The sequence below is a fragment of the Phyllostomus discolor genome, chromosome 3, assembly GCF_004126475.2.
Source record: "Phyllostomus discolor isolate MPI-MPIP mPhyDis1 chromosome 3, mPhyDis1.pri.v3, whole genome shotgun sequence".
Lineage (NCBI taxonomy): Eukaryota > Metazoa > Chordata > Mammalia > Chiroptera > Phyllostomidae > Phyllostomus > Phyllostomus discolor.
The window spans coordinates 190,583,245-190,727,423 of record NC_040905.2 but is presented as its reverse complement, the minus strand read 5'-3'; the positions used below and the strand labels follow the sequence as shown (position 1 = coordinate 190,727,423).

General features: G+C 37.5%; 1 protein-coding gene across 1 annotated transcript; it reads right to left on the bottom strand.

The window, feature by feature from the left end:
• Positions 1–52,054: 52,054 nt before the first annotated feature.
• On the bottom strand, positions 52,055–100,660 carry SMC2 (structural maintenance of chromosomes 2). The gene is made up of 25 exons (XM_036021986.1): positions 100,478–100,660; positions 99,416–99,639; positions 98,624–98,773; positions 96,579–96,701; positions 95,826–95,864; positions 93,342–93,452; positions 93,130–93,174; positions 91,204–91,437; positions 90,872–91,021; positions 85,191–85,424; positions 83,380–83,539; positions 82,767–82,884; positions 81,806–81,944; positions 81,296–81,415; positions 78,459–78,663; positions 76,080–76,215; positions 73,771–73,895; positions 68,867–69,060; positions 67,720–67,863; positions 65,667–65,861; positions 63,699–63,899; positions 61,586–61,702; positions 58,553–58,713; positions 54,400–54,547; positions 52,055–53,354 (listed from the first exon to the last, which is right to left on the bottom strand). Exons 2-25 carry the CDS (start codon positions 99,581–99,583, stop codon positions 53,196–53,198), a joined length of 3,576 nt encoding a protein of 1,191 aa, XP_035877879.1. The 5' UTR covers positions 99,584–99,639; positions 100,478–100,660; the 3' UTR covers positions 52,055–53,195.
• Positions 100,661–144,179: the final 43,519 nt, after the last annotated feature.

Sequence of the window (144,179 nt, the reverse complement as noted above, 5' to 3'; positions counted from 1 at the left end):
GTGCTCTCTACACCGGGAGACTCAGACGGGCAACCCTGCTCCCCAGGAAATGGTCATATCAAGCCGTGTAAAATAAAAATGATTTTTTTTCTCCTTTTGCTACTTCTGCAACAGCTACCTACGCTTAAAAAAACAAAAGGAAGCTAAAAAAAACCTTTCACAATATAATACATATTTTTGGACGCTTTTATTATTTCTATTAGATTTTTTAAACTCTCTCTTAGATTGCTTCTACCATGTCCCTTCAATCTAAAAGTCCCAGGTTGTAGACTTTTAGAGCAGGGAGAGAGATCAGAGTCTTGGGATTGCTTGCATGTGTGCTTTTATGTATTCTCTTTCAGATTAGAGTGATGTTACCTCCATTTCTTTGTTGGCAACAATCTTTCTCAGTTCTTCAGTGTGTGGCTCCTTTGATGGTCCTTCCCTGGCCATTTGAGGTTGTTTCAGTGCCCTTTCTCCATAATGCCTGTGACTTGTGGTGTTATGCACGATACCATGAAGAAGCAGTTGGGGTACCACTTAAAAGGAACACACTCTGGAGCCGGAAGCTCTGGGTTTGAGTCACAGCAGCACTTAATGGACATGGGGCCTGCAGTGATCTGCACGACAGACACCTCATTTGTGAAAGGGGCACAATAGTTTCAGGGATTAAAAGGGTTAATGTGTGTACAGTGTTTAGAGCAGTGCCTGGCACTGAGTAATTGCTATAAATGTACTGATTATATTATGGTGACAGGCAGAATAATTGCACATTTATTTGTTTATCTCCTACTTGAGACTGTGGGCTCTTTGAGAACAGGATATGACATTCATTTGTTGAAAACATGAATAAGCACCTTCATCTTTTTCACAAATTCATTGCGACATAATTTGCATGCCATAAAATGCACTCATTTTAACCATATAATTCAATCATTTTTAGTAAAGGTACCAAGTCGCACACCCAGCCCCACGATTTGGTTTTAGAGCATTTCTATCACCTGTTAACTTGCGGTTAACACCCATTTCTATCGCCGTTTTATGATTGAGGAAACTGACACCCAGAGAAATTATTTGACTTTCTCAAGGCCATAGAAATGATGTGAAAAATGGGTCTAGAACTCAAATCTCCTGGCATCCTCTGCATCCAAACCCATTTCACTAAGCATGACTCTCTGCCAGGGTAATTGAACAATAATCCCGAGAACCAGGCTTTGCAATATCTTTCTGTGCCCATGACAATTTATTATCATTGCTGTTATTAGCATTTTTATCATTACCATTGATGAGGATTATAATATGTAACTCATATGTAACCCGTGGTCTGCCTCTCCCAGGGATGATGCGGCACAGACTATCCCCTTCCGGATGGAAGCCGTCACCCGTGCCAGGTGGCAGCTCCAGCCACATCTGAGTTCCAAATGTGCTCAAAGACTTTACTGGGAGGGCTGTGCCACTTTCAATCTTAATGATTATTTACCTGGCTGCCAACTCAGCAGACACAATCGGAATCCTAAAATCTACTCGTAAAATAAGTGATGAGAGCTGGAATGTGAATTAGAAACCCCAGTCCCACGTAACACAGGGTTGTGGTAGTCAAACTTGTGCATAACAATATCCACATTTTACAGTGGACAAAGGGGGACAAAGAAATCAAAACTTGTACAGTGAAGTCATAAGAAGCTTTGCTTCCTTTTCCTTATTAAATCGCTTCTTAATATGTGTAGCTTCTCTCTGCCGATCGAGAAACCACTAGATATCAAAGCTCTGTGAATAGTGAAATTGCCTCAGTCCCAGAGCGCCACCCTGATTCGCGCCGCTGTTGTCAGAGCGTAGCCAGAGTGAATTTTCCCATAAATTCTCTGTGCACCAATAATGTTTTGGTTCATGCTTCGAGTAATGGACTAAATCAGTTCTCACTTGAGGCAGCTGTTCTTAACTCACTAATTCAGGATGATTATTTTGTGAAAACAAGCACCTCTCAAAACACTTTAGCAGACATCTACTTAAGAAGAAGATAATGTTAGCAGATCAAAATGAAAATAAAAATGTGATGTGTAGTCCTTACATGCAGCTAATGAACAGCTTGGCAGTCCTAACATTGAAAGCACCCAATTATCAGAGGCCAAGATACTGGCCATCAACATTTTTGTAATGCAGCTGGCACTGAAAGTACCATACAATACCTCTATCAAAAGGCTAATGGAGACAGACGCTAAGGCCTCAGACCAGCTTGAAAATGGAAACTAGGACCCGAAGCAATTAGACCTTTCATTATGGAAAAAGTAACTGTGGCCATTCAAGAGTGACACCATTAAGCAATCCAGTTGCTACACAGAAATAAACTGCCATCTAATATTCTGCTCTGTGTGAAGCTAAATCTTTACCCTGTCAAAAATGTCTAAGAACATGTGTAAGCAAGAGGTACCACATTTTGGTGTATAGTGCACACTTTTTTGTCCAAATTTTTGAGGGAGGAATAAGGATGCACATTACACATGGGCAGTGCTAAGATGTGGTGCGTATTTTACAGGGCAAAATAAGGGTAGCCTTTTCACATATACCCAGCATTTGGTTCACACATCTGGGCATCTTGTAGATTCTCTAAAACCTACCCATGAAGATCCCCTATTATAACTTTGTGGGTATAAAATAGGTAACATACAAAAGGAAAAGACTTGTCCAAGCACTTTGCTTTGATGGAAAAATGACCAAAGTGAACAAATACAACTAATTCAACCAATATATACTGAGTGCCTAAAATGGGTCAAGTATTGTGCTAGGTAGGCACTGGGGTACATGCTGTCTTTGCCCTGAGGACCTCCCATTTTAGTGTGGGAGGCATGTTTGTGAAAAGAGAGATACAACAGGAAATGTGTTAGGGTGGTGAAATGATGAGGTTATAAAAAAGAACCAAAGAAGAACACTGAGATCAAATCTTCTGGAGGAGGGGGTAGAGGGGGTGTTACCACAGGCCTCGTGGAGACCACACTAGTTTTCATTTTCTACAGCACATATGCATGCATTGCAGGAACTTAAGCTATCTCACTTTCCCCACCCGTCCCTGAGAAGCAGCTACTCATTTTCTGGTTTGGGCTATGTAGGTGGGTTATATAAAATTTCCTCTTTGGGATATAAAGAGAAAAACTTCAAGGTGGAGTCCTCTCTGGAAGCATCTTTCCTGTGAAGAGAAATTACTGCAAAGTACTGTGATAGGCAGAATAACGCCACCTCCAGAAGATACCCACTTCCTGGTGTCCAGAACCTGTGAATATGTTACCTTTCAATGTAAGAAAAGTTGCGGGGGGGGTTTCAGAGGTGATTAAATTAAAACCAGAAAACTGATCAATGGTTCTAAGAGTCGGGATAGTGGTTACTTGAGGAGTACTGACTGGGAGGAGTGTGGGAATACTTGTAAGATACTGGAAACATTTAAAATCTTGATTTGGGTGGTGGTTATGTGACTGTATATATGTGATAAAATTCACTCTGCTGAACACTAAAAACTGATGCAGTTTATTATATGTAAGTTATACATCAATAAATAATAAAAACATGAGTACGTTTTTATAAGCAGGTGGTGACAAAAAACAGCAGAGTGGGATCCAGAGTATTTAAAACCAGTACAGCAAGAGCTTTGACCAGTCAGAAGGAAGGCTCAACCACCCAGAATGTATGTCCCAACTCAAATAACTGCCATTCAGGACAGACAAATTCTAGTCAAAAGAGACAGTAATTCTAGCTTTGGAAACTGTCCTTTACGAGGTCGCTCAGTTCGTGCCTCCACTGATAATTTCCTCAGGATGCTATACTTACTTATCTGGTTGGCATTTCTTTAAAACTCGAAATGTCTGACCTTTTGAGCCAATTCCAAACTCCTTCATTCCTGACATGGCTGTTTCTTTCTTCTTCTCTCACTCAAACACACGCTTTCTCGATATTCTCTAAAATAAAGAAACCATTTCGTTTTGAAGATCTCTTCTGCTTAAATTCCAACTTATCTGTCACATTTAATTAAGTTGTAGTCAAGATTTGCTCTAAGAAAGATGTTCAATTTCCACCTTCATTGTTTACTAGTTTACCTAAATATGTGTCCTCATCTTTACTGTTCAGTTTTCAGTTTTTAATTTTGTTAGTCAAGCCTACTGGTTATGACAATTAAACAGAAGGCCTTCTTATTAGAAGTCGCTCATCACCCACCTTTTTAACCCTGTTTCACTGCCTTTGACGGAGCTCTTTAGATATATTTCTTTTTTTTTTATAGTCTTGCTGCTTATCTCAATGCTGTGGATAATATGCATTTGTTCCTTTTTGTAAAAATCAATTTGGACAATAAATGGCACTTTCGTTCAATTTTCTGGTTACACACACAGCATTTTCAGGTATGCCTGCTATGTACGGTGAATTTCCAGGTGTATCAATCCTGCCTCCGCAAGATGAAAACAAAACTCAGCGCCCCAGCCTGCTCAGCAGGAAGGGGCCATGGGGAAGGGCGTGTGACTCCATTTCATCCAATCAGGCTCAGTAAATGACAGTCTGGTTTGGAAGTAAGTGTCTTGAGGAAGAGGGCTGCAGTTCTTTTCTTCTGCTGAGAGGGCTGGGGTGGCAAGCTTTGAGGGCATCAGTGATTCCGGTTTTCTTTACTATTTGGTGGGGCAGCCGCCATGATGGACATTTCCTCATTAGACTATTTCTGCTGTGTGGTCTCAGACAGTGTTCCTGGAAGCTTAATCCTAAAGCTGGTTTTTGTACCCTCCCCCAAATTATGTTAGTTTCCCACTATTATTTTGTTATTTTTTATTTAATCTTTATTTTATTTTTCCCATTACCCACTATCATTTTTAATAAGCTCCTTTTCTGCTAGACAGCAGGAGTTAGAGAATTCAATTGCCTCTTCAATATCAATGATAAATGTGTCAGTCAATTACACTACATTCATCCTCAACTTCCTTCTCTGTCAGATATTTATATTATTATTCTAAATCTTTTATTAATGATCTGTGTGATTATTTTCATCAGTTTCTCTGGCTTTCCTTTATTCTAATCTTATTTGATCTTATACTATCTCAATTACTTTTGATTTTTAGTTAGGCTTTCTGTTATATCAGTGTTGGCTTTTTATGTTTGTGTTTTTTCTTTTTTTCTTTTTTGTCATGGATTTTTTGTCTCCTAGATCTACTACAAAACTGTAACTATGGATTCCTCTTGTTCTCCTTGAGTGAATCCAACTTTCCTGAATTACCTTATCTTCTAATGTATTGATTTACCCCTTTATTTTGTTGACTTGTATATCTTCAAATCACTTTCTGCAAAACACTCATGAAAGAGAATGCTGAAATGGCTGCAGCTGTTTATATCGGTGTAACTTCTTTGAAAGTTGCTTTACAATTTGGAGTGAGAAAGCCTTTCAAACCTTAGTCTTTTCCTTAATGAATCAGTCGCCTTGGCCATGAAACAAAAACATTTTGTGCCTTAGTACTCTCATCTGAAGATAAGAATATGAGAATTTGCTTGACAGTGCTAAACGTATATATTAGTTATGACTCCTAGTTGACAGAAATATAGCTGAGGTAGCAGACGCAACTGGAACTAGAGCAGGAGAGAAATACCATGGTGGATGGATGTCCACATAGTAGACAGTTGGTAGTAGACAGTCGGTTGGTGGACAAATGGGCTCCTTTTCGTGAATACCTGAAAATATCTGTTGATGTCTTACTGTGGTTGTTGAGCACAGAGGCCTTGGATGTGAAGGTTGGGACAAACACAGTAAGTTTGAATTACTAATGCTTGTATCACTTTGTTTATCCAGGCTAGTGATAATTACCTGCACTTGGCAAAAACGTTAATTCTGTTCCTCCCCCACATGTGTTCTCTCCACACGTAGAGTTTGGTGATGGCAGCACGTGGCCCTGGAGAAGCTCCAAATAGACGCATATTTTGCCTTCTTAGAAGATCAAACTGCTCATGGGAGACTTGCCTCAGTTTAGAGAGATGAGAATCTATTTCTTGTTCAATGAGAGATGAATAAAAGATTTCATCATGTATCAGGAAGGAATAATCATTTCCTAAAACAGAAATATCCCAGATATCAGCAGAGAGCTGAAAACAACCACAAGCCAAACCACTTTGGAGTTGAACTTGAGTTTACCATCTCTAAAATAGCTTGGCAGTGTGCTCCCTATCATAGGGCTCACATGAAGAGTAGACACACACATGAAGTGGCACACAGTAAACATGAGAAAAAGGAATTTGGGGGAGCCAACAAAAATTAATCCCCTGAATGGAAGCATTCTATTTTTTTGAAATGATAAGGAAGTATCCATGTATTCAAGGTGGTGGAGTGAAAAGAGAGCAGAAGCCTGGTGGCTCTCCTGTACTATGATAGACCTTCCACTTCAGCACTGAATCACAGGTTCCCAGAATGTCAGGACAACCCGTGCTGTAGAGGTGCTCCCTCCTCTGAGTTTTCCTTTCAGCAATTGATTCACGCCTCTTTGCTTATGGGTAGAGATCTCCTAACCTGGGAGTGTCCTCATCACTTTATTTTCACATTTTCATATGTTTAATCTTTCAAGGATCAGTTTTAGGTCATTTTCTCTCTGAATTCTTTGTACACAAAAGTTGCTGGATATGCATGGTATCCATCAGAAGACACACCTTTCTCTAAAATCCCATATTACCTTCCTTGCATTTCAATCCTATTAGCATGTGATTTCAGCTCCTCACTCTGGCTGGACCCAAAGCCTCTCCTGGCTCCACAGAAGCATTAATAACCAGCCCCATGCGCTGGGAAGCCACCAGGTCAACTCACTCTCTTAGCCACTTCGATTTTTAGTTTCTCTTCTTTTCTGTCAATTAGCAACCTTTTCTCTCCCTTCCTTTTTTTTTATTTTGAGTTCAGTGATTTATCTCTTTTGAAGTTATATCCAGCATTTCTAGGTGTTGGTAGCAAGTCTTTTCATATTAGCTGAGTCCACTATCTTGCCTGAACTGCTGTATTTGCTCAAAATATAACTCTTTATTAAAGTACCTACTTTTCAACCACAGCAACATAACACTCATTTCTCAAAGATGGCATTTTAGACTACCCTTAAGGAAACAGAAATCCACAGTAATGTTTTGTTTATATCCTTAACGTCCCATTTATCAAAACAGGCTACACCTAGGTTGCATCCCAAAGCTAACTGCTGATGTATCCTTTGCAGTATCTCTTGACATCGGTCCTCTTCTGCCTCAACCCAGAGATGGTACTGTGCCCCCTTTGCAAGATAATTGGCGCACGTTGAAGACAGTCTCCAAGGAGACAGAGAAATGGAGCTGTGTGGACTCAGTAATGAAAGAGCTTTAATTTGCCCTATTTTGTATTGTACCTGGATCCTGATTCACATGATAATCGAAATCTCTTCACTTTAGTTTGTAGACACAGATAATGAGTGTGCCTTTCTGCTGCTGCTTAGTAGAATTAAGGTGCAGCCTTTCTCATTTGTGAAGGCAGGTTTACTAGAAGTGATTAATGATGGATAAAAGATAGCAGTTAAATGCATTAAAATGAATTACAACTTTTTGGAGGAATTGAATCTGGTGTTAATTTGATGATCAATGATGACATTTGAATTTTGTTTAGCTTTAGAATTAAACTTTCTAGCTACCCTCCCAACCTAAACCAATTTATGAGAGACAATTGCTGATACATGAAATATGTATCGGTTCTAGGTATTATGAATATATTGTTCATCTTTTCAGATTCAGCAAGCTCTTGATTATGTTCCATAAATAGCCACAGTCAATTCATTCATCTTTTATCCTCAGATTTATCCTGAATGTTTCATAAAGATGTAACTTAATAAAAAAATCACAATATGGCTAACAGGGAAAAAATAACATATTTTGGGGTGAATTTTTACTCATGCTAAGATAGTGTAGGTAAAATTCTGTCAGTATAACCCATCAGATAAAGTAGAAAAGCATCAAATTTCCTTTCAATAATACTGAACATAGGGACACCTATAATAGAACAACAATAAAAAAAATACTGAACAATTTTATTCATTCTGCATACTTTTTGACATTTATTCTCTCTTTCCTTATAGTGCCCCTTTCATAAATGGGTGTTTAACTATGAGTATGAGTTTTATAAACATTAAATATTATTTGAAATATAATGTATTTGATATAAAATAGTTTATGTAATGTCTCACATATAAAATAGAAATATAGAGCCTAAATAGAAGATACACAGATTATAAAGAGAAAGCATAAACTGATTGTCAATAAAATCTGTACCAGTTATCATCTTTATTATGCAGCCCTTTGAAATTTATATTTCAGATAATAGGAAACAGAAGTAACGTTAAGTAACTCAGCTCCTCCTTACCCAAGGCCAGCACAGGTTGCGGTCGTGGTGGAGTGCTCAGGAAAGTGGCCCGAGGGCATAGCTGGGAAAGGTTGTTAGCCTTTCAGGAGGCCCTTCATCCCATATCGCAGTGCATCCAATACACTAAGGGAATTGTGGACAATAGGGCAAAAAGGGGTGAGTAAGGTGATGGGCTTAAATAGCATTATCCATTGTTCGTACTCTGCATGAGGCACATGAAATAACCAAGAGGGAAACGTAAGGGGACAGGGAGGTGCAGAAGTGCTGCAGACCTGGTGGGTCTAATGAGTCCCGTGGTCGAAGTGATCGGGGTCAGTTATACAGACACCTAGACACACAGCAATGGCAGGTCCGTGCGCTGGCTCGGTACAGGCCCACATGCCAGGCAACACCAGTTTTATCATCATCAGATAAATAGGAGGGTAAGAAAGGCCAGTGTCAGAGATACAAAGGATGTGCTGAAGGAACTGGGAGCCCCAGAGAACAGAAACTAGCAAGTCCAGCACGTGCTGTCAGAGCCCACTTGCACCCCCAGGGAGAAGGGGGTGTCCTTATGGAGTGTTTGCACCTTGAATTGGCTGAATATTTACCCTCTTCACCAAGTTATAAACATGGTTTAAACCTAAAATACAGAAGTGCTGATGGGACTAAGGAATTTTATTAGATTCTTGCCTTCCGTTGGGTCTTAAAATTACCATATTTAACACTGGCTCTAATGTAAAATTAGCTAAGTTATAGGAAACAGATAAAAAATATATTCCTTGGAACATCTGAACTACAGTGGGGAAATATCCATTCTTGCACACTCTATTTCAATATCTCACTCCTCCCTAATTTTATGAGAGTTTTAGGCAGCATATCTATGACACAGATTGAGAAAGAAATAATTTTATTTGGGCACTTTTCTGTGCATGCACACACCCACTCACGCACCTGCTCACAGCTGCCCAGATTTGTTCCTGGGTGGGTGCCTCCTCCTGCCAGTGGGGCTTCTGAGCTGCCATTTGCAAATCACGTCATCAGAGCTTCTAGGGAGAAGTTGTGTCGGTGGTGGTGTCGGTGGTGGTGTCCTCCACAATTTCCTGATGTCGCAAAGGTTTTCTGCTCTGGGTGTTACACAATTTTTCTTTTAAGACCATTCCTACGTTTGGGCCAAACCTCATAATCCATATCTTAAAAGACACACACATGTACACTGTAGCTAGAAATACTCTCTAGAAGAGCTTTTTTATCTTTCTGGAAAATTGTTCCATTCTACCAAATTTTAAAGAAATTTATTTCTAAGTCTTCAACCAATTATAGGTATATTTTATTTCCCAAATAAAATGATAAAATGATTTACAATTTGGTAACATCAACTTGCTATGTTTCATAAAGCCATGATTCTCCACAACTGCCCAAGATACGATTGCATAGAAATCATTTCTCCTAGTGAGTTTTGCTGTTGAAATCATTCCTTCTGTAGGAATTTTTTATCAGGATTCAATGGTTCTCATCTATGTCCAAGGAAGCTTTTATTTTCATTGTTTTGGGTGGCTTTTATATTATTTCCACCCAAATAATTCTGACAATTTGATATAATTGAAACACGCCTTTTTTGAAAGTAGAGCAATCTCTCTAATTCTCTAATGAGAAATACAAGGATTCGAATGGGAGCAGACAGTCTTTAGAGGGAAACTAGCCCGGGTTGAATCCTGGTTCCGGCTAGCTGTGTAAGATGAACATGTTATACCATTTCTTTGTTCTCATTAATTTCTGGATCCCTAAGTTGTGTGGCAGTGCATGGCAATAAAAAGGTTAACCCTGCAGTGAGAATTAAACAAGTTGCTATAATTAAAGTGCTTAACATAGTACCTTCCATAAAAGAGGGTCTCAATAAAAGTTAACTGTCTTTGAAACTGAAGCTTCAGTTTCCACGTACCATTAAAGCGGTGAGCTTTTGTTTCAGGAGATCTGTCTCAGCTTCCCGTCTCAAAGTTTTATCTCTGCATTTCACCAACTGTTTTTCTCTCGTTCATCATTTGAGGGTGAGATACTTTTGACAGTATATCTTTTTATTACAGTCATTCTTTAGGTCTGCTCTTTCTTCTATATGGCCAAATAATTTTAAATTCAGGTAGTGACTTGAAATATGGATTTATTATTTAAGTTTGGGTGTTAAATTTAAAATGATTCTTGAGAGATTTTGGAATTAAAGTGTTACTAATTATAATAATTGTTGCCTATACTTCTAGATGAATTTAGGAAACTCTAAGCACAACCTAGGCTGGGAGTATAATATATAGTCTCATATATGTTTGACTGGTGGCTAATCAGCAATGTTGTTTACTGAATAAACATAGGAGAAGAAAAGGCTTACAAAAGCAAGCTGAAAAATATGATTCATAAACAACATTTCAAAAATAAATATACCAAGGAGAACTAAAATGTTCTCTGGCTCCTGGTCCATCTGGTGACCTCAGACAAGTTGTATATACCCCGATGCCCAGGACTCAATTCAAAAATGTGTAAAAGGACCTTGGAGTCATGACCAATAGAGTTTTCTAATTTTTGCCCAATTTCTTCACATATTTTTCCTTTGTGAAGCAAATAACACAACTACAACCAGCATGGTTCTGATTGTCGCCAACTTTAAATGATCTTTAATGCCCTATGGGCTTTAGTAAATATGGAGGTGGACAAAGATTATTGGAGAGAGGCAATGGGGTCATAGTGCAAACCTTCCCGGCAACTGTTATACCCTTGTAATACACAAGCAGCTGGCCCCTCATTTCTGTGGGCTCTGACCCTGAGAGGACAGGTACCAAGTCTATCGAATACTACTAGCTTATTGTTCAATCCTCAACAGCCTTTGTAGTGCTTGGCACATGGTAGTTGACAAATAAACATTTGTTAAATGAATAGTAAAATAGCTTCTCCATGAATAAGGATGTCTAGTCACAAGGAAATTTTCACGGCAGTTTACTGTTTATTATCTAAACAAAATGGAATACATAGTACAAAAATTATGTGCAGAACCTACCAGGGATCAGGGAGTATGGTTTTTCCCGGAGGCACAGAGGGCTAACCCTGAAATACAGGGTGTGAATAATCACAAAGTAGATTATTTTCCCGTGACGTGGTAAGGAGGAAAAAAGAAACAGAGGCCGTTAGCCCAGCTTGGGAGGAGATTCTGGCAAAGGGTTTTAGAGGATCGATTCTCTGAGGCGAATCTTGAAGGACAAATAGAACATAGACAGGGAAGAAAGGGAACAGGCTGTTCCAGGTTGAAGTAACAGGCCATTAAATTAAGCCAGCTATGCTGGTATAAAACAGTTCAGGGCTCTCCTAAGATTTCTAACTACAGTAGACTATTTAGCAACTTGGAAATCTAATATATGCATTCTGAGTCAGATGGATGTTGCTGTTATTTAGTAATTAACTAGACCGTGGTGAATCCTAGTGGGAATCCTAACTGAGGACCCATTTACCTGACGAGCTCCTAAGAGGCTGGTCTAGAGCACAGCAATGTGTTTGCAAGAGGAAAATGCTCCCATCACATCTCACGCCCAGGAAGGATGGTCACCTTTTCCCCTTTGGATGCTTGTCTTTCGGCACTTCTCTCTGGGAAGATTGGGTTCAGTTGAAAAGATTAACTCTCAGAAAATTGTAAAGGTTTTACTTTTTATAAAGAGATAATAGCTTCATAAGAAATCTATATTTTTACAAAAAATTTACATTGAAATAGATTTGATTACTCAAGAAAATTAGCTGAAAAAATATATAAGATTTATAAGAATTGAATGAAGTTGTCAGATACACAATAAATATGTGAAAATCTATAACTTTTATTTAAACTTGCAACAAACACTTAAGAGAACACATTGAAACAAATAACTTTATTCCTAATCTCCAGAGAAGAAACTGAGAAATAAACAAGAAATAAACAGGATTTTTATGAGGACTACTATAAAGATCCACTCAGGTGCATAAGAGGGATATGAATACAGAACCATCTTCCTGTATAAAAAGAGTGACTCTAAAAGCAATGTCATTTATTTTTATTGTGATTCGTAGGTTTAGTGCAGTTCATTTAAAATCTAAAGAACACATTTAAAGACCTTCACAAAACTCTTTAACTGCTGATTCGGAAGTATAAAAGAACAAGAATAGTTATGTAACTTTTGAAAAAGAAGAGTTATGACAGGGACCCAACCTTCTCAGATATTTTAAAGTACATTATGGACTTTAGCTAAAATAGCTAAAACATTTTACAAATGAATGAGAGGTTAATTAAATGAAAAAGTAGTTCTAAAGCATATACTAATATGTATAAGAAATAAATGATAAAGGCAGCATTTTTAATCAATGAAGAAGGAAGCATTTTTAAATAATTAATGTGGGACAATGGCTTACACAATATGTGCAGAAGAAAAATGAAATAAGCATTTACTTTCATTCAAAAATCTAAAATGGAAAGGGTTTACAGGAATAAATTTAAAGGACACATGGACAAAAACTAGGGGGAGGGTGGTGATGGGAGGGAAGTGGGGAGGGTTGGGTGAGTGGGCTGGAATGGGAGTAAAAGGGAGAAAACTGTGCTTGAACAATGATTAAAATAAAATTAAATTAAAATTAAAAATAATATTATGAAAAAAATCTAAAATATATTTCAAATGGATCAAAGAGCTACATGTTAAAAAAGAGGAAATTATTCAATTTGACATGTTAAAAAAAACAGAGGAAATTATTCAATTTGACCTGTGGACCCCAGAGGATCCAGGCAATGTCTGGGGACATCCTTAGTTGTTAGAAGTGGGGGCGGTCATCCAGTGCCTTAGCATCCAGCCATGAAAGCCCCTCAACAAGCTACAGTGCACAGGAAAGACTCTCATAAGAATGGATTATGTAGTTCAAAACATCAGTGATGTCAATGAGATATCCTGATCTAATCAAAAGGCAAAAATTATAGTGGTTAATTATAATATTACATAACTAACAATATGAGAAACCAAAATGGTAAAAAAAAAATAATGGTTTTTTAAAAGTGTGACAGATATGACTTTTAGGGTGGCTTTAATTAGAATTTGAAATGGGATATATCAGTCAGGGTCCAATAAAGACAGAAATCACACAGCGATCTGAACAGAAAATAATAAAAAAAAAGATATTAAGTATAATGGGGATTGGAGTAATGAGGATTGGCTTATAGGAAGTAAAGAAAACTCTAAAGACAGAGGGATAACAATCATTAGGAGCAGTCACTACCCCTAGAGCTGAAATAGCATCCAAGGAAGAGCTCCCCCTCCCCGACCCACCACATAGTGCTGATTCAGAGTTGTTGGAAAGCAAAGCCCACTGGATGGCAGAGAGGTGGCTGTGGTTCTGTGCCAGCACCACCTGCTAAAAACCCATCTTCCGGACGGACGTCAGTGCCTAGGGTCTCTACGTCAGCTGGTTGCAAATTACAATGGTAGAAGTTTTCTCTCTATAGCATTTCCTGACCTGTTGCAGAGACTGGAAAGAGTCTATGATGGATTGCACTCCCCGATGGACTCCCCCATGGGCATTTAGAGTATACAGGGGCGGGCAAAAGTAGGTTAAAATAATAATCAACAATATAATACTTAATAAATAAATAATAACACAAGAATAACCTCTGTGTTTTGTGTACTCACAGCTGTAAACCTGATTTTGCCCATCCCTGCATTCTCTCCAGTTCCTGGTTGCTGACCTTTTTGACACTTGGGTGCATTTTCTGCTGTTGAGTTGTTTGAGAGACTTCTGTGTTCTTACGATCCTTTCCCCATTTTGGAAAGGGGGATGGAGGAGATAGGGAAGGGGTGAGAGGAAGAAGAGAGGGGGGAAGGGGAGTAGGAGGGGAGAGGAAGAGTGAGAGACCAAAAGGGAGAGGAAGAGAGCAATAAAAACAAGCAAATGGCTTGCATAAAAATTAAAGGAGAAAAATTCAAATGAATAATAAGCATGAAAAACTGTTCAATTTTCCCAATCTCTAGTTTATCATGGTGTAATACTTCTTAGTATTAAAGAAGGTTTTGAAAAGTTATGAAGAGCTATAATGCTTTCTCTCCCCCTTTCTAGTATCTCATAGTTTTATCTCTTATAGCTCATGATTTCACTTGTGAGTTGGCGTTGGATAAATCACTTTCACATAAGTAATTTAAAGTTTATTATACCATTCAATAGTCCAGATGGAAAAAAAAGTGTAAGAGTAATGGCAAACATTTAACAACAGGAAGTCACCAGGGAGCATAAAAATTGAAAAATGCAGAATATCTTGTCTGCCTGAATTAACTGATCTAATCAAAAAGCATGTTGCTGTTGATGCCGTGATTACTGCACTGCACCCACAAAGGAGGCTGAAGCCATTGTTTGTGCTTGTGATAAATACTGTCACAGGATTTATTGTCACAGAACTGACACATTTTCAAAACACTGCATTAAAGTTAACTGAAAACTGTAACCAGGGAACTGAGAAATGAAGACCGAATATTCAGCATACCAAGTAGTTTTATCATCGAAATATGAGAAAGCCACTATAAATAATAAAACTAGCTGAAATTTTGGGTAGACCAGACTAGATGTTAGGCACAGTGACTAGTGCATTGTCTCATTTCATTGACTTATGAGACTGGCAGTATTATTATCCCTATTTTACTGATGAGAAAACTAAAATTAAAGACCACAAAATGCATGCTTATTAAATAAAGCATGGATATGCTTATGCCCATTAAGTTTGAGTTGTATATTTCTATTTTGATTTTGAAAATAAAACTTGTTTTTTTAGGAAAAATAAAATTTAAAAAGTACAAGCAGAAAACAAAAAATATTAACATGTTGTTATACCTTCTTCTTGCAGGGTTTTTTTTGTGTAAAATACTATATAAAATTTTAAGCCCAAATTTAGGTCATACTACATACCTTAGAATCTGTTTTGTTTCCCCTAACTGTATATCATAAGCAAATTCTAATGTTATTCTAAAACATGTTTTAATTGTTAGAACGTATTTAATAATATAACTATATAATAATCTTTTAATCATTATTATAGTGTTAAACATTCAGTTTATTTGTAATGTTTCAGCTTTAGAAATCTTCATGTATTCTGTAATATTTGTGTAAAATCATTTATAAACTTCATTTCTATAAATTAATAGAAATTGTATTACATGGGAAGAAATCATAAAACATTAACCTCCAGAAAAATTGCAGCTGTTTCTAGAAGTTTGTGAGAAGGTACATTTTCTTGTCCTCTTGACCATAATGATTCCTGCCTGGCTATTATTTAATTTTAATTTAGTTCCAACTATGTAAAGTGTTGACTTATGAGAATAAGGAGTAAACAGGACCAGGAATAATGAAACATTTTAAAATGGTGGTATTGTTTTCTTTTCCAATTTTCTTTATGTTAGAAACTGCGCAATAAGTTAAAAGTTAAGAAATATGAGTCTGTGGGTTGAAGGAAGGCTGGGCAAGGTGCCGGTCCACCAGAGGGTACAAGCCCAAGTATGGGTACTGGCCAAGGTAACCTCCAGCAAACACGCGCAGGGTTAACTACTGACCAGCCTCCTGACCTTGCTGTTGTCCCAGCAGAGGAGAGAGATCAGAACCTTGAGAAGAAAACCCTGTGGTGGGTAGAGGGAGATGAGAGATTATTGTTAGAAACAGACAAATGGTGGTGTTTCATAACAGCTGTCTTGAATACAAGTAAGAGGTCCATTGTCAACCAAGATTTGACCTTCGTCAACCTCACTCGACTGTTGTTGAGATCTCTGATTTCTTAGCTTCACACACTCCTAAAGTCAGGACTCAGAACTCCTTTCATTACCAACAGAAACCACAGTTAGCAACACAAATAATATTACTGAAGCTTCCACAGGAAAGCAAAAGAAGCATTTTCTACCACACATTCAATAGCACACTAGGCGCAAGTCTTTCTAAGGTCCTCTAGCTTTGCTAATAGCCAGGGAGCTTTTCATCCGCACCTTTTCACCACGCAGCATTCAATCTGCCCAGACCTTCTTTTCCTCATTTCCATTCCCCCCACCCCCTCCATCGCTGCATAATTTCCTGTTCTTATTCAGAAAAAGTTAGCCTGGTTGCTGCTCCAATAAGCAAACCTATATATCCTCAGACATCACTTCACTCAGCAAATAAATGGCCCTCCCATGACCAGAATCCACTTTTCTAGGAAGGCATCGGGGACTTGAATAATAATTTTTTCTTTTCTCATTGGCACTCTTTACATGTGCTTATAATCAATCAGTATGAAGTTTTTAGTTTTTCATTTCCAACATATATTAGAGACAGAAAACCTTAATTAGAAGACATTGCATTTCATAGATGTAAAATTATCATTGCAATTTTGTTTTGGAAATGAAAATGTGTAAGGACTTTAAAATTAAAATAAAACGTTCTGTGATTTCATGTTTTTAATATACCCATGCTATTTCCATAGTCATATGCTTCATCTAGAAATGTGGCACCGTGGTCAGAAGGAGAAGTGACATTAATTGAGAAGGGCACCTTCGTAAATTTTTTAAACATGTTAAGAGGAGAAAACTCTCATTTGTGCATTTCTAATGAATTTGGGCATTATACAAAAAGACCTAGAAGCTCTAAGTTTTGATTTTTAAAGATGACTTCTGTACCCTGGTGGAATACTTAATTCTTTGGGGAATGCTGCAATCCATTTCTCAGTGCTCAAATTCCGTAGCCTAAAATGAGAAGGAAAGTGCATCTTCCCCCAAGAGGGATTGTGACAACTTCTTAATTATAATTGAGGGGATCTCTGAAAATGAGTAAGTGGTATATAAATTACTTCACTCTATATTCCTCTTCAGGGGAAGAAAAAAGGAGGACTCGTTTAGTCCTCCTTATATACAGTTTTTAGATTAAGGCCAGGCTAACTGCTGTAACAAACAACCCCAGCAGTTCAGAGGGTAATTAAGTAGAGATTTATTTCTCACTTACATTACCGTCTAGTGCAGAGTAGACGGAAAATCCTGTTCTTTGTGGTCGTTCAGGTACCTAGACTGTGTGCTCTCCCTTTCCCTCTAATTTCTATCTTCCAAGGCCTTGATGTCCTTCTTTGGGTCCCCTACATGTGGTCAAGGGATGAGGGGGGAGAGAGAGATTGTGTGGGGGGGGGCAGAGAGAGAGAGAGAAAGAGAGAAGAGGTCAAAGTTTAGAAGCCACCAGGAGGACTGGAAGCTGGTGCCTCCCATTGGTTGCCTTGCATTTCCTTAGCCAGAATTCAGCTGCAAAGCCTCATTAGCTGCAAGGGGGCAGGGAAACATGGTCTGTCAGCGTGGCAGAATAAAAAATAGTGGTGAGCAACAGCTTTCTGTGCTGCAAGGTCACTGTGGAGACACATGATGCTCAACATTTCCTGGGGTATTTGGCAGTGCTAAAGCCACAGAAGCAGAAAGAGACACAGGGGTCAGCAGTCATTTCGTTCACTGCCACGCCCTACAATTTTAGATGTCAGGAGGAAAAAACAGAAATATAGGGATATCGAGATTAAAAAGCTGGTTAGTGACAGAGCTGCAACAGTAACCCGCATCTCTTGACTCCTCATTCTGTGTTCTTTCCACCGTACCACGTTTTTGCAGAAATCTTTGACATGTGATATGGAGATTTTATATAATATGGTGTAAGTCTAAAAACAAAATGGGAAGCTGCAAGTCTCATCACTGAAAAGTTTTGATGCTTTTCAGGAAAAGTATATTTTGGTGTTTATTCATATAGGACTTTTTAAGTGCACTATTGTGATTTGTTTGCCTGATATCTTTTCTCATACCTGTTAAACTTTTTGTTTAGCTGGCTGCCTGACAAAGTAGAAATTCCCAAATACCTGTTTAATTGTGAAATAAAGTAAATTATTCTCAGAACTTAGACATAAAACCTCAGTCTGCAAGGGTTTAGTAAGAATCAACACCAAGCTGGAGAAGTGTGGGCAGGAACAGGTTTGGCTAAGCCTCAAGTAGGTCCTTAGGTGTGTTTCTAAGGGGAACTGGGAAACCACTCAAAGCCAATCGTGGCATCCAGGCCGTGTGCTTAGATTGGGACTGTCACTGAATAAAACCTGGGGAAGCGACTGTTGTGTTTCCCCACCAGAACCAAAGGCTGAGTGTGTCCAGCGCAGTCCCTGCTCCCAGGGCTCCCGCCAAAGCTGCGCTGTCTCTTTACACCAGCACTAGCTTTCACAACAAGTGAACAGTGACTCTGGCCGAGCAATTACCTAGAGAAACCAGAAGCCAGTTGAGCCTGAAGGGTAAAAATTATCATGTTTAAGGACAAAAGAAGAGAACCATGTCAGCTAGCAAATCCAAGATTAAATATGGGGCTGAGTATAAGAAGGGAATTAAGCACCCTGGAGCTATAAATGCACACGGCAGGAGGTGATATTGAAGGAGGAATTCAAGAAAGTGCATGAAGATCCATAACTTTGCCTACATTAAAAGTTAAACGTAAGAGTTTCTCAAAGCATTCTCCTCCTGGGTGTAGGGTCTTCTATGCTCAGGTCAGCTGACCTAAGTTAAATTCTTAGACATAGATGAATCCTAAAACAGAGACTACCCTAGCCATCCTACATAAGTTATGACTTAAACTGAGCTTGCCAAACCAACCTTTAAGACAGGGAGTATTAGATGAAATAAAGAGGTTATTTAATAAGGATCATAGGGTCAGTTCATCAAAATGATAAATCTGGAATAAAAATGTTCTGTATCTTTTTTTAAAGGTTTTACTTATTTTTAGAGAGAGGGGAAGGAACAGAGAAGGAGAGGGAGAGAAACATTGGTGTGAGAAACATTGATTGGTTGCCTCCCACACACGCACCCAATAGACAATCAAACCCACAACCAAGGTTGGTGCCCTGACCAAGAATCAAACCTGCAACCTTTTGGTATATGGGATGATGCTCCAATCAACTGAGCCACACTGGTCAGGGCTTAGCATTAATTTCAGGCTGGTTGCTTTATTACTTGTCTTCATAGGGTTAGTCAGAACAAAGAAGGCTGGTGGTCTGAAGAGAATATCTTGATTGGGTCAAGATATGGAGTCTAAACATGGGATCAGAATCAATGCCGTTTAAGTCAGACACTGGGGAATGATGTTATGATGATAAAAATGCCCACACTGTATTAGCCAGGGTTCTCCAGAGAAATGGACCAATTAGAGATAGGTACTGGGTCTGGCGCAAATAACATCTCTTTTTTATTACAACATCTTTTCTTACAAAATCATAAGCATGTAATCCTGTAACATAATATCACACTCAAGTACACCATATGACATTTTAGGTGAAATGTTCAAATTAAAAGTAGACATTATTACACCCATATTATTATCCTACCAAGCACATTCAAGCAGGCCCAGACCTGATAGATAGATAGATGATAGATAGATAGATAGATAGATAGATAGATAGATAGCCAGCCAGATTTTAAGAAGTGGGCTCATGAGATTGTGTGGGCTGGCAAGTACAAAACGGACAGGGCAGACAGAAATTGAGGCAAAAGTGGATGTTACTGTCTTGAGTTTGAAATCTGTAGGGTTGCCGGCAGGCTGGAAACTTGGCAGAAGTTGACAATACAGTCTTTATTTTTTAAAATTAAATTTAATAGGATGACGTTGGCTTATGAGATTATATAGGTATCAAGAGTACATTTCTACGATACATCATCTGTGTATTGCATTGTGTGTCCACCACCCAAAGTCAAACATATTGTTCTGTCACCATATATTTGACCCCTTTTATCCTACTATGGAAAACAGTACGGAGGCTCCTGAAAAAGTTGAGAACAGAATTACCATATGACTCAGCAATCTTTCTTCTGGGCATCTACTTGAAAATTTAAAAACACTTATTCACAAAGGTATATGTACCCCGATGTTTACTGCAGTATTATTCCCGGTGGCCATGACATGGAAACAACCGCAGTGTCCTTCGCTAGATGATTGGATAAAGATGTGGTACGTGTACACAATGGAATACTACTCAGCCATAAGAAAAGACACGCCAGCCTTGAGACAGAACTTCTTTATTAAACCTTGGCTTTGCTCTTAAGGTCCTAATTCCAACTCTGCATTACTGACAAAACTCTTTAATATCTATAAGTCTTACATTTTCCCATTGGCATGGATGTTATGAAGCCAGAGAGACAGAAATGTGATAACATTTCTGAGGAAATAACAGCATCGCATCTAAAATATGTACTCAGTAGTCATGGTAACATCATAGATGCTCAACATGTTTTTAACTTTTCCTTTCCTCTTTACAGGGAAGTAAGTTGAGAGGTGGGAAACTAAGGTCCATAGGTGAGAGCAGACTCAAAAACCAGCAGTCTCAACTCAGGTCTGCAAACATGAAATCAGTCTGCTCCAGCCTCCCCTTTTCATTTTCCTAAGACCTGTGGCTTCTTTCTCAGTTCAGTCAAGGAGAGGACCTGATGCTGGGATAGTAAGGGAATTAAAAATTTCTTATCATTTATGAAATTCATCATATCAAGTTTTGAGCTTGCTTGTAAGCATTGAGATAAATTCCATATGTCTCACAGCCAGGAGGTTCCAGGTCATTATTCATCACTAACTATGCAATCATGTAATTCTTATAACATCAGTATCATGAGATCACAAGTGGTGAGCTAGGTTTCTAACAGCCTGGGCTCATTTCATGAATGAACACCAATGAGGACATTTAAGGGTTATCTATAAGAATTAATTCCTCAAACCTGCACTTCAGCCAGACAATATGGTCCCAGACTTTCTGGGAGGATTCTTCCTGGGCAAATGCTACAGTGCCAATTCATGAAACCCGTATCTTTAGTACCTGGAGACACAAAATGTACCTGATTCATTAGATTAGTTGGTGTCAGGTGCAAAAAGAAAACTCTAGCAAGTCAGAGATGGTGAGGTGACTTTGACACATGGATGCAGACATTTTACAAAGATTTAAAGGAGGTACAAAAAGAAGCTAAAAGATAGAAAATGTAGAAGTCTTTCTCTCCCTACCACCTCCATATCTTAACCAACTTCCAAAAAGGACATGTAGCTATTTTCACAAACCGAAACAACAGCTAATCACAAAAGCCACAGGACAAGCAAAGTGCTATTACAATGCTGCAATTAATTGAGAATGCACAAGCATTTAAATTGGTAAAAGAGTGAGAGAAAGAGTGAGAGAGAAGAAATATGAACTAGTTTAGCAAGAATATAATTCATAAAACTTAGTGTATGAGGTCTTTAATGCTTTTTTGCAAAAGGTACACAAGAAGGTATTTTTCTTTGGTTTTAAAAGAAATAAAATATTAGGGGGAAGTAAGCCACAATTATTCTATCTAAATTATCATATTTTACCATCTACTGTTTGTTGTCATGCATCCTATTTTAGAATTGTAATCAGTATAACTTCCATTTTATATTGACAATTCAATTTCTTTGTAAGGTTTCCATAACAATAATTTTAACAGTTACTATTTTCTTCCTAATACCTTTATTTCTTCCTATTTTATACCTCTCTAGAGAATAAGAGGTAAATCCTACAGGTGTTCAATGGCTCTGCCACATCTGAAAAAGTTTTAGGGCAGTTGTCAAGGGGCACAGTGAGACATCCCTTCCAAAAGTAAAAACAATTATGGCACACACATCTTCTGCGAGAGGAAGCCCAATGTCTGTCAGACTTTGGGTTCTGGAGGTAGCATGCTTTGCACCTGCGAATACTACTCAGGCCCGTATACCATAGATGTAAAAACAAAGCGAAACAAAAACACTACCATTTTTGAGTGGGTCCCAGCTAAAATGTCTACAAGGACCAGGTTATAGTTCAAGAATTCCTGCCATAAGGGCAATACAACCTGGCAGACTCTATGGCAGACCACATAGGGTGGTTTAGAAGACCACAAAGATGCTGTGTGAAGTCTATGTGAATTCCAGTGGAAAAATCACAAGGAAGGCACCTTAGTAGCAAGTCCACTTAAACTAAGATCAAGAAAGTTAATTAATTAGGATGAATTATCACCACTAAATTGTCTGAGTCACAGCTTTTAATATTACATTTTATTGTAAGATTTTGTAAAGCCTCAATGCTTGCTTTACTGGAATCCTCACTACATGTCTACTTATTCCTCTGACTCCTACTTATTTCTAAGCTCTAAACTGAAATGTTATTTAATCATGGGAGACTTTGCTGGCCCTCTCAATTTAATTTATCCCCAAATCTCCTAAAGGTATTCACTCTCATAGACTCTGTTATGTTCCCTCATAATAATAGTCACAATTGGTGACTATATTTGTGTGTGTGTTTGTTTTATGTCTATATCCTCTTATATATATGTCTGTATCTAAGCATTATGAGATCTGTGATCACCAAGTCTGTTTTGTTCACCACCATACACTCAGTGCCTAGCACAGTGTCTGGAAATAATTCAATGTTGAATGAGAGAATGAATGAATAAATGAATACTGAAGTATTTTTTCTTTTTTCCTTTATATAAAGTTTTCTTATAAATATTATAAAGCTCACCAGTTTAATGGAAATGGATCATGAACTTGTTAGAATTCTGGCTCTCAGGGAGCTTTCATTCTAGTCATTGAACATTTTTGGCAATGTAACATTTAAGTTGACTCTTTAATTATTAGATAGAGGCCTATCCCGAAAAGGGGGAGTGGGGGAAGAGAGTATGTTATATACAGAGATGGTGGCAAATGCAGAGATCTGGCAAATATGATGACCAGAGAAGTGTCCAGTAGGTCTACAGAACATAGTAAGGAGATAATTATAGAAGATGAGGCAGGGAAGGTAGGCTGAAATAAGATCACATAGGACCCTCTGAGCTTTGGTAGGAATCTTTCACTTTGTTGTAAGTAAAGTAGAAGATCATGGGAAGTTTCAAGCAGAACAACAATATCTAATTCACATTTTAAAAATACCATTCTTTCTTGGTGGAAGATGGGCTGGGAATGAAGGTAGATGGGAAGGGTAGAAACAAGGGCACTAGTGAGTAGTCTATTATTTTCGGTTAGGAGGAGGTTGGTGTCTTGAGCTAAAGTGACAGTTTGGAGGCAGAGAGACAAGAGAGGACTTAGAACACATTTTCAGTTCTAACCTAAGTTGAGGGTGGACTGGTTGTGAGACGAGGAAAAGAAAGGAATCAAGGATGACTTCTGTATTTTTGGCTAAATAAGGTGGGTGAGAAGTGGTATCATTTTTGGGGAAGCAGGTCAATGTTGGTAACAGGCAGAGTTAGAAATGAAAATTTCTTTCTTTGGGAAGTGTTAAGTGTCAGATGTTTGTAAGAAATCTAGCTGGAGATGTCACATAGACAGTTGTTGAATAACTGAGTTTGGTATACAGGGAAGAGATCAGGGCTGTAAGTAAACTTAAGGGAGTCATCAGTGTATAGTTGAGTCCAAGGGGGAGTGAGAAGAGGAAAAAAGGACAAAAATAAGAAAAGGACCAATGCTGGTTGCCAAGGCCCATTTATACTTACAGATTTTAACTGGAAGAGAATAAGCCCAAAAAAGAGTCCAAGATCAAAACCAGGATAATGTTGTGAAGCAAAGAAAATAATTTTAGAAAAGACAGAGCAATCTAGGCTACACAAAACTGTTAAACAGAAGAGTGAAATAAAAACCACTGGATCTAGAAAACTGGAGATTATTGGTGATCACACCAATAGAAAAAAATGGAAGCTCAATTAGAGTAGATTGAAGAGTGAACACTTTGATAATATTGGCAGTATCACTACCCCACTTCCATATCTAGTTAGTAGACTAGATATTTAGTCAATAAATCCACAATTCATATATTCAGTCATTTTACAGTCTCCCTATATAGAGACTGTAAATGATTTGAAAGAAATTAAAAGATGGCCCCTATCCTTGAAGGTATTATTTTTTAGATAGCTCAGAACTCTCAGGAATACATCATTCAGTTCAGGGGATTTTTCTAATGTAGTTGCTCAATATTGAATCTGTCAAAAGATGATTTAAAATTTTATACCTCCCCAGTGCTTTACTCAATAAGGAATGAGGCTGGGGCTTGATTTAGTCATGTACCTTCTCACACCCTTCTCCCTGAAAGAGAGAGAGGGTTTTCATTCATTTTATAATGCCTTTCCATATTCACTGTATTAAAAAATCCTTTTATACGCTTAAATGAAGTAGAGGGTGGCTATTCGGACTCATAACTTCTTTAACAAGTTGTCTTTGTTTGCCCTATATTCTTTTCCTAAATGACTTGGCAGTTTGAGGTCAATAACTGACTATGAATAGATACTCTTATTAAATTCACTAGTTCTTCAATAACAGTAGAAAATTCATTACAGTCTCTTAGTTCAGTAATTAGAGCATTTGGTATTGATTTCCCATGCTGTGCCAATTGCAGACATTTCTGTGACAAAAAAATACCATTATATTTAGAGAACCCTTTAAAAACTGACTAGAAATAGAAGTTTGAGGCACAGATACATTCATTAATTATTATACCAGCAGCAGTTTACATTTTTTATCTCTTGACCACAATCCAAAGATACAGAAATGACTTTTACCTTATCGACTTGAGATACTGGTTAGAACACTTTTTCATGCAAATTTACTCTCAAAATGGAAGATGCTTGTTCATTGTTATCACTGATATAAGGTTAGCACTTTTAAAAAAAGAAATGTTGATCATAAAGCAGTTTTAAAGGTGAGAGAAAAGGAGTTTCAGTGGAATAGAAAGAATGGAAGCTCAATTAGAGTAGATTGAAGAGTGAACGCCTTAATAAGATTCATAATATCACTACCCCACTATCATACCTAGTTAGCAGATTAGATGTTTAGTCAATAAATCCACAAGCCATATGTTCAGTCATTTTACAGTTCTCCCTGTCTACAAATTATGATTTCAAAAAAATAAAGGGTAAGGCACAGAGAAGTGCAGAGAAGGGCGGAGAGTGGATGGGAGCGAGCAGGGACAGGAGACAACCACCAACGCAAATGCACTGTAACAATTATCTTTCAATCTTCAACACTATCTTGTGAGATGATACAGTTCTCATTTTTAAAGTGAAAAGAGTAAGACTTAAAGATAGCAAATATATTGTTCAATTCCTAAATTGCAAGGCTTAATCACTATTCTAGATGCAAAGTATATGCCCCAAATATTGGCTTCAATAATTACCTGAATGGGGGAGGCTGTACTTGATGTAGTTCTGCATGCATTGTGTGTATAAATGTAAGCTAACTAACTACACTCATTATTGGTCAGTAAAAAAGAGATGACTTTTCTCACGGAGATACCAAATGTCACTTAATTAGGATTAGGAGACAACTGGAGGGACATGCAGGATTAGAGCTGACCAGCAGAGGAAAAGGTACTTCACCAGAAAGGAAGAACTCTAAAAGAGAGGTTTTTCTCAGGCAGCCAAGAGAGCATATGTCCGCTCCATAAACCTCAGTTTCTCCTCCCCGTACCTCCCACGTGGGTCAGGCGAACTGTCAATCTAGTGCTCTGAGCATGTAATTCACGCCTCTGACTCTGTGCTCTTCCCGTTGCTGTTCCCTGGGCCTGAAATACCTTTCCTGCCTTTCTTTCACTGAGTTAATTATCCAGCTCATTTTAAAAGCCACATTCAGAGCCATTTCCTCTATGAAGTCCTCCTGCAGGCAGGGGAGGTGTCTGGTACTTCTAGGTACTCCTCAAGCCTTAACCATCTAAGGCTCTCTGTGAATGTGCTAAATGAATGAAACTGAGGAGAAATGAGAATTGGGCTCTGAAGACTGCAGACGTTTGGGAAGGCAATGTAGAGGGACACAGGGCTGCAACAGGGTGGATATTAGAAGTAGATCAAAGATATATAGACTATCAGCCCTGGCTGGCATAGCTCAGTGGATTGAGTGTGGGCTGTGAACCAAAGTGTCGCAGGTTTGATTCCCAGTCAGGGTACATGCCTGGGTTGCAGGCCATGACCCCCAGCAACCGCACATTGATGTTTCTCTCTCTCTCTCTCTATCTCCCTCCTTTCCCTCTCTAAAAATAAATAAATAAAATCTTTAAAAAAGATATATAGACTATCAATATGACCCATCAATAAAATGTATTTCCTGCACAGCACAGAGCTGGGCTCTGTTCCCCTGCACTTGCGCCATAAGGACACCTGCTCAGTCCACCCGAAGTCTCCCTGTATGTCTCTTTGTTTCTCTTTCAAGAATTATGCAAGGGAGTTTCTTCACCTTACCACCTTTCATGTTTTAACCTCTCTTTTACAATTTACAGCTAAAATTGACTTGGATCAGCTCTATTGCAAATAAATATCCATTATTTCTTCTCCAACAGAATGACTACCTTTTAATAGAAGCTTTCCCCATGAGTCATTGTTCATCTCAAATTTGGCTTCTCTTAAAACCCATTATTAAAAGCTGCCCTTGCTCCCAATTCCACCTGCCTCTCTCCACTCCAGATTTCTTTGGAGTCAATTGCTGTGGTGTTAGCTGAGGCATCATACAAAGACATGGGAGAGGCTGTGAAGATGGAGAAGTTATGGTTTCTGAGACTGGGAAATTTAGGCTATAGCAGGAAGGGTAACCAAGATGTACAGTAATTAATCTGAAGAGTAAAATTTTTGAAGTGCAACAATAATTGCTAGGGAGTAAAGCAATGGAATAACTTTTATTTTTTAAAAGATTTTATTTATTTTTTTAGAGAGGGAAGGGAGATAGAGAGAGAGTGAGAGAGAGAGAGAGAAACATCAATGTGTGGTTGCTGGGGGTCATGGCCTACAACCCAGGCATGTACCCTGACTGGGAATCGAACCTGCGACACTTTGTTTCACAGCCCGAGCTCAATCCACTGAGCTATGCCAGCCAGGGCAGAATAACTTACTTTTAATAAGGAATGTGGGAAGGGCTTCATGAAAAATGATGTTTAATTTTTATTCACTTTTCAAGGTGCCATAGACCTTATGTCAATGAATCAAGAAGCAAACAGAAAAACAATGAAAATAATGAAAGATACTTCTTATTTTTTCCTTTCACCAAGCAATATGAAAACTGTATTTTTAACGTGATTTCTATACACCCGGTGTATGAGAGTTATCCTTTTACAAATGGAACTGATCACTAGAAGAAACAATGACAAAACCAACTGGTATTTGATGTGAATCCACAGGAGTTTAAGCTTCAAGTCCAGCCAAGACGTTTGTTACAATCTCAGCTTTGCATCTGACTGTTCTGAGACCTTTCGGTCAGGCCTGCTACTGCCCAACATGGCCTGGTGTTGGCTGACAACATGAGACAAGGGCTAGGAAAAGGAATGGCACTCTGGTTTCAGGTCACATTGGAAGAAAGAGGGACAGCATGGGTGCCATAGAAAGATAATGATAAAATTAGCTACCGCATTTTTGGACCATAAGACGCACCTAGGTTTTAGAGGAAAATAGGAAAGAAATTTTTGAAGCAAAAAATGTGGTAAAATATTTAATGACATAAATAACATAATATTTCACCAATGTAAATGTAAACAGAACTCAACAGCAGCATTACCAACCATTATTCCTCCCACATTTGTGGGGGGGGGGGCAGTGCTTTTTATAGTCCGAAAAATACGGTAATTCAAAGGCAGCGGGAGCTCAGTGCCCCAGGTGACCGCAGGGAAGTCATAGATCTCTCCCCTGCCATCCAAGGCCACCATGCTGCACTGCACCACTGCATGAGACACCATACACATTATAGTCTATGAAAATGTGAAATAGTAAGGAGCCTCAGGAAGTTTTTTTTTTTCTGTATTGCTTTTTCATGAAATTTTAAAATCAGAGATATACTATGTATCTGTTTATGTGCTGTTGGCATATCTGTGCTTCCTACATGAAAGGGTGATTTTTTTTTTCTTCCTGTTACTGAACCCCCACCAGTAAGCACAAATTTTCACCTCCTTGGGAGTGATGGAAAAGGAGTGCCCATTTGTGTTACAGTGAACAACTTTAAAATCGACCATAATTGTGGATTATTCTCCTGGTGTGGAGAAACCCGGCTCGCTTCAAATCACCCAAAATATTAGACAGTAATTTAGTGATCCTAGCCCAGGTGTATTTGATTCTGAGCCATTTTAATTTCAATCTCAGATACCAGGTTATCTCAGCTGACACCTAAGTCGAATCATGAATAATAAAACTACTGCTGCATACTTAGAATCTCCACATTTTCACAAGACTAATGGGACTTCATTGAAAAGCTCTAAATCATCATCACACAGACATCTGAATGTGCAGTAGACTGTAATGAAGAATTAAAGCTGCTCATCCTTAGACTTTCGCACTCAATATAATCCCCTCACTTTATTACGTGGGCTAGTTGGCCATTCATAGCCGAAGATTCATTAGTGGCATTATTCTCAACTGGCAAAGACTTTGAAATATTATTCTTTCATTGTGACACTTCCTATTAAACTTTTCCATAGAAGAGGTCAGCCTAGAGATTTATTTTCACGCTGGTATGAATTGTCTCCCAAATACAAAAAGATATTAAGAGGGTGGTGTGGTTATTGTTCATTATAGCTTTAAGTAACATTTTTTTTCTTTATGGTGAGTCATGTATCATTATAGGTCTTTCAGTTTAAAATAGAAAAGGCCCTATTTGGGGCTGCTAGCCAGACTCGGTTTTATTTTTTTTCCTTTTCCATTTTTCAAGTATTATTTTTTGTAATGGCAAACAACAGCAAACCACTTTCACTTTTCTTTAATGGAATGATCTGTCTTGAGAATAAATTAGTTTCTTAGGGGCCTATTCAAGCATAAGACTTGACGGCCACTTTGAAGTTTATTAAATATAAAGAAAATTCTCACACAGAAAACAAACAAGTCTAGAGCTTAGAAACCTAAGTTCCCATCTAACTCATTAGTTTTCAAAAACAGTGTTTCTTTTTCAGGATAGCGAGAGCCTAGGAAAATGTCAGTGTACCAGGAGGAGGTAATAAGCTACAACAATGGGAAATATTTTCACCAGACATTTCCCTCCTCAGTATCAGCCAGACACCTGGTTGGTCTACACCATACACATCCATCTCCTTTCTCGCCTACATTTTTGTGATACTTGAGTACCATAGATTGAGAGGGTTTTATTACATGATGTTTAGAGAATACATCTACATTGAAAGAGGAACACAAGAGCACCCAGGAAACTGTCTTCTTTGAGGCATCCAGTATTTCCTGCAGCGTAATTCCTTCCGCATCCCCTAAGGACAGATCTGACCCCATCTCATCAGGCCTTCAGCCACTTCAAAGCGCCCTGAGCAAACAGTTGGACTTCTGTGGGATACCATGCAAAGTCATCTCTAGCCTGACGCCATCTATATTTATGGCCTCATTTCAAACTAGCCTTTCTCTTACATTTTTTAAAAAATGTTACTGGCCTTTTCTAAACAAGCCTTTTTTTTTTTACTCTCTTTGTCCCTTTGCATGTTGTTCCTTCTGCCAGAAGTTGGTCACTTTCTCCTTGTGATGCCCATTAGTAAGGACCAACTGACACCTTCCTTAACAAGCTCTTACACAACTGGTTGCACTTTCTTCTCACTTTGCCTCAGTCTCTGTCATCGCCCGTCTCTGACCGAATTGTGGTTATTTATCTACAGGCTCACTCCTGCTGACAGGCAGGCTCTTCTTTACAATTTTGTTTTCTGAAGGCAAGGGCAGTGTTAACTCAGTAAAATGCTTATGACATTATGCATTTATTTATTAGGCTGAACTATAGAAAACTGCCGATATTTAACCATTTTTGACCTACAGAAAATGACAATACTTACATTATTTATACTCTGTCTCATTCTAAAAATACTTCCCAAAGTCCTGGCAAGAACACGCTGAGACAGAGACAATCTGCTCACTCACCAGGTGTTCCACTGGAACCCGGAGACATTTCCTGCTTCCCTGGCTACCCCGGGGGGCCTGGCAGCCAGGGCTGGCCAAGGAAGCGGCAGAAAGGTGAGCCAAAGGAGGTCACTTGCTGGCTGAAAGAGTGAAAATAGCATGTGCATCTTTCCAATATCTCTTCTCTTGCTACAATGACGAAAGAGCTTGCATGTTCCGGGCAGCGCCGCTGCAGAGGGTAAAATGTCAGCATGGGTTAGCGAGCAACTCGGGGCCAGAGCCCTGGACCAGCCATCAGGTCAGGTCCCTGGGATTGCAGCTTGAACTTCTGGTGGATAGTACAAATAACCAAATAAAAAGGGCAAGGAAATGTGGTAAAGGTACATAAAGATGGAGAAACAAAGACAGGATAATAACAAACTCGAAGTGCCAGCCATTTGTCTTCTATGTACTAGAGGTCTGATACTTGACTTGAGCTTTCCTGTGGGGAAGGGAAAAAAAGAAAAGGAAATACCGTCTTTTGCAAAGATCAACATGGATGAAAACTAACTTACAATGGATACGCACTTTAAATTCTTGATCTCTATTGAAGGGATACACTTCTTGTGTTATTGTTTATATGTACACTGTGTATCAGAAAAATAGAAAATAGCAACATGAGCTCTGGAAAGATGAAAGAATACTTAAGGGGTGGGTCAGAGAGACCTCTCAGCCATGCGGAGTCTGGCCTCACACTAGACCAACAACTTCGACTGCCCTGTCTCCAGAGGCACTAACCCCAAATGTCCAATCAGCAAATGCTTCTCAGCAAAAGAAGGTGGTGTTGAGGTAAACCACTTTGTGCATGAATCTTTAATAAGCTCTTTTTAGAAATATTATTTTAGATAATACTCAACTGCATATTAACAAATCCACAATAAAGGATTTTTCTATAACATTACATCTAAATTCTTATCTCAGAGGTGAGAATAACACCTCCAGTAATTTTGTGAGAATCACAGTGCATAGCGACTGATAAAAAGATATTAATAATTTTATTCTCCAAAATCTTGGTGAAACTAAGACAGTAATTATCTGAGTTGTTATCTTTCCAATTACGAGCTTCCAAATTAAAATACAGAGATAAGATACTCATGCATATACAATGAATGTGTATGAGCATTTGCATCAAATGGCTTATGAGATTATGGATAATTTTTTATCTTCTTTCCACTTTGTTGTCTTTCAAAATATGTAATAACAAACTACATTATTTGTATGAGAGAAGTGCATTTAAACATGCACATAAATACAAACACTTTGTCATTTTCACCCAGCCCATTCTCGGTACTGTCTACCATCCTCCCTTTCTCATTCAAGCCTTGAGCTATTTGTAAACATGACTGCCATCTGAAGTTTTTTTTTATGGAGAGGGATTATATCACATTTACCACGTATAACCCCTTTATTATCTTTATAATTTAAAGCTAGTTTGAGGACTTAAGCTCTTGTTATAAATAACCTGGACAAGCCCTGGGCCCAGGTCTCTCTCTGGCTAGACAGCTCTGCTCTGTGTGATCTGTTCCGCTCCACCTGCTCCACTCCACGCCACCCTGTGTCTTACTCTGTGAGACATCTTCCGTGTTTCAGCTCTAGCTGGGAAAACGCAGCCTTCAGCGGAAAGGGAAAATGTGCTCTCCAAGCCAGAGGAGAGGGACTTATAGACAGAAAACCCGGCCCCTGGCCCCTGGCCAGCCCATCCTCATGAGGACTTAAAATCCTTGCAGTTTGATGGGTCCAAAAACACTGTCTTGATTGGTCAGAATGGAGCTACTCTGATTGGCTGGTGAAGAAGCTAAATTGGGGGGGGGGGGCGGAATCTATAGCTGCGCAGCCCCGATTGGATGGGAAAGCCTCAGTCCTATTGGTTAAAATAGGATTCCAGGAACTCCTTTATAAGGGCTGGCTGAAATGTCAGGAACACAGTGCAGGCTGGCGCTTCAGTGCAGAGGCAGGTAGCTCAGGGCAGGCTTCTCCCTGAAGTGCAGTTTGTGAGAGGTCCTTGTGGAGAAGTGGCTGCTAGGCTCTGTTTTTGTTTTTAAATTTGAGCCCAGCCAGCTATCACGAGCCCTGCTGGGTAGGCATCCTCTTTCTCAGGGTCCACACTTTTTATAGAATAAAAAGGTGGAAAGAGAGGAAAAATTAGTTCTTTTTTTCATATTAGTTGATTTGAAATATGGAACATCAATCTTTTTCACTTGATGTTTAAAAACAATTGTAAAATCAATCTATCAATAAACGATACCATATTGTAATGATCTCTTGCTCTATCTAAAACATAGGAGAGGAAAATTAGGAAGGTGAAAGAAATACCTCCTCTGTTCAAACCTGGAGACCGCCCACGTTTCGAGTAGAGAACTTTTCTGCATATCACACACACACACACACACACACACACACACACACACACACAGAGCCCTCCAGGCTGGGCTGAGTGGCTTACCAAAAACAATCCTCATTGTTTCCTCTTAAATCTCCTGTCTCAGGTTCTCCTTAAGTATAGTTTTCAGAAATCACTGTCTCTGATATAAAATAATGTCTTAATACTCCCAAAGTTCAGGCTCTTTTGTTTCCAATATTCCTGGGAGCCAACTAAAGGAAATACGGAACACATCATTAATACTTTTATAGACAGAACTAATGGCGGTATTTAGTTGGCACCACCTTCGAGAGGGCAGTTTTACAATACATCCAAAGTGTAAAATTCTGCATAAACTTAGCCCAAATATTTCACTTCTAATAATTTATCCTAAGGAAATAATAATGGGTATGTGCAAAGTTTGCTTAAAAGAATGTTTATTATAAAGTTATGTATGATGTTCCCAGGAGAAAAATGAACAGCTTTTATTTAGTTTCAAGGTAACATGATCATGCCTTTTATTTACTTCTTGATAGTTTTTTTATGTATTTAAATTTTCCCATCATAGAAATCTAATCAGACGTGAGAATTTCCGTTTCTGACCTGAGGGTAGACCTAACACACAGGCAGTGGGCAGGACCGGATGACTGATGAGAAGAACTTCCCTTTCATGGAAGACCTTCTCCTCCAGAATCAGAAGAAGGGTATTAACAAAACCAACATTCATTTAAAAAGTGCTCATCAAAGCAAAGGGAGGGCCATTTACCCATAATGCCATAATGAGCCTTTTTTTTTTTTTAAATGTGACCTCCATTTGAACTATCTGGAAGTAATTTCTTGTCAAGTCTTCCTTCAGCCACTCAGTTGAGTAATCTATATTTGCTTTTTGTACAGTTATAAGTATATAAGTAATCAGTCCCCAAGTTAGTTGGAATTGTTGAAAAGTGCCTCAATAACAGTGCAAACATGGAAATACTGCTTCCGTGCGTTAATGTTCCTGGGAATAATTCCTGGACAAGGGTTATAGCGGACATTCAGTCAGCTACCACCTGGTTGAGGCCAAGGTACAAATGTCTGAACACCTTGCTTCAATTTATAAAAATCTCCGAATTGATATTTCAACTATAGACATTCCTGTGAAACTGACCAGGGCAGCAGTGGTGTGCAAGCTGGGTCATACCTCCTCACAAAACCCCATTTTTAAATATTTGGGGGAAGTGCAGTGGACTGGGTTATCAAAAGGCAGCAGAGGTTGGAACTGGCTCAGTAATTACCTCATCCTCTAGAACAAAGACATTTAGTCTCTCGGAGCTTCAGTGTTATCATTAAGAGATGGAATAATTCCTACCTCACAAAAAATTGTGAGGATTAAATGAGAAAGTGCCAGGCTCATGGTAAATATTTGTTAGAATAAGAATATGCTAGCAAAAAATAGTAATAGATCACAGGAGAGTTTTCCAGCATGTTCAGTGAACTCTTGGCCATTTTTCTTTATAATGCCTTTTTTTAAAAAAAAATCTATTTCCTCTGGCATTTCCTTGACCGGTAAGGTTATGTACTGGAAAAGAATATTGCAATAGGAATGAAAAGACTTAGCTTTCAATCCAAGCTCTGAGCCTGTAATGTGGAATAACATTTTCTGGGTTGAAATGACCTTAACTACACAAGGCAGAATGGCTATTTAATTTAAGGTAGCTTCAAGGTTTGTTTTTTTTTTCAACTTTTTCCATACAAACTTCCTTCATGAATCAAGCTTGCACCTCTCTCGTTCTCCCTGTCCCCACAAAAGAGCATCCCTTTCAAGTAGCATTAAATTTTCCAGTCACAGCTCAGCCATGAGAATATAGTAAAAGTTCAGAGAGATCTCTGGGAATATTGTAATGCAAACGTCATCCTAAATCGCTTCCATCGGCAAACTGATCTTTCTCTTCTTCAATGTTACAATCGTGCATTGGGAACTGATTGGATTTAATTTACAACATGCCACAGATGGCTTTCCGGCTCACCAGCTAAGCTGTTAGGTTTGCCTTCAAGTCAGTAAACCTCGGGGTCCCTCTGGTTCTCAGCCTGGAACTTGGGCGTCTTACAAGCATCATTCACCTTGATTGCCTCAGTCAGTGACCTTTTCCTTTAACTCACTAGAACTTCTGGGATATTTTCTTTTTATCCTCCGCAATAAAATATCTTTCACAATCAAGATCTCAGAGCCTCAGATAAGAAACCAGTTAAGGTGTCTTAGGCCATTTTTCTGTACCCTGAAAAGATATTATTGCCAAAATATATTGTTGTCTTTCGACAGAATTACCTGATCCCATGTATCTCTTGGTATCTCTGATTATGGCAGCATCATAGATTCAGTACAGTAGATACACACTGGCAGTCTGTGCAAAAGTCCAGATTGCTCTGGAGAACACACTTGTACTTTTGACTGACACCTAAAATGTATAAAATGCTATCTGTTCATTGTGAGGCCAATATTTTACTTTCAGTAATTATTTCACACACAGCAGCATCTCTCTAATTCAGTTAAAAGCCAACTTAGTAAGGAGAGAGTAATCTCTAAGGCTTTTGAGGTATAGGTTGGATCCTGGTTCTCTGGGTTCTAGAGAGCCCCCACAGGGGAACCGGTGTGAACCATTTCCAGTGCGAAACTTCTCATTTCTGAGAAGGCTTGCAAGTATGGTATGTATTTTAAGAGAAAAAACATCCAAGACAGCGGTAGAACTACCACTTGAGGAACAGGCACCTAAGACTATAATGAGGCGTAGTTTCCGCTACAGAGTGTTTTCAGCCTCTCCTTGGAGGTAGCACCGTTGGTACCTAAGGAAGATTTTTACAAATGCCTGAGTGCTCAGCGAGACTGGGGCTCCCTTGAAGTAGCTGACGGGGGAGCGCTGATTAGGACAACCCTGGTGCCTTGGACTGTAGCAATGGGGCTCTTCATCACGGCCCACATGGATGGAAGACGTACTGTGTGCATGGTAAGTAACAGACAGTGAACACCGATCATGGAGACTGTAAAATTGTGCCAGTGGTCCTGATGGCTGTTGGGATTCAGCCTGAGGCCCACTGTAGCCTCTGCACTGCTAGGCAAAGGTCACACCTTTAGGAGACAGTGCAAAATGTAGGAGAGGATCTTGCGTTAATGCAACCAAAGTAAAGCAAACTGAAACAGGATAATTATTGCATTTTTTTGTTCATGTGTGTGTATGTGTGTGTGTGTGTGTGTGTCCTTGTTGGATAGAAGTGGGTTTCAGTTCTAACACCAACATTCAACATGTTAGGCCTTGCTTTCCTTGTCAATAAATTAGACAAGGTATGTCTACAAGGCTGATGGTGAGAATGGTGATACTGATTTAAACAAACACTTATCAAAGAGTTTGGTACATAGTAAGAAATCAGTATTTATTTTCCTTCTCTTCTCATTTTGAAGTTACTTTATGTCAAATATTAACATGTAGTCTACCTATAGCTTTTATTCCCGAAGCCCCAAAGAAAAATACTGTATTTTCCTCTCAAGAATTATAAAAAAACAATCTCTCTGCAAGATACTCTATTGTGTTTTGTGCTAAGAGGTGGGAAAATATTGGCGCTTGGAGCCAGAATACCTGACTTTTTCCCCTTTCACTCTTCTCCTGCTATTAATAAGCATCTGTGTTAGAGTCGTTTTTCTCTCATTAAGAGAATATTAATTGCACTGAAGCTCCTAAATCTTACCCCACCCGAAATACAATGAGACTAGCTCTACTTTGAGAATACTTATAGTGTACAGGTGTACTGTCTCATTTAGTGCTTACAATGTCATTAAGTGATTCTCACTGTCATTCTCATTTTACAGGTAAGAAACATTTGGCTAATAAAGATAAAATAAAACGGGACCAAGGGCAGGTGGCTAACAGGCAGCAGAGCTGGGGTTGAAACTTCCGTGACTCCAAAGCTTGAGCTCACATTCACTCTGCCGTTCGCCTCCGCATCAGACATGGGAACTCTGAGAGAGCTTATGTTCTTAGTGAACTATAAAATAATAAAAACCGAGTGAACCAAATGTCAACTTGTTCATTAAAATGGGAAATGCACACAATATAAAAATGATAAATCAGTTGACTCTTTTTACAACCTCAGTGTACCGTGAGAAAACTAAACTCATCAATCTTCTTCCTGGCTAATCTTTTCAACATTAATACTTTCCTAAAGTAAATTAGAAACTGGGAATTAATTTAATGAGTTTTTCTTCCTAATGACATAAGCCTCCTATCATGGTAGTTCCCAAAGCAAATTGCCATTTAAGTTATCACATGGGGCGGCTGCAGCCCTCCATGGAGCTCAGAGTTAAAAATGAAATTTAATAATTAGGATTTCTCATTGAAGTGGATACTTTTATTCTAAAAAAAAATATTATGTGTGTTAACATAGCCAGTGGCCTCATTTCCTTCGTAATTTAAAGGATGTTTGTTTCCTGTCATGTGTTACCTGCTTCACAAAACACATGATGTGGGACGATATAAAATATAGCTCATATATGTTTTTAAATACACAATTATAATTTTCAGTGAGCCACGGACAAGAGAATGTCATTTACGAAAATGTCAGTCAAATTGGCAGCTAGTTCACCCTCTTGCCGTCCTTGAGGCAGGGCGCGGATGGCTGAGTTCCACACTGTCATTAGTGGTGTCAATCAGGAAAGGAATCAGTCACTCATTTTGAACTGAAAGAGTGAAAAAGTGAATTACCTCTGATTTGTCAAATCATTTCAGTGTAATGATACCATTCATTAATCATATTAGCCGTGCAAAGTGACCAGAATTCCTATCATAACATTGATGACATGTCATTATATTTGAGGAAGAGAAAGGCTAAATTTAAAAGATATGAATATTCAAGTGTATTAGTTACTTGAGAGCTGTTAAGTAACTTGAAGTACTATCTTTCCAGTCAATCTACGGTGTTTTGTTTGTTTTAATACTCACAGTGAACAAGACGCTTTTAATAAGGGGAATGCTAGAACAGATTAAAAAACTGAGTTGTCTTTATGCTAAAGGATGAGTAATTTACAAAGTGTGTAAGATAGGTGGAACTATGATGGGGAGGGATCTTCAGACATATGCGGAATGGTTGAGGAAACTGAATTTATTTAGCCTCAACAAAATTCTGCAAGAGGACACGCTGGATGCTTTCATTTATTTGAAACTGTCATATGGATGTGGATTGATAAACAAAACAAAGGCAAATGGGTAGAAGATACAAAAGGACATTTCTCTCCGTATAGGAAGAGACTTTGAGCTGTGTAAAGGTTTGAGCTGTGGGTGTCTAATCTGGGTACCACTGACAACGGACGAGCGTAGGTTGAAGTTGTGAACAGCACAGGGGGAACGTATGGTGCACGAGGAGAAAACTAGGTAGGTGGCCAGTGATGTTCCTTTTAGTCCTAAAGGCTGTTCTAGAGAATAAGAAGACACTGACAAGAAATTACCCAAGAATAATTTTAAAAGAAAAATAACAGAAATTAACAAGTACTAAACAAAAATTCAAAGTGAGTGTGGAGCATTGCTACAGGTTGGATTCCCCCAGAAGCGGACTCGGAGGCCAAGTTCAGTTTGCTGAATGCGTATTACGGATCTTCCTGAGGGACAATCTCTGTGGAAGGCAGGAAGAGGAAATAGCGTGAAGTCAAGCCTGGAGGCGGGACTGACCAGGGCCCCAGCCTACTCCAAAAGTTATTCTGGAGCTAGAATATCCCTTAAGGGTCATCCTGAGTTGATTGGGTCAAGAGGGCCAGGCCTTCATTTACTTTCATTAGTCATTCATTAGATGGGAACTACCCACAATGAGATGCAGCCTTGGGCAATGACTCCCTGCAGCTGAGGTAGACCCTGAAATAGCTGACAGTTTTCTCGGGGGGCAGGGGGGTCAGGCAGCAGCACTCTCAACAACTGGGGCTGTAAGTCCTCCACTGCAGGGAGATCTGGGTGATGGAGTGTCCGTGAAATCTACCCCATTGTACAAATGAAAGCTGCTTGTTCACTTACAATCTGTGAGCAACTTCTACAGAATTCGAGTGGACCTCTTGAATGAGCCTTACAGAGCAGGAAACTGCACTCATTGCAGCTGGTCTCAGAGCCACAGCTGATTCTCCCTGTCTCGCTCCATTAGCAGATGACACTCTCTTGTTCCAGATACCCCTCAGTAGCAATATTAGCTCAGTGGGCAACGCTAAGTGAAAATCCACACTATTTGGCACAGGTATAGACTCATTTGAACTGTGTGCCTACTGTGTCAGGGCCGCGAGCCAGACTCTTTAAGGAAAAGTCTGGGATGGAGGGGTCTCGGTACCAGGTGTATCTCATCCCGGGATTCCCCGTGCTGCCTGCCGCATCTCGCCCTGCATCTACAAAAATCCTGCAAGATCCAGCTTCCCAACAGCAGCACCTTGGGCCTGATTTGGCCATTCTTTGAGCCTCCTCTGAGTCCATCCTCTCTCTGCCCCTGCCATCGGGACGAGCACTTACTGTGCATCCCCCACCCCCTCCACACACACCCTCAGCCACATAGCATGCCCTATGGACTCCAGTTCGCCTACCTAGGAAGACCCACACTCCATCCTGCCCCCCACCGGGCCCTGGCCCTCAGCTGCCACTCATGGTATGCAAAAGAGGAGGGCACCTCTTGATGGAGGGCCTTGGGTGAAGGAGCCAGCTCCCTCAACGCACGGTGGGCTGAGTCAAAGACAGAGCAATGCACTGAGGCTGTTGTTCAGGAGAGGCTCAAGGAGCAGGTGGTGGTCTCCTGGGACAAATTCAAGACACTTGGCTGCTGCTGGGAGGAAAAACTACACAGGTGTCTCTGGGCTGCTGTGGCCTTTGACCTTGCATGAGGTAAGTCTGGCGTTATGCGCCTGCATGGGTATTCCTGGAGCCCTGGGCATCCCAGAAGGTGGGAAGGTGAGCAACTCCTGGTACTTACCCGTGCAGTGTTCTCCCTGGACCAGACCTCAGGTGTTCAGTGCCTGGTTCCACACTCCTGGCTGGGCCCCTGGGACCTGGGGCCACTGCTGGGTCAGGGAAAGCTTGCTGTGGGGAATTCGCTTTGACAGGGTCTCCGGAGATTGACCAGATGTGGCCGTGGCCCGGAGGGAGAGGCTCCGTGTAACAGTGGTAGATTCGTGGGGACCTTGGGCTAGCTGGTAAGGGACTTGGGCTTGATTCTTGATGTACTGTTTTTATCTTAAAATGGCTTGCTGCTGGTCCCACCTGGGCCATGTGGTCACTTTGTACCCCATGGTTAGGTGTTCCGTCTCCACAAGGCCTCAGTGGTGCACCTGGAGTTGTTTTTCAGAGGACAGGGAAGTCTCTGCGGCAGACGTCACGGCCTTGCCCTTGGGTCTGTGTTGTAAATATCACCCGGGAGGTGTGGGGGTTTGTCATAGCTCCGCATGGTATCTTTTCCCACAGCTGGTCGTACCACAGGGTCTCTGGCTGGTCATGTGTTCCAAGCGGCAAAGCGGATCCAGTGCAACCAGGCCTCACTACAGAGCTTTTCCTGTTTTGGGTCCCACTCAGAGCTCCCCTGTCATTGGATATACGGGTTGGCAGCATCCCCAGTCGTCGAATACGTGGCCTTCAGAATCTGAAGATGCCTGCCGGTCATTGTGCTTCTGTGTACTGGGAGGTGCCAGATGCAATAATTTATCTTTCACTCGGTACAGGGTGTCCTGGAATGCCGTGACCACTAGACCACTAAAATTTTACTAGGGTGGCTCATCCTTGAGTTGTCATCGTGCTTACCTCCCATCCTCTGGAGCACACGGATCTTAAAGGTCTCTAACGTGCTAGCCACTTCTTGCTCATCTAGCCCAAATACCATGATGTCATTGACATAGTGGACTGATACGGTATTTTGCAAGATGTGTAGATCGCCCAGGCCTCTGCATATCATATCATGGAGATTACTAGCATAATCCTGGAGCTACATTCTAAATCAGGGATTTTCCACCAGCATGCCACAAGAAATTTTAAAACATGCGATACCTATTTAGCCAGGGGTACTGACCTCTTTTTCCTTAAATTGTTAAACAAAAAAATGACAGTAGCCAACACAACAATAGCCAGCCAGTGTGAATGAATCAAAATTATACCTATTTTGGTCATATTGGCAAAAATATATATTTTTGGTGTGTGTGCCATAGAATTTTACTAATTAATGGGTACATAAGATGAAAATGGTTGAAAGTCACAGCTCTAAATATATCCTGTTGCCTGTTATCTGAATTCAAATGATCTCTGAGAGTGATGGAAAGACCACATTTGATAAATCAATGGCTATATGCCATGAACACAGAGCTGTTTGAATTTGCTCAAGCAGAGAATTTCCACCTGGGACTGTAGCTGTAAATGAGGACCATTCCCTGGTTGTGAGTGTACTGTACTCTAGTGCCACCCTACTCTAGTGGCTTCCTCTGGTCTTCTCAAGGGGCAGGCTGGTGACACAAGTGGAGAGATGACTGGAGTCACCAACCCTGCCTTCTGTAGATTGTTGTGAGTGGGATATGGGATGCAGTACTATTTTTGATTTGCTGTATTAGAAGGGAGTTTTGCAGTATCTGAAGCTTCCACTTAGAATTTCGCACTAGAACCTTTTTTACCCTGCGATCCAAGGTTCCAACGTAGGTATTGCACCATTGCCAAGGGCGTCTACTCTGACTACGTTATGGACCATAAGAATGACTACTAGGTGGGTTTGTGCACCCAGTGTGCCCCTGTGAACCGGTTTTCATTTATGCCCTAGCCTCCATAGTTCCCCACTTTAATAGATCATGACACATGATACCTCTAGGTACCAATGTAACTCAGACTCTTCACCCATCATTCCATAAAACATTTAGCTGTTTACCTTTTCCTAGGCCACAATATTCCTAGCATATAGTTGTGTCTCCTGTGTTCGTCCATTCTGAAAATTTCTGTCTTTTAGTTAGTGGTTTACACCATTTTCATTTAATGTAATTATTGATATATTTAAATTTGGCCTATCATTTTCTTGTTTGTTTTCTCTTCATCTTTCTGTTTTTCATTTTTCTGTTTCTTCTTGCCAAATTTATTATGACTTATTTGAATATGTTCTAGAATTCAGTTTTCATCAATCTGTGTGGCTTTGGGATTCTGTGGTCTTTATTTAGGTGTTATTAGTAATTGTAATTAGTTACTAGTAATTAGTAATATTTACCTAATTTCCAGCCAATCTTCAAGTTAACTGATTTTTATGTCATATTCATTTTGCAAGTGAACTATTTAAGTGATTTTTCAAAAATTCCATTGCTATATTTTTCAGTTCTAAAATTTCTATTTTTTTCTTCTTAATGGCTTCTACTTTGCTGAGAACAGATTTTTTTCATTCATTTCAAGAATATTTGTCCTTCATGGAGTATAGTTACAATTTCTGCTTTAAACCATTTGATAGTTCCAGTTTCTGGGTCATCTCGGTAGGTTAGCATCTGTGAATTTTCTAGCACCTGTGAATTTTACTGAGATTGTACTGGTACTTTATGTATCAAGCACTTTTCAACTGTATTCAGGACTTTTTGAATATTGTGTTGTGAGATTGTTACATTCTTCAGATAATGCTGACATTTTGTTTGAGCGGCAACCTACCTCATTAAGTTCAGAAACAAGTGTTAACCTTTGGTGGGCTGTGGCTTAGGTGTCAGTTTAGTTTTCCAAGGTTATGCAGTGCTGTTTGTGCTAGCTGGGGACTCACCAGTGATTTAAACTTGTGTGTGACAGCACTCTTGGGGTCAGTCCTATGCTTGTGCAACTCAGAGCGTGAGCCTGGGACCTTGGACACAGATTTCGGGATCTCTTACTCTAGATCCCTCCTCTCTGTGATTTTCCCCACACTGTCTTCAGAGCGTGCTCTTTTGCTGATCCCCTGGCCATTAAGCTGAAGTCTTTGTGTCCTGTGCTGTCTGTCACACACTTCCTATAACTGAAAATATAACTGAAAAACAACCTGAATTGTCCCTACTCTCTCTTTGGACCACAAGGACTTCTTTTCTGAGTCCCTCTAGTCAGAAAGGACTGTCTCATAGCACTGGGTTCCTGAGAGGCCACACTGCTGTCCTTGCCACGCAGTGCAGCTGCGTGTCTTGCGCTTGTGTAGATAGGGCTGGACTGCTGACTTTTACTAAACTGGGAATTCCCTCTATTACTGTTCTACAAGGTCCCCCTTTCTCATCCTCTGGCCAGAAAAGGGCTTTGCAATTTTTCTGTCCCTAACTGCAGATTGAGGATACCCAAAAACCTATGGTGGGTCCTGGCTGGTGTGCCTCAGTGGATTGAGTGCCAGCCTGCGAATCAAGGGGTCACCAGTTCGATTCCCAGTCAGGGTACATGCCTGGGTTGCAGGCCAGATCCCCAGGTGGGGGCACATGAGAAGCAACCACACATTGATGCTTCTCTTCCTCTTTCTCCCTCCTTTCCCCTCTCTAAAAAAAAAGAGGGGGAAAACCCATGGTGGGAGTCATAGAAGAAAAACATAACAGGAGATACAAGTCTGTATTGATTATGATTCAAGTTTTTATTTCCCTCCCAAATCTGCTTGCTATTGTATTACTGATTTTTCACAGTTCTCAGTTAGCACCTTTATATATTTTGCCCAGGGATTTTAGTTTTAATAAGACAGATAGGGTAGAATGTGTTTATTCCATTTTACTTGTAATTTGAACCCCCAAAATTGAAGTGTAAGAAATAAATTATTGTGAATCTCATAAAAGAATGTTAAGCATTAGATAAATTAGTCATGACATTTAAGAAACTTAAAAAAAAAAACACCACCAGGAAACATTCAATAGTATTGGGTTGGCCAAAAAGTTCATTTAGTTTTTTCCATACGCATGATGGCTCTAGTAGTGCTTAGTTGTCTTTAACTTCATTCAAACCCATTTCGTTAGCTTGTATTGTGACAGCTGTCCTATCATTGTGCATTGAGAATACATATCATAACTGGTGAATTTTTGTGCAGCCATTTTAATACTGAAGATAGAAGATAGGCGACATTTTTGGCATGTTATCCTTTATTATTTTAAGAAAAGTAAAATGCAACTAAAATGCAAAAAATACTTGTGCATCCTTGGCTGGTGTGAGAATATAAACTGTCTGTATCCCGACATGCAGTGTTCTGTCATGTTTTCATGCTTCATGCATACTCTTGTGTCTTCTCTGGACTGGCATTGCCTTTCCCTTTCAGTAAGGGTTCGTTCCCTTCTGCTCTTCCCTAGAAGTAGCCAGAGCCTTCATACATTTACCTGTTTTACAGATAAACCACTTGTGGTTTGGTTACAGAAAGCATAATGAATCTCCTGCAAAAACATCTGTGATAAATACATTATGTTATATTTGACATTCTTTCAGGACTTTAGAAATGAAAAATTAGCCCTGGCCAGGCAGCTCAGTTCGTTAGGATATTGTCCTGATATGCCAAAATTGCCAGTTCTATCCCTGGCCAGGGAGCATATAAGAATCAACCAGTGAATGCATAAATAAGTGTCACAACACATCAATGTCTTTCTCTCTCAAAATCAATGAAAAAAAATAAAATTAGACCTCAAATGGGAGAGCTATCCTAGCTAGTTTTCTTTAGATCTAATATAAGTCACCTTCTGAAGCTGTCACCATTCAGGAAGGTGGAGAAACTTCACACAGCGGGACATTGGTGAGAAACATTAGTAGGAGAGCTACATGGTAGGAATGTTGCCTTTGTTGGAGAACAGCGAACCCCTTAGGTGAGGGTAGCTCCAATACGCCAGGGCACAGTCTTTTTCAAATCTCAGTTGGCAGAACTTGGGGGAGGGATCAGGATATTCTCAGGAGTTTGTAATGTCTTCCCAATATTTTATTTTAAATTGTTTTTATTTTTATTGATTTTAGAGAGAGAGAGGAATGGCGGGAGGGAGAGGGAGTGGCAGAGAAAGAAATGTCAATCTCTTGTTCCACTTATTTATGCGTTCATTGGATGCTGCTTGTACAGAGTCTCACCGCGGATCTAACCGGCAGCCTTGGCGGGTGACGCTCTACAAGCAACTGAGCACCTGGACCGGGCCTCTGCATTTTAAATTTTAGGCTTTTATTGTATTTGGGGCTCATCTCAACAGCTTGCTTCTTAAACCCTGCATGGTCATTTCAGTGCTAGCTTTTATACTTGCATAACAATCTCTTTGGCATGAAGTAGACCTATTTTAATGCAATGTGCCGTGAAATAAAAGAGCTGTTCTATATCGGTACCTGGTGTGACCCCAGCAGGTGGAGACCACACGGCATTATACCGCGCTGTGCGGAGTCTGGGAGTGGTGCGGGGAGGGACGAGGGGGCAGTGGGTCGGTGCGTGCTTCACGTGCACCTGCTCTGCATCGCGCATGGTAGTCTCACTCCAAACACGTTTATTTCACCCACTACTGGCATAATTAGATTAATGGTATTAAGGTAAATATTGTTCTGTGGCTGGTTGTACTTACTTCGTCTTTTCTGTTTTATAGTTTTGTGAGAAGGTAAGGCAAAAGAAGTCCATTTCAAAGTTTATGTTCATACATATTCAATTGTGTGGAAAGCATATTGTGTGGGAAGCATGTTTCCTTTAAATAGTTTTTATATTATTCAATGTTTTGGAAACAACTGAGGCTGAAAGATGGGGGACCTTGAAACTAGGCATATTCAAATTCTGATTCTGTTGCACCTTAACTGAGGAAGTAAATTAGATTCTCTGAGCCTATGTCTTCTCATCTACGAGAATAATGGAGAGTTCGTTGTTAAAACCAGGAAATGGATAAAACCGTGCAGTGTATGCTTTGTTCTCTTCCTTTCTTGTCTCTCTTTATCTTCAATCCACATTTTGCCATCTGCATTTCTGAATAGAACCTTCCAGTAGCAAGGGACACAGCTTAGCAGCACAGTGCACTTCTGGTTCGTTCAGCCGGGATGGAAATTATGTGAGAGGAAGTGGAAGATTTACAGTGCTGGAATTATTTATAAAAGCAAATTACTCATGTTCTTTCTGGTCCCCGGAAGCAGAGGTAATCAGGACGTGTTTAACACCTGCTTCCTTACACTAAACTGGAAGAAATTTGAGGATTAAAATATTTTTTCATCGGATTAACATCTGCCTTGAATTTTTAGTCCTAAGAAATTAGCAACAAAGCAAACTTCTATACCTAAATTACATAGGGATTTAAGTTTTTATTTTTTTGAATTATGGCTTACTTTAATATTATTTTGGATTAGTTTTAGGTGTGTAGCATAGTGGTTAGACAATCATAATTTACAACGTTTTTTTATGGCTTACTTTAATATTATTTTGTATTAGTTTTAGGTGTGCAGTGTAGTGGTTAGACAATCATATAATTTACAAAGTTTCCTTCCCACTGGTATGTCCAGTCCCACCTGGCACCACTCACAGTCATCCCAGCATCACTGACTGTATCCCCTATGCTGTCCTGTCCATCCCTGTGACTGCTCTGTAACTGCCAATCTGTACCTCTCAGTCCCTTCACCTCTTTCACCCAGTCCCCCAACCCTTTTCCCCTCTGGCAACCACCAGTCCAGTCTCTGTGTCTGAGCCTGTTTCAACTTTGTTCATTTCTTCTGTTCTTTAGATTCCACACATAAGTGAAATTATATATGGTATTTATCTCTTTTAGTTCACTGAGCATAAGACCCTCTCAGTCCATGCATGTTGTCTTATATGGTAAGATATCATTCTTCTTTGTGGCCAAGTAATATTCCATTTTGTATACAAACCACTTTTTTTCTACCCACTGACCTATGGACAGACACTTGGGTGGCCGCCATATCTTGGCTATTGTAAATAATGCTGCCATGAGCATTGGGGTGCACCTATTTTTTTCAGATTAGTGTTTTTGGTTTCTTTGGATAAAAATACCCAGAAAGTGGGATCACTGGGTCATAAGGCAGTTCCATTTTTAAGTTTTTGAGGAAACTCCACACTGTTTTCCATAGTAGCTGTACCACTCTGTATTCCCATCATCAGTGCAAGGTTCCCCCTTTTCTCCACATTCTTGCCAGTCCTTGTTTATTGATTTATTGATGATAGCCATTTTGACAAGTGTGAGGTGATGTCTCATTGTGGTTTTAATGTGTATTTCTCTGATAATTAGTGACATAAAACATAAAAAACCCCAAAAACCTAGAAATAAGTTTAACCAAGGAGTAAAAGACCTATATTCAAAAAGTTACAAGATACTGAGCAGAGAAATTGAAGATACAAGTGGAAGCCCACCATGTTCATGGATAGGAGGAATTAACTTCATTGAAATGTCCATACTACCCACAACGGCAATTTGTAGATTGAACACACTTCCTATCAAAATACTAACAGCATGTTTCACAGAACCAGAACAAACAAAAATCTTATGGAACCACAAAATGAGACTCATCAATCCTGAGAAAGAACAAAGCTGAAGAAACCATGCTACCTGATACTGAACTAGACAAGGCTCCAGCAGTGAACACAGCACGATGCTGGCATGAAAAGACACGAAGATGAATGGAACGGAACAGACAGCCCCCCACATAAACCCACATCTGTGTAAGTTAATATTTGACAGTGGAGGCAAGAACATACGATGGGTTTTGATTAAAGTTGAAAGATGTGAAATAAAAACCTTTCATGTTTGGAACACAAGTTTAGACAATTTATTTAATTTTCATGCCTGTAAAAATAGAATATGGAGTATCAGAATATATAAAAGGACTGACACTCAACTTCATTTTTAATTTTTTTTTTTGGGGGGGGGACTCTCCAGCATGAAATCTTTGCTCTTAGACTTTTGCTGGGAGACTTTATGACAAGCATGGTTACGTGACAATATCCTAACAGTAACTTTTCAGAGTGCACATGCGTCAAACAACCTCTTAGTCTGCTAATCCCCAGTGTGGCACATGAGCTAATATCATGGTTGATTCCACCGTTAACTTTTATGACTCTGCTTATTAAGCAAACCATCTTTTGAGAACAAGGCAGTTAATAGGCTATGGGCTCTAAAAAGATGCACTCAGCAGTTTGTGCCCTAGTAGAGCTAAGACGCATGTTTGTTACTACTGTTATGGAATACTTGGTGCCTTACGAAAGCGGGTGGGAACAGAGAAGGAGACACAGAAATGATAACCTTTTGAGTGGAACCTTGAAGAATGAGTACACTGTTGATGGGAATGGTAGCATGACTGTTTCACATCGAGTGCAGAAACAAGAAAGCAAGCTGTGTTCACCAGTGGCCACTGTTGCAGACTGGGGGGGAATATAGGTTTCATAAAGGCAGTTAAGTTTAAGACAGGATGGAACTCCACAAAGTGGGTGGATAGAGGGCTTAGAGTGCCAAACTGTTTAAACAGGTAGTAATGTGCACCAGGACCCACACACAGAATGGAGCAAGAATGAGCTTAGTTTAAGAGAACTTCAGAAAATGCTTAATGACCTTCAAGTAACAAAGCTCATCTTATAAACCACACAAAGGACATGGGAAGCCTCAATCCACTGAAGATACCTCTTGTCCTTCACTGGAGGCAAGAAAAGAGACAGCTTATGCCTACCATTTTCTCATGTTTAGGGGTCATTCACTATACTATCTATCTCACTAGCTTGGTGTAGCTATGAACTGCATCCTTTTTCTCTGTAATGCATTTAAAAATCTCTCTCCTTGTTCCCATCCATGCATGATTAGGGTCTAAGCAAGGCATACTGTGAATGTTAGCTCCAGGCACAAACCCAGGAGTGTACCTAACTCAGGTAATATTGTAATGGCTGAGTGTGGGCTCTTTAGCCAGCCAGTCTGAGAGTTTAAATCATGCCCAACCCTGATCCTCCATGGCTACACCCTAGCTGTATATGAGCAAATTATTCCAGTTTCCCATCTCGAGTTAAGAATAAATGCGTAGTAGAGTGGAACCTCGGTTCTCAAACTTAATTTGTTCCAGAAAACTTTGAGAAGTGATTTGTTTGAAAACCAAATGTCCTTTGTCACCTGGGAGACACATGACTGATTATGCAGGGATGAGTGTGAAAGGGTTGTCAGGTAGCCTTGAGACCCAAAGTTTTGCCAGACAACCGAGACAACCTGTTCAAGAACCGACATTCAAGAACCGAAGTTTGATAATTAGATAATGTAGTATTCTTTGATGCTACAAATTGAGACAATAGTTTCTTCAAGTTTTTGAGTTAAAACGGGGAATCTGAAACTTACCAATGGAGTTCTCAAACCCTATTAAGGTTAAAATCCATGGGTCTCGACTGTACTTACAATGGCTATTTTACCCATGCAGCGTTTTGTAACATTTCCCATCGGACACTGGATACTGCCATTCACTGAGTCATGCAGATCTTTGAAATGTTAACATATTTTATAATGCAATATTTAAAAATCCCATTCGTTAATATTACCACCTGTTATTAGAAAAGTATTGAGATATCAAGTTCATGATGAATACAAGTTTTCCAAAATTCTGGTTTTCATTTTAAAGCTACAATTTTATTATTTGCAACAAATATGTCAGCTTCTTATGACAGGCTCACTTTATTCATTTCTGAGAAATGTCTACCAAATACCACGGGCTTAATAACTGTATTTGTCTTAGTCTTATGCTCAAGTAAAAATGATATTCCATGAAAACAAGCAGTTACTTCAGACCCCAACGGAAATAACTGCATCTCTGCAAAATACCCATCATGTTTTGGTATGCAGAAATGCTTTATATATAACTCCCATTTTATCATTCCAATTATTAAAGACATATACTCAGCAGGTTGATATAAAAAATGGCTTTTACAATTTCATTGAAGACTCAAGTGCAAGTGCCATTAAAAACGTTTCAGATGCAAGGCAGGGAAAACCGCAGGCAGGGCTGTGGCGGCAGCAGCGTGCAGCAGCCTCCACTTGTGCACGTGTGAAGGGCCAGTTTGTCCTTCTGTGTAAACGTCTAGCTGTCAGTACCATCTGCTGAAACTACTTGAAAATGGCTTGTATTTTGTAGACGACGTTAGAGTCAATTTGCTAATATTTTCATGACTTTTGTTTGAGGACTACAGTCCTCTCATTTTCTTATTTTGTGATGTCTTTGTCAAGTTTCAGTATTAGAACAATGGCCTCATAAAACAAGTTGGAAGTATTCCCTGCTAATTTGTCTTCTGAAAGACTTTGTGTTAAGACTGATGTTATTTTTTTCTTGACTGGTAAAATTTACAAGTGAAACCATATAAAACTGGAGTTTTCTTTGAGGGAAGATATTTAGTAATAATTTCAACTGCATTAACAGATGTGAGGCTATTCAGGTTTTACATATCCTTGTGTCAGTTTTGGTGAGTTGTATTTTTCTAATCATTGTACCATGTTGTCTAAGTTGTTGAATTTATTGGCATAAAGTAATGACTTTCTATCCTTTTAATTTAGCTAAGGATCCATAGTGACAACTCTTTTGCTCCCAATACTAGTGATTTATGATTTCTCTGGTTTATTTGATTGGTTTAATTTGAAATAATCCAATTTTGTTGCTTTTCTACAAACTAGATGCTGGTTTCATTGATTTCTCTCCATTGTTTCTCTGTCTTACATCTGGTTGATTTCTATCCTTTATTATTTCCATCTATTTAATTTGGATTTACTTTGTTCTTATTTATCTTACAGTAGTAGAACCTTAGATCACTGAATCTGACTGTACCTGTTTTCTACCAGCAGCACTTTAATCTATCATTTCCTAACAATTTTTTTAAAAAACTAAAATGATACAAAGTATGACTCCTCACCATAACACAATTAAACTAGAAATCAGTTAAGAAAAGGCTACCTGGAAAATCCACTGTAACTGGAAATTAATATACTTGAAAAAAAACCACATCCCAATCGCTTTCATAAAGCTAGTATTACCCGGAAATCAAATAAAAGCTGTATAAAACAAACAAACAAACAAACAAACAAGAAACCTACAGGGCAATGACCCTCAAGAAAACACATACAAATATTAGCAGACAGAATCCACCAATACATAAAAATTATATACCATATGCAAGTGGGTTTCTTCAAGGGAAACAAGGCTGGTTTAATATTTAAAAATTAAGCATAATACTAACAGTTACATGATCATATAACTCAATGTAGAAAAAGCATTTGACAAAATTCAACACTCCGAGAATGAGCCCTGATCCAACCAGGGACAGACGCGAACTTCTGCAACTTGATAAAGGACATCTCCCAAAAGCCTATACTAGCATGTTTCCTGGCAACAGACTGAATGCCTTCTTAATTTTTGAAAAAAGTTAAATATGCCAGTTCTCATTATTTATACTAGGCAGGAAAAGGAAAAAAAAAGGCACATAAATAAAAAATAATAAAACTGCCCTGACTGAGGATGACATGATTGTGGCAATGCTGGCCTGTTAGATCACTCTCTCATATTGGAAGTGGGATTTCCAAATCTGTGCTTTTGCCTTTCTTAGCATACTTGAAATGCTGGAGGGAAAAAACCAAACCACAAGGAATCCTCTTGTCAAATGTTTGAGGTTCTTTTCACGTGTGCATACTGCTCATCTAAGCATCTCTCAAACTTATTATGTACAATAAATACAAGTGTTCGCTGTCAGAGAGGTCGCCTATCACGGGCTCTGGAGACCAGTTGCTGACATCCGTACCTGGGCTCTGCCACTAACTTGTATTACCACCATGGGCAAGTTTCTTAACTTCTCTGCTCCATTCGGTTTCCTCAACTATACAATGCTGACGATAACACTACTTGCCTCACTGGGTCATTAATGGACTACATGTGAAAACATGTGCATGTGAGAACAGTGTCTGATGTACAGAAAGAGCTCAACGGATGTTACTCGTATTACTGCAGATGTGTGGAATCCATGTTTCCATCCCACTGAATGTTCTCCCTCAATTCAAAGAACAACAGCATTACTCACAAAACTTTAATGTTTGGGAATTTTCATCAAAGAGCAAATTTATGAGACAAAAATTATGAAAGCAGACACATAGAAAACGTATTAGCAGAGGAAAATTCACACCTATGGCAAAATAATCACCCCACAAGTTATTTACACAGTGGTAATTAACAAAGCAGTGAAGTAACATTTTATAACTAGTACATTACAAGTATTAACACCTGTGCTAAGTTGTGATCAACAAGTTATACTATATTGGTGACAATGTAAATTGACAACGCTGTTTTTTTGCAAACAATTTACAATATATTTGAAAGAAAAGAAAAACCTTTGTATGTCTGTTCTATTGATACTGGGCTTCCTGTAACTCATATTTTTATAGCTTTGCCCCCCAGCATCCCACAGTAGTCAGACCTGATTCCAGGCACAGACCTTTCCAATGTATCCAATAACATCAGTTACCTGGGTGTTCTCTGACAGCCTCACATATGTATGAGGACGGAAACTAAGAAATGTTAAACCCAGGGCCAAGCAGTATGAGCATATGTCAGGGAAAGGATAACACAAAGGAGCTAAAACTGAAGTTTGAAGAAGGGATGCATATAAAGCATACAGAAACATACCCAAGATGAGACTGGCACATGTCAGGGCTTTCAAGATTCAGAGTTTGGAGGCACTGGTGATACGCCTATAGATACTACACAATCTTTTGAGATCTTAAAGAAACATCATCCTTTTAAACTGGAAAGCCGAAGACACTTAAATAAAATAATCATCAAATTTTGAGCCCTACTGGTAGAAGAGATGGATTTAATGTACTCACATACATCTCAGACTAAAGAAAAAAGATCTGTTGTCTCCTCCTTTCTCATTCACCAGGTAAATTGTTACTGACTGGATTATGAAAAGGCTGACAAACATCTCTGAAAATACTGGCCGACATCAGGTAAACTTGCACCAGACAGCAGCATGCAACACACCTTTTCTTAAGCGTCTACTGAAATATTCATAACAATTTTTAAAAAATGTGCAAATGCAGATTACTAAGCATATAGAAACATGATATTCAAACATCATAATATGGGAAACAAATCTTGAAAGAGTCTGTCATTTGAGGCTAAAGCAGGGATCTAACATCCACAGAGAACTAACCATAAACAGCTCAGAACAGGCTTAATACCTTTTCTGTGTTCTCTTTGTCGGTCCAGCTACTTGCTTCATAAATTTTCCTTACCTGAATGACTTCATTAGCCATTGAAAACACATTGACATTATTTCAGGAATTAAACTAAAAGCTGATTGTCGGCTATCTTTATCCTGTAATCTAATTTCACCTGTTTCTTTGTATTTTTGCTTTTTCAAAAAGAACTTCCCACCAACCAGGTATCTCAGGCTCCCTAATATATTGTATAAAAGAATTGTGTAAGAAAAATAATTGATGACATGCATAAAATCACAATCACAGTAATTGGGACACAGTTACACTTATTTTAAAAAGAGGAACCATGTTCATTTAAAAGTGATATAGAGAAATATGGTTTAAGTAACAAAATAACATTAGATCTTTATATAAACAAATTAAATAAATCCCAATTTCTTTAAAAAATTTATGTTTAAAAATCAGGTCAAGGTGAAGGAGTAAATTCATACTTTTAACTTCCACATGTGATCATTTGGGCTCTTTTGCCTTGGACTTGGCTTCCCTTGGAACCTTTCCATTTTGACACTGAGTAGATCTGGTTACTGTAGAAACACCATCCACAAACTTGGTTTTGAAAAGGACGTTCGCATTGTTGAACATACCTTCCTTCAGGGACACCACAATGAACTTAAGGGAAAAAGGGAAAAAAAAAAAGCATAAAAATAATTTCTGTAATCCTTGAAGAAGTCCACTTTTTTAAATAATGGGGTTAAAGAACTGTTTGGAGATATTTAGATTTTTGTTATTTCTTCAAATGCCTGGTTCCAAGCAAACACACATCCTCAAATGTGGGTAACAACTAGTTATATCAGACACCTAAGTCAATTCTAATTTTCCATATTTGGTTTTAGGAGCCTCTTAATTTTATCTTGAATGCTTCATTACCCAACTTTACTATTTCCTGTTGGCTGACTGCTTGTTGCTATCTTCTGTAGCTGGCAACTTTTTTTGCTACCTCTCAATGCCCCAGGGAAATCTTTTTCTCTGTGATAGTCTAATATCAAGGCTTCAAGGTCTTATGGCATCACCACTAGTTCCATGGGAATATTTGTATTTGTGTAATTAAGAATAGGTGCCACTTCACTGTTGCATGCTAAAATAAAACTGCCATAGGAAATACACAGTCTGTGATAAGTATGATAAGTAAAGCCCTTCAAGAGTTGTGCAATGCATTACCTATAAACTGTGTTTGGCGGTCCCAGTTCAATAAAACAAACTGTTCTTAGCCTAACGGGGCTTTCTCTGCTCTCTAGCCAGGAGAAATAAATGACAAGTACCCCAGCAGGGGCCACATGATGTTCTGACACACAGGTGTATCCTGAACCATTCCTGCTTTGACTGTGTGTCTCTGGCAGCTAGCTAGAAAAGTAATTACATTTAGCCCTAAATTAATCTCAAATTATGAAAGTATTAGATTCTCCTCACACTATAAACAACGGTAATGTCTGGCTTTTTCTATAATAGGAGACCAAATCCTTTTTTGTTTTGGATTTTAAACCCATTTGAGTATTAATATATATTTAAAGAAATACACAAAGCTTTAGTATTCCTCAATCTTAAATATCTTAATAATGGCCAGTATAAAGAATGGTTTTAGAAAAACAAATATTACTACTGAGACATTTTTAAAACTTAAAAAAAAAAAAAAAAAGATGTTCTTTCCGGTTCTCACCTGAGAATGTGTGAAGTGAGTCCGCAGCATCTGTCCGATATTCTGGGTGTGAGAGAGATCCAAGGCTGCATCCACTTCGTCCAGAATGTAAATTGGAGCAGGTTTGAAGAGGAGCATGGACAATATTAATGACAAAGCTACTAAAGACCTAAGAAAAGAAGGTCAGAAAAAAGCCGTCAAAACTCGATTTTACCATGTATCAAAACACTGAAGCAAACCTGCTATCTTGTTTTCATTACGACGGAAAGCGCAGATTTAGCTAAGAAATGGCCATAGAAAAAGGAACCTTAAGTTTCAAACTTCAACCCTTGTACTAAAATGTCTTTTATTTCTGTCTTTCATTTTTCCTCTTCAACGAGTTCTATTTTGAATAGAACAGGTTTATATTCTTCCCTCCAAATAATCAGGATGTTGTATTTGGCACCTGTCCTTAAGAAAACATTTTAGTGTTAAGTTTCTTTCCTTCAGTAATTGTGTTAGATGCTATGCCGTTAGATGCGTCTTTCGAACTTTCATATGTATGCATCTTCTTGCACACACATACTCTATCCTTTTTTTTATTGGCACCAATCAAGTAAGTTGAATAGACTATGGCCCGTTACTCTAAATATTTCTCACTGCCCGAAGTTTAAGAAGTCCTTTTGTGATGGTTAATTCTGCGTCAACTTGATTGAATCACAGGGTGCCCAGATGTCTGGCTGAACATGATTACTGGGCGTGTCTGTGAGGGTGTGTTTAGATGAATACAGCATTCCCACTGCAACTCAGTAAAGCAGTATGCCCACCCCGGTGTGGGCGGACAGCATTCAAGCTGCTGAGGGTCTGAGTAGTAAAACAGGTAGAGTAAAGAATTCTTCCCTTCCTGCCTGATTACTTGAGTTGGAACATGACTATTCTGCTCTCAGTGCTCCTGGTTCTCAGGTCTTCACCATCGGACTGACCTATACCACTTGCTTTCCTGGGTCTCTAGTTTGCAGACACCAAACTGTGGGAATTCTCAGCCTCCACGATAAAATGAGCCAATTCTTTGTAATAAATCTCTTCATATATATTACATAAAGACCCCTACAGGTTCTTTGTCTCTGGAGAACCCTCACACACCTTATTTAAAATTTGTTCTTATGCCCACTCTTAGATCTGCATCTCATTTCAAGTTCTCTTCTAGCTAACCACCCCCCGCCCCAACTGGTTCTGTTATGAAGAATCATAGTAATTTTTGTAACGTTATTTCTTAGGCATATTTTATAAGAAAGCCTTGTTTATTTTAGTACAAAATACTTACAATTATTCAACACGAGACTAAAAAGCACAAACATTTGTAACACTTACTCTGTAGTGCCTGCGTGCAGCACTAGAGTGAGCTGTCACCCTGACGCTCACTGCACGCCGACAGGGATTTATTAAGAAACAGGTCAGTGGGGTAAAAGGAAATGTGTGCACTGTAGAGGGCGTCTACAGAAGCGGAAACAAAACATTCAGCAGCGGAAATGAGTGAGATGGTACAATAAAAAACAACAGCGAGACTTAAATTTGCCTCTATTTTATGCATATAGAATTTAAGAAGCCTAATATGTAAGATTACATATTTTAGTTAGAAAGTTTGCTTAAAATAATAGGCAACAAAGGAAATGTAAGGATAAGCAACTAGAAAACTAAAATATGTAGCTGAGGTTATTCATGCAACCTAATATTATTTCTCATTGGCTTTCTCTGGCCACTGAGCTTTAAGTTTTCCACTCAGAAAATAAAAGAAAAATTCCTCATCAAGAGTTAAACTACTTTGCGGGATAGTAGTATAACTACAAATAATTTCATATCACCTTAATTATGGAAATAATTTTTAGGTTCCAATAACAAAATTAATTTTTGTTCTATTTTCCTTAAAACACTTTCTAAGACTCTGGCAAAAACAGTTCTTTAGATATTGGGGTCTAAACTGGAATTCAATTTTGGCTGACAGGAAGCAGAAACTCAAAATATTAAGGAATTTTATCAATAATGAAAAATACAGGGTGGATTGGTATTACTGGTATTCTACTTATAAAAATGACAAGGATTTCATAAAGGAAACTAACAGGTCTTAGTATTTTCCTACGAACGTAAGAGAAGAGGACCATGATGGCATTATGGAGCACAGGAGAACAATTCAAGGACTGTGGACTGTACACTGTGCACAGGAAAAAATTAATAACCATCTTAAATTATGTAAATATTCACAAATTTTTCTTATGAGGTTTTACTTACTTGGTTGTCTGCAGGTAGGGAGTGAGGTCACATGACCTTTTACATTTCTTTTGGTAAGCTGACTGTCTAAATCAGTGAGTAAAGGCTGGGAGAAACTTCCCTGAGCACCAGAACATGCTATTTCCAATGCTCTTCATTCATTCTTTTATGTAGGTTTCATATTGTATCTGGTACCATTTTCCTTTACCTGTACAGTTCTACTGGGATCAAATTCTTACAGCTTTTGTTTTTCTGAAAAACATAATTCTAGTGCCTTCAATTGGAAGATTATTTCTATTTGACATAGAATTCTGATGTTGTTCGAGTTCTGGCTTGCACAGTTTTTGAGAAAGTCTAAAGTTATTCTCACCTTTGTTCCTTGGTACTGTAATATGCCTTCTTACCTCTGGCTGCTTTAAAGGTTTGCCTTCTAATCACTGGCATATATAACCATAGCAACTGTACAATCTATGACATGCCTTGCTATATTATTCTATGCATGTGAGGTGTTTATTTGACCTGAAGTTAACAGAAATCAAGCCTGCAGGTTTATAGAACTCATGAAACCTGGACAATTCAGGACCATTATTTCTTCAAGTACTTTTCTGTTTTGCCTCTTTCTCTCCTTGTGGAACTGTAATTACATGTATGTTGGATGGCTTAATATCTCACAGGTCACTGAAGCTGTTTTTCATGTTCTCTGTTTCTCAGTTCAGCTTGAATAGACTCTGTATTCAAATTCACTCCTGTTTCTTTTACATTGTCTGATCTGTTGTTGATTTCATGCAATGAACTTCCCCTTTCAATTATATATATATGTGTGTGTGTGTGTGTGTGTGTATATATATATATATTTTTTAAAGATTTTATTTATTTATTTTTAGAGAGGGAAGGGAAGGAGAAAGAGAGAAAAACATCAATGTGTGGTTGCTGGGGGCCACGGCCTGCAACCCAGGCATGTGCCCTGACTGGGAATCGAACCTGCGATGCTTTGGTTCGCAGCCCGCACTCAATCCACTGAGCTATGCCAGCCAGGGCTTTATATTTTTCTATTTAGAAGTTCCACTTGATACTTCTTTCAAAGTTTCCATTTCTCTCACCACATTTTTTTCTTTTAATTCTTGGAAATAGTTAATGTAACTCTTTTACCTTCCTTATATGCTAATTTTATCACCTGTCATTTGTAGGTCTGTTTGCATTGACTGATTTTTCTGTAGGGTATGAGTCATATTTTCCTGATTTCTATCTAGTAATTTTTATTAGATGGCAGATACATTACTATGTTGTTCAGAGACTGGGTTTTGATGTCTTTCTTTAAAGAGTGTTGGGCTTTGTTCCATGAAACAATTAAGTTACATGCAAATTAGCTATATTCTTCAAGGCCTGCAATGAACTTAGCTAAGGTCTATCTATAGCAGCTTTCACTTCAGGAATAACACAACAAGAATACAAGAATACAAATAATTCTATGGTATGGTTCCCCAGAGTCTCCCAGTTTCCTAATTTGGTGGGGCTGCTGGGCACTGTGTGGGGCCCCCGCTCCATCTGCATCCCAGGCATGGCTCCCAGGAGGGAAGCAGGACAAACTCTGGGCTCGCAGCACTGGAGTTTCCTTTCTCTCACGTCTACCCTCCTGGGCCACTCTTTTTCCAGTGTCTGAAAATAACCATTTTTCATATATTTTATCTAGTTTTCTAGTTAATTATCCTTACATTTCCTTTGTTGCCTATTATTTTAATAAAATGTTCTAGTTGGAATGTGTAGTCTTAAATATCAGGCTCCTGAAATTCTATATGCAGAGAAAGCTAAGCAATGCAAAACTGGCATAGAATAGATAGGCACGGAGATGATGGATTATAATAAAACAAGAGGAATCTGGAACTATAATAAGAGGAATTCATAATTATAATATAGCTAAGAGATTACTCACCTCTGACCACCACTAAGTTCAGTTAGGTTTTCTTTCCAAGTATTTCCTAAAGCAACCTTGAACTCCAGACCATCCAATACAGTTTGCTTCTCTGGTGGTGCAAGCATAGCATTAGCACCAGGCAAAAGAGTAGAAAAAATAGACCCAAAGTCCTTGTTCACCTGGGTAAAAAAATGATGTTAAAGGTTTTCTAAAGTATCAAATTTTGACATGTGTATATGCAACCCAACAGTGTATTTTTTTGTTTGTTACTCTACCTCAGGGGTTGTCAAATTATGGCCCATGTGACAAATCTAGAAATCACATTTATGTATTTTCTATGGCTGCAAGCACTGAAACAACAGTCCAGTAGTTGTCACAAGGACTATTTGGCTGGGAAAACGACAACAACAAAATTACTTGTCCCTTTACAGAAATAGTTCACTGAGCTCCACTCCAACTTCCAAAGGGAACTAGAGGCTATAACTCAACTCTAGCTTGAAGTTTTGGAGGCCATAATGTAGGAATACTCAAAGACACATAATTGTACAATATAGAAGACTGATTTTTTTGTTAGAGAAACAAAAACAAAACAAAAACTTTTTGTCACAAAACGTTCTCTTACAAAACTTATTTTCTGTTGACTGGTACGGTTAAGATGGGCCTGTGATTATTAACTAACCTTAAAAAGCCTAGGATGATCAGGTGGCTGTGCAGAAAAAGAGGCACAAAATCACACAACCAGGTCTGTTCAAGGTGTTGAATGATTCTTTTTATGCTTCTTCTCATTGCCAAAGAAGTTGAGGTGTCAAGGTACAGGAATAGAATTGGACCCCAAGAGAAAAAGGCCAAAGAAGCTGTTTGGCCTATCTTCATCAAGCCACCATAGGAGATTAGAGATTTAGGGCCAATAGTATAGCTTTTAATTGGGTGAGTTTTGTGCATATACACTTAATGATGTGAGAATTTGGCCATCTGTTCTCAAAGACACGACTAATAACCTCCGAGTTCAGCAGATAAGTTTGAGAGCGTATATGCACACACCACACACCCACAGGGCTTGGACAGCCCCGTTCTCTAGGAAAATCTCCAAATTCAAGTACAAAATTCAAGGCAAATATACTTTTTGTGAGCATGTTTAGTAAAAAAGAACTCTCCTAGACATCATCAGTTTTCTGGAATATAAATTTACTAAGGAATACATATTTTCAGAGCACTGTACACATGCTAAGTAATTATCCCACAGGGGACACAGGCTCTAGTTTTATCTGGGGTAAAATTTCAGAGGTAGGCAAGGTTCAGCCAAATGGGGAGACAACAACGGTCTCTTTTGGGAGAGCTGGGAGGTAGCACACCACTTATAAACATCTAGATTCTTTTTTTTAATATTTTGGCCAGGCAAGAGAGAGGCAGTTCAGAACTAAGACAGTAAGATGCCACTAAGCCCTAAACATGGCCATGGACCCCATATATAAGTCTTTCAAAGGAAGAAAGAGAAACTAACTTATCAGTTAATGGACAGCAAAGAATATACCTTGTCCTAGATAGAAAATAAACTGTGTTCATGGGTAGGTATAGAGAGATACAATGCAATCAATTTTAAAAACCCAATTAGGCGAAAAAGGAAAAACACAACCAGTGCCTAAAATACTCTGGCTTTGTGAATGAAGCATGCTTATGGCCAGAAGGAGTACATAATGCTGACAACAATGCCTACCTCATTAGGTTCCTGTGAGGATTAAACGAAAAAATTAATGGGAATAGTGAATGACATAAGCACTCAGTATAAAGGATAAGTTTATTCTAACCATTAACCCAGGAACCACGGGGAAAACAAGAAACAAGAGACAAAACCTTGTAGGTCCAGTGTTAAATCCACACGATGTACACCAATAGGACCAACTTTTTGCATGCATTTTTAAAAAGACAGACAGATGAGACATGGGGAACCCTGAAAACTGTGACTGGAAGGGGTAAACTGTGCTGCCATAATTGAAAATAAAGTTCCTATAGAATTAAGAAAAAAAGAGGAATGGTGCCCAGTTAAATTCTAAAAGCACGGGATCATTCAAGTACCAAACAGCATGGTAACTATGTTCAGAATTTAATGAAAAAGTGTTTTTTGCTATGGTAGACATAGAAAAATAGGTTAAGGAATTATTCTAAAGGAGACACATATATACTGCCAAGAAATCAGAACTAATGGTAAAGAACCTTGAAATCATCCAAAGTTGTCATAAAACAAAACAAAAATGGTAACTGAGATTAAAAAAAAAAGAGTCCAGTAACAAACAATACTTCCTTGTTTATTGCCCAATTCTTAAACAAAAGGGTGATAACAGTTAGCAACAAAAGGCAGTTTTTTTAACTTTGGTACTAATTTAGGAAAAAAGAATCCCAGTTTTTAATCTTAGGCTATTTCATTTTTGTAAGCTTTGGTTTCTTCATGTATAAAATAGGAATAACTATCAAAGTAATGGAATAGTTTTAAGATAATTCATGTAAATTAATTAACAAAGAAACTGTTTAATGTGTTAACTAATATACTTAATACAATGTGTGCAAAAATGCTTTGTTAAAAACCTACATAATACCTAACATTTATGAATTATGAAATTAAATTAATAATTTGTAAGTGGTAAAAAATGCCAAGTTTGCCATAAAAACATTCTTAAAACTAATACTTGACCTCTGTGGGTCTGGGCAAGAGAAACCATGGAGATTAGAACTGAAGGGATCCTTGGGAGAACATTTCCAACAATCAGATTTCCCAATGTGAAAATAATACTGCTTCCAGTTTCAAGCACAGGGTGCGTAGAGAGTATCTTACGGTTTCTTTCAAATATAGAACCAGAGAAGAGACAGGCAGAATATGATGGAGTGACACAAACCTACCTCTGCAAATCAGTAGCAGCCAGGCCCAAAAGGACAAAACGCATGAGGCCCTTTCAAACATAAACCAGTCATCTACAGTTCATCTTATATAAACCCATCACCAGTATTCTTCATCTTTGCCTCACACAGAATAAACGATACTAGTTTTGGTTCAAATACCTTTTGCCAAGCAATATTTAGGGCTTGGTTTTTCTTCTGGTCAAGGTCTTCTATAGTTGCAAGTATTTTGGATTTGTCATTTTCTACAATTCTCTTCTTCTTCATCAAGTCATTATACTGGAAAGATAAAAAACATACTTAATTGGAAAAATTAGAAGTTGTTTTTATATTACAGAATTCAGTCAGGAATAAAAGGTATTTTATTTACATTATGTACACTCTTAATTACCCAAAAGATATACTGTACTGACAGCTATAATGTACACCAATCATGAGGAAAGGAAATATATCAGTATATAAAATTCAATTATAACTGAGAAATTGTAGGACAAGCTCCTATAATATTTTGACTCCACTAATATTCTCTTGTCTTCCTAGCAGCCAAGACACAATGAAAAATGTCATATGTAAACTCAAAAGTAGCTCTGCATGCTTAAGGTTGGTTAGTCTTAGCAGTGATAGACAATTTCAATTCTTCGCCACAATGTACAAATACTACATAATCTGGCCTTTATCTATCTCTTTGAACCTGGGCATCACACTCCTCTCCACACTGCAGCCATTTGGTCTTTTTCAGTTTCTTGAACATAATCAACTCACTGTAGCCTCAGGGTCCTTGCACTGTTCTCTCTTCCTGAGCATTCTTCATCTGTATCAGACCTCGCTTAGGGCCTCAAGTTTCAGCTCCAACATCACACCTTCACAGTGACCTTTGCTAGTCAATGTAGACATTTTCTGGAAACAAACTGACGGAGGCTGCAGAGGGGTAATCATACCACAAGCAGCAGAACTCCCTAAAAATTCCCTTAACTCATTTTTCCCCAAAATCACATTTCAAGGCCTCAAACTCTCTCCCTTAAAAACTCCAGCCAGTCCTGCTAGCTTCCTTGCTGTCCCTCTTCCTTACGGCCAGGCTCCTAAAACCTGTTCTCCACATTTTTATCTCATTCCTTGCATTATTCCATGTAGTAGTTTCTTAGGTGTACAGACACAAAATAACAGAAAAAACAAACAAAAGGCCATCTGCTTATCAGTAACAGAGCTTTCTCTTTGGTAGAGAGACGGAAGTTAGTAAACTCTCTAAAAAGAAGATTTTAACAGTTACCATTATCTATTATAAAAGCAAACAACTAAAAAAACAAATTTCCCGATGTTCTGCAGCTCAAATTTGGGCCAGTGATTTACTTCCCCAAATATCCTATATAGTGCAAAGCTTTAATGGATAAATGAAAACCAGCAAGAACATTTTATAGAGAGATCACAACACATACATTGTTAGCCTGTTTGGTATCTAACATAATACAGATTTTTTGTGGATACTAATGTCCATAACAGTTAAAAAAAATCACAGTAAAATTTCTTAAAATTGAGCTTATCATAAAGTATCACTTTTATAGAGCCCTCATTAATTCTATTATGCAAATTCAAACAGAATTTTGCAGAATGAAAGATATAGGGCATAATATAAAATTACACAGATGGCTAATTTTTATGGGGCTGTCAAGGATAGGAACTGCCTTCCCCTCTGGATTTTTCTAGTGACGTGGCAGACTATACAAATTTTCTCAGGGTAGGGTATATGGATAACCTTATCAGGTAACTTTGGGCATTAAAATAGAAGGTGCTGCTGGTAAAACAGCGGTTATGTAGGTAACAATTTTAAGGACTGCTTAGATTAAACTGACACTGCCAGTTTACACTGGAGCTAAAGGAAGATGGTAGTTGTGGAGTGACTGGTGAGGAGGCAGTGTACCTAATTTTTCATAGCCTCTCAAGGTAAGCGAAACAAATGCTAGCAATGTGAGGTGTTAAGATGATCAGAAAGTACTATTTTTATTTATACCAAGAATAAGGTAGGAGTAGAACAGATTTATGATAAAGGGCAAAGCCAGCAGAAAAGTCATTCAAGGCACAACAGAACATACAAACAACTGATGATGCAAAAAGAATGAAATCAGAAAACAAAGAACTGAAAAGGAAGAAAAGGAAAAAGAAAGCAAGTACCAAGGACATCAAGCAAAAGGTTGACCCTAATTACTGTCTCAGAGGTTATACAGAGCCATCAATGCACCTGACCTTCTCACGGGCCCAGAGCCACAGGAAAATGACTTACCCGCTCTTCTGCCTCTGTCAGTACGTTCATAGCTCTCATGTTGACATTTCTTCCTAGTTTCTCCTTCATTTCTTGCAACTTCTGAAGTCTCTGACCAGCTTCTTTTGGGTTGTTAGTTTTGAAATCATAGGCGCTATTGGGTAGCCCAAACAGGTGTTTCTCTGCATTAATCCAGTCATAATCTTTCAACATTTTGGATACCTAGCCACATATGGTAACAGAAGGATCTATCACTGCTTATAAAGTTACATTTAAAAACAAGTTTTTTTAAATATTCACAAATTTTAAATAAAATACTTTAGAGAAAAACCTCATAATAGCTCATTTGAAAAAAAATGAGGTTCACTATCAACAGTGAGCATATATAGTATGAATATTTTTACCTGGAGCAGGGGCTCAAGAAGTAAGAGATTATACAGAAAAATATCTTCCTATTACTTAAGTATTAGAAGAAAGCCAACTCAGAAATTTTTACAATGAAATATAAGTCACATGAGGCTTCTTCAAATTTTACTCAATTTCCTCATTGCTTAAAAAAAAAGTTGTGAAAATTAAAATTCTTATAGAAACACTCAAGTCACAGATTTGGTAAGATCATGGAAACCGATTCCTGACTGATATCTAATAACTTTTCTCAGAACTATAATCTAAGTGAAAAACTGTCCTAAATGTTCATTCCATTACCATTGCTCTGTTTTGACCAGACACAGTAAAACACTTCTTCATACAACCAATTAAAAATGTTGAATTGCAGTGCTTAAGGAAGGCTTTCTTCTACGAGAATTGTGTAATGTTGGTTCTGACTGGTAGAAACTACTACATTATCAGTTTGTTTATCCCTATTAATGTCCTGGTTATGGTCTCACCCCTGGGTTCCAAAGTAAGACAATTACAGTCTGTCTTCCCTGCTGATACTTAAACTCACTGAAGGCATTCTGTTTACATGCAGCTCATCTGTGTATCTCCAGTGCCTGGCATAGTATTGGAAACTAGTTTGTGATAAATATTCGATAAACCACTTATTTCACAGAATCCTTGACATTTTAACAGTTCTACTTCCACAACCCTTTGTCCCCTTAACTGTAAATAAAATCCCCTAGCAATCACAATACTGTTATTAATTACCAAATCAGCTAATGATAAATAAATACTAATAAAATATTAGAACAGTACAATGGTTTAAAAACATTTTTTATGGACAAGTAATGAACATAAACATGGCTCTTTCAGGGGGTGTGGAGACTATTTTGTATGCTGTGATCTTTTTAGGTTAAATCTATTGTGCTTTTGTGATGCTAAAAAAGATTTAAAAGGCACCAAACTGTTACATACCCATAAGAAAACATAATGGATAAATTATTGAGACTACAAAGGTGCAGCCTCTTAACCAAGCAATGAATTTCTCCAAAAGCATGTATTTTCCTTAAAGTACTAAAGACACTATGATACACTAAAGAAAGGAGCTTTAAGAGTGACTAAAAATTCTTTGAGATAATCTCAAAAAGATAACTGCTTGGTAAAAATTTCAGATGAGGGTACAAAATTATACTGATCCTTAGGAAGGACATTCACATCCAGAAGCATATTAAGTTTAGAAGTTGCCTGTATACATATTTCTGCGAGTCTTTAAGTTCAAGTTGAAATACGGTAAAAAAAATATATATTATTACTACTAATATATTAGTAATAGTTCTGTGAACATTGGGGGAAAAAAGCCACTTCCATGAGAGACCACTAAGTATGTGGTAACAACATCTTGCAGATGGAGATAAATTCAAAAACGAAACATTTGTGACATTTGGTGAAAATGAGCATTGCTGAGAAGCAGTTAACATAGCTGTAAAAGTTCAAAATTATGTTATATAGTAGTTCTGCCATTTATACTTAATTTTTCATCTAGTTTACTGGAATATTTCACTAACCCAGAAGCCAAAATTTTCTTAAGGGTAAAAGTGAACACAAACATGCCTTTGCAGCAGCATCTTCTGCTTCCCTTTTATGTTTGCTGATGTTGTGGTCAAGTTCCTTAATTTTAAGCTGAGAGTCATTGTTTTGTTCCTTGTGCTTCGCTACTTCTGCATATTTAGCTTTAATTACATTGTCTTGGGCTGTTATCACTTCTTTTTGCTTGGTCATCTCTTCTTGAGCTTTATTTAATGATTCCTGAAACAAATTATTAGGAGACGATATATATATATAGCAAGGTAATATGGAGATATTTTTAGTTTACAGGCTAATGGTCATCAAACCCTCTATAATTTATATCCCCATTAAAGTGACTAATGAATTTTATACATAGGAGAAAACTGGGATTTCCAGTAGAAAGAAAAACAAGAGAGGGGATACAGTGATCATGCTGGAGGCAACCGCGTTTTGCTGAATTATTGCAGTTGGGATTAATGGGGGCAGAAGAGAGTACGGAAATCTGACCTGTGAGGTCCCTCAGAAAAGTGGAATTTCTGGGTAGCTAATAAGATAATTTGATCGACTCCCAAATGACATTTATCGGGAGGGGCCAAGAACAGGGGTAGAAAGTAGGCTGGGACTGGCTCCTCTGCCCTTCTGCAGATGTAAGCCATGTAAACTGTACCAGTAGCAACAGAAGGGCACTGTGTTTGCTTCTAGCCCCGGGGTCAAAACAGAAATGGAAGAGAAACTTTTTGAAGAAATAGATCTGTGGCACAAAGAAAAACCTCCTGGTCTGACTTCTGTCCCCCTACCTCCCAAGGTGAAGCTATTCAATCTCCAAAGTGGTCATTACACAACTGGAATTTAGTCTACCAATGCGTGCTACCCAGACCCCAAACTCAGTGCTTCATCCTAGATCTTAAAAGAACTCACACAAATGACTAAAAATAAACAAAACACCTCAACTGTATTTAGGTGATAGAAAACAAAGGAGGAGGACAACCTTAATTTCCTAATACTGTTTGTGTCATTAGAGGGTTTTTGCAGAAGAATATACCATAGCATTTACCTAAAAATGATTTTCAAACAGTGTGCTGCAAGGATTTTTAAAACAAGCAATGTCTGACTATTTAGTCAGGGGCACTGACCTCTTTTCCCTTACATGACAACAGACAACACAATAGCCATTCGCTGTGAATCAAGGATGTTTCTCAAGGACAAGCTTGTCACGTGCAAGGGCTAGCAGCCTGCAAGGCTTCCCCTGACATCCCCAGTGAGGGGCCTTTTCTGCATGCTCATAGGCTGGGCACTCCCTATGGCCAGTCTCGCCTGGCATCCAAGAAAGCTACGTCCCAGCAAGTGCTGTCCGTGTAGCACTTGTTTACAGACAGCTTCCCCTGGCAGAGCAACCCTCGCCACCAGTGGGCCACACACGTCTCCTCCACTAGATCTGGCTCTCAGCCCTGACGGTAGGATGGGGCTCTCTTCCAGATGTGTTTCTTCCATGGGTGCACTGCCCCAGCTCTACAGGTGATGGCTGTTCCTTGTATCTGCTGTTCCTATTTTCAGGTTTTCTTTATCTGTTAGTGATCAATTCCACATCATTTCAAATTCCTATTATAGTTAATAATTTTGTATTTAAAATTTGCCCATGCAAACTACTGTGTAGCCCTGGCTAAGTGGCTCAGTCAGTTGGAGCGTCTTCCTGTACACCAAAAAGTTGAGGGTTTGATTCCTGGTCAGGGTACACACCTAGACTGCAGGTTCAATCCCCGGTTGAAGCATGTATGGGAGGCAACCAATTGATGCCTCTGTCTTTCTTTCTCCCTCTCCTCTTTCTCCCTCTCTAAAATCAATTAAGAAAATCCTCAAGTATGGATTTTTAAAAAATTACTGTGTAGTTTTTGTCATCTCAATAGACTCGGACTAAAATAATTAGTAATATTATTTCAGGACTCTTTCTGGATGGGTAGTCATTATCTTTGTCTCTCTTCATGAAATGAGTGAAGAGAATGAGTCCTCTCAAATCAAACATCTTCAGCCAACGTTTCAATGTTGAACATAAATACATTAACTTAAAAGCAATTTCTTCAGTATGGTAAGTAAATCTTACCTTACTTTTGGCCACCTCAGCTGCCATTGCTTCGATCTGACCTTCATAGGATTTGATAGCTTCATTTACAGCTTCAAGCTGTTGTTCACAGGATGCATGTTCTCTCTTGAGTTCTTCCAGCTCCAGCGTGATAGCTTCAACTTCCTAGAAGAAAACATGCATCTGGGCATGTATCTGGGCATTCAATTGGTTATTAACTACTAAAAATACGTATCAACAATATTAGCAAGAATCTCATGCAAGTAAGACCCGCAGCTTACTCAACTACCAAATACCCATGTATGCTATTTGCACAGTAAGGAAAGGGTATTATTTACTTCCCTATACCTAAAAAAAATGATAAATCTATGTACAATGTTTATGGGTTCAAAAACTTGGTATAAACTATTTCCTTTATCCTTTTATTCCCATAGGAAAAAACAATATAGAATTCTATATAACAGATAAATTAAGTAGAAGTTAAAGCCTTTTCTAAACAATTATTCAATGTCAAAAATTAGTTTCTCAGTTTTCTCCTTCCCTAATATAGCTTTTAGTTCATTAGAACATAATTTGTGCACCTACTTAATTACAAAACCATAAGATGGTTAAAAAAACAAATTATGAAGAAAAGTGAAATTGCACAGTGATTCACAGGCCACTGGAGACGGGAAAATCTAGGTTAAATTTCCAGCTTCGGTGCTATCGAAAAGATATAATCAAATACCACAGGTCTACAATTGAATGGCACTTTGTAAATATAACATGATTTGCCCTACATCATTCTCTCAGAATATACATTCACAAAAATGATCAACAAAAGAAATATCAACATTAAATCTCTGATATGACATAGCACCACCACATCATGTAAGTTTTGGTTCACTTTAGAATGAAGCTTTACCAAAAGGCAACTTTGTGCTTTCTCTAAAATTAGGAAGCCAATGCAATTCACACTTATATGACACTCAATTATAAGGTTTTCAGAGAAGACTATACCTTAATTTGACTTATAAGATGTATAATTTAATTTCCTAAAAAAAGCACATCTTGGTTTTAGACTTAGTCATGATGAGTACTGATAAATAAGGCCAACCAATGGTGCTACACCACCTTCAGCTCTGCATTGATCTTGAAAGATCAGTTCCGTTTCAAGAAAGGTTGTTACCTGTTGTTTTTCTTTCATTTTCTTGCTGGAAGCATCTGCTTTTGTTTTGGCACCATCAAGTTTTTTCTGAGCATCCTTGAGCTCTTTCTCTCTTTCAGCTTCTGCATTTTTCATTTTATTTTCCAGTACTTCATATTTTTCTTCTGCTTTTTTTTGAATTTCTTTGGTATTTTTTAAGATCTCCTCACTTTCCTCTGTTCATAAAGTAGACAAACATAGTTAAATGAAGTGCTCCAACGATTAGCAGTCACAGATAATGGCTTACAAATTCAACTTTTAATAGAAGAAATGGTCTGGAAAGGCTAAGGGTTAAAAAAAAAAAAAAAAACAAAACTGTTCCAACCTTATTCCAGAAATGGTGTATTGAAACATAGCTCCTGCACTTGTAAGAGCCATATTTGATTTATCTGAAAATCAATGATGAAATTATTTCCAGTCACATGAAAGTGAGTAATATAAAACTTACCTATTTTAACAAGGTTTTGAAAGTATTTATTAAAAAGTTTACAGACTATCTTTTTTATATACCAGTACGGTTCCTAAAACCAGAACCGAGATGACAATTATATTTTCCCTTCATTGTAGTTGCCAAAAAGCTTATAATTAATTTCATAAGCGAGCTTACTTTGTGTTCTTCATTCATTTACTTTGATTCAAAGAACTTTTATTAAAGAGAAGTATTGTAAGAACATGTCTAGGATGAAGCATAGTAAAAATATTGTCTCTAAATTTATAAGGAAGGAAAGGTAAGACAGAATGAGTATGTAACTGTCACAAGTGACACACTGTGATAGAACCTAGGTGCAAATATAAAATATAACCTTGGATGCCATGATTGCACAATTTCTTGTATCACTGGCTATAGAATACCATTGCTAGAAATCAAAAGATGAACTCCCCCCCAAGAAAACACAAAAAACTGGAAACAAATGAAAAATGGAAATACAAGCTACCAAAATGTATAGAATGTGCAAAAGTAGTTCTAAGAGGGAAGTTCATAGTGATAAATGTCAACATCAAGAAACAAATAAAAATCTCAAAAAAAGATTTCACTTTACACCTCGCTTTTTCTCTAGTTACGAGAGAGAACAAAGACTAAAGTTTGTATAAGGAAGAACATAAGAAAAATCAGAGTGGAAATAGATACAGACTAAAAATACAACAGAAATATAACACTAAGAATTGCTTCTTTGAAAAGGTAAACAAAACTGACAAACTGTTAGATACAGTCACACACATATAAAAGATAGAGGGAAGATTCGAAATAAATAAAATCAGAAAAAGTTACAAAACCAGAAAAAGTTACAACCAATACAAAAATACAAAATATCAGAGACTACTATGACTAATTTTATGTCAACAAATTGGATAACCTATACAACCTAAGAAAATTAAATGGAGAAATATAAAATCTCAAAGGACAAATGACTAGCAATTGGCTGAATCAGTAATCAAAACCTCTTAATAAAAGAATGAAAGTCCAGTACTAGAGGGCTTCACTGATGACTTCTACTGAACACTCAAAGCAGTATTAATGCTAGTTCTTCCTAAACTCTTCCAAGTTCATTTTATGAGGCCAGCGTTACCCTGATACCAAAACCAGACAAGAATGCCACATGAATATTATAGGCCAATATCTCTGATGAATATAAATGCAAAAATCCTCAACAAAAGATAAGCAAACCAAATTCAACAATACAAAGATCATTCCCCTGGGATGCAAGGATGGTTCAACATGTGCAAAACAATGTGATATAACCACATTAACAAAATGAAGGATAAAAATGATATCTCAATGGTACAGAAAAGGTATCAGACAAAATTCAACATCCATTTATGACAAAACTCTCAAGAAAGTATGTGTAAAGGGAATGTACCACAACATAACAAAGGCCATATATGACAAGCCCATAGTTAACATCATAATTAACAGTGAAAAACCTGAAAGCTTTCCTCTAAGATCAGGGACAAAAATGGAGTACCCACTCTCACTATTATTATTCAACATAGTATTGGAAATCTTGACTGGATCAGTTAAGCAAGAAAACGAAAGAAAAGGCATCTACATTGGAAAGAATAAAGTAAAACTGTCATTAATTACAGATGACATACTATATATAGAGATTCCTAAAGACTCTATCAAACAACCTAGAATGAATTAGGTAGAGTTGCAGAGTACAAAATCAATATACTAAAGTCTGTTAACTTTCCTATAAACTAATAAACTATCAGAAAGAAATTTAAAAACAATTCCATTTACAACTGAATCAAAAGAATAATATGTAGGAATAAATTTAACTAGGGAGCTAAAAGACTTGCACAATGAAACTATAAGACATTAATAAAATTAAAGATACCAATAAGTGGAAAAATATTCCATGCTCATAGACTACGAGAATGTTACTACTACTACCTACCTACCAAAGTCACCTAAAAATTCAATACCATCTCTATCAAAATTCCAATGGCATTTTTCACAGAACTAGAATAATTCTAAAATTAGTATGGAACCACAAAAAACCATGAATAGTCAAAGCCATCTTAAGAGTGAAAACAAAGACAGAGGTATCATGCTCCCTGAATTCCAACTATGCCACAGAGCTACAGTGATCAAAACAGTATGGTATTGGCATAAAAACACATACATAGCTCAATGAAACAGGAGACGGAACCCAGAAATTAACACACAAAAATGGTCAACTGATTTACAAGAAAGAAGCCAAGAATATATAAGGAGAAAGGACAATTTCTTTAAAATAAGGTGCTGGGAAAACTGGACTGCCACATGCAGAAGAATGAAATGGGACTGCTAATCTTATACCACACACAAAAATTGGTTGAAGACTTAAACATAAGATCTAAAACCATAAAACTCCCAGGAGAAAACAGGGGGATCTTGGTTGTGAATTTTTGCATTTGACATCAAAAGCAATGCAACAAAAGCAAAAATCAAGGAGGACTACATGAAACTAAAATACCTCTGCGGAGCAAAGAAAACCATCAACAAAATAAAAGACAAACTACTAACTGGGAGAAAATACTGGCAAACCGTATCTGATAAGGGATTCATAACCAAAAATCTATTTAAAAAAATACAATTTAAAATAAAAAACCCAATCCAATTAATAAAATGGGCAGAGCTTCTGAATAGACATTTTCCACAGAAGGCATCAATGGCCAAGCATTACATGAAAAGATGGTCATCATCACTAATCAGGGAACTTCAAATCAAAACCACCATGAGATACCACGTCCACTTTTAAGAATCACTATTATCAAAAAGGCAAGAAATACCAAGTGCTGTCAAGGAAGTGTTGGCACTATGCTGGCAATGTGCATTGGTGCAGCCAATATGGACAACAGTATGGAGGTTCCTCAGAAAGATAAAGATAGCATTACCATAATGATTCAAAAAATCCTCTTCTGGGTCTTTAGCTGAAAATAAAACCCTAACTCAAAAAGATATATGCAATCCCTCACCCTGTTATTGCAGGATTATGCACAACAGACAAGATGTGGGGAAGAACCTAACTGTCCACTGTGGATGAATGGATAAAGAAAATGTCACATACTGCCCTGACTGGTGTGGCTCAGTGGATTGAATGCTGGCCTGTGAACCAGGGGGTCGCCAATTCAATTCCCGGTCAGGGCATGTGCCTGGGTTGTGGACCGGGTTCCCAGCAGGGGGAACATGGGAAGCGGCCACATATTGATGTTTCTTTCCCTTTCTTTCTCTCCACCTTCCCCTCTCTCTAAAAATAAATAAATCTTAAAACAAAAAAAAAAGGAAAGAAAATGTCACACACATGCATGCGAATATTATTCAGCCATGAAAAGGAAGGAAATCTTGATGTTTGTGACAATATGGATGGCCCTTGAGGGCATTAAGCTAGGTGAAATAAGTAAAAACAAAACAAAAATCCCATTTGATCTCACTTATATGTGGAATCTTAACAATGACTACAAAATATCTGAGCTCACAGACCCAAAGAAGAGACGGCAAGAGGTAGGGAGTGGGGGTGTAGGGTGAACAAAATGGGTGAATTTTTTATTTCATAAAAGAAGTAAAAATAGTTGTGGGAAAATAGGTGTGTGAATATTGTCCTAAGGAACAAGAAAAATTAAAACTACTATATACAATTAAATTTTGATTAAAACTGTAAGATAGGTTCTTAAAATTAGGCAAAGAGATAGCTATAAATGAATCAAAACCATAAAAAACCCTTCTGTTTAACAAAATACTATAAATTAAAAAAATTAAAAGACAAACACATAAGCCAAGGATATTAATAATGCAGAAAACTTACAAGAAATCAGAATATGACAACAACAAACTATAAGCAACTCAAGAGAGAAATGGGCAGAAGAAAATTCATAAAAGCAGAAACCAAGGAACACACAATAAATATCCCAAACTTCACCAACAATCAGGGAAATGCAAATTGAAGTGCTAATTAACTATATCTTCACAACAGATTGGAGAATTTTAAAAGTCTAAAAAGGAATAGATTTGGAAAATTGAGAACTTTCATATGCCACTGGTGCAAATGTGTACTGCTACACATGGGCAGAATTTGGCAATAAAGTAATCACAATAGGTAACAATTGAGTAAGTATTAAAGACAATTCAGCCCTGGCTGGTATGGCTTAATGGACTGAGCACCAGACGGTTCGATTCCCACTCAGGGCACATGTCTGGGCTGTGGGTCAGGTCCCCAGTAGGGGGTACTCGAGACAATCACACATTGATGTTTCTCAACCTGTCTTTCTCCCTTCCCCTCTAAAAATAAAAAAAAAAAAATCTTAAAAAATTAAAGATAATTCAAATAAATATATAAAAAAGATCTAAATAACTAAAGTAAGGTTACCAGACATAGATTAAGCACAGAAGTTCTTTATCTTACCAATGGTTTTTTTAAGAGCATCTAATTCTTCTTGTTGCTTGTGATACGAGCTCTGCTGGAGCTTGGTTTGTAATAAATCTGCCTCCTCAGTCTTCACCTCCCACTGCTGTTTGAGTTTGCGATACCTTAGAAAAATAGGTTTGAATGCAATTTTTCTGATTTGAGATATAATTCAACCTATAGGCTTCTTACTTAAAATAAAACTCACATACTATATGTAAACAGTGTAACATGCCACTGGTTACAAGAATAGCTTTGAGTCATCAATTAAATTCAAGTCTGATTTGCTCACTGAAGGTTAACAACTCTAAATGACCAGGATGGACAATAACTACTTATAGAAATACTCTTAATTTTAGAAAACACTAAAAATTATCTTTGAATAAAATACGCTTCTTTAAAAATAATCCCTTTTACTAATCCTTACCAAAAGGAAAAACTCTAAAACAGTCCCGCACCGAAAACCAGATTACTACTATATAACAATTTCACAAAATTTCAAGAACTTGGCTATCTATTAATCTCCACTTTCAAATGTTAAAAAAATAATATTCCCTACATTTTCTAGTAAGACCGATAAAGTATAAAACAAATACTCCCTTGAGTATCTTGCCTGAGACTGCCTGACACCAATTAAAACCATGTTAGTCATTTTTCAATCTTTAAAAAATATAGTTGTAGAAATCTGGGGAAATAAGTTATGTTCCTGATATATATATATGGTCTATGAAGGAATGGCTTTTAGTTGACCCTTCCACTCTCATTTTTTCAAAATCCATTTCCTTTCCTTGACCTCAGTGCCACAATTAGTCTACAAGACAATTCTGCAAAATAAATGATCCAATACTGCTGAACAAAGTTCAGTTCTAAGCCAAATGTGATCAACTCATTGCCTTGCCAGAGCTTGCACATATCTCAGAAAAATTTTGTTGCATTTTTCTCACAGAAAAAGTTGTCAGTTTATGGTTAATTTATGTTACTGAAGGTAAAATGCATGCTTTTACATATGTTTGAAAGAGTGCGTTTTGATACAATTTATGTCTTCAAATAACCACACTGACTGATTATGACAATTTCGATATACAGTGTCCTAGAATTCTTGTTACCATTCTAAGCTTTGATAATGTTAAAGAAGAATGCTAAACATTTACCAAAATATTTCCAGGTTTATTTAATTTTTAAAAATCCTAATTTCAATATTGTAAATCCTGAATAAAATGTTTGATTTTAATTTTATCTCATCCCTGTTTTCCAGCTTCGGAGGGACTGGAAATAATTACAATTCAACTTTCGAATAATGTGCCCTGTAAGCTTGTGGCATTTATACTCTGGAAGCTTTTAAAGCATTAAGGACTCGTCTGCAGGATAACCGCATGTGAGGTTCACTCACATCATTCAGTATTTATTTAAGTGCCATTTTCTCAGCAAGGCCTTCCCTGGACACCCAATTGGAAATTTCAGCACCTGTTTGCCCTGAATAGCTGAAAGATCCTTTCCTGTTACTTTTTTCTAACATGTGTTTTACCAATTTAATTTTTATTTGTTTCCCCAACTATATATATAAAGACAATATGATGGAAGGGATTTATCTATTTGATTCGTCACTGTATTCCAGCTCCTCTAAGAGAATCTGGCACCCAAGAGGAGGCACTCCATAGTGAATAATGTGACAAAAAGGTTACATTCAACAGCATGATCCCAATTTTGAAGATACAATAACATGCATATACCTTGGATCATACCTTGGAACAGAATTTTGAAAATTACACATATATACCTACACCCACACCCACAAAAGAAACACTACAAGGACATGCTTCACACTTTAATTTTAGCAGTAACTATCAGACATAAAACTTGTTTACCTCCTCCACAGGCAAACTAGTGATCTTCAATAGCTACAGGACGGCCACAATGCTGCTAAAGTTAGTGCAGATACCTGGTCAATGCTACACTGTATCACATCAGTTCAAATCAAGGACTCAAGTATCTCTAGCAACCTCCAGATTACCTGTGTGCTCCCCCACCAATCCCTTTGGGGTGCATCCCAAAGGGAAAGGAGAATATTTGGCTATTTTTTTCTTCCCTTTGTTTAATTAGCTTCCCCTAATTTCTTATAACGAAGACATTTTCATTAGAAAAAGTGAATAACTGATAAACAAGTTATTGACTCTATTCAGCTAAAACCAGGGATATTATGAAAAAATCAGAAGCTGTATTACTCTAAATGAATTTGTTTCCCTTTCTACCATGCAAATCTTTGATAAAAAAATATATATGCATGTATCTTAATTTAACAGAAGTCTTACTTTTCAGCAATGTTTTTAAGACCTGCTAATTCCTCTTCTAGAGCCCGTAGCTCATTCTCCTTGACTCTCAGCTTATCTTGAACATCTTTGAGCTCTTGAAACTTCATTAAAATAGAAGCTGCCTGGGATCGAGCACCTGACAGAAGCAAATTGAAAGACACCTTGGACAGTGAGTTATCACATATTTGGTGAACAATAAAAAGTTTTCTAAGAGAATTATACTTAAAATGACTCCATAGCCAATCTTTTATAGTGAGCTTATAAAGCTACAAAATTCACGTCATCATTCAACTCTTGAACTATACATACTTTGTACATAATCCAAGTAGATGTGGTGGATTATTTATTCAAAATACCATATTTTTCGGACTATAAGATGAATTCCCCCAATTTGGGAGGAATAATGGTGGTTAATGCTGCTGTTGAGTTCTGTTTACATTTACATTGGTGAAATACTATGTTATTAAATATTTTACCACATTTTTTGCTTCAAAATTTTTTTCTCTATTTTCCTCCTCTAAAACCTAGGTGCGTCTTATGGTCCAAAAACACGGTAATCACTCCCCCTGCATATAGGGCCCATTCCTCCCAGGCCCATTTTCCTCCCCACTAACATCAGATCGGGTTCAGCCATGTAATTTGCTCTGGTTAACAAGCTGGGAAATACGCCTCTTCTGAAAATAAGCCTTAAGAGACAGCATTTAATTCACCATTATTTCCCTCCTTGCCCATTTCTCCTTCAGCCTGGGTCCCAGAATGAGATTTACATGGAACAGAAACAACTAACGTACAGTTAATGTAGCACAATTATGAAAAAACCTGTCAGCCACACCATAGAGATTTTGGGGGCTGTGTGCTCCCACACCATAGCCTTGTCTGAGCTTTGATACAACAGAGAAAATTGGGCACTTAAGAAGCAACTGTGTTTGTCTGGCAGTAACAGGCTCTTAAATTGGCAAGAAAACTATACGTTTGATAAAAGAATAAAAGGTCAGTTAGCAACGCTATTATGAGTACTTTGTTAATGTGATACGGGGTTACATATTTGCAATCCCTTGGGAACTTCACTGAAATCCAGTTTCTTCTGTTTTAGATAGATATTTACAAATATTTGGTCTACCTTCCAATTATAATAAGTCATCTTATTGTGTACCAGGGAACTTGGTACTTGATCATGGGATTCATTTTGTTGACTCCTATTTTCTTGGCCTAGAGAGAAATGAAGTTAACTTGATATTCTAAGAGGTGTTCTACAACCTCTTGGTTTGGTTAAAGCACAAACTCTGTAATGAGACCACCTAAATTCAAATTCTGAGTTCTTCTGCTTGCCAGTAAGTTATTTAACCACTCTGCACCTTACTCTCTATACCTGTACATTGGAGATGACAATGAAATGCCTACCTCATAGTTGCTATAAGGATTAAATGAGTTAATTATCTAAAGCCCTTAAAGTTGTATAGAATGATAAAAATATTCTATGTCTGCATTTTCTAGTTACCAATTAACCATTTGTGGCTACTAAGCCTTTAAAATATGACTTGTACAACAGAAGAAATTGTTTTTCACTTTAATTAATTTTGATTATTTAATTGAATATAAAGAGCTCTAAGTGGCTAGCAGATACTGTTTGGGGCAGCACAGACTGAGAACACTGTCTGGTACACAGCGAGTGTTATTCAATGTTCATCATTATACGGTCACTTGACACACACCTGAAATTTCAATGGGGCAAATATTAGAACAAGAAGAATATGGTCATTATCTAAGAATTCCTTTCTTAAAGCATTAAAAATGTATGGTCTAGTGTCGCAGGTTTGATTCCCAGCCAGGGTACATATCTGGGTTGCAGGCCATAACCCCCAGCAACTGCACATTGATGTTTCTCTCTCTCTCTCTATCTCCCTCCCTTCCCTCTCTAAAAATAAATAAATAAAATCTTAAAAAAAAAAAGTATGGTCTCAAGGACATACTGTTTTACTTTTTGCAGGAGCAGTGGCATATACACAAATTAGAAGTTAACATATTTCCTAAAGGAGAAATGGGTAGTTAAGCTAAAAGGGTACTGAATAAAAAGACTTCATTTCCCAGTGACTAAAGTATCCTAATAGGGCAAAAAGCAAAAGAAAATAAACAAATAATAATATACTTACCCGACGAATAAAAAATACTATAGGATCGATTCCTAGACTACAGCTCCTTGAGGACTGTGACACCACATAATCTCTCAATATTAATTAATACCTGTCACATGGTAGGTATCCAAAAGAAAACCCAATCCCTAGATTAGGAATAAAACTCTGGATTAAGTTATTAATCTATTAATAACTCCATTTCTATTTACCACACAGAATTATGAAGACAAAATGATATAAAACCTACCTCCACTCAATGTCCCGTGAGGATCAAATACCTCACCTCCTAGAGTTACAGTTCTAGTCATTATCCTTTTATCGAAGGCTACTTTTTTTGCATTATCCATACTGTCACAAACAAACGTTGTTCCAAAGACAAATTCCATTGCTTTCTGAAGTTCTGGTTTGTATTCAACCAGGGAAAGAGCCACATGAACATTGTCAGGGCCAACCTGTGTGAAAACAGATATGTCACAGAACATACTACTGCTTTCCTTTCGAAAACTATTTTACAACATAGTAAGAACTGCTATAATAGAAATTTAGGTAATTCTAGCACTACAATTCCTTTGAACTTTCTAAAATGTTACAGAAACCTGAAGAGTTTTATAAAAAAACATCGAATTTGAACACTACTGTGAAGTAAAATACTTAGCTGAAGAACCAAGCATCACAAGAGTTCCTATCAAGCGGGAGCCACTACCAAGTTTCTAAATACAAAAAAGACTATTCAGGCATACTTTCTTAATTAAAGTATAGCAACTGCTGGATCAACACTATGACATCAAATATTTTGTTTCAATTTTTTGGTAGTATGATTGTTCCTCAAGTGAATACTTTTTCATTAAAATTAAACATGCTAGGGCAACCACCTGCCAGTTATAAAAATAAAAATACAATAATTGAGAGTAAAAAAAGAAAACTTTTTAATCCCTCTGTCCTATATTTTGACCTAACTGTCTCTTCTCAACTTTTGACAGAGAGGTGCTCTTAAAAAATTCATCCAGAATACTGGACATAAGTCTACTCCAGGAAACCTGGGACACATGTCACCCTAACTACGGTATACAATATTTTGCAGTTAATTGTCTTTCAGTTTTTTTCCTCCTGAAAATGGAGCTACAAGATAAATAGCACATTATCCCTACTTATAGATGGGAAAACTAAGGCTCAGAGAAAGTTTAGTGTCTACTTCTGCCCATCTTTTTCAAAAATTAAGCATTCTTTATGAAGCTTGGCAATAGCAGCAGTCAAAATAAAGGCAGCTCTATAGAACACATGCTCCGCACCGTACCCTGACACAGCAGCTACCATTGAACACATCTGGCTAAGGGATCTGGGCTGTTACTTGAAATCCCAATCTACTTCTAATACTGGTGCTTGACCTAAGGCTGAAATAACTTCCAAAGCTTTTGAAGTAAAAAAAAAAATACTAATGAACAATACCACCTTTCAATTTCTGTGCATTCATCTTCTACCTCCTGACAGTGCATAGGATCAACACAATTGTACTTTGAAATAATTTTCACTGAAAGCTTCTCAATTTCAGGAAGTACACTGAATATCTATTTAGTATCTTAACTACAAATGCACTACTAGGTTTCATGGAACATTCTTTTCAACTCATGCACTTGAAATGACTACTCAAAAATAAACTTATGACTGCTGATGAATGTTTGAATTCCTATTTCTACTATTCAACCGTAATAGCCTTTTAAATTAATTTCCTTATACCTGTAGCCATACCACTTCAGATACACCTTAGCAGCTGACTGGCTCAATATCTCAGTCATGAGTTTTGAATGGCCATAGACTGGAAGGCAATCTGGGAGAACTCTGAGAATCTATTCTGCAAGTCTAATAGATACCTTCCATTATGGTTCTTGGTATGGACAGCTTAAGAATGGCATAAACAAACAAACAAAAAACAAAAAACAACAACAACTGAACAATTCTGGTATTTATGAACTCTGTAATTCAAATTACTAAGAAAATAGAAATTTAATACAATCCAATGCCACTTAATGACAGGGATATGTTCTAAGAGATATATTGTCAGGTGATTTCATCATTGTGCAAACATCGTCCAGTGTTACTGACACAAGCCTAGACTGTATAGTATAGCCTATACAACTAGCCTTATGATCTGTAGGGAAGGAAAAATAGTTTCCCCTTTACCCTTCTGGGTTTTTGGCTGAGGGATCCCTATAAAAAATATTAACAGGAGAAAAAACCCCAAAGTTTAATAACATATATACCTACTATACACAAGAGTAACTTCAAAATGGCTCAAGCCTTCACCTTAAATACCATCTACAGTGCAAGACAAAAGATGATGCTGGGGGTGAGGAGAGCCAGTTATGGGAGATTACCAGAAAAAGCACAGGAAACAAAGGTAAGGTTCCTACGCAGATTTAATTCCGTGTCTCCTGCACTGATAGGAGTTCCCAGAGATAAGGTCAGCCCCATCTACCTGATATAGAGGAAGGCACCCTTAAAATGGAGATATCCCTTACAAATGTAAATATTTTTTTACAAAGGGTAACTTCCACGTCCTTCCCAGAACTTTTCCTAGGCCTGCAGTTTAAAATTAACAAGCCTAAAATAATTGTTATGCCAAATAGACATATTTGGGGGTGAAATATTGTTTCCCCATAGCTTCTAGGCTACAAACCTGTGCAGCATGTTGCTATATGGAATACTGTAGGCAACTGTAAAAAAATGCTAAATATTTGTGTATTATGCTTTGCTGTGACATTACTAAGGCTAGGACTTCACTATAGTTCCATTATAATCTCACAGGACCAGGGACTTATATAGGGCCCTTTGTTAACTGGAATGTCTTTATGGGGTGAGTGACTGCATTTACTACCACCTGAAGTCATATGACTTGACTTAAGAATTAGACATTCTAATACTACAACTTGGAAACATCAAAGGGAGTTTTAGCCTTACAACATCTTTATTCTCTTTCCATCTGATTTCACAAACACCAACTCTATGTTTTATTATCTTAATTTTTTAAGCATGGTGACAATAAAATTTTGTGGTTCTGCAAAGAGAGAGATAAAGTATAAAACTTACAAGATTCTGAGCAATCCTCAGAGTTTCTGGAGCAATACATGAGGCTGAAATTTTATTGAGTGGAATTATGGTGTATCGACGCTTCAATTCCCCCTTTTCTAGAAGCTTTTTTCCAGTAATCTAAAACATTGTGCATGTGAAATAAAAAACACATACGTATTATTAATGACAGAAAACATTCAAATGGAAAAGTAAACATTTAGGAATCCAAAATCAATTAAATGTTTAGTAGTACCTACTATACTAAACAATTCAGAGTCTAAGATTGATAATATGCTTTCTGGATTCCCAAGTAAGCATGAAACTTTCTCTGAAATACAGATAATCAAATATAATAATAACCAATAATATAGTAAAAGTGTCATTAACTGAATAGTTTTACTTTCTATCTTTATAAGGTATAAGCAACCTTGGGAGAAGCTTCAAACATCAAGTACCCAAATCTTCTAGCAGCACATGATTTCCAAGCTGACCAGCAATTATAAATTTACTTTATTAAAATCAATTTACCTCTGTGTCTACTACAACATTGTAAAGTCGTTCCCCAGCCACCAATTCTAAAGCTGTGGTTGCAGAGGTATCTTTCACATTAATCAGAGAGGCTACAAGTCCTTTCACACAATTTCTGTTCCAGTTCTTCTCTGGATCCCTAAAACAGAAGTTACAAAAATTAATCTAGGATAGAAAAATAGAAAAAGTTGTGTGTAAATTAATACTCAGAAGCTTTCTGACAACATATTAAATTAAAAGCAGAAGACTCATACAGCATTAACAAAACAAAAATATTTTAAATGTCCCTGATGACTACCCAGCAATTGCTTCTAAATCAATCAATAGCTCTTTTTAGTGTCAAAAAGAACTCAGACTCTCTAATCTTTGTAATACAGGGTCTGGCACAAATAATACCCCTTTGTTATTACAAAATCTTTTATTACAAAATCTTACGCATGTAATTCTGTAACATAACAATATCATACTCAAGCACACCATATGACATTTTAGGTTAAATGTTCAAATCAAAACTATAAATTACTACACCCATATTATTACCCTACCAACCACATTCAAGCAGGCCTTACTTCTGCCAGACCCTGTACATATGTTACCGTAGCAGTTCATGAAAAATTCCCATGTAGGAAATCAAACTGTAAAATGTTAGGTATTTAACATTAATGATAGCAAAACTTTAAAGAAATTTGGGACTGGGATTAAATTCCTCTCATTTTGGTTTTAAGATTGGTGGCATTAACAGCCATTAAATTTCACAAGAAAGAATTTCCTCTGTCCACATCTGAAACATTTCAATAAACATTTAAGGAAAAAATACCAATTAAGGTAAAAGCAGTTTATGATAATTTTCATATGAAAACATTAATGTCCATGAAATTTCAATTTTCAGATTGTCTTCCAGCCAAAATAAAAATGTATCTTGGTTATTACTACGTTAAAATTGAAGATTTAAATCTCTTACCTGTAGGCAAATTGAAGATTAGGAAATCTGGCCAGTAGAGCTTCATATGTTTCTTTCAGTCTACTGATATCACGGGTTAGCTGCCTTTGCTTTCCCAGAAGGCTTTCCTCCTTGTTTTCTAAAGAGTAAAATCGTAAGTAAATTAAAACCAAATGAAAAATTTGGTTTAAAAATTAAAATAGTCTACTGTCTGAAGGAAAATATTAGTAACCTCCATTTCTGAAGCATTTCTACAAGCAAAATACAAATTTCTGTTAAGTAAAAAGCATGCTTAACATTCAAATTTCTGTCAAGTGTCAAGGACAGATTTCTGATAATACATCTTCCATTCCAAAAACAACATAGGAACTGAATGCCTACGTATATAAGAATATAAAAATGACGTTTTTGAGTTTTCAAGTGATACTTCAGACTAAATGAAGTGGGAAATTCTAAATAGTGAGTTTTCAAACATTCAAAGCACTGTTTTATAGTTAGGTATATTTGTGACTATATTTACAAAGTTTCTTATACTAGTACCCAATTTTCCTACTTGCTATTTCGTTTATTTATAGTTGTTTCTATCAACAGTCACAACCTCCTAATTAGCTAATAGCACACTTTAAAAGCAAACCTTCATAATTTAGCTTTTTCATTTCAGCTTCAAGTTTTTCTTTAAGTTTCTTCACAGCTTCTAAAGCTTCCTGATCCTTCCGGTAGCCACTATCCATCTTCTTAACTTCAGCTTGTTTAGTCTTTAATTCTTGTTGGGCATGTTTCAACTTCATCTGAGCCTGCAAAGAAAAATGTAACAGACTACCTGAGGCAGATGATGCGAGTGATGCTCACAGGTTCAGACTGGTTTAAGAGAATCAGCCTTAAAAATGCAACCGGTCACTTGGATTAATCTCAACAGAACAATCATTTCGCAAAATTTTCTCAAAAACCTACTCCAAGTAAAAACTAATATATTCTTAATATAAATCATTAAGTAATTTGCCATTTAAGTCCATATTTTTAATATTTGTAAAGTATGACATTAACGCGTTCAAAATTATTTCAAAGAATACTTCTCATTGGCTGGTTACATTAAAAACACAATAGAAAGCTAAAATCCTAACTTTAGTTCTCTTCCTTTCCACTGAGATTGTGCTTGTGTGTATTTGTGTCGTCCCAAAAGAGGAGAAGCTATATTGAGCTACCAGAAACAACATTACATAAAAAAGGGAAGTTAAACTGACTGTAATTTAAATGCAAGGAGTCTGCTATTTAAATGCTGGTTTATGTAATTGAGCACTATTCCTTAAAACCATGAACTAGTATTCTAAGCCTGTACAGCTATATCTTACCTCATAAACTGAATAATAATGGACTTTTCCAAATACAAAATAAGTTTTCAGAAAAACTGAGAGGACTTTAAAGTTTTTCTGCTACTGACATTTTTTTGTGAAAATTTTTGTGACCATGGTAGTTGAATGAAAAAGTGGCAACTATGTAATAGAAAACCTTGAAGAGGTTTAATACACACAACTCACACCTGCATATATTGTTAGAGCCCAGTCCTCCATTAAAAAAGTACTAAAATACTGTGTGACTATACATTTTTTTCTATCACAATTCTTGTATTCACAGGATTTTAAGTTGCACAACTACCTCAACAAATTTGAAAACCATTCTAGAAGACTGACAAGCCTTTGAAGATTATGAAATCAGAATAGGAAAACCAAAGAATAGAATGGGGATAAAAGGTAGAGATACTTTCAAAGAGTATGTAGTAAAGTTTCAGAAGCAAGGTTTTACCCTGGCTGGCGTAGCTCAGTGGATTGAGCGCGGGCTGCGAACCAAAGTGTCGCAGGTTCGATTCCCAGCCAGGGTCCATGCCTGGGTTGCAGGCTATAACCTCCAGCAACCATACATTGATGTTTCTCTCTCTCTCTCTATTTCCCTCCCTTCCCTCTCTAAAAATAAATAAATAAAATCTTAAAAAAAAAAAAAAAAAAAGCAAGGTTTTAAGGACTAGATGTGGTGGGCACAGAAATGGAGAGGATGCTTTTCTTTTCCTGTTAAGACTTAGTACTTCAAGTTTATGATGTCAATAAATGCAGTAAAAAATAAAAATAAAAAATAAAAATAGATCGACTAACCTCAAATATTCCATACATTGATAGAGACAGAATAAAGAATTTATTGCACTAACAATTTCAATTAACCTATAAAAAGGGATTTTAGGTTTTAAAGTATTTTAAATTATCAATATTTAGCGATCAACATATTTGAATTTCACTGTATTAGATGCTACAGAGTAGCTGAATAAAGTAAATAAGTTCCCTGACATTGATCAGATTATTCTTTAATATTTTATAACGGTTGTCGAAGCATAAATGTGAAGTATCTTCTCAAAAACAAAAAGTAATCACACAGAGCTCCATTCATGTCTACATTTACCTGTTTGGCTTCAGTCTGGGCTTTACTTATATCATTTTTACAGGCCATCATCTGACCAGCGAGAGTTGCTTCTGTTCCATCTTCATTACTGGACAGCCCGGCAGAGACGGCGTTGAAATGCTGCTGTGCTGCAGCCAGTGCTTCGGCATCTTTAGCACTTGCCTCTTGAAGGGTGCTCAGCCCATCTGTTATCTTTTTAACCTCTTTTTCCTTTGCTGCTAAAGTTTTGGAATCCTTTAGGAAGTACAGGTTTTAGATCGTTAATTATATTTTAGGAAAAACATCCATTTTCTTACAAACACGTACACTTATGTCATCAAATTTCATAGAAATTTGAAGTGGGCATGGTAAGAAGAAAAACAATTTAACCATTACTTTAAATACTGTATTCCCATTTTGAAATTTGCCCTCTGTTTTCAGGATGAATGTATTCGTTATCTTTCTAGAAACACTTTAGTATATTACAGAAAAATGTGAAAATAAATGGAAAGATATTTCATACAAATGGAAATGAAAAAAAAGACTGGAGTAGCAATACTTTTATCAGACAAAATAGACTTTAAAACAAAGGCTACGGTTAGTATTACGAGAGACAAAGAAGGGCATTTCATAATGATAGAACAATGAACACAAGAGCATATGACTCTTGTAAACATCTATGCACCCAACATAACACTTAAATATATAAAGCAAATACTGATGGACCTAAAGGGAGAGATCGACAGTAATAAAGTCATAATTGGAAACTTGAACACCTCAATGACATCATGAATAGATCATCCACACATCAAATCAATATGGAAAAGTGGCATTAAATGACACATTAGATCAGATAGGTGTACTTGATATTTTTAGAGCATTTCACAAAAGAGCAGTAGGATATACATTCTTTTCAAATGAACATAAAACATCTTCTAGGATAGACCACATGTTAGGACACAAAACAAGTTTCAATAAATTTAAGAAGACTGAAATCATATCAAGCATCTTCTATGACCACATGGTATGAAACCATAAATCTATTACAACAAAAAAACTGAAAACACACAAATACATGAAAGCTAAAATGCTATAAACAACACATGGGTTAACAACAAGATCAAGGAAGAAATCAAAAGGTATCTTTGGGATGCTCCACCTTTTGGCATCTCTGGGCCACACTGGAAGAAGAAGAGTTGTCTTTGGCCACATGTTAAATACACAAGCACTAACAAAAACTGATGAGCAAAAAAAGGTTTTAAGTAAATTTATGATTTTGTGTCTGGATGCATTCACAGCCATCCTGGGCTGTATGTGGCCCACACACGACAGGGTTGGACACCCCAAAGTCAAATGAAAATGAAAACCAGACAAACCAAAATTTATGGGAGGTAGCTAAAGTAGTTGTAAGAGGGAAACTCACATGAATGCAAGCCTAACCTCAAGAAACAAGAAAAATCTCAAATATTAACGATCTAATCTTACACCTAAAGGAACTAGAAAAATAATTAAACAAAGACCAAAGTGAGTAGAAGGAAGGAAGTAATAAATATCAGAGTGGAAATAAACAAAATATAGTATAAAAGAAAATCAATGAAACCAAGAGCTGGTTCTGTGAAAACATAAACAGAATTGATAAACCTTTAGCTGGACTCCTTAAGAAAAAGACAGGACCCAAATAAATAAAATCATTAATAAAAGGTAAGTGATACCTGACACCACAGAAATACAAAGGATTAAAAGAAAGTATTACAAACAACTATATGCCAACAAATTGGACAATCTGGATGAAATGGATAAATTCCTAGGAACATACAATCTTTCAAGATCGAATCTGGAGCCCTGGCTGGTGTAGTTCAGTGGACTGAGTGCCGGCCTGCAAACCAAATGGTCACAGGTTCGATTCCCAGTCAGGGCACTGGGATATCTGGGTTGCTGGCCAGGTCTCCAGTAGGGGGAGCGCGGGAGGCAATCACACAGTGATGTTTCTCTCCCTCTCTTTTTCCCTCCCTTCCCCCTCTCTAAATAAATAAAATCTTTATTAAAAAAAAAAAAAAAAAGATTAAGCCCTGGCTGGTGTAGCTCAGTGGATTGAGCGCGGGCTGGGAACCAAAGTGTCCCAGGTTCGATTCCCAGCCAGGGTGCATTCCTGGGTTGCAGGCCATAACCCCCAGCAACCGCACATTAATGTTTGTTTCTCTCTCTCTCTCTCTCTCTCTCTCTCCACCCCCTCTTCCCTCTCTAAAAATAAATAAATAAAATCTTAAAAAAAAAAAAAAAGATTGAATCTGGAGAAAACAAGCCCTGTACAGACATATAACTACCAATAAATTCAAATCAATAATCAAAAAACTCCCAGAAACATAAGTGCTGGACTAGATGGTTCTGCAGATGGAGTCTCCAAAAACATTCAAAGAATTAATACCTATCCTCCTCAAGCCACTCCAAAAATTGAATTTGATGGAAAGCTTCCAAATTCATTTTTAAGGCAACCATTACCAATACCAAAACCAGACAAAAACACTACAAAACCCCCACAAAATTAAAGGTCAATTTTTCTCACAAATTTAGCTGCGAAAATCCCCCAAATAATATTATATTAGCAAATCAAATTCAGTTGTACTTTAAAAAGATTATAGAACACGATCAAGTGGGATTTATTCATGGATGCAAAGTTGGTACAATATCCACAAATCAATTAAAAAGATATACCACATACACAAAATAAAGGATAAAAATCATATGATCAAATGGTGTATATTTGACATAATCTAACATCTACTTATGATCAAAACTCTCAGCCAAGTGGGGATAGAAAGACCATACCTCAAAAATATAAAGGCCACACAGGAAAAACAAAGCTAATGTCACACTCAATGGTGAAAGCTGAAAGTTTTCCAACTTCAGAAGGAACAAGGCAAGGGGGCCCACTCTCACCACTTCTATTTAACAAAGTACTGGAAGTCCTAGCCAGATTAATTAGGCAAGAACAAGAAATAAAAAGCATCCAAATTGGAAAGAAAGACATTAAACTGTCATTTCTTGAAGATGACTTAATACTTTACATAACCCTAAAGATTTCACCAAAAAAACATTTGAATAATAAATGAATTAAGTACAATAGCAAGATACAAAATTAATATTCAGAAATAGATTGCATTTTTATACATCAATAACGGACTATCAGAAAGAGAAATTAAGAACACAATCCCGTTTCCAATTGTATAATAAAATAACTAGGAATAAATTTAACTAAGGAGATAAATAACCTGCAGTCAAAAAACTATGACACTGAAGAAATCAAAGAAAATGAAAATACAAATAAATGGAAGGATATTGTGTTCATGGGTAGAAAGAATTCACATAATTAAAATGACCTTATTATCCAAAGCAATCTACTTGATTCAGTACAATCTCTATCAAAATATCAATAGCATTTTAAACAGAACTAGAACAAATAATCTTAAAACTTATGTGGAACCAGAAAAGACACCAAACAGCCAAAGCAATCTTGAGAAAGAACAAAGTTGGAGGCATCAAGCGACCTGCCTGATATGAAACTATACTACAAGGCTATATTAATCAAAACAGCATGGTACTGATATAAAAAGAAACACATAGATAAAAAGAACAGATTAGAGACCCCAGAAATAAAATGAGACATAGACGGTCAATTAATCTATGGCAAAGGAGGCAAGAATATACAATTGGATAAAGATACTCTTCAATATATGGTGTAGGGAAAATGGGACAGGTACATGCGTAAAAAAAAGAAAAAGAAACCACTGCTTTCTTATACCACCTACAAGAATAAACTCGAGATCAATTAAAGTTTTAAACGTAAGACCCTAAACCATAAAAATCCTGTAAGAAAACAAAGGCAGTAAACTCTTGTGACATCACTCTTAGCAATATTTTGGAGGTACTTCTCCTTGGGCAAGGGAAACAAATGAAAATAAACAAATGGGACTACTTGAAACTAAAACTTTTTTCACAGCGAAAGAAACCACCAAGAAAAATTAAAAGACAACCTATTCAATGAAAGAACATACTCACCAATGATACATCAGATCACATGATAAGGAGTTAATATTCAAAATTTATAAAGAACCCACACAAATCAACACCAAAAGCACAAACAATCCAATTAACAAAGGGGACCTGAATATACACTTCTCCAAAGAGGACATACATACTGCCAACAGACATATGAAAAGATGCTCAATGTCACTAATAGAGAAATGAAAATGAAAACTGCAGTACGATATCACTTCACACCTGTTAGAATGGCTATCATCAATAAATCCACACACAAGTGTTGGAAAGGATGTGGAAAAAAGGAAATCCTTGTGCACTGTTTGCAGCATTGTAAATTGGTGCAGCCACTATAAAAAACAGTACAAGGGGCCTCAAAAAATTAAAACTAGAACTACCATATGACCCAGCAATCCCATTGCTACTGTGTATTTATCCAAAGAAACCCAAAACACAAATTTGAAAAGATATGCACCCCTATTTCATTGCAGCATTACTTACAATAGCCAAGATATGGAAGCAATCTAAGATTTCCATAGTAGACAAATGGATAAAAATATGATATATATACATATGTGTATGTGTGTGTATATATAGTATATATAATGGAATATTACTCAGCCATAAAAAAGAATGAGATTTTGCCATCTGCTACAACATGGATGGACCTAGAGGGTATCATGCTAAGTAAGTCAGAGAAAGACAAATACCACATGATTTCACTTATATGTGGAATCTAAGTAAACAAACAAAACAGAAACTAATTCATACTTGCCAGATGGGAGGGCAGTTTGGGGGATGTGTAAAAAAGGTGAAGAGATTAAGAAGTACTAATTGGCAGTTATAAAAATATTTGCAGGGATGTAAAGTAGAGCATATGAACTATGTCCATAATATTGTAATAACTATGTATTGTGTCAGGTAGATATAAGACTTATTAAGTTGAATACCTTGTAAGTTATATAAATGTCTAATCACTATTTTGTGCCTGAGACAAATACAATATTGTATGTCAACTGCAACTTAAAAATTAAAAAAAAACCCAAATAATCCAATTAAAACAACAAAGAAATGTCACCTTTTTGCTGAACCAATCCCAGTGGCCTCCTACGTCACTGGAAATATAGGTCAAAGTCCTTCACGCTGCCTTATAAAACTACATGTAAACCTACATCTCATTACCTTTATGCATTCCTCTACTTAGTGTGAACCAACCACACTGAGATGTCTTTGTTTTTCCAATACCTTAGGCCTTGGGGGACTTCTGCCTGGACCATCTTTGCCCACAGCCTCCCAATTTTTCTAGATGGTTCTCTGACTTCATTTTGGTCTTTAAGAAACACCACCCTCTCTATGAAATTTTCAATGGCTATCGAAAGTAAAAGTCCAAATTGCAACCCTCTCTCATATACTCCTAATCCTCCCCTCTCCTTTATTTTCTGTCTACATCAGTTATTACCACACAACATGCTATATATTTCACTTATTTGATCACCTTTTTCCTCATTAATGAAGACCCACAAGGCATTTTGTCCATTTCTATCATTTTGCCCTTTGCTATACACCCAGCCTAAATAAGTACACTTGGTCCACTGCAGACACTGGATAAATATTAATAGAATGGATAAATGTTTACTAGTGAAATTAAATTAAGCTTCCTTGCTTACCTCAATCATATTTTTTTCCAGTTCTTTGCGTTTGTTCTCTTCACTTGTCAGATTGTTCTTTTTAAGATCAAAGGCACTCTGACATTTAGTATTAACTCGCTGAGCTTCTGCAAGAGCATCTTCTAAAGATCGAAGTTTACCTCCAATTTCCTATAATCAAATGTACACAATTAAATTAACATACTTAAAATTTGTTCATGTCATCATTCCCTTGATTTCTATATGAATTATTCACTTTTTAAAAGATTAGATTGACAATGCCCAGTGAATCCTAGTCATTGTATATAATTTAGTATTTGTTCAGAGTATATTATCTTACATGTATGACTGACCTTATCTTTTCTTTTTTCCAATTCTTCTATTTCATGATTAAGTGCTTTTATTTTTTTATCAGTCTCAGACAATTCCTCTTGAAGCTTTAGAACTTTTTCCTGCATTTCTTTTAACTCCTCAGCTGAGCGTTCTTTGGTATCTTCAGCCAGCAAAAATTGGTAAGCAATATATAAACGACTCAAATGTTCAATTTCCCTCATTACTTTTTGATACTCCAAGTAGGAAGATCTTTCCTGAAAGAGAAATCATCACATAAGCATAACTCAGAATTTGTATTTTTAAACAAATCTGGAAAAGACTCAAACTACAACAACATGTATAAAATTTCCTATTACATAATAGATTTTGTCCTTAGACCAAGTGGTCATAGATAATACATTTTAGGAAACTTGAAATAACATCAGAACTCTGGTTTTTTAGACAGCACTATTATCAACTCCAGTGAATTCTGTGTGGCTCTTTCTTCTAATACATAATCAGGCAGTTGGGATTAACACATAATTGTGGACACAGGTTCACATAGACGGGGGTTCACAGTAAGTCTGTAAGTACAACTTACACAACTACCAGTGACACACTATTGAATGACTTTTTGTAATAGTCCAGTCATCCCTCTTTATTCATGAGAGATTGGTTCCAGGACCCACCGTGGATACCCAAATCTGCAGATGTCCAAGTACTATATATATATATATATATATATATATATAATGGCATAGTACAAAGCACACGTATTACCAAAATGCCTACCCAACATTCACTCATGGAACTACAGCTGACCCTTGAAATATCGCGGTCCACTTATTGTGGCTTCACTGTGAAGGACAACTGTATACTTCACTGGTGAGTACCCATATAGAATTTGATATGTTGTTAAACTTACGTAGGTTTAAGAGTATAGAAAGTGTTTAAGAGCATATGAAGTGTTTATAAGAGAGTGGGAAAGGTTTATAGGAGTGTGGGAAGGGTTTATAAAGCCTTAAAATATAAATAAATATAATGCCACTACTTCGAGGATTTTCAGCTATTAAAGGAGTCTCTGGAACATAACTCCCGCGATAGGTGAGAGATCACTGTATTTATATGCATTCACTCAGGCAATGCTAAACCCAACTCCCATAAGGACCTGCTGGGGCACACAAAGTCGATTCCTAATTTGTAAATAAAGAAACAAATTCAGAGTAGTTAGATGATCTCACCATGTTGTCAGATTTAGAATTTGGCAAAATCAGATGTGAAACCTAGGTTTAAACTGTGATCTAGTATTCTCTACTAAATCATGCATACAACGCAAGTACATTCAAGACCACATCTTTCATTTTTTCTAATAATACTTGTAATACTATATGGAGCCAGAAAACAGCTCCGAGAAGTATCAAATTTTAATGAGTTGAGTAAATTCCTAAATGTATACCTTTAAAAACAATGTGCTATATAAATGTATTCCTTCCCTGAAACACTGTAACATCAGAAGCTGCAAAGATTATACAGAATACTTGTTTCAATACCTTTCTTTACGCAAATGACTTTATAGTAGTAATTGTAGTGATACCGTACTATTCTAGAAGTTATTCACTCTTTAAGAAATGTTGTTCTGTTCAATTCTAATTATTCCAAAAAAAGAAAAAAGAAGAAAAAAAATCTAGATGTGTTTCTCTTCAACAAAGTATTAAAATCTGGCATATCATTAGCTGATATTATCCAAAATCATTATGACTTACATATAAGGTACAAGTCCTGTAGGAGCAGAAGGCTGAGTATAGGATACCAACTCTCTTTATCTCTTTATCTATATCCTAGGAATTATTATCCCAGAAAATAATTCCTAAGACATGGTACACATTTCACCCCTATGTGTATGATCTTGGATACATCACCAACTGTGAGAGATTCTAGCTGGCTGTCCTCACATGTACAGTATATACCTCTTTTAATTTTTGAATGGTTGGAGTAATTTCTTCTTCAAGTATCTGAAAAATAAAGAAAAGTCAATGATGTAAACTATCATTAAAGAAATAAAAAAAGGAAAAGTAGCATGGAAGACTGGAAAACTGAACCAAGGATAGGGGTTGGGAGTAGAAATTTCCCTCTGTAGAGCAAAGAAACTTTAAACACAAAATTATATAAATTTAATTACCGTCTTAATTTCTTTTAGCTTAGCCTCCTTTTTTTCTATAGTTTTCTGGGCAGCTATCTTTTTGTATTCATACATCCTGGTTCCAGCTGCTTCTTCTATCATGGACAAAATCTAGAAAGATAATTGTATTAATGTTTTAAGAATCTAAGACGCCCTGGCTGGCATAGCTCAGTGGATTGAGCGCGGGCTGGGAACCAAAGTGTCCCAGGTTCGATTCCCAGCCAGGGTACATTCCTGGGTTGCAGGCCATAACCCCCAGCAACCGCACATTGATGTTTCTCTGTTTCTCTCTCTCTCTCTCTCTCTCTCTCTCTCTCTCTCTCTCTCTCTCCCCCTCCCTTCCCTCCCTAAAAATAAATAAAAATAAAATCTTTAAAAAAAAATACTTAAAAAAAAAAAAAAAAGAATCTAAAACAATAAATAACATTGGAATTTACATTAGGTATATCATTTTAAAGCCATGGCCTCGACATCTTACCAAAATAATGGCCCAAATGGACCATAAAAGATAAATACATAAAAATGTACATATTACTCACAGCCCTCACTGTCCAGAAACATTTCTGACCTTCACTCCAGTTATAACACTAAACTTTATGTTATACCAAGGTTCTAGAGTACATTTCTTTTAAAATTGAAGCCAGTAATTCCCCACTTCTCTCTTCCTTCAAACATAAATCTAAAAAAAAGTAAAGGCTAATACCATTCACCTTTCATTTTGGAAGTTTCTACTTAAACTTGTCCCAAGTAAGTCCAGCCATTCTGTGCCTAAAAGGATGAAGCATGGCATACTATCTGCATCCCCACTGTGGCACATGCTTCAAGGCCTTGGGCAAGTAACTTAATTTTCTCTAGTCTCAGTTTTTTCATCCACACAGTACTTATAATATTTCACAGCACTGTTGAAAATTCAACAAAATAATTCATGCGAAAGGCAATTTGAAAAAGGCAGAAATATCAATTATAATTATAGAAGAAGGGCAATTTTGCCAGCACTCGGTTTTCAGAAGCTGTTACCACTGATCCCTATCTCAAGAGAATTATTTCTCTGGAAATCACTTTGACTTCTAAGTATTGGGCAGTTTTCAAATTACAAGTTTACCACTAAGATGCTATCTAAAGGAAATAAGCATGCCCCACATTCAAAGTAGATAGGTAGTATCAATTATCAGCCTTCTTTTTAGCCCTTCTCAGTAACTGAAGAGCCTATGTTCTCTTCAAAACATTCATTCCTTCGTATCAACTCTTCTCAAGGGGAATCCAAGAGAAAATTAAGCCTTAATGCCCTAAGTAATCTACTGTACGCAATGAGTTAATTTTGCCCAAATCATTTTCTGTAGTTTTTTCCTATAGGGTTGAACTCTGACATGAAACACCAGTTGAGAAAGGCTGCTTTATACAGTCAAAATTTCTTTTAATACTGGGTACATAAAAACCCTATATATAGTAAGGCATAGGCAATAAGCTCCTTGACATCCATCTTTGCAATGATTTTTTTGGATTTGACAACAAACACAAAAATTAACAAGTGGAATTGCATCAAACTAAAAACTTAAAGGAAACTTCTGCGCAACAAAGGAAACCATCAACAAAGTGTATAAAGACAACCCACAGAATGGGTGAAAACATTTTTAAATCATGTATCTGACAAGGGTTAATATTCAAAAATATAAAGAACTCAATACGAAAAAGAAATTCAATTAAAAAATGGGCTCAAGTCATAAAAAAAAAAAAAAAAAGGAAATCCTGCTGTTTGTGACTACATGGATGGACCTTGAGGTGGAAAGCATAATGCTAAAAAAAAAAAAAAAAAAAAAAAAAGTCAGACAGAGAAAGACCAATGTTGTATAGTCTCATATTCTTTCTCAAAAAGAAAAGAAAACTAAATTCATAGAGAACAGATTGGTAGTTGCCAGAGGTGGGTAAAATATGTGGTTATAAGGTATAAATTTCTTGTTGTACATAAATAAATTGTGAGAATATAATGTATAGTATGGTGACTATAGTTAATAAGACTGTATTTGAAAATTGCTAAGAGAATTTTACAAGTTTTCATAACAAGAAAAAACTATAACTGTGATGTTAACTAGAATTATTGTGGTGATCATTTTGCTATATACATGTATTGAATCATTATGTTGTATACCTGAAACTAATATGTAAGTTGTATTTCAATTAATAAAATAATTTTTAAAAATCTGCTTAATGTCTCATGACTTTTCTTGTACATCTTTATTTAATCCTTAGAACAGACCTGAGGTTAGAATTATTGACTCCAATTTGTGGATAACAAAAGTAAAGCTCAGATGGTTATGTTATAAAATAAAATACTGGGCAAGTATTAAAAAAAAACTACTTTCTTTACTAATCATTTTTAAATGTTTCTAAAAATTTAATAATGGAAGAAAGTATGTTAAAATTATATAGAGATTTAAAACAAAACCTATGATTACTATTTTTATTGTCAACAAGTACTTCTCTTACCTCTGGAGGTTTCATATTCAATACTTTGGTGATTCGTCCCTGAGAACAGAATGGCAAACTTACCACAATGGTAACAAATTAAAGGCATACATGTATATTGCACTGAAGCTACTATGTCCTAATACGTCCATCTTTTGGGAATTCTTTCTTCTACACAAGAAAGATATTCCTTGTATTTGAAACAGAAGGTATCTTGTAATTCTAAAGTTTTGCTATTCACTTTCTTATATCACAATGATACAAGTTACAGAAGTTATTAAAGGATACAAAGTTAACTCAACAGTTAATACTAATGATGTAGCAGTCTCCATCCTAAAAGACAGATAGCAATAAGTTTTAGCATAATTATCGAACATTTCTTGATTTTTTGAATGACACCCCACTTCTAGGATTTAAATTGAATAGTAAGATGCTTTCTTTCAATGCCAGAAAATCATCAAAATCATTCATTCAGTGCCCCAAAAGAACAAGTAAAATCCCACCACCAAAAGCTGCTATCCAACTCTGAGAGAAATTTATAGTGAGCATGCATTGTTTTTATAGTAAGTAACAAAGTCAGTCAAGGAAAATTAGAAGTTCTTCAAAATTCAAATGTATACAAATAACTTACTCCCATTTCTTGACAGGTGCCTAAACACCAGCATAATAGTAAATTAAAAAATGGAAAAATTAATAAAGTCCTTCTATTGTAATAACTTAATAAAAGATGTCAAAACCATTATGAAAGAGATAAAAGGATCACAAAAAACATACCTGCATGATGAGAAAGTGAGGGTTGTTAACATTAAGACCAACAGAACAAAAGAGATCCTGTACTCTGGTATTGTTTGCATTCACTCCATTGATCAAATATTTATTTCTTCCACCTATAACCACCTAAAAAGGGAAGTATTTCTAAAGATTAATAAACAAATACATATCTTAGCTAAGATAATAAATTCCCAAATATATTATCTTACATTTGTGTGGAAGTATGACATGGTCAAGAAGAATATGAGATTGATTCAGGACAACCAGCTTCTAATCCAGGGACTTGAACTAGTCATGTAACCAGGCACAAGTCTCTTACCGTCACTGGACCAGGTCTCCAAGGTCACTTCTAGCTTTGTTTCCAAGTATGTGTAAAATGTTTCTTCTATCCCTGTTTTTTCTATCTTCCTGCAATTTTTCCACACTCAGAGGTTAACCCCTTTTGTTCTACCTTTCATTCCCAAGGAAACAGAAGTCAAATACTAAAAACTAAAGATAAGCAGTGTGGTATCAATCCTTGACAAGATTCTAAAAGGGATTAATAAAGATATGACTTGTAAATACTTGCAAGAAAAAGAGTAATATGGAGCTTCAGCATGGACTCATTAAGAACCTGTGGCAGATACCAGCCTGTTTACACTCTACCATAGCACTTAAACACTGTCATTTATTGGGTATGACAGTCTCACTCATATTTTGGGGTCCTGAAAGACAAGATGTGTTTCCTATTCTTCTTTCTACCTGTATTTCTTAGAGCATTCAAGAATGCCCAACATACATCAATCACTTAATAAGTATTGAATAAATGATTTATTTGTTTATTCGGCTGAGAAAACATATATTAATATATTTGAACAAAAGACCTAATATACCCATAAGTAATTTGACAAAGTCTTTGTAACAAAACTTTGATGAAGATAAAGGCGTATGGAGCCCACGAGAACAGAGATTTTAGGGAGATTAGCGGCAGACTTAAGATTCCTAAAGAGTGCTTAGTTGATGGATGCTTAATGACACAGGATTCTATCCCAACCCAGCCAATGTTGTTTTCACCAGAGGCTTTCATTAAAACAGAGGGATAGCTATGAGTTACATATACTAAGATGGAGTAACTGACATTAGAATTTTTAAAAATGAAACTTTGACAAACTAAAAACATTGCCTATAATAAGACAAAAAGATTTTAACGGTCAAATGTAAGATCCTGCATTAGTTTAAAAAATCTGCTTACATACAGAAATGGCAGTATTGTGGCTAATAGCACACATGAAAAATATCAGTGCAATTTTAAGTCAGATATGAATTCATAGGGTATTATTAACTCTCTAGTGTCATATTGAGAGAAATAGAAGTAGAATACCTAAAATGAAATAAATGACAATTGTCTTTAACCCTGACCTCACTGGAATAATTTTGGTACATGCAATCTGTGGTGCCACGAAATAAATAAGTAAATAATATTAAAAAAAAAAAAGAACTGGAGCAAATTTGAATTCAATGTGCTCAAAAAGTCAAGGAATTAGAAACAACTAAATATCAACAGAAAGACCTAGAGAGAGTTAGCTTTGAAACCATTTAGACTAACAGAATGCTTAAATATTGAAATACGGAATAAAGTAGATTTGCTCTTGGCTCTCTCAAGAGAAGTAGAATTAATGTGTAAAACTTGAAGGCTGCACTTTGGCTGAAATTACAGAAAAAAGGTTCTGATTAGACCTGTCCAAAACCAGAATGGGTTACTTAAGAAGAGAGAGAGATCCTAAGTACTGTTACACGCGTTCCAGCGCAGACACAGAACATTCAACTGTGGTTCAAGACTTAAGCATGGCTGAGCGCTTATGACAGGTGACTTCAAATCCCTTTCAATCCTCATGGTAAATGGTAGAGTTGCATGATCAAAATTTTAACATAAGGAAGATATTCTTAAGGAATCCAGTCGGTATTTGATGCATAGATTCCTCATAAACTTTCCCCAGCAAAGTCTTATCACCAAAAAACACAGCAGACTTACAAGTTCTTCGGTATCCAAATATTTAACAGCCACTCACCTGCCTTGTTACTGTAATTTCATCATGAACTTCAAACCCCATAGGACTTTGCTTTTTGTCAGAATTGTCAAAGGTGATTGAGACTGAAGCTTTAGTAATACCAGCCTGCCCATTTTTGTAAACTAAATCTTGTAAATTAGAAGCCCGAACCTAAAATAAAAGAAAAGGTTATCAATTACAAAACCCCAAATTACACATAACGGCACTGCAGATGGGTTTCTTGATGCTGAAAAACCATCTGTGTAGTATTATCCATCAAAAAGCCAAGGACAGGCAGAAACATTCACACAGGCAACTAAATGAATGCCTTTTTCCACAGGACTTTTTCAACCCTGAACTGAATTGTTTCCTACTCATTTCTTAACAAAAGTTCATTTAGATTTACTGGTATATAGTGGCTAAGGATTTCACTATTCATCCAATCCTATTAGACCCTGAAAAGGCACTATAGCACTTGAGTTGGGAGGGAAGAGGACAGAATACAGATTGGAATGAAACTTCCTTAAGGTAAGAACACCTGAGTTTGAGTGTTGCTCCAAGTATCGTAAGAGGATGAAACCTTATGCAGCTCATTCTAGTGTCTTTTTTATCACCTTATGTATGTATTTCACCTTAAAAACGGAGCAATCATCCCTACCTTTAAAGGACTGTAGTGAGGTATAAGTCACTTAAAGTAAAAAAAAAAAAAAAAAAGCAAATATTGGTAATAGGTTCAGTCTGAGTACAATGACAATATACTTTCACTTATGTCATAAAGTCAATTTCACGTAAGTCAGAAAGTTTAAACTTTACCTGAGACAGGTTGGAGATGCCCAGCAAAAAGCAGATGGAGTCCAGTATGTTGGATTTCCCACTGCCATTTAAGCCAGTGATAGCATTAAAGAGGGGGTCAAAACCGTTGACCTCAGTCCTCTGCGCATAGGACTTGAATCCTTCAAGAACGATTGATTTTATATACATTTTCACTAATTTGGACAGGTAACCTTTGCTGGGAATCAAATAGCCACAAAGCAGTTCTGCACAAAACAGAAATAACAACACGTTAGTGGAAGGTAAATCTGGAGTCACACATAGTGAATGTGAAAGACTGAAACATAAGAATGACAGCCCCAGGGAAACAACAGCTACTTGCCAACCCAAGCTACTTCCTTTGATGTAAAGAAATCTTTCTCCAACTTAAAAACAAGAGTTAGTCGTTCCCTGGAACTTGATTAAACCATTAATTCAACCTGGAAGTCAACTACTTGCTTTTCCAGGCCTATCCTCTACCAATACTCCAGCTAACAGACTACCTATTATTTCAGAAGCCCTTCTCTTTGCCCATAATGTCCTCGCCGATATTAGCACGGCTCACTCTCACCACTCACGTCTTTGCTCACAAGTCACCTTACTGGAGTCCTTCCTGACTTCTCCACATAAAAGAGCATCTCTGTCCATGCCCCTACTCTGCTTTCTTCTTCCTTCATTGAACTTAAAGGTGACACTACACAGTATTTATTCGTCTATTTCCTCCTACGCCCACCACTTTGTGCCCAAACAGTGCCGGACTGGAGGGCGTGCGGGGCGGAGGAATGGGGTGGCGTCAGCATATATATACCTAATACATGAATCGCATATAGTCTCCAGCCTCTAGCTTTCACACGGGCTGTTCCCTCGCTTCACCAGGCCTTCCTGTCAACACTTTCTCGCCCTAATCCAAGGCTGGACAGGAACCAGCCAATCGGCCGAGAACCCTTCAGAGCTAATTTTAATCTAAAATCCTTCCAGGCTACCATCCCTCCTCCCCGACCCGACCGCAGCCCCCACCTCCTGCAGAGAACGCCAAGCTAGGACCTTGCGACCGCGCGCACGTACCGCCTCACCCCTGCGTCTGGACGCCTCGGCTTAAGGCCCCCAAATGCTCTTCCGACTCACAAAGGCAGAGGACGGGCCAAATTGGCCCGGCTTCGGGCACTACACAGCAATTTCCACCATGACAACTACAACACTCCCTTCCAGCTCTGCATCGCTGCCGGAAATATTTATACCTTTGAATTTCGGCGCGAGCAAAGGACCCCACCTCCACTACCTAGTTCACTGACTGGTGTCTAGGAGATGCCTGACTCAGGCGGTTCCATTTTTCTCTCCCATCGAACAATCAAAGTAACAAGGAGATAGGTAAGCGAGTCGCAACAATGCCAGCTCCTGGGATGCGAAGGCTCGGGCCTGCGGAGTGGAGGAGCAGGTAGCACACGTTGAGGTCAGCGTCCGGCACACTCGGGGCAGCCCTCACCTCCGCCTTGGGGCCTCGCGCCTCATTGGTTCCGCCCAGCCTCCGGCGCCGTCTGGCAGCAGGCCGCCTGCTGGAGATCCCGCCTTCTCGAGGGTTTGGCGGGCTCCGGGATGCAGTTCGCTGTCCTTTTAGAGAGACGGAGGCAGGGAGGCTAGAAGCCTCAGAACGTCCCCGGGTTGGCTCGGATTTCTAAAAAAAAATGGAAGTTGTACCTTGTTGGGGCTGAGGACGCGCCGGCCTTCCGACGGCTCTAGGTTGCGTTGTGGCTCCGCCCCTCGCCGACTTCGAATCCTGGCGGCTTCAGCGTCTCAAGTTTCCGGTCCAGACCGGACGACTCTACTGGGTACCTGGGCCCAGTGAAGTGGTGTGGGGGGTTGTCGGGTGTCGCCTCTGTCCCTAGAAAAGCGGTTTGATCGTGAGCAATAGCACAATTAAGATTTCAGAGAATTTGGGGGGAAAACATCCTTATGACAGCTAGAAAGCCAGCCTGGGTCCCCAGGGCTTTTAGAAACCCCGGTAGCTACCCTTTGTAATCCGTGATGCTGTTCTCATTTTACACACTAGTGGAGTCGCAAAAGTTAAGCAATTTACTCCGAGTGGAAAGTGGAGAAGCTGGGGTTCCAGTCTGCCAGAGCGCGTACTCTTTAAATATTTTATAGTGTCCCTTCTCATTCCGCAGAATCCAGTACTAGTAACACATCCTGCTATTACTCTTTCCTTAGAAAACAAAAATCCGGCCCATTTACTCAGTCGAGCACACCGATACCAATGAGTTAGGAAGAGCTTATTTTGAGAGTGCACTGTAGTGCCATATGTTAAGATATAGAAAGAAGGCGCTGCCGGTGTATGTTGGGCCATATCAAGAACGGGCCTATATTTTGAAATTCTCTACCAAAGAGTGTAAAATAAGTTTTATGGGGGATGGAGGGTTGTTTAAGAAAATTTGTTTATTTACTCATATCCCACCCCCTCCCGTAATGTCAATGATTACAGGCCTAACTAACATCAATTTGGTTAAGTAGTTTTTTGTGGACCTTGACTCCTGCATCCCCTCCACACCATAGCTGTTCACTTGTACTGAATCTATTTTATCTTAATACATTTATTTTCGGTAATGACCCTTCATTCCATCACTGAATAAAGAATTTTAATTTACCAACAAACTAACGTGACTTTTGTGAAATAATCCTTTGGGGTGAAAATATAAGTGTTACAATAGATATCAGCTTTTGGACTTATTTAATAGATTGATAACTAGCTGATATATTTAAGATAAATGGATGAAAACATACCGGCAAATGCACTTTTGCCAGATAAAGACTTCTGGGTAATAGAAGAATATACACATCTAACTATTCCCACTGGAAGTATTTATGAAAATGAAAATTGCTTAGCCCTGGCTGGCGTAGCTCAGTGGATTGAGCCCGGGCTGTGAGCCAAAGTGTTGCAGGTTCGATTCTCAATCAGGCCACATGCCTGGGTTGCAGGCCATGGCCCCCAGCAACCACACATTGATGTTTCTCTCTCTCTCTCTCCCCCTCCCTTCCCTCTCTAAAAATAAATAAATCTTTATAAAATGAAAATTGCTTATAAAGGGAGACCTCTATATCAATTTGAGTGCATGCCAGAAACACTAAGGAACTGCTAGTGGAATCACTAATGGCTGAATTATAAGTCGGCCTCCTAAGATCATAGGGAAGTAGAGAAGACCAAGGCACAAAGGCACTGATACTCCCCAAATCTGGAGAGGTAAGGACTGGACGTAAAGGTAGACCAGGGTAGATATAGTGTAAATAGAGCACTGTTCTTGTTTTATTGCTATGGATCAAAGATTTTGAAAACTTCCACTCTGGCAGGCCAGAGGAGGCTTAGTTCTTAATGAGCAAGGCAGTAGCACCAGCAAGGGCATCGTCAAAGTCTTAAAGTGGGACCCAGGAAAAGGATTTGTTCTTTACTCTTCCAGGGCATTGGGAAGGACCTTGTTTCCCAGGTGCACTTTCCAAATGTTGGAGTCCCAAAGTAGCCCTTAAAGGACCTGGGTGAATCCTCTCTTTCTTGGAACTTAGGAGAAACAGTGAAAGGACTTCACTGTAGAAATAAGGATAAGGTTGATTCAATTTGTTGAGATTAATTTTGGCTTCAAGGGAATACACTGATCATGACAGGAAGTTCTTACTGTAAAACTACTGAGTAGCAGCACATTTTGAATACACCAAGTATAACCTATCTGACAGACTGGGAAAGAAATGCAGCTGAGCATAATCTAGAATGAGGGCTAGAAGGAGATATTCATTCAGCTCCCAGATCTGGTTAGACCCATTTATTTTCACTTCAATGACAATATTGTTTTCAATACCATATGTTCCCTTGGTTCTTTGTGAAACCCACCTGTTCTTTCATTATTTCTTTTACGTTGCATCTTTAATCAAGGTAAATATCTTTATTTTATCTTCTCTTTCAGGCACTTTCATTTGCGGTTTTTGAGTTCCACTTCTAACAACGTTTGCTGACTTACAGTGATTTATTGCCTCCTGTGGTGCTGCTCTGGGATGGGGTGATTTTGTTTATGGGGGTCTCTTATGCCCCAACTTGTAAAAGAGTCCCTTCAGAGCAGCTATGCATTTGCTTCTGCCAGAGTTCTTTGGTTCTTTAAAGATCTGGGAGCATTGGTAAATGATTATTTGTGTTGGTGGTTCCTGAATTATATAGATATTGTTAACATATCAGTTGCAAGCCTAAGAATTTCCTGTTTATTGTATTCTGTTATTGAGCTTGGTATGTGGTTTACATGGCAATAATTATATGTTATTCAGAATATTTATGAGTTTTTAAAAGGGGGTCCAGTCAACCATGTCGGAGGAGGTCTTCTCATTTACTTTTTATGAAAAACACCTATAGTCTTTGTTTTACTCCTGGCAAACCTTTCTTTCAGGTTCTGACAGTCCACATTCAAAGTAGCTTCTGAAAAGAAATCTGGTACCAGTTCCTAAGAATATATTTTTACCCACTATTTAATAAAAAACAGTCTTTTCTCACTTATCTCATATTTGTTCTCTCAGTTTTTCCAGCTCTCCTTGGCTTTTATCAGTTCCTTGCTGGTTTATAGCCAAAGCTATTCATCTCATCTGTCTTCTGCTTTGCCACATCCTTCCTTTTTGGGGTTGTTACTGGCTTCTCTCTCTCAAATGTTTTTCTCATTTCATTACTCTCCCTGTCATCGTGGTCCCTTATTACCTTTTATTTCAAATCCATACCAAATCAATTTTTACTAAACCCCAAAAGGCTCTTCATTCAAATCGTTTTTCACAGGATTTGCCTCTCCTGTAATTAATGTTTCCTTTACCTGTTACATCATTCTGTAGTCCTCTACAATCACAGTCTTCAAATTCTGACTTAAATTCCGACTCCAGGAATACTTATTAGCCACCCATCTCTACCCTCGCTAAAGATCGAGTCTACAAAATAATTTGTTTTTATATCAGAAATATATCTCTTTACTCTGTATAAACCCTTTGTGAAAACTGCCTACAGAATTAATTCTGACTGCATTAAGATGGCTTGCCTGGCCTTTCACAACTTACTCTCAATCTAGTTTTCCAGACTCATCTCCTGCTGTTTTGTTGTTTACCACGGTGAACCAAACAACTACCAATGACCAAAAAAAAAAATGTGTTAGCTAGCTTTGTTAATTCATAGATGAATGAATGAAGGAATTCAGTAGGCATTTATAGAATGCCTACCTTATACTAAGGATCATGTTAGGTCCTGGAATACAAAGATAAATAAGATATGGGCCTGTCCCCAAGGAGTCTACAGTTGAGTAGAGATGACACATATAAAGACATAGCCAGAGGAAGAGTGAAAGCTGTTATAAATAGAGAAGATTGCACAGGCAAGGACATAGAACATAAACACAATATATGAGGCCAGAAGTAGCAAGATTTAGTGTAGGAGATGCTCAGAAGCCAGACTACAGAGCATTTTATGTGCCATTTTAAAGAACTTTTTGTCATTGCTGAAATATTGTTCTCTTCCCCATCTCTGTCTGCATGTGCTGAACTTGAAATGATCATCTCCTCTTTCTATCTCCCTGTCATGTGTATTTCTATTTCAAATGCTGAATATGATCTTTTCTGGAAGAATTATTTGCAACCTCTTCTATAATTCCTTAATCCTTCATCAGATTTTCCTTCTGACCTCTATTCCTTTGTGACATACCTCAGGACCTAGCACATAGTATACAATAAATATTTGTTGAGTATGAATAAATTTAGGGGGTTCATTTGCTGCTCTCTGATTAAGGTAAAGGCAAAGAATAGATTAAAAAAGACTTGAAAATGTTGAATATTGACATACATGATATATTCCATAAGCTCCAATATAAGGTTCAGTAAGTTAATGTTAGTGATTATTTTCATTGATCTAACATTGATTTTTTTCTTTCAACCATCTAGCAACATGTTCTGTTTGTGTAATACCATCAGCAACCACTGTCACATTCATAAGGCTGAGGACTGCCATGGAATACACGGTCCAGCTTTTGGCCTAGGGCCCTCTACACCATATACTTCTGTCCTGATTTTTTGACCTGTAAAATAAAAGCAAGCTCCTACTATGTTATGGAACAGCTGCAGTTTCAGGTTGAAAGAACATAATTCTATCACCACTTCTTAATTGCTTCCCAGATATAATTACTACCCCTCTTTGGTGCTCCTTTCTTACACCGACTCTTGTTTATTCATCTGCATGTTTGTCTCTGCCCTCTGTGAGCACCTTGATGTCAATGGTCTTTCCTTATTAGTGCTCACAGCCTAGCATCCAGCCCAGTTCATGACACAGCTATGTGCTCCATAAATGCTTACTGAATGATGAACAACTACATGAACAGATAAAGATTATAAAAGTGGTCATTCTTTCTGAACCAGAGAATACTCAGTCTCTGCTTTTCAGATTTTTCAAATAAACATTGGTTGTTTTTACCCTTATTTGAATTCCTAGGTAATTACCTGCACAGTCCATCAAACATTAGCATGCACAGAAACTCAGGAATTATCTCTATCACTACCTCTCCTCACTTTCCCATTCAGCCTTATCTCCAAACATTAACTTCCATAGCCTTCAATTTATTCCCTTTCAGTCTTCACTCCCCATATTCCATTCTCCCCAAATCCCACTCCCACCCATAAAGGTGGGGTCTTGCCCTTGGGTTCCCAGGACACTGTACTAATCATCAATACATTTCTAAGAGTTTGAGGGGGTTTTCCTTCAAAACATCAGCTTTTGCAAGACATTCACAGTAGAGATCAGGTGGGGCTTCAGCAATCCAAATCTGATTCTCTTTATGTTAGTGGGTAATAGAGACCATGTCATCTCCAAGTCTTTCCTGTCATTTGCAGGTCCTTGTTCCCAATCCACCACAGGTAAGCACTTGGGGAAAAACAACAACAACAAAACAAAACAAAACCAATGCTCATATACCTATATAAGGACAAGCAATAATGTATAGGCTCAGAATTATCTAGATCCATAATAGTAAAGAAGCATTTTTAAAAATGGAGACAGCTTTACTTGAACAATAAAAATGAAAAAAGGAACAGATTCTACCTACATTAATATCAATGTTACAATATTAAGCAAAGCTATTTAGTCCCTTGGTGCTACATGTCTAAAAGCTTTCTATTCCAGCAGAGTACTGCTACATTTGTACACACTTGAGTTTCCATTCAGATAACTTTACAAAAACAAGGCTTTTTGTGCCTAAAGCTTACTCAATCCTTCACAATTTAGAAAAAAGAACAAGGCTTGCAACTTTTAAACACGTTTTCCTCATCACTGCTCTTCAAGGATTCAAAATAATCTTATTTTAGACTTTGCTTGAGCCATTTTATTTATTAAGTAACTTTATCACTTAAAATATTGATATATACTTGTACGGTGCTGAATTCCACTTTCCCTAAATTACTTCATGTAATTCAACAGTTCTGTTATTATTATCTCAACTTGATAGATGAAGAAGCAGAATCATAGAACTTGACTTTGATCATAGAGCTGCACTAGGACTAAAGTCCATCCATCCATTTATTCAACAAATGCTTGAGTGCTTACAATGTCAGTGAACAGTATAACAAAAATTTCTGCTTTATGGAACTTGTAGTGAATATCAATTCTTATTTTATTGATTATAAGGCATCTTTTTACTGTAATGTTATACTGCCTTAGGAGTAGCTATCATTCTTAATCACTTAAACAAATTGTCCTTTCCATGTCACTGAAACCCCAGCTGACCTACATTTTTACCAGATGCTTGGATGTTTTCAGTCAAGCTTGGATTCACATTAAGTATCCAGGTTTACATGAACATACTAAAATCTGAACCACTTTAAACACTACTCATAGAGAGTGAATTCTTAGTGGAGAAGCAGTGTTCCACTAGTAATAAATGCTATACCAGGCTAAAATGTAGATTTGTAAATATTTATGAAAAGCAGATGGGATGTAGCCTAGGTAGAAATGCTGAGCCAAGGGAACAGGAGGCGATGCTATTAGTGCTGGTTGGGGCATCTTTTTAATACAAAGAAATGTTGCCAGCTATTCTGCTTGTATAACTAATTGGGAGTAATTCTTATTTTGTATATTTTTATTAGCTAATGAGATCTAGGAGTGTAATAACCTGGTGAGAATTTCTCGGCAAATGGCAGTCAAATTAGTCTTATTCATGAAACTCATAAATAAACTATAATTCAGCATTTTATGTTTAGGGAAAAGTAAAACTGGGGTCATGCTGTTTAAGAGGATAAGGGAATTTAACAACACTAGGGGATTTATAGCAGGTTTATGATGAAGATACATTATAACTGGAAGCTTAATTGTGATTTAAATTACAGGTCAAGCTGTGCAATGTATTTCTTTTTAGGGGAAAATCTTTGAGGAGACAGAGCATGCTCATTTAAAGAAACAGCAAATGAAAGAAAACAGATTGCATTTTCACTTTTTCTTTTAAAATCTGAAGCTCCTTTAAGTCAAATTGCCTCTGAGCTCCTGATGATGGCTGTTGTCGAATTTCTTTGTTTCATTTCTTTGTGTTATTCTCACCCTCTGTTCCAGAGCAGTTATTTCACTTGACAGTAACAAAAAGATGTAAACAGGATATCTGCCAGCAAACTAATATGGAAATTGGAGATACGGTATTCTCGACCTTTCCAGAATTATGACATCTTGGCTGACTCACACAATATCAGCAAGTTCTGCAACCGAAAGAGCCCTTGAAGAATTTCAGCTGCTCATTTTCCAATTGGGAAATTAAGCTCCTAGTGATTTCCCTAAATTTACTCTGTATCTCAAGTAAATTAAGGAAGGTCTAATAAGGTAGTAAAATACATGTATGAATAATTTTAATTAAAAGTATAAAAAAGTGCTTCCCTATAAAATAAAAATTAAAATAATTAGATAACCAGAGCTTGCTTCTGAGGGAGGACTTACACTTGGTAAAGAACAGTTGGACCTGACAGCCCAGGCTCTTACTCTCTGACACTTCCCGCTCCCTCGGTGAAATCCCTCCGTAAGTAACCTCGCAACCACCGTGCAGGCTTTAGCTGTGGATGGGGAGGGTGTCGGGGTGGGAATGAGAACAGAAGGCCTGAGAAGTAATTGAAACCATCTCTCCCTTTAAGGCTCTGAAAGAAGGCCAAGTCAAGAATGGAACATTTAAATGATCCTTTACTAAAGCTTTAGTAATGATAATGGGAGGACAATCCCTAGAATATGGTAAAAAGGAGAATTTGGCTTACAAGACACTGTGGCAACTAGATACACTGGGACTCACAGGCTTAGTGTCATCTGTGTGGGACTCTAGAGAAACAAGTGGCACTGGTGTCCTGTTTGAATCCCTCCTCTTATCCCTCCCACACCTGCCACCTTCCTTTTTAGTTTCTCTGCCACACATTTGAGGAGCAACCCCGTAGTCATCCACTTAGCAGACCTTCTGCTCATACAAGGCAAACTTATAACAGGACTGGTACAAAAGTGCCAAGAAAGTCCACAAGAAGAAAAAATATCATGGCTGGCATCGCCACAAAGAGGTACTTTCTGGGAGGATTAGTAATCCATAAGGATAAATATGCTTCTGACAGTTGGAGATAGGGAAACGGTCCAAGTGCACAGATCACTGTGGACAAACACTGACAGGTAATGCTTTTGATAGCAGATAACCCAGTACAGATTTCCAATGATTTCATTAGGAATGCATGCTACTCTTGCGTGGAAAATGTGTTGTACCACACAGAATCCCCTCTTGGGACCAAGCCACAAGATTCTCCAGTTGCCAAGAGGGTTGACACTGGTGGCTCAATTCCCAGCCATCACCCTCCACTGACGGAAGCTGCCTAGTTGAAAGTTACGCCTCCCCCGTGTTCACCCATATCCAGTGACTGACTGGCTGATGCAGAGACATAAATGCCTCTTTTCTTTAACCAGGACAACTATAAAGGGCCATCCAAAACAGCTGCCATAATATCTGATGAAGCCTTGTTACCGCATCGCACTGTGGCTTCTTCCTGTAGCCAATTCTGTTTTCTGCACTAGGTCACAGGTATTCTGCATAGCACCCCACATAAACCTGCATACCAATCTGTCTCATCTCAGTCTATTCTCTGGGGAATCAACCCCATACAACTCCAGATACAATTTCAGGTGCAACAGGCAATTTTAACACAAATAAACTTTGGAGAGCTGAAAGAGTACACATGATTCAGTCATTAGAAGTGCTGACTTGTGGTCTCTATGGGTATCAAGTAAGCAGCTTAAGTGCTGAATTACTGAACTAATTTATATTCCAATGACTAAAAACAGGAAAGGAAAAATCTTTCTTTTGTTCTCAAGCTTTGCCAAACTCATCAGTCAGTTCTGACCACTAAGCTTTAGGGACTCAATCAAAGGCTCTGTTAGGAAGCTGTGAGGCGGGAAAAACATATATATAAAGGGCTTAAAAATAAACAACAGTGTATTTCTTGTTCATGCTACTTATCCATTACGAGTCAGCAGGGCAAGGAGGTATTTTGGCTGATCATCATCATAGTCACTAAGGAAACCAGTCTAGTGGAGCAGCCAGTACCTAGAACATTGTAGATCCTACCAGAGAGAACAAGAGCTCTGGAAGGGTCTAGAACCAGAATGTAAACACTCCAGCCAAAATGACACACATCACTTACAATTCACAACAACTTTTTACTACAAGGGCTCAGGAAGTGCCATCCCAAAATGTGCCTGGGAACACACAGTGGTGCAGGGAGGATTGGACCACTTGGCAGGCTATACTGATAAAGACTTGGAGGAAACTCAGAATACAGAAAATTTGAAAAAAAAAAAAAGAAAAATCAGGTTAAATATGTAGTCAAATCCTCAATTTTCAATTAAATAAAGAGAAGCTTAGTAGTAAATAATCATTAGTCCTTTACCTTTCAAATCATGTTTGTACTATTTAGATTTTATATTTATCCCTTTTATAAACATGGATTCATTACATTCTATTTACAATGTTCAGTGGTGGTTGTTTTGGGGGCACAACTATGGAAACATCTTGATTTTTTTTTCTTTAAAGACACACATCTAGTTGGAAATCCATGCATTCAAAGTATATGAGGGGGAGAACAAAAAGAGGACATAGCAGTGTTTTAGTGAGTGTAAGGAGGGATTGTCAAGTGCCAAGTTTCCATGTTTGGAAACAAAATTCTGCTTCTGCAAGAATGCTTGAAAATACTCTTGTGATCTGAGCTGTACAGAGGAGCTAGATAAGTGAATGGTACAGTATTACTTGTAAATCAACTTCTTCATTTCTATTTCCCCTTCCCATTCCAGATCCTTCTATTTCTACTTAAAATATTTCCCATAGATGGTGCCACAAGTCTTTATGTGGTTAGGATAAATTGTTGTGAGTTGAAAGCTTGTATCATTGCACCTTGAAGTCAGGAGCCATGCTTTTTTTTGTATTCTGTACACTATCCTTCAAGTTAATGATGATTTATGGTGATAATTATAATAAATTGTACCTCTAATGCCTCCTAGAGCTTACAAAGCAAGTTTACATATACTACTAAAGTTATTTCCACAATATGCTCATAAGATAGGTTCAGGAGTATTAATAAAACTATTTCCATATCATAGATAGAGAAGTGGAGGTTTAAAAAAGTAAAATAATTTAACTATATGTGGTTATTTATAACTGATAACAAACCGCTCTAAAACAGTGGCTTAAAATAATAGCACTCATTTATTTTGCTCACCTGAGGGTTAACCAGGCTCAGCTTGCCATTTGTCATGCAGTTGCAATCAAGTGATGGCTGGGGCTGAGGTCACTCGAAGGCTCCACTGGTGTGTGTGATGCCTCCTGGGCTGGGAAGGCTCAAACATCTGGTAGGAGAACAGTTGGAGCTCTTCAAGCATAGCTGTCTCTGTGGTCTACCCACATGGTCTGTGCACATTGGATGTGCCAACCCCATCCCCAAGGGTTGTGAACTTGGGAAACTTGGTTCTCTGCAGCAGAAGCAATCCCTAAAGGTGGTGAGAGTGGAAGACTGCCAAAAGGACTCCCAGCAGCATAAGGCAACAAATTCTTCATGAAAGAACAATTATCTTACTTTGGCTTTGAATCCAGTACCTTCCCATTATACATCCCTGTCTCCACTAATATAACATCACTATTCTGTAGATGTTAATAAATGTTCATTGTAAATTATACAGTCAAAATGAATCATCACATTGGGACCATTTGTAAAACAATTACATAGCACTTTTGCACATATATCTATTACCAAAGCATGACATACCTTACAAATGTGTAGGTATCAATGAGATCACATCAACATTTGTGCTCAGATCTTGCTCGTTTCAAACTCCCACATGCTGCCCAAACAATTCTAGCTTCTTCCCTTTTGAAGTAACCATCCTTAAATACTTGTGGGAATGCCCCTAGATGGACTGCGAATAAGTCCAGCCTTTAGTTGCTCCAGGTTGTACTACTGATCTCCAGTCCTTAATTCCATGCCTGTTGTGGAGGAGACTCGTTGCCATATTCCAACCTGTTCATCAAGCCCCATGCTCCCATATCCAACTGCTTAATCAATATTTTTGTTAATATCAAGATAGCATCTCAAAATTTCCTTGTCCAAAACTGAACACTTGATTTTGCCCACCAAAACCCCTACACTTCTACATTTCAGTAAATGAGCCAACCATTCTCTAAAACCTAGAATCCATCCTCAATTCCTTTCTTTCACATGCTGGGTGTGAATACCTGAAATTACATTACTTATTTACTCATCTGCTTATTTATTTTCTGTCTCCTCTTCCTAAAATTTTAGCTCTGTGAGAACATAAAACGTATTGGTTTTATTCCCTGAGTGTGTATCTAGCACTGACAAAAACTTAAGGCTGTGGCTTAGAGAAGGCACTAAACATATATGATGAATGAATCTGTGAAGAAGTTCATTTCTTTTAACTAATTTAGGATTCCATAGCCACTGGCTTCAACAATTCTAAAGAGATGTTTCTCCAAGAAGGCACATCTCCGCTCTAAGCAGAGATAGCTTTCACTGTCCTTAGAATCAGTCCATTTTTACCACTGCTATCTATTAAACCAGCCACTCTCAAGATTTGCCGATGTCACAGCCAGCGTTGCTAGTCTGATTGGGATTTCCTAGCTGTTGGCCTCCAAAACTGTTTTGCCCTTACTGTAATGGCACCATGTCCAGTGGCCTTGGACTGCTGCTAATGTGCAAATATCTCTGCACTTGTGAAGTATGTTATGTTCATTTGTGAAAAGAAGTATTCCAAAGCAGTTATTTTAGGTTGCAAATCCTTACTGAGTCTAACTAAAGAAATAGACCTTTCAATTGACACACAGCTTCTTTTATTCTCCCTGCACCTACACACAATCGTAGTTGGGACAGGACCACATGAATAAAAGTGAAACACTGAGAGTGGCCAGTTTCTTTTCATATTAACTCCTCCACTCTTTAAGAAAATTCTCTTGCAGAATCCTTATTGTCCCTTACTATAGTCTGGCTCCAGTTTATCAGAGTCCAGCCTTCTTTCCTTCCTTTTCTGTTTCTCCTTCCCTACCCATCATTAACAAATATCCACAGAGCACATATTCTGCTATGTACTTAGAAACAAAGATGAATTAGACAGAGTCTGCAATCCCAAGGTACAGACATGTACTTGGAGAGGTGCAAAAAATTGTTTCAGGATTATGACAAATATATGTTCAAGTTACAATGAGTCACAAAGCTGGGAGAAGTCATTTGTGAGTGATTAATAAACTCTTAACTCAGGAGAAGAAACAAGTTTTGTCTGGAGATGCGATTAGGTTCTTTTTGGGGGGTGACAGTGGACTTGTTGAAGCAAAAAGAAACAAAGGAATACAGGCAGTTGGAGCGGCATAGGCCAAACCATGAAGGAGGGCCTGCCTTGGGCATACCACAATGCATTAAATCAGTGTAAGTCATACACCCAAAGGTTTGACTTTGTCTTCGATTAAAAAAAAATGTATATGGGCTCATATCTAAACAATTCATATTGGAGAGAAGACATCTCTTTATTTATTTCTCTTTTAAAGATTTCTAATTATAAATGTATTCCAATTCAAAATGGGAACTCAGAAAATATAGAAAAGTATAAACCACTCTGGCATACTCTTTCCTAATTAAATATATGCTTATTTGTTATGTGTGTGTTCCTAATATTAACACATAAGTTAAAATATATAGCTAAAGTGGTATATTATAAACCTTGTTAGTTTTTTTATCTATAATGCAACTATGAATCTAATTGCTCAAGACCAAGCAAGGTGTGGTTGGGTCTATGATCTAAATGCTCCTACTGAACTGACAGTTTCAGGACACAATTGCTTGTTGTGAATGACCCCACAGGATGCCATTTCCTAAAAAAAAAATCATGGTCAATATAGTTCAGGTTTCTGTCATAGTTCAGGTTGATCTGGCAGATCTTTTTTCAACAAAGGAGAAACAGATGGATTTTTAAAATATAGAGTTAAACATGTACAAGTATATCTATGTATAGAATAGAGTATATATAAAATATCTTTCTTATTATAATGCACAGTCCATGTTTTCAGTTCTTTAGATGAATAGTAGGTATGCTTTATCAAGCACTAATAAGTGGCAAATACTGTTCACAGTTCTCTCATGTATTACATCTAATCCTCAAAACTATTTCCCTATAAACTGAGTGAAAACTGAGGGTCAGGGAAATTAAGAATTATTACCCAGGGTCACACTTCTAATAAATGCTCAAATTGAAGTCAAACCCAAGAGGATTGTAGGAATTAGTATGGCATTAAATATATACCATAATCTATTTATCTATCATATTAATGAGTAATTAGATTGGAGAAACAGACAATATTTTAATAGTAGTTATCTCAGCCTCCTAGGATTTTGCAGCTGAGTTTTACTTTATTCTTTACTATTAGAATTAGAAAAAAATAATATGACAGTGGCTCTGCCAATTGCTAGCAATGTTACATTGGGCAAACAGCTTCTTTATATTTCACTTTTCACCTTTGACTTACCTGGAAATTGACAGTGTTTGGCCACCACTTTGAGGTTCCCTTCCCGCTCTGAAATTCTGTGGCTGTAAGATTGTCAGGGGATAGAATATTGCATGCAGAGAACCTACATAATTCTGAGACTAAAGTTTTTGCTCACATAACATTATTTCTAGAAACACATTATAAAACCCAATGTTGTCTAGCAAATACCAATAAAATCTCAGAGGAAAAATCAGTGAAACTAGAGGGAACGATCAGTTAGGAAAAATGGCATGGCAGAAAGAACCTTTTACTAAGAAGCAGAAAGACTGAGTAACATTCCTTGTTTTGCTACTTACTGGCTCTGTTGACAAAAATGCTTTCCCTCTCTGATCCCCAGTTGCGTCTTCTGTAATAAATAAGGTCACTGGGAATTGAAGAGGTTAATGTATTGTTACATCAGGCAAAGCTGATGATACATGGAAGATCAGAATCAGAACAGGAGGCAAAACAGGTCTATTAACTTCCGAGGAATGGAGGGAGGGCACGCATTGCTGGGCCCTGGACTGTAACACAACACATATCAAAGGTGTCTTGTTTCAAAGACAAGATGAGCTTCTCAATATATAGGCTTTCTGGGAGAACTTGGGATTAGAGTGGCTGAACTTCTGATTCTCATGCTACAGAATACCTAGAGCTTTGCCCCGTGAGGTCTGTATGCTCATTTGCAGAGGATTCACATAGATACAATTAGCCTTGAACTAAGTGAACATTCTGTCCACATGGGAGCAGAGAGACTTGCTCCCTGTCAACATTCCTGATTTTTCCTCCCACAAAATAAACCTCTTCCTCGCTGGAAACTATGGCAGTGAAACTAATAAGGTTCCTGCCTGCTGTGTAACCATAATCCATGGTCTCGATCAGGGGAGTCTGGCAGTCTGAGTCCAGAGAAAAAAGGAATCACAGTACATTGTAGGTGTCTTCATATGACAACAAGACAGCACATAATTTATTTTAGAAAGGAAAATGTGGAGAAAGGAAATTCTCATATGCAGTGAAAGAATTGTAAATTGGTGATATCTAGTAAAGATGGAGGTGTACATTCCCTAAAACTCGGCAGCTCCTTTTCTAGCAGAGAGGCTCTCCCACGTGCACCGAAGGAGATACGCCAAGGCTTTCTGACAGCGCTGCTTGAGAGAGGGAAGAAATGGAAATAATTGAAGTGTCCATCAGCTGGAGAATAAATAAATTGTGTGACATAGTCATAAAATGGAATGTTACAAAAATAATACAGCGAAGACAAACCAACAGAGCAGCAGGTAGAATAGCTCACAAACGTAATGTTAAATAAAACGCAGCAATTTGAAAAGTAATTCCTATGATATACCATTTATATAAAGTTAAAAATTCTGCAGAATCATAAGGTATGTTGTTTATATATAAATACAAATGTAGAGATATTAGAAAACCTAACTGTAAATGACAAACATTGAATTAATGAGAGTAGTTACCTCTGAGGAGAGAGAAGGTAAAGGAAATATGAAAAATTTTAGGGAGAACCCCCAATTATAACTAAAGCAAATATGGAATAATGTGAGAATGTGATAAAACCAGGTGCTATGATTTTTATTATATTATTCCATATTTTTCTTTGAGTTTTTTGAACTACTTAACAATTTTGAAACTCTAATTTAAAAAACTTAAATGTTATATCACATTCAAGCTCAGTTTTTTTTTTTTTCTGTATTAAAAATTGCCTTTGGCAAGTATAAAAGGTAGAATGCCAGTCAAATGTTAGAAACACTGACCTACATGTTTCTAGGGTCCTGTAGAAACATATGAACCTGCAACAGGAGATTAATTAGGGAAGTTACAGGTTTCATTACCATAGGGGATTATGTGGTCTTACTGAGTGAGAGAAATTTTATCCATTTTCATATGACTCAAATCCCTACTCTGAGCTTTACTGCATACATAAACACATGTATATTTCATTTTTCTTGGACATACTGGTATTTTCAGACTATTGTTTCAAAGCTCTTTGATAAGATAAGGTGGCTTCAAAAACTGTAAGTAACCTCAGCACATTTATTTGGCTACTAAACACAAGGTATGCTTCATTTCAGCAAGTAAAACTTATGGGAATGCATTCTCACCATGTCTTTCTCAGACACATTGAGGTAGTGAAGTTCTAAGGTAGATTTCTATTACAGTAAAAATCCTTGAAGCATGAGAAGTGTGTAGCCATACTGATTTTCTCCCCAGCATGTGATGCAGAATTTATATACTCCATTTTGCTCCCATAAAAAAATCTATTGCCAAAAATAATGGTCTTGAACAAATTATATATTGAAAATGACAAAATGCCTCCTTTAAAAATTCCCAATTTTTATATGACATAAAAATATAAATTGGGAAACAGGAGGTTGAAGAAAAATGGTTTAAGTTGTTACAACTTTTAGCATCAGTTTTTATTTTCCTGCATACTTTACATGACTTGAATTAAATTTAATTTTGAGACATTATGCATCTATTTATTGCATATTTTTGTTAAAAACATTTCATTTTTTTCAGAATGTCTTCTAAATGATATATTTCTATAATCTGCTCATTTGATATTTTTTGTGGACTTACCTGGCAGACCAAGATATATAAGGGGCAAATAATTTAATATGTATTGAGTATATATATTCAAGTATTTGTTAAGTATTTTTAATCAAATATCTTATTTCATAATAAGTCTGAACTGTGATATTCAATTAAGTTCCTCCCTTCAAGAGGTGAAGTCTATTTCCTCCCACCACTTGAATCTGAACTTCCCTATATTTAGATTTTGGCCAACTGTAAATAGATTTAGATCTACTTACAAATCTAAATAGATTTAAATTTTTGAACTACTTAACAATTTTGAAATCTATTCAGATTGGCCAAATCTTAATAGATTGGCTAAATTTATTTAGATTTAGAATGTGGTAAAAGTGACTGTAATTACTGAGCTGAGGCTCTAAGAAAACTTCCATTTGTTTTCTCTCGCAACTCTCACTGCCCTGTGGAAAAAAGCTCGGGATAGCTTACTGGTGAATGAGAACTTCGGGGGAAAGAGTCTAGTTGTCCAAACAGACTTTCCTAGATCATCAATTGCCAGCCAACCACCAAATACATGAAAGAGCCCAGGCAAGATCAATAAAGCTGCTTCCCCATACAAGTCTCATTGCAGATGCGTAAGTAAGCCCAGCAAAGACCAGAAGAGACACTTAGGTTTTAAGGGCGTGGATTTAAGGACAATAAGAAATCCTCATTGTTTTAAGCCACTGAGTTTTGGGGTGATTTGCTACACATTCATAGTGAACACTGATCTTTAGAACAGTGACATAGCTTAGACTGAAGGGAGCATTGAAACGTACTTGTACAACATCAAAGCCCATGTTTTTCCATACACTGAGTGCAACACAAATAATGAAGGAGAAGTGCGCAGAGCAAAGTAGCTAGTCCGAACAGGTAGAAGTTATTTTGACTGAAGTCATTAAGAAAGGGCTTAATGACTTCCTTAAGGAAGATATCCTTAGTTGGGCCCTTAAGAGCTGGAGAAGGAAGGCTACAGTTGAAAATGAGCTAAGGTGCAAAAACGAGAAGGTGAACATCATGTTTGAAGAATGGCAAATGAGTCTGTTACCCAGAAAGAACAGTTCATATAGCAGAGCACTGGAAGATAAGACCATTAAACAAATACTGTGTTTTTTTCCATTCAGGTGAAATGTATATGGAAAAAAATATTTATTGATTTAAAAGCAGCAGAAATAGTAATTGGCTGAGAGTTTTGGTTAATTGAATTGTAATGTAAATTACAATTCTTGAATGAAAACATACTGATGTTAAAGAATATTTATAATAGAAAATTAACTATTCAGAGAAACATATATATATGGGATAAGACATGTATATGTATCTGTGTGTATATATATACATATATATGTATGTATATGTGTACATACACACACACACACACACACACACACATATATATATATATATATATACCCTTTCAAATGACTCAGTATAGATGAAAGATCCTAGGAGTCAGAGACAACATTGGGTGTGAAATTCAGCTGAGCCACTCACCACATGAACACAGACAAGATACTTCTTGGAGCCCTAGTTTCCTCACTTATAGAATTGAGAAATGGATATTTAGTGCACAGGAAAACTAAATGTAAGGTGTGTAGAAACGTCTGGCACATAGCAGGCAATTGTTACACAGTAGCTCTTTTTGCAAATTTGTTTAATACATTTAAAACCTTTAATATATTAAAAAAATTCCCTGCCCTGGCTGATGTAGCTCAGTAGATTGAGCATGGGCTGTGAACCAAAGTGTTGCAGGTTCGATTCCCAGTCAGGGCACATGCCTGGGTTTCAGGCCATGACCCCCAGCAACTGCACATTGATGTTTCTCTCTCTCTCTCTCTTTCTCCCTCCCTTCCCTCTCTAAAAATAAATAAATAAAATCTTAAAAAATTTCCCTTAGAATCAAAGTGTCAACAGTGATTTTAGTGTGACACAGTCATGAATAAGTTCAGTGGGGCTCTCAAGGGCAGGGAGTTTCCACATTTTACTTATGCGATTTCTTAGGTCACGTGTGCAGTGTAAGTACCTGTGCCGTTGTGCAATTACAGAGCTTGCAGCTACCTGCCTCCCCACCTCAGCTGGTATCCATCTACAGGATGAAATGCAAAACGACACACATCATCTTCCAACAATTCCACTAATTCCAGAAAATACTGAATTGGTGATCTGTGATAAGAATAAAGTATAAAATAAATCCTCATCAAGCACAGCTAATGAATGAACCAGTAGATTAGAAAGGGGCTAAAAGAGAGGAAGGATCTTCTCCCCTCAGAGGATTATCATTCTCCCTGTGACCTTGTCATTGTATTAAGAGTCCCGATATCAGGGAGCTACAACCTAGAAGGGGATAGTGAGTCCACATAGCAGCGGTCACATATAGAATACAATTTAACGTGACTACTTACTAAAGAAATAAAGTCAAGTGATGTATCTTTTTATAACTATTAAATTAGGGTAAAGTGAGTTTGTGTTGAAATTAGTGCCTTAATGTGCACTACTGAGGCTATAAATTGTGGCAATCGTTTGAAAACAAAATAGCAAAAACTTTGAGAGTTTTCAAGCTTTTTGACCTGTTGTTCCTATTGTTGAGACTCTGAAAAGAAAAAGTAAATCCATAAGCAAAGTATTCATTGCTAACTTATTTGCAATAGCAAAAAAATTGGACACAGCTTAATGTCTGAAAACTAAGAAACAGTTTAGTAAATAACAGAATATCAATTTGCAGAGTATAAACCATCCATTAAAATTATTACTGTGTAGAATATCAACATGTAAAAATGCTTATAACATAATGTCAAGTAAAAAAACATTACATGCATACTATACTTTCAAGCACATAATTTTTTTTATCAAGAGAACATAAAAAACAAAAGATGTGTTATTAAGGTGGAATTTATGAGGATTTTCTATTTCTTTCTTTCACTATTGATATAATGCTTCTTGTGCTACAAGTAGAAAACAGAATTAGAAGTTAATAAAATGGAACTAATTACTCTCAGAACTTGGAGGCAACCTACAGGTTGATTTTTTTATAGTTTACCAATATCAGTGTTGTTTCCTATTTCCAGAAATGCTTCATCTCCTTTATTCAACAGATTCAATTAAATGTTGTTGAAGCAGTAGACTTATGCCATCCTGAAATAAATACTATGAGAATAATAGGCTTGCATTTATGTTGTCTGCCTTGGGTAGAGTTTGGAATAAATTATAAAACAATTACTCTCCAGTTCCTTAACACTTCAATACACACTGGATCGGGAACAAGAAAAAAATAAATCCTGGAAAATGATCCTTTCAATGTCTTTTGGGTTATTTTTTTTTAAAATGAGAACACTTCCTTTTCAATAACAATAGCCATATAGATTTTAGTTAATTACTCACATTCCACATTAAGTTACACAATTCCTTACAAGAATATAAAACTTCTTATTCTATACACATCACAGAAGGAGCCATCAGAATATTGAGTGTTTAAAGTAATCATTTTTATGTGCCGAATGTTGAATTTTAGGAGATTTCAATCTGAATGCTAGCACTAATTTCTGAGAGAGATATTACCTGCTTAGAGCTTCTATAATCTTACCTGTAAACTGATGGTAATTTTTCTCTGTCCTCTGCTTTCCAGGAAAAGTTATTACAAACTATACATTAAGGAAAAGACCTGTAAATTCACTGGAAATGTCTGAAACAATAAAACTGCATTCGCTATCCATTAGAGAGTTCTTAATAAATATTGAAAACATTCTATTATAAAAATGAAAAATATATAAATTCATACATAATGTCATTACATATTAATTCTTTCTGTCATTCGATGAATATTTATTTGGGGCCTATTGTCACTGTGGGGGATGCATGGAATGCAACCATCAAACTGGCAAAGGTCTTCTTCCACAGTCCAATAGCAAAGACAGAAAAATGAAGAGGCAGTAACAGTGAAGTTTGATACATTTTATGGTAGAGTGCTGCGGCAGTGCTGTGGATTGAATGTTCATATGCTCCCAAAACTCCTATGATGAATTCCTAATACCTAATACGATGGCGTTGAGAGGTGGGACCTTTAGGAAGGAATTAGGTTTGAACAGGGTCATGGGAGTGGAGCCTGCAGATGGGAGCCAGAACTAAGGTAGAAATTGGTACTGAGAGGTGGGGTTCTGCCGATAACAGATACGTAAAAATGTGGAAGTGGCTTTGGAACTAGATAATGGGTAGAAGCTGCAAGAGTTTTGAGGTTCATTCTAGAAAAATCTAATATTGTTGTAAATCTACTATTGTTGTAGTGTTTGTTTTTTAAAGGCAATTCTGGTGAGGGGTCAAAATGGTAAGAGGAAAGCTTAGGAGAAAGCTTCCCCATCTTCTTAAAGTATACGTTAATAATCATCTACCGATGCTAGTATAAATATGAATGGGAAAGCCCATTCCGATGCGGTCTCCAGTGGAGATGAGGAATGTGTTACTGGACAGTGGAGGACAGGAAGTCCCTGGTATAAAGCGGCAAGGACCTTGGCTGAACTGTGTGTGAGTTCTAGTGCTTCCTGAAAGATTTCGAGCTAAGGAGACTCCTAAGCAAAGTGTTGAAGAGGCAGCTTGGTTCTTTTTGAATACTTGTAGTAAAATATGACAGAGAGAGTGAAATTGAAGATGGAATTGTTTATTAAAACAATCAGAACTTGGGAATTTAGAAATTTCCAGCCTGTCCATATTACAAAAAATGAGAGCACCAAGGGTGGGTCTGACCTTCTAATGAGATGAAGTGTGAGTGTGAGCCATGGGTCTATTGAGCCACCTCAACAGAGGCCAGAAATAAAGATAGGATACCAGCAAAGAGACTGCCCACTTCAACTAAAGAGAATTTGAGAATGTGGGACACAATAAAGGAAGGTTGTAGGACTTCTTAGACTGTACACAGCTGCACTATAGAGCTGTTTGGCTGTGAACTTGGGCTACCTTTCAGGAAAAGAGAAGGTGATTCAGAGGTCATCAGAGATCACCAGCTCAACGGGGCTGATGGCTTCCAACCAAAGCCATGGAGGCGATGTTGCTACCCCAGCGGGCTGGAGGGCAGAGCCTCAAACCAAAAAGAGTTATCTTGAGCCTTAAGGTCTAATGGAGTTTGCCCTGCTAGATTTTGGTCTGACTTGGGATCTGTCAATTCTCTTTTCCTTCCCATTTCTCTTTTTTGTAATGGGAATATCTACACTATGTCCATACCATCATTGCTAGTGTTTTGAAATATGATTGGTTTCTATATATACACCTTATATCCTATGACCTTGTTAAATTCACTCTTTCCTAAATAGACAAGCATGTTTTTGGTGAATATCATTTCAAACCAGTCTATCAGCCTTTTATTACTATTTCTTGTGGGGTTTTTTTGTTTTGTTCTTTGCACTAGTCAGTACTTAAAGTTCCATGTTGATTAGGGGTTATAAGAGAGGACATTCTTGCCTTCTTTCCAATCTTAGAGAAAAAGCATTCGGCCTCTCACCATTGAGTAGGATGGTAATGGTAGTGTTATTTTTTGATGTTCTTTGCCCTGTTAAGGAAATTCCTTTCTGTTCCTAATTTTCTTGAATGTGGAAGTTTGACAAATGCTTTTTCTACACCTATTGAGATAATCTTACAGGTTTTCTTATGCAGACTGTTAATATCGTCACTTAATTGCACATGATATTATATCTTTTTATATGTACTTCATGTATATATTGTACCTATTGTTAGATTTGACTTGTAAATGTTTTATGTCTGGTCTAATGTACAGCCCTCTGATAGTAGCTTGGATACTGGAATTTGTATTTGGGGGGGCAATCAAATCTTTTGGTTTTAGTTCCAGCTAAAAATATTTTGGGGGTGGCTAGTAAATGTTTTTATTTCTTGTGAGCCCAGTACTACTTTAAAAATCATATACACACAAATGATATGTAGCTGTTTAGCATTTTAGGGGGCCCTTCAGAACATCTTGACTTCCTAGGGTTATAAATAGAAGTCAGCTCATCAGTTGAGTCAGAAGTATATCCTTTGCAACATTTAATAAGCAAAAACTGAAAATAAATTTAATATATAATCTACACACAATTGTATAACTAGGAAGTGTCACACATAGGACAAGAATTCAGAGTTATCTGCACAAAAATCCATGCGTGTAATACCATATTCCCACACTTTGTAAGATATGTATAATGGGAAATACTCATATAGCATAAGGCATTATAAAATTCCTCATTGACGGATATGTGTTTTCACATCCTCTTGTTTGCAGGAAATTAATTGTTGATTTTATTAAGAAACCAGACTATTTTATTGCCAGAGCACCCTATGCTAGCTTTAATGTTTACCTCTGCTTATTCTTTCTTTTGCAAAGACACAGTGAGATTTGCAGAGCAGGAGTTTCTATTTCTCTGTCAGGGTTCCAGGGCTCTGGTATTCTGGGTGTAGTCATGTATGTAGTCTGTCAGTTGTCAGCAGTTAGAGAATCTAGATTTACTTTCATCAAACTAGTACTGAACTCACAGCCAGTGCTTTCTTAATTGGAATACGTTAAATACATTAACTTGAAGGCTTGAATATTTTTTACATCATCATCTTCTTTTTTTAAAGATTTTATTTTATTTTTATACAGAGGGGAAGGTAGGTGGAAAGAGAGAGACAGAAACATCAGTGTGCGGTTGTCTCTTGCATTTTCCCCACTGAGGACCTAGCCCACAACCCAGGCATGTGCCCTGACTGGGAATCGAACCAGCAACACTTTGGTTCACAGTCTGGTGCACAATCCACTGAGCTATACCAGCCATGGCTATGAAAGATTTTTATCCAACTTTTTTTTCTTCTCACACTCATTTTGTGGTTCAAACATTTTGAGCATGTTGCATTATTGTGTGCTATTTTTTTAAGTAATAAAAATCCACACCTAATTTGACATGATTCCTTTGGCATTTAATAAGAACGCATAATATAATTTAATGAATCTGCAAACTAAATAATGGTTGTTGTGGGTGTGGAAATAGGGATATTTAAATGCATAAGGAAATTTAGCACACATCCCAGTGGCCATGTAAATAGACCTCTGATTCTTGTACAAATTGCAAATACTTTCTCGTGCAGAAGAAACACAGTGAAAAATATAGTCCTGCGTCTATACATGGAGCTCATTATCATACCCCTGAATGCTCACTGCATGCCTATTATCCACTTAAAACCTCCATTAAAACCCCACTCTGTTTCAGCAACAGCTAAACAAGTCAAAGACTAAGCCTCATTTGTCTCTATTTATCCCCAGAGATTAAAGACATCTGTATAGACGAGGTGTATTTTAAGATTATATATCCAGTTATTTTGACAAAGAGCTTTCCAATATGACCTTGTGTCATATAAAATCAGTACTCAAAAGCTCATTATCAACATAAATTCTAGGACAGACAGACACAGTAAGAACGTGCATGAAAAAAAATGATTGGGGGTAATATACATTTGGTGAATTGTACTGTTACCTGACTATGAGGGACTTAAGACTGTTGGTGGAACAGTTGTTTATTATTATTTACAATCTATGTGTATGAATGTCTAATATGTTTGATGTGTTACATGAAAGTAAAATAATTAACGAGATATATTTCTGAGAAACAAAAATTGCGTTCCAGCTTAGAGCCAAGTAAAGAAACCATAATACAGAGGCTGTTGCCATTCAAAGATCAAGCATTTTGAAACTTGCTTTTTTAAAAGGCTGTGATATTCTGTTCCCTTTTCATTTGGTTCCATCTAGCCATTCTCTGGATACCATTGACTACAGTTTTGCAATTGCTATGCTGCCATTAAATGGGCAGATGAGAGCAGTATATGCAAACAAACCAGAACGTGGTACATAATGGTTAAAATGAATACAAAATTAGTGAGTAGTCATATGGAAATCAAATAATTATTTGCATACATCATGCTCAGGCCTTGGATGTGTGCCATGAGATGAACTTTGGTGTCTATTTAGACGAGCTCAGATCCATGTATATGCATGTGCATGCCACGTCTAAATGTAAAAGATGTATTACTATCTCAATCCATTCCTCTATATTTTAATGCAAATATAATTATTGGGAATTCAATACATGCCTTTCAGCAATATAAAACCTCTTTCATAATGAGTGTTGGAAAAATATTCCTAAAAATAAAAAGATGTATGTCACTGATTAACCATTATATATCAGCATTTATTTCACTTTTTATTTATTTGCTTTTAAGCTAGAGGGAAGTTACCATTTTGTTATTTCTTGATTTCTGGATGCAGCCAATGTTGTTTTTTTTTTACTCACCATGGTCCTTATCCACTCTCCTTTTTCACCCTTCATTTAAAGGAGCCTGATTTTATTTGGTAGGTAGCAAGCAATATTCATAAAATTATGCATGTGTAGTTTAAGCTAAACATTTCCTTATGTTAGTGGAATGAGTGTGCATATCACCCACGTTCTGGCCAATAAGATGCCTGAATGGTAGGGTTCCCATACGGAAATCTGCTCCCTGATCAAAGAGAGAGACCAACGTGGCTCTTGCCTGACTCCAAAGTGTTCTGCGGGGGCCTGATGCTAGAGGCCATGTTGGAGCCATAATATTACCACATCTCTTCTGTGCACTGCCGGAAGACGCTGGGGCTAATTTGGACACAGAATCAGCTCTGTGTAAGCCTGACCCATTTGCACACCTTTACTTTCACCCCACTGTACCATTCAGTAATAGTCCTCAGTATGCCTTTCTATTTCCCATCTGTCTTTGGCTTCCAACAATTATCTTTGTAGAATTAAAAGATTACAAGCGAAGAAAAATTGGAATGAATAACTATGCTTAGTAGAAAAAACTCATTCTTTGAATCTGTATACCAGAAGGTAGTGTTATATACAGTTACATCACAGAATTAAGTGCAAAAACTAAAAGAATCATACAGATTACTAGGAGAAACACTGCAGATGTGTTTTCGAGTTTCTTCATAGGATCTCATGTTAAGTAGATAAATATAGAGCATTTCTGGCTGAGTAGAGGCAGAATCATAGTTAGAGGGAAGAACAGAGCCACACAATAGTCATAAGAGGTGCCTCTTAGCCTTTGTGATTATTTGGATAAAAAGATACTTGAACTTGCAGTGTGAAATAAGCAACAGAAACATCAGTGGTCAGGCAATGAGACACTTGGTGAAAGTAATCAAGGGGCTGTAAATTTTTATGTGTTTGTTCCTCCACCCTCTAAAGGCAGAGTAATCAAAGAAAATAAAGAAATGGGAATACATCAAATTAAAAAGATTTTGCACAGAAAAGGAAATCAAACAAAACAAAAAACCTACTAAATAGGAGAAAATATTTGCCAATAATGTATCTGATAAGGGGTTAATATACAAAATGTGTAAAGAAAATATATAAAGAACTCATACAACTTAATCCCCCCAAAAAACAAATAATCTGATTAAAAAATGAGCAGTGGACCTTAATAGACATTTCTCCAAAGAGGACATACAGATGGCCAACAGACATATGAAAATAGCTAAAGATTACTAATTTTCAGTGAAATGCAAATTAAAACTACAAAGAGATATCATTTCACACCTGTCAGAATGGCTACCATCATTAATTCAACAATCAAGTGTTGTTTAGAATGTAGACAAAAAGGAACCTTTATGTACTATAAGTGGGATTAGAAATAAGGACAGCCATTATGGAAAACCGTATGGAGACCACTTAAAAAATTAAAAATAGAACTACCTTATGGCCCAGGAATTGTGCTTTGTGTATTTATCCAAAGAAATCCATCACTAATTTAAAAAAGAGGTATGTACCCTTATGTTCATTGAAGCATTATTTGTGATAGCTAAGATATGGAAGCAAACTAAGTGTCCTTCAATAGACAATTGAATAAAAAAGATGTGGTACGTATACACAATGGAATATTGCTCGGCCACAAAAAGAATAAAATCTTACCATTTGTGACAATGTGGATTGACTGCAGGGTATTATCCTGAGTGAAATGTCAGATAGAGAAAGACAAATGCCATGATTTCACTTATACATGGAATCTAGAAAACAAACTAAACAAACAAAACAGACACAGACTCAATCTATAGATACAGAGAACAAACTGATATTTGTGGATGGCAAGAGTGTTGGAGGACTGGGTGCAAAAGGTGAAGGGATTAAGAAGTACCCACTGATGCAGCATAGGGAATAAAGGCAATACTATTGTAATGACTATGTATGGTGCCAGGTGAATACTAGACTTATCAAAGGGATCATTTTGTAAATTATATAAATGTCTAACCACTATGCTGTATACCTGAAACTGACATTATTGAATGTCAACTACAATTGAAAAATAAAAGTGAAATAAAGGCATAGGGTTCCCTCAAAAGATTGCTTTACATGGCTATGATTCCCTTGTTGTTCTGCGGTCCATGAGGGGGATGGATCTAGTCCTGCCTTAAATAAAATTCACTTAGTGTTTATACTTTCTTTTCAAGCAGCTCTCCAAAACCTGGAATTTCTTGAATTTGAGACTTACCTTTGGGCTTTTGACATTTTATCCTGATAATGTTTTTCACGGCTAGTGAATATACTGCCAGTAAACCTCATTCACTGGGAGGAAACATAATTAGCAACAAGCCTAAATTATTGAATATTAAAAAAATCACGTTTTACTTTCCAGGAAACTAGACGATAGAATATGAAAACCTAGTTTAAGAGAGTGTTTTAGGAAAATGTTTTCAATGAATAAATAAAAACAATTGTAATTAGCCTATCATCCCAGGTATTTATATGTAAATGACACTGCTGAAGTATCCGAGCTTGCAGGAAAGTAATCTCTTTTTGAATTAGTTATAAACTTTCAGCATTCTGTTCACAGTGGTTTTCCTCTACTAATTTGCCTAATAAACCACTTCTTCCTCATTAGCACAAAAGTAAACTTCAACACAAGAAATTTTCAAAATATGGTAATCTACATGCAGGCATCCTTGGTTTTACAGCCCTTCAGTTTCTTGCACTTCGGAGACACTTTATTTGTTACAAATTGAGGGCGACCCTGCATCAGGCAAGTCTGTCAGCACCAATTTTCCAACACCATGTGCTCACTGCCTGTGTCTGTGTCATATTTAACATTTTCTTGCAATATTTCAATTTTTTCATAATTATTACATCTATTATGGTGATCTGTGATTAGTGACCTTTGTAGTTACAATGATAATTGTTTGGGGTGTCACAAACACATGTAAGATGCAAATAACTGATAAATGTTTTATGTGTTCTGTCTGGTCTACTGAGGGGTAGTCCCCAGTTCTCTCCCTCTCCTTGAGCTTCTCTAGTCCTTGAGACATAACAATATTTAAATGAGGCCAATTAATAAAACTGCAATGGCCTCTCAAGTAACAGGAAGAGTCACATGCCTTTACTTTAAATAAAAAGCTAGAAGTGAATAAGCTTTGTGAGAAAGGCATGTCAAAGGCCAAGATAGGCTCAAAACTAGGCCTTTTAGACCAAAGAGTTAGCCGAGTTGTGAATGCAAAGGAAAAATTCCTGAAGGAAATTAAAAGTGTTCTCCAGTGAACACAAGAATGACAAAGTGAAACAGCCTTACTGCTGACATGGAGAAAGTTTTAGTGGTCTGAATGGAAGATCAAACTACCCTTAACATTGCCTTTAGGCCAAAGCCTAATCCAGAACAAGGCCCTGACACTCTTAAACTCTAAGAAGGCTGAGAGAGGTAAAGAGGCTGCAGAAGACAAGTCTGAAACTAGCAGAGGTTGGTTCATGAAGTTTAAGGAAAGAATCCTTCTCTACAACATAAAAGTGTAAGGTGAAGTAGCAAGTGCTGGTATAGAAGCTTCAGCAAGTTATCCAGCAGACCCAGCTAAGATAACTAATGTAGGTGTCTACACTAAACAGCAGTTTTCAATGCAGACAGAACAGCTTTGTCTTGGAAGAAGATGCCATCGAGGCCTTGCAGAGCTAAAGAGAAGTCAATGCCTGGCCCTAGAGCTTCACAGGACAGGCTGACTGTCTCGTTAGGAGCTCATATGGAAGTAGTAACTAGGTTAAAGCCAGTGCTCATGTACTGTTCTGAAAATCCCAGGGCCCTTAATAATTATGGTGATACTATTTTGTTTATGCTCTATAAATGGAACAACAAAGCCCAAAAGATAACACATCTGTTTACTTACTTACTGAGTATCATAAGCCCACTGTTGAGAACTACTTCTCAGCAAAAACAAAAACAAACAAAAAACCCCAAGCAAACAAACTCCCCCCCCCCAACGAAACCAACAAAACAAAACAAAACCTCATTTCAAAATATTACTGCTCATTGACAATGCTCCTGGTCACTCAAGGTGACCATGGATACTCACTCCTCTGACGGGTCTAGGCAAAGTAAATTGAAAACCTTCTGGAAAAGATTAAATGCCATTAAGAACATTTATGATTCGAGAGGAGAATGAAATGTCACAATATAAGCATTAATAGGAGTTTGGAAGATTCAGACCCTAATGGATGGATTTGAGGGGTTCGAGGCTTCAGTGGAGGAAGTAATTGCGGATATGGTGGAAATGGCAAGATAACTAGAAATTGAAATGGAGCCTGAAAATGTGACTGAATTGCTTCAGTTTCATGATAAAACTTTAACAGATGAGGAGTTGCTTCTTGTGGATGAGCAAAGAAATTTGTTTCCTGAGTTGGAATCCACTACTAGTGAAAGTTGTTGAAATGACAACAAAGGATTTTAGCATATTACATAAACTTTTTGATAAAGCAGTGGCAGGGTTTGAGAGGAATGCCTTTGATTTTGAAAGAAGTTCTGTGAATAAAATGCTATCAAACAGCATGCATGCCACAGAGAAATCTTTTGTGGAAGGAAGAATCAATCAGTGTGGCAAACTTTACTGTTGTCTTATTTTAAGAAACTGCCAGGGCCACCCCCCACCCCCCGCCAGCCTTCAGCAACCACCGCCTTGATCAGTCAGCAGCCACCAACATCAAGGCACAACCCTCCACCAGCAAAGGATTCACTCACTGAAGGCTCAGATGATGATTAGCTTTTTTTTAAGCAAATGTATTTTTAATTAAGGCATGTACATTGTTTCTTTAGACATAATGTTTTGCACATTTAATAGAATACAGTATTGTATAAACATAGCTTTTGTATGCACTGGGAAACCAAAAATTTTGTGTGAAATTTTTAAAAGATTTTATTTATTTATTTTTAGAGAGAGGGGAAGGAATGGAGAAAGAGAGGAAGAGGAACATTAATGTGTGGTTGCCTTTTGCTCACCCCCTACTGGGGACCTGGCCCACAACCTAGGCATGTGCCCTGACTGGGAATCGAACTGGTGACTCTTTGGTTTGCAGGCCAGCACTCAATCCACTGAGCTACACCAGCCAGGGCTTGTGTGAATTTCCTTATTGTGATATTCCTCTTATTGTGGTGGTCTGGAACAGAGCCTCTGATGTGTCTGAAGTATGCCTCTAACTGAATTTCATTCTGTCACAGTGAAGCAGGTGCAATCTTAATGTCAGAAACAGACATTGGCTCTCACATAAACTCTTATTTTGTCTGCCTGATTATCCAACATCTAGCATAAGTGTCAGTTCTAGCTGGAAAATAGTCTTGCTCAGAAGACTGCCTATGACACAAGATCAAAGGACTGTGTCCACCTCTAAAGTCTTTGTATATCATAGTTCCACCCAGAGTCAAAGGAGAGTCCTGTGACATGTTAGGGCAGAAGAGTGAGTCCAAGGGAAAGCAGTTTCCTGAGTTTTGTGGTGGTGTTAAAGGCAGGATTGAGTGATTGGGAGCTGCCAAGTCATCAGCTCTGGTGACAGATGTGCTCAGTTTAAAGAGCTAAATGCAAAACTGTAAGAGAAATAACTTTTCAGCACAAAAGCCTAGAGGCCCTTGAGGATAGATGATGCCAGAAAAATGTGAGATTATTGTGCCTGCCAGAGTATATTAATACTATAAATATAGATGATTTCCTAAGGAAAAAGATCCTTGAAAATGTACCAAATGTATGTGCTGAATAGCGAGCTAAACAGCAAAGGCACGGTGTCAATGGTGCATCAATTCCCACCCTCCTCCTTTGTCACTGTACTGAAAAGTGGCTGGGATGGCTTATAGGTGCCTCGGATTCAAGCAGACCCCACATGGAAGTTATTAATTCTTTTCTCACGCGTCCTCTCTTTTCTGACTCTCCATCTGCATTAAACATAGAGCTAGCCATCTAGTCACTTGAGAACTGAATAATCAGATTCATGCTGTCATTCAAAAAACATTTATCGGCCCTGGCTGGCGTAGCTCAGTGGATTGAGCGTGGACTGGGAACCAAAGTGTCCCAAGTTCAATTCCCAGCCAGGGTACATTCCTGGGTTGCAGGCCATAACCCCCAGCAACCACACATTGATGTTTCTCTCTTTCTCTCCCTTCCCTCCCTAAAAATAAATAAATAAAATCTTAAAAAAAAAATTTATCAAAACAATTCTGATGCTGGGCACTGTTCTCAGCACTTAGGATATATTTGTAAACAATATAGATTGCCTTTTTGATAGTCCTGCCTTTTTGAAGCTTCTATACTCTAGTGAAGGTGAGCAATACAGCCATGAACAAATATAACAAATAAGTAAATTAAATAGCATGTTTATAATTTCTATGGAAAATCAGTAGATAAAACGAAGAGGGGGTCAGAATTGTGGTAAGGAATGGTGGGATGAATGCCTCGCAATTGTAAATCAGGTGGTCAGGTAGGCTGATACTGGACAAAACTCTACTTCCTGCTTCTTCTCTTCACCGCTTGCCATAGCTGGCTGACTTAAATTCTATCCATCCTTCAATGCCCCGTTCAGATATGATCTCTGCGATGCCTGCTCTGATTCCTTCGACATCCCTTAAACATTCTCTTCTTTGTATTCCCACATGCGGCTGACTGTGCTGTTGCTCACCCCGTCTCCCCTCTGAGTTACGCACAGGTCCTGCGCATGTGCAGTCTGACAGTTTCCCACTGCAAGGACTTAAAGAGCTCTGCTTCTCCCCGTAGAGCTTTCTCTAGTGTCTGCTTAAGGTACAGGAATCCTTGAAGTGCTGGCGTGATTTAACACCTGCCCAGATCATCCTCAAACAAGGAGAGACTTCAGCTTCGCATCCCCTGGTGGAGTAATTTTGAAGTGCACTCCACAAAATCTCTCAGAGGGTCCAATGGGATTCTGCATAAATTGCCTATCATATTCATTTTTTCACACGCCATTTACTGGTGTTCTGCCCTTCCTTATCTCCCTCTCTGTACTCTTTCACTTGTGCTTTCTGTACTCACTTTGTAAATAACCTACCCACACCCAAGTCCTTCGTGGAAATCTAAACGCAAACACTTCAGCATTTCAGTTCTGAACCCCTTATGATCTTCCTGGATATGATATGACATTATATTATTTATGGGAATTCGCCACTTTTACTAACTTGTGAATTCCCCAATTTATGCCCTAAAAATTTTATATTCATAAACATAGCTTTTGACCTTTAATATAAAATATTAAGTTAGACTTGGTGAGGGCAATCTGAGTTTAGTTAACCAATACCTGGATTAAAATTCTGGCTCCATCATTTAAAAATTGTATTCATGAGCACAATTCTCTGCCTCAGATTTTTTATTAGCGAACTGGTGATAAAATACCTACCTTGTTGACTGTTCTGAGGATAAAACACAAAAATGTACCCAAGGGCCTTAACATATTATCTGGCACATATTAGGCGCTCAATCAGTATAAGCCTTTTCATGCCTCTTCCTGCCTTTCTCTTGCTAAATTCAATCTTTTAAAACAAAGGAACTGGAAAAGGAATAATAGAATTTCAAGTCTGTTTGAAATATTAGCATGCTAAATCAAAGGCATTTCATTTGAGTCAAAAGTATACCAGCACTTGATACATGTTTCTATATTTTCCTCCTATTCCCTTTAATTCAATAAAGAATTTGGCATGACATATGGCAAGCTTGCGTGTGTCTTTTTATATATGTGTATATATGTGTAGAGTATATACACATATATATGTATATATTAGAAATACGCTAAAATAAAAAAAATCACTTGGGCAACTAGTTACCTAGGACAGAGGTAAGCAAAAGATGTATTGTATTATTTTTAGCATGTGTTTGCAACAAAAAAATGCATTAATCATTACTTAGATGTCCATTTTTACCCTAATCTTTATCTTAAAATAGTGATTTGAGGACAGGAACCCAACTAAGTGTGGTACCTTGAAAATTATAAGAAAATATTACTTAATTCATTAATAACACAGATAGTAAAACATTTTTAGAATTTCAACTTAACAAATATTTCCTGCATCAGCAAAATCCTGTATCAGGTGGTTAAGGCACACAGCAGACTAAGTGAAGGGAGAAGGTTTAGAATTGTACGTAATACTATAGGGTAGGGTCCAATCTGTGTCTTAAGAGAGCTATAAACACGTCGTAATATGGGTTCAAAAGGAAAAAGATTAAGAACTATTTCAAGAGCCAGAAAACCTTCATGAGGAGCTAAGACCTGAGGTGAGTGTGTCTTAAGGATTTTAGCATGCAGGCATTTGTAGAAGGTATTTCTGAAATGAGCATCAGCCTACACAAAAATATGGTCATTAGAAAAAAGATATTTCCAAAAGCAGATTGTAGTGATCCAGTTTGGCTCAAAAGCAAGCTGTATTGACACAGGTTGCAGATGGAGGTGTGGGAGGCACAATACAGCGAAGAATCTTAAAAGCCAGAGAGAGAGATTTGTATTTAGCTTCCATCAGATGGGAGTGCTTTCAGCAGAAAGTAACTGAAAATTCTGCCTTAACTTATTAAATAATAAGGACAATTTGTTACCCAGCCCAAGCAGAACAGTGCTCTACTTTTACAGGCAGTATAACCCAGGTTTGGTTAATTCAGTATTTCAATGATACTATCAAAGAACCAAGTTCATTTCATTTTTGTTTCTTCTAAAGTTTGGATATCACTTTGTCCTGTCAGCCACCTCATGATCCCAAGTTGCCTACGGTAGTTGCAGGCATCAGATGCAGACAAGACATCAACCAAAAGAAGAATAAGAATTGTCTTTACATATGTATGGAAACATTTTTCAGAAATCTTTTTCCCTGAAGCAGACTAACTCTCACCTTTTACAGGATAAAATTAGTTCACATGCTCCTTCCTAAATGAATTACTGACAAAAGGTATGGAATGTCCATGAGGGCTAAGATGATTCAATTTATATCTCTAACTCATCTCAAGGAGGAGTGATTGCCAAGAAAAAAAATCGCTTTTTTTTGAGAAAGCAGGCAGAAATGATTGTTGCGTAGGCACCCCACAGTCCCTGTAAAAGTCAAGGTAATCATATATCTTGGTTTGCCTGGACAGTTGTGGTCCACACCTGCTGTCCCAATGTAATTAATAATAGTGCCCTTTTCCCTCTCAAAACTCTCCCTGCTTGGACATTAATTTATATGGTCATTGCAGCTAAAATAGATAATTTTAGACACTATAGATTTGAGTGCAAGAGCTATGATTTACAGTAATTAATTAATGTGATTTAAAAAACCCTCAGAGGTAAAGACTAAAAGAGGACTTAGAAGATGTCTAAAATAGTTCAAACAAGAAAGTCTGAACTAGTGTGGTGACAATGGGAATGGAGAGAAAGGGGCCAGGGGTCCTTGCAGAAATAATACTTTCAAATTTGGCATCTATTGATGTAAGGCCTAACAATGAAGGAGAAGAATAAAAAGTGAAAGGAGGCTTTAAATATGGAAATCTGCATGACTGAGGGGATCAGAGTGCTGTATCAGAAACAGTCAAGTCAAAAAGACATGTTTTAATGGCTAGAATGATGGGGTCAGTTTTGCCAGGTTGAATTCAGTTCTGCTGGGAAAATTGGGTGGATGTATGAAGCAGGTTTATTAGGGGTTTATCAACAGCTTCTGTGATAAATTTAATTAGGTCTATAATCTTTTGGGGAGGCTTTCATGGAGCTGGAATTTATAACCCAGAAATACTAAACAAGTAAACAAAGTATTTGTTCATCATTTGCTCAATAAGTAATTATGATTCTACGAGTTGAGGAATCAGCAGTCATCAAAACTAACCAATTCTTCTCTGTCCTTTTGGAGCTTATATTCTAATCCAGGGGATCCCAATAAACACACAAATGTGTGAGTATAGCATATTTTGATAAAGGTTATAAAATAAACATAAAAATGGTTGGGGTTATCATGCAAGTCTTTTCTGATACAGTGGCATTTGCATGAAGAATGGAAACAAATACAGCCCACAGATATTTAGTTAATAAATATTATATTTTGAGAGGATAGCAGATTCAAGGGCTCTTGTTAGAAGGTTCCTTAGGACTTGCAGGAACAGTAATGAGACTTGTGTGTCTGCAGCCTCGGGAATGGGGAAGGCAGTGGAAATTAACCACCTGCTATCTGTCTGACCAATAAAGGTCACAAATGAAAAGGGTCCTATGAATGGTATTTTATAATAATTCATGGGTAGTGAGTAATGCTGCCTCATAAGACGGCGAGTTAATATTTACAGTTTCTCTCTGAGGAAGCAGTATTTGAGAATATAAAGCATTTAACCAGAACAAGAGAGAGAGCATTCCAGGGAGGAGAAAGTCCCTATAGCAGGAATGAGCATAGTGGTCTAATAAATTGATAGTGAGCAAGGCAGGGAATGGCTAGAGATGAGCTGGGAGATGTAAACACAACCACAGGGTTCCTTGTAGGCCATCAGAAGCAACTTATATTTATTGTAAATAAAGCAGAATTACATAGAAGGCTTTTAAGCAGAGCAGTCTCATGGTCTGATTGAGTGTTTATAAAAGATTAGTGGCTATGTGAAGAATGCATCAGGAACTAGGGGCAAAATAAGATAATATAGGGCCCCACTGAAAGAATTACTGCAGTTGTCCAGGTGGCAGGTGATGGTCACCTGGGACAGGAGGATGGCAAGGAAGAGATAAGTTTTCATGGTACAGAAAGTGTTTGTTGATAGATTGAATATAAAAGATGAACAAGAAAGAGGCATTTGAAATGATGTTTACATTCTTGTCTTGAGCACTTGGGTGTATGGTCATACTATTTACTGAAACAGGAAAGGTAGGGAGAAGAACAAATCTTAAAGGGAAAAACATGCGTTTCACTATTTATATGTTAAATAGACTTGGATTTATGGAGTTGGAGATAAGAGGAAAGGTTTGGGCTACATATATACTGTGGAGCTGTTGACACATAGGTCACATTTAAAATCATAGAAATGGGTGAAATTGCCCAGTGAGTGTGTAGAGAGAAAATAAGGTTGTAGACTGGAGGAAAACCAACAAGACAGAGCAGAGAGAGGAGAAGGGTGAGGATAAGGTGGTACCGTGGATTCCAAGAAAGAAGAGCAGTTTATGAGGGTACGGCACATGATTGAAGGTCCGGTGAGAGCAGAAAGCCTGGGGGTCATTGGAGACTTTGACAGGAGTAGTTTTAGAGAAATGCTGGTGTGGAAGGGAAACAGCAGTGAACTGAAGAGTGAACAGCTGGGGGAGGTAAAGACATTGTGGGTTGATAAATCTTGTTGGAAGTGTGGCCATGAAAGGGAGCAGAGAAATGGGGAACAAGAAAGTAGGAGGTAAAGAAATACTGTGCAAAGATAGTGGTGTAAACAATCCCTGCATGCTGGTGGGAATAATTCAATATGGAAAGAGAGACCGATGATACAGACCTCAGGGAGGATAATCAGGAAGCAAAGCCCTTGAACAGGTGAGTGGCAAAGGGACAGTGAAGGAATGACCTCACCTGGGTGTGGGGAGGGGGATGCCTTCTCCTTCGCATCTGAAAGACAGAAGACAGGCGTTGTGCCTGGGCTTGTTGACTTAGTGCTAAGAAGAGGAGGGGCTTCCCACATTATAACTTCTGTTTAATCTGTGAATTACAAGGCAAGGTCACCAGAATAAAATGGTCATGGGTATAAACAATAAAGTAAGTAGCTGAATAAGCTGAATAAAGGATAGAAAAAACAAGTTTCTTGGAGACATGTAGCAGGATTTCGGGATGTAGGTGAATGATTATTAGAGATTGGTGGTCACAGTGTTCATGAATTTAAAGAGACATTAATTACATCAACCTCCCCTGAGGTGTAATTTTCTCAGTAGTTCTTATTATTTATGTTGTGATTAGAAACTAAAATTATGTCCTGTATGTATATATCATAAAAGCTAGATCTGTAATGTTTAAATGCGTAAAAGTTATCAGTCTCTCTTAACCATTGCTTACTGAGCACCTGCTACATGTCAGGCACTAAAGAGTCAAAGACAGAAGTCACGGTCCCTGCTGTGAGAAACCCACAGTACAGTAGTGCCACAGGCATTTACAAAATAACTACAAACCACTCACAGCATGTATGAGCATGCTGGCCTCGGCCATGGAAACAGGCTTATATTGAGTGTGTGAGGTCTTCCAGCTTAAAGAATTCAGAACAACTCTATGATAAACAAAAAAAAGCAGCATTGTCTGATACTCCAGTCACAGGAATATATAAGCTAGCATTTCTTATGTTCCATTTACTCCTCACATATAAACATAGGGTATATTTCCCTTAAATAATTGTCAAAACAGTTTCATATCCTGTAACCTACATGAATCAAAATCTCTGGAGGTAAATCACTCATGTCCTGAAATTATAAATACCAATGCTATGTTTATATAGGTACACTCTGCCTCCATATGTGCTGTATACTGTGCTAAGCACTTACACGTTAGGTGATTCTAGCATCATACATACAAGAAAAATGTAGAGTATTAACATTTTTTTTTCAGATAAGGAAATAAATCTAACAGAAGTAGGTAAGTTATTTGGCACCACAGTTTGAAACTGAGAAAATTAAACTAGGGTGTACATCTCATCTGCCTTCCTCTGTCCGTCCTTTTAAGAGATGCCTCTCTAGTTCAATATTGATGAATATTTTTAGGAATTGTTTTAAATGTTTAAATATTAGGCCCCTCACCCACTTCCCACCCACTGCCCTCCTCCCTGCCCCTCATGCCAACAAGGCAGGGCATTCTTGAACATTGGAGAATGTTTAGACCTTGGACATTTCTAATAAAAAAATTGCCATTTACCTCCAAATAAATTTCTATTGTGCCAGTCATCTTCATTAAGATGAGCTTACACTCTCTTTTCTGTAGAATTTCTGCAGGCAGATACCATGTCTTAATCCTCCATTTATGCCTATCTCCTGGTTTAGTTCATGGCACAGAGTTAGAGCTAAAAAAATGCCTGTTTCAAGTAAAGATAGAATATAGCACTGCAGTGGGAGTTTCAGCGGTCATGGCTCCAGGCTTAGACAGAGCGTGGTGACATCTGGAAGCTCTGAGCCAAAGCCTGGGCCATGCCTGGTGGTTCGTGGAGAGGGAAGCTGTGGTCACAACATTGCCTCCAGGATATTCTAATTAACGACGGAGGGCATTAGAAAAATGGCGAGCTCGGTAAGCATGGGGTCTTCTCCGAACTAACATTTAAGGTGAGAGTGTTTTGAGTAGAAGTGGCCAAGAAAAATGAGGCAATGACTCTGTTGTATTTCCATGGCATGGTGGTTCCACCTCTGTTAGGGCTTTTATGTTGTGGTAGTGACAGAAAGACAGAGATACACAGAGAGAGAAAGAGGCTGAAGTCCACATCCTGAATCCAGCTGCTACTTCCCAGGTCTGTAACTTTAGTAACTTAGTTCTATGAAGTTTACCTCCCTTACAATGCATTTTTCTTTCAGGGATGATATGAGACTTAAATGAGAAGATATTCATGTACCTTGTAAAAAAACCTGGAGTTCTGACCATTATGCCGACAATGTTGAATAAATGGTACTTAGTGATGTTGTGACATTTTAAAAGTGATCAGGAATTATGCCTTGTTTACTTTTATGTCCCTGCTGAGAAATCTGAGCCCAACTTAGATTAGTGAATAGAAAAGAGAATAAAAATGATGATAGCATTTTCCTATTCTTTTGTCTTTCACCTTCCGATGACCTTTAGGAATTTGAAGTTATGCATTAGCAGGGTCTTCCCACCACCTATTGCAATCATTGAGAAAACTGTGCAACAAGTGTGGTTTCACAATTATAAGATGCATTTCTATTTAAATTATTAATTGCATAGATTGAGTTGAATCGACTCTTCGTATTTACTGCTTTTCTAAGTGACAGCAAACATAATCATTCTTATAAATCAATTTAAAAAGGCAATTTTCCAATTAATAAATATACACTAATATAAACTGTGTTCCTGTGATAAAATGGTTATAATAGATGCTGACAACTTTGGAAAGAAAGGTATTTATTAGTGGCAAGGCCCAATTAAAAATCTGATGGGCTAAATGGAAAAAACTGACCAGCAAAATTCCTCCCACAAGAACGATTTGTTACTGATGAGGAGAAATGACCAGAATGAAAGCTGTAAGATTCATGGTGAGAGTCCTCAGGGTAACATTAATTTTTTTATAACAGTTTAAAGGCACACAAAAGGAAATGATTTCTGCCAGATGTGCTAGGAAAAGCACCATGGAAAAAAAAACTAAGCATCTCTTTTCTGCTTACAAATACTTGAATTAAGATAGTGCCAGCATGTCTAGTTAATGGAATTAAGTATTAATGGTTGTACAAATTTTAAAATATTTTTTCATTCTTTTTAATGGACTTTGTCAACCGAACAAAGTACTTTAAGCAATACATTAAGTCTGGCTCTCACTATGTCAGCACATTTTATTCTCTTTGAATTATCATCGCAGGTGAAACAGGGAGAATGTAATGGATAAATCACTGAATTTGGAGTCACAGAACCACTATGCATGTGCTTTTCTCTGGGCTCAACCACTGAGTGAAGGAGCATAGGCAAGCCGAACTCTCCAAGGGACTGTGTATTCTTTAGTAATATGAGAATAGGAATACCCACCCTTCCATCAACTAAATTCCATGAGGAGTAAATGAGATCACCAAGGTAAACATTTCTTAAAAACAGCAAAATATATGCACGTAAGCTTTCATTTTGTGGCTTATTTTTTTCTGGAAATGGTCTGGAAATTCTCTCTAATGTTGTCCTGTATCTTATCTAAACTGTTGGTTCACAGATACTAACTTTTTCTTGCTGCAGTCAAATGCATTTTATGCACAGTGTTTCACACTGGGTCACTGAGGATGCATCTGATAGTGATTTCTCTCTGCTCTAAGCACCTATAATTGTTGCTTAGTATTTATCATATGCCACCATTTATATTCATATTCACATGTCCTCCCCATGTGGCTGTGGCATAAACTCTAGACTATTAATACTACTACTACTAATAGCTAACACTTATTGTTTACTGTATGCTGGGCACTGACTAACTAAGCATCATAAATAGATGATCAAATTTAACAAGAAGCATAAAATGCATCATATTTTTGTTAGTGGGGTCACATCATACATCTGTTATGTAATGTGAATTAACATTTCACATCCAGCAGCTCCCACTCTCCCCAAAAATGAGAGACTAAAAAGCTATAGAATTACAACTTTGTGTAGGGTAAACATTTGTCCTACCATGTCATTTGATGAGCTCATGCCCTAGAGGGAGAGGAGGAGGGAAAGGTGAGTATGCTTTCTCCTCGGCTGAAGTCACTTCCCCATATTCCCATCATATGTGAGCATCGAGCTGTGGAAAGTATAATTATAATGTCTAAAGACAGATGTTTTTGTACAAAGTAGACTTGAATGTAGGCTTTGTAATTTATCTGACACTAAACTGAGGAAAGTGTCAATGCAAGGGGAAAAACTGGTTCTACCAGGCTTCTTAAGAGAGGATGTGTTCGTTTCTGATGTGGAAACTTCCAAGAAATTTTTGAGACTCATTGAACTCCATGCAGATTTTTGCCTTACCATGCCACATCATCTATGAAATGGGAAGTAAGGGCATCAGCCTAAGTGAGAAGGGAAAGGGGCTCTGAAAGTTTCAGCAGAAAGGGAGGAAAACATGTGAAATGGTTAGTGGTGTGGTACAATGGGAGAGCGAATGATTTAGGGAAATGTTTTAGGTTTGTCCAGCAATGGTAAGAATCTTCTATGAATCTGTGGTTTTACGTTTAAAGTGTGACAGATTAGCATGATTATGCTTTCCCCCTGATATGTTTAGCTGCTCAAGTACAGAGGGGAAAGTAGGTAGGGGATTGTAATGAATAGGAATAGGTCTTTTACCGTGTTAGTTCTTCCGAGGGAGAGAAAGGGTTTAATGCTTGGCCATGGGCTCTAAGTTGGGCAAGAAGGAAGTGAGGACCTGGGTTGGGGGAATGAACTATGAGAAAATGGTAGGGTCAATGTATTGAAAATTCTTCCATGATCAGATGAGATTAAGTGTGTTCGGGGTGATAAGGTGGTAGACTGTATTGAAAATTCTAATGTGGACAAATACTCTTGGAGTGATAGTAAAAGAAGAGATAAGCTAACAAGTCAAGAAGTGTCTGTCCCAGAGTGGAATGCTAGAAATTAAAAAAAAAATTCAGAGCTGCCCATGGGAACAGGTGGTTGAAGCAGGGCAGATAATAAATGTGTACTATCGTGACTACAGCTTTATTACTCCAGCCCCTTCATTCAGAGACAAACTTTAATTAGCCACAAGCCAACTTTTCCATCAACAGTCTATTTGGAATCCACAGAAAAGATTTCAAATAAATCACTGAACTTCAAACAAACACTTGTTTTCTAGACCAATTCTGTCTGCCATTCTGTTCAAAACCTCTTTGTCCACTGACATGGAAAACCGATTATAAACAAAGTCTGCAGGCCTGATTGAGTCTCTTTGTTATCCTTGGCCAACCCCAAAGGCTAATGTTAAGTCAGTATTTGTAGGTATGACTGTACCACTCGTCAAAGTGATAAAATAATTGCCTACAAGTTGAAAAACAATAGCTACTGTAAGGCTCCCACATACCCGCTGACTTAGGTAACTAAGCCGTTCCTATTAGAACTCTCCGGGAACCCCTCATTCCCATACTACAGGGAAGTGTGAAAATCTAGTCCAGAAAGAGCTTCCAGGACCCAATTCCAACATTCTTTTTTTTTCCCTTAATTTATTTATTTACTTTTAGAGAGAGTGGAAGGGAGGGAGAAAAGAGGGAGAGAAACATCAGTCGGTTGCCTTTCACACACCTGCAACTGGGGACCTGGCCTGAAACCCAGGCATGTGCCCTGACTGGGAATTGAACTGGGGACCTTTCTGTTTGCAGGCCAGTGCTCAATCCACTGAGCCATACCAGCCAGGGCAGCCAGTTCCAAGAGTCTTGACTGTGTGCTGTCCACTCTGTTTGGCAGGATCCATGCTGTTATCAGTTAAGTACTTTTAATATCAATTTTGCCAACATCCAAAAATAAAAGATAGCCTCATCTTCTCTACCTCCTCATTACTCCCACCCTACGCAGCTCTGTGTTTCTCTTGTACCAATCCTTTCTCCTTTTCTGTGTCATTTACTGCCAAGTCCTTTCTGTTGTACCTTCAATGTTATTGACATTGAGAGGATCAGACAGCAATTTCCTCTGCCATCTCCTTCCTACAAATGTATGACATTGAGTTTTGCATTTAACAACTTGCCTTCATTCCACAGCATTTTATTTGAAACAGATATCTCTACCTGTAATTTGGATCTCATGTCTTCCTAATTCATTAACAACCTTGTTAAATCAATAGTTTTCTTTCCACCAATTTGTATCTCCCAGCAAATATACATTCTTCATTCTTCTGTGTTAAAATATAAAGACCCTTCATTTGCTACACAGCCTGTATTTCACCTTCTTTTTAGAGCCAAACTTTCTGAAAATCTCTTCTCACTGAAGAGCTGGTTTCCTCACCTGCCAGGTCCACTTCAACCTCCTGAAAACCGCTTTCTGCCAGTCACCAACTGAAACTGCTCTCACGGTGGTTACCAAGAATGTCCTAATTGTCAAATCCAATGTTTTATTTGTAGTCCTTACTTTATTTGCACTTTCAGCAGCATATGGCACTCTTAACTATTTCTTTTTTCACATACTCTTGCCTGTCTTGGTTTGGGGTCACTGGTCTCACCAGTTAATTTTCACACTCCCGGGTAAGTCCCTCTCAATCTCCTCTAATTCTCTTCAAACTGTAACTCTTAGTATTCTCCAGGATTCTGTTTTCATCTTTCTGTTTTTCTGTAACTTAATCTAAAATTGCCATGAAATAACACACATGTGCTGATGCCTTTCACATTGTATCTTCACTTCTATTGTTCCACTTTGCACCAATCCTTCTTATGTAGTCTATTTATATTTTCTCCACTTTATTTCAGTGGTCACATTGATACCTATCATTGCATCTTCTACTGCTACCTTGATCTCTCTGTTCTCAAGCTCAGTGATTTATCTTCTCCCTTAAATTTGCATGCTCTACAGTTTTTTTTTTCCTTTATCGGGAAATGGTACCATTTTCTTCTCAATCTTGGAAACAAGAATCACAGGATTTATTCTATATCTCTACATCTTACTCAACTCCCTCCCCAACAGCATTCACTCAATACCAAGAATTACAGCTTCTATATTCGGATGCCTCATATCTATATTATCTCAAATACTCATAGCTTATCTCCTTGATTTCTAGAAGACATTGCCTCCTGAAAACATATCCCATTCTATCATTTACATTATTTCCAGGGTGACATAAAAGATAAATTATGTCATTGTTTGCAATAGATTTTAGAATTAGGAGAACATAAGGGCTTCCATGATCTGGCCTTTGCCTACCTCCCGATCACTGCCACCGCACTCCCTCCCCCAATGGCACTGCCACGCACTCAGTTGCCCCAGCCTTACTTGCAGTTTCCACAGTCTGTCATGATTTGTCCTGTGTCTCCATGGCCTCTTCCATGGAAGTACATCTAACAACTTCAGCCTTCAATAAGTGCCTAATAGGATTAATCCCTGCACAATACTTTTGGAACTTAATCATTTTGTTATCACCTTCCATCTCAAAAACTAACATGAGATTTTCTAGTCTCTTAGAATTGATTTTAAGAATCCCAAGGCTGGGACTAAATATTATATTTAATTTTCTATTCCCCAAA

Bases quoted from the DNA above. Each gene is read 5' to 3' on its own strand.
- SMC2 (XM_036021986.1), bottom strand. From the start codon at position 99,583: ATGTATATAAAATCAATCGTTCTTGAAGGATTCAAGTCCTATGCGCAG. The intron at 82,885-83,379 runs GTTTGCTTTTAA...TTTACTCTTTAG, and splicing joins GAAAAAGCTAAATTATGAAG to AAAACAAGGAGGAAAGCCTT. The intron at 81,416-81,805 runs GTAAATTGATTT...ACAATGTTTTAG, and splicing joins ATGTTGTAGTAGACACAGAG to ATTACTGGAAAAAAGCTTCT.